General features: G+C 42.5%; 2 protein-coding genes and 1 pseudogene across 5 annotated transcripts; 2 read left to right on the forward strand and 1 right to left on the reverse strand.

Annotated features, from left to right (window-relative positions):
• Positions 1 to 20,408: 20,408 nt before the first annotated feature.
• PTER (phosphotriesterase related) lies at positions 20,409 to 95,828 on the forward strand. Of its 4 annotated transcripts, none has more exons than XM_062210509.1 (5): positions 20,409 to 20,528; positions 62,850 to 63,307; positions 64,609 to 64,874; positions 87,295 to 87,435; positions 93,557 to 95,828. In XM_062210509.1, the coding sequence occupies exons 2-5, from the start codon at positions 62,876 to 62,878 to the stop codon at positions 93,765 to 93,767; spliced, it is 1,050 nt and encodes a 349-aa protein (XP_062066493.1). In that variant the 5' UTR covers positions 20,409 to 20,528; positions 62,850 to 62,875; the 3' UTR covers positions 93,768 to 95,828. The 4 variants fall into 4 exon arrangements, with proteins under 4 accessions (XP_062066493.1, XP_062066495.1, XP_062066494.1 ...); XM_062210511.1 differs by having other exon boundaries at positions 20,409 to 20,519; XM_062210510.1 differs by having other exon boundaries at positions 20,409 to 20,508.
• A 1,117-nt stretch (positions 95,829 to 96,945) lies between these two features.
• Positions 96,946 to 103,267, reverse strand: C1QL3 (complement C1q like 3). Its single transcript, XM_062211355.1, has 2 exons — positions 102,680 to 103,267; positions 96,946 to 97,125 (listed from the first exon to the last, which is right to left on the reverse strand). The coding sequence occupies exons 1-2, from the start codon at positions 103,265 to 103,267 to the stop codon at positions 96,946 to 96,948; spliced, it is 768 nt and encodes a 255-aa protein (XP_062067339.1).
• Positions 103,268 to 106,604: 3,337 nt separating this feature from the next.
• Positions 106,605 to 113,127, forward strand: LOC133773413 (S-phase kinase-associated protein 1-like; annotated as a pseudogene).
• Positions 113,128 to 144,179: the final 31,052 nt, after the last annotated feature.

The raw sequence follows: 144,179 nt of genomic DNA on the forward strand, positions 1-144,179 counted from the left end.
TAGCAGAGAGCTGGATTGGAAGTGGAGCAGCCAGGACTCAGACCAGCACCCACATGGGATGCCTGCACTGCAGGCAGCAGTTTTACCCACTATGCCACAGCACTACCCCCCTCATGGATTTTCTTGCTAATCTCTATGTGTCCTATTTGTAAAAGAACTCCCAATTCCTTTAGGTTAATTTTACCTGCTCCATCTTTCTCTGGTCAATCACTTCAAAATTGAAATATATTATTAATGAAATATGAAATTTCTGTATCATCTAGTTTTGTAATACATGAAAAAGATGCCTGAAAAAAGATTTTTTATTTATTTTTATTTGATAGGTGGTGTTACAGACAGAGAGAGAGACAGAGAGAGGTCTTCCATTCGATGGTTCACACCCCAAATAGCCGCAATTGCCGGAGGTACGCTGATCCAAAGTCAGGAGCCAGGTGCCTCTTCCTGGTCTCCCACATGGGTGCAGGGGCCCAAGCACTTGGGCCATCCTCCACTGCCTTCCCGGGCCACAGCAGAGAGCTGGACTGGAAGAGGAGCAATCGGGACTAGAACCCGGTGCCCATATGGGATGCCGGGGCCATGGGCAGAGGATTAACTTAGTACGCCACAGCGCCAGCCCCCTGAAAATGTCTTTATTTCATAAGTCATTCTAGTTTATATCTTTAAAGGGAAAGTAGGTGTCAAAAGCCCAGCTAGTTTAAAGAATTAGAGTCAAAAAGAAAAGAAAGTACATTGCATCATCTATATATAGAATACATCCCATTATGTCTGGGATAGCACACTAATGATAATTAGGTAAGATCTGATGATAAATGCATTTACAACCCGCCCTTAAATCCAATATTGGGATAAAATTTTATTGTTGCTTAATTAGGGCCTGCAATAATAGGCCAAGATATCCTTTTACCATAACAACAGTCATGAGAAAAATTATTGTACAGCATCAAAATAGTAAAGCAGTAGCCGACAATTGCATTTTCTATTTGATTCATTCCTAATAGCTCCCCCTACAATCACTATTAGCCCAAGTCTCAGTGAGGAGTGTCGGGAAAATTAAAACAGACAGGCATCTCTTTAAGGCACTTGGTACAATTTAGTTTGACTTAATAGGGTCTTTCTCTGGGAGTCTGATTAGAAGTATAAGTAGTTCCACTGAACTGTTCAGATCGTATTTGTGCTACAAGCTGCTTTTGATCTTGTTGATCATGGAGTCTTCTAATTTGCCTCGGACATAAGTCTGGGTTTGTACATGGTATTATTTTGTTTCTCTATGCACTGAACTGTTTATCTGCATTGGTTTCAGTTTAAATAAATGCACATCTGGCAATAACTCATCAAGTGCTTCCCACAGTCAGTATTCCGTACACATCTTTTCAGTTGTTGTGTGTATCTCCCTCCATATGCATTTTCTGTTTTCACATATGTCGTCTCTGTTATATCCTCTTGCATCATTCTATTTTCAAACAAGTACAAAAGAGATCTTGCTCTTATAAAAATTATAAATGGGGACAACTTTTCATCTTAATAGAAGAGAAATCCTATATATTTTATTATCGAATGCTACTTCTGTTTTAAATATTTAGAATGACAGTGGATTTCACTTTTATTGCATTATCTATTCCATTTTTGAAAACAATTTAGGGTGCACGTTCAAACTGTGAAACTTTCCATAGCAACTAGATGTAAGAAAGCACATGGCTTTCTGTTGCATTTTCTAGGCTAAATGTCTGTGAGTTTCTTTGAGTCTTGCTTTTTAAACGCACTACTGTAACATTCCCATTTAGGACAAACCCTAAAAATTCACCATGTGTGCCTCAAACTAATGGAGTAAATTACTACTACTTCCTAAGTATAATTTAAATTATGATTAGCTTTTTTGTAAGAAAGTTAAGAAATGTTTTAAATTCATTTGAAAGGCAGAAAGAGAGAAAGAAAAGCAGAAAAATGTTAATTCACTCCCCCAAATGCCCACAACTGCTGGGCTAGGCCAGGATGAAACTAGGAGCCAAGAACTCAATCCGGGTGTCTCGTTGGGGTTGAGGGCCCCACATACTTGAGCCGTCACCTGCTGTCTCCCCGGTTGTGAGGTAGCAAGAAGCTGGGCTCACAAGCAGAACTGAGACTCAAACTCAAACATTGTTATATGAGATGCAGGCGGTCCAGGAGTGGCCTAACCACTGTGCCTATTACCCACCCCTGTGACTGGTGTTAAGTACTAAGTTTCAGGGAAGTAAGATGATAAGATTATTTTCTTTTTACAATGGGTGTAATCTGGGGGATAACATTAGCAGTATAATTGGGGAACCAGGGTATATAGGACCTCCAGGATCTGAATCATAGCTGGCTGGGATTTGGCAACGAAGGAAGTGAGGTAGTATGTTTATAGGTTGAAGATGCTGTGCTAACGTTGTTGATGGTGAAGTTCTCAGACCTGGCAGGAAGTCTACCTCTTTTTGAAGTCTCAGAGCTCACTGCGGTTTTGTGGTTTTCCTCACCTCACTAGCCATTTTACCTCCTATAAACTGAGAAGCCTGGCCAAGTGCAGTAAGGGAGTCATGATGACTAATTTAACATTTTCCAAACCCTCAAAAGCCACCCATCTAAGGGCAGGAGACTCCTGGGTTCAGCAGTGTGCCCAGGAGATTGAGACTCAACCTGGTGTTCTTTCAGAGAATAGGTGTTGCAAAGCAGTGCCTGGATAGTGGTATCTTAAAATGAATAATTACATTCATGATAGAGGAAACGAGGAATAACAAGAACTAATTTTCGGTATTTGGAAGTAAAAAGGAATTTGTCTTATTCAAATGTAAGGAACTAATAATAGTTCTCAAGGGTGATGCTATGGAAATCTGGCACCAAGTTTCTCTGTTTGCAGAAATACATATCAAACACACTCTCTGTTTGTGCAGTTCTGATTTAGTTTAGAAAAGGTACCTGTTCCATATTTGTTGATGTTCTCTTGCCGTGTGTTGTTGATACTATTTTGTTTTTATATGAAGAACCACCCAAGTAAAGGTTCTGTTTTATGTTTCTCATGAAACTTTATTTAAGCATGGAAATCTGTAAAAAAAAAGAAAAAAAATAGAGAAGAGCATGAAAACACATGTAATAGAGGAGAGAATTTTTTACATATCAAGATAGGCATGTTTTAACTTGGTTTGTTAAAAACTGAATGGATACAAAGCAATAGTGAGATATGATGAACTACAATAAAATTGAAAATCATGGTACTCTCCACCCATGATAGAGTGTTGTGGGGCTTTTGAAGGGAAAACAGGACACCTTTGATACCTATGAAGACACGACACCCTGTGCCGTTCCACAGTGTTGTAGCACTCTGGAGAAAATCGCTGTCTTCAGCTTGGAGTTGTTCTTTACTTTTCCTGGGTGCTTGGTATACATGTTAGCCCCTTCAAATGATGCATAGTTCAGTCCTGAATGTTTTGAGTTGATCCAATTGGAACCACTATCAAATTCTTCTGCAACTTGATTTTTTCACTCAGTGTTATTTCTTGAGATGCATCCAATTTAATGTATGTAGCTGTGTTTCATTTTTATCACTGTTGTAGATTAATGTTGCATATTTTTATAAAAAATAAAAAGGGAGATTTGCTGTGAACCAACATGTATTTGTTGTTTAAGAGAATTCCCATCTTGTTTTCCGTTTTAGCCTTTGAATCAATTTTGTGTTTCTCCTAGACAAAGGGAATGGTATATTGATTATTAGAGGCCAGTGAGACTTCAGAGACAGTTTTGCTCAATTATCTCATCTTATGCACTTGAGGCCCAGGTAGACGAAGGGATTCAGCCAAGGTTACATAACAGAAAGATCTTTGAGCATCTGGTCCTTGCCTACGTTTCATAGTGCCTCAAAAGAAAGAAGGGCTTACTCTCTGTCACTTATAACCTCTCTTTTCTTCAGAAATAATTCATCATGGTACTAAAAGAAGGGCTCTGTCTAGACTCACTGTAAAGTGATGACAGGACATGATTTTTAGAAAATATATGGAAACTTTTTTTGTAAAATGCATATTGATCCTCTTAACTATTTGTTTTCTTCTCTATCAAGTAGGAAATAAACTCTTTGTGGAGTGTAAAGTTTTCTTTTCCTACTTGAACAAAAAGAAATTAGTGACAAATGTAAGTTAAAGAAAAAAAAAAGCTGGTAGCTCTTCAAATCTAAATGTTCGCAAGAATTTCCTGGAAATTCAGAACTGAGGGCCACACCTTCAGAAACACTGATTTAGAAGCAGTATGGAAGAGCCCAGCAATCTGAACTTCTAACAAGCACTCAGTTGGTAGACACTAGTCATTCAGTAACCTTCTTGAGAAAACACTTAAAGAAGCTAAGCTTGAATATTGTGTTGGAAAACTGGTTACCAAGATTGTTCTTGGTATTCAAGAATAAAACTTAAAAAGTATAAAGTGAAGCAAAAATGAAAATGACAGGACCATCTACAAACTTAATTTCAGTACATTACAGGATGTAAAGAATCGCAAGAGCAGGTATTCTGATCAGATTTTTAAAAGCAATGACTCAGAGCAAGCATACACCAGCCACACTTGCCACAGAGTTCTCTTACATAGCACACCCGTGAAGGACAGGTGTAGCAGACTTGTAGAGTTGTTGCGTTTTCATTGTGTTTGGTTTGATGTTGCTAGCTACTCACTATATGGAGCTTTTCATCTGATGTTTCTCATTTTATGAAAGGGTGACCTCCTATTAAACCGATTCATTGTAAGTTGAAAAAAATATTGTTAAATTGGAAATGCATTTAGTATCCTAATGAACCCATTGTAATGTTGAAAAAAACCTAAGGTAAACCATTGTAAGTCAGTGATCATCTGTACCTGGATAATATTTACCATGTGGGAACTGGCAAGAGGAAAAGTCTACTTCTGACAATAGAAACCAAATACCAAATATCCATTGTTATGGACTCCCTTGCAGCTAGGCATTGGTCATACAGGTATTCTTGATCTGACAATATATGAATTCCTTACCACAAATCAGCAGCTAGTGTTTTGAATTCTTTATTGCAATGGCAGCAACATCTAATTTTCAGAGATAATAATGATAGGCTAGACCTACCTAAGTACAAATTTAAGAGCAACATGAATTCACAATGCAAACTTTTTCTGTTACTAACTGCTGCAAATAGTGCATTAATTCATGAGCATCTTCCTGAAGAGAAAGCAGGAAAATAGACGTTCAGTTCTACTAAGCTATGCCATTTCCATGTGTGAGAATTTACTGTATCGATCGTAAATGAGATGACTCTGATAAGGTAATTCTATGTTCCCCTCACCTAAGTTCCTCTGCTGCTGGAATTCTCCCACGCTCTGAAGCAGAGTCCGTCTCCAGTGTTGGCAGGGACTCTACCCACAAGCATTCATAGCGCTGTGTACAGTCACGTTTTGTTTCCAGGACGTAGAGCAGGAGACTTGGAGAGGAGTTCCAGGGAGCTAACAGAGGTTGAGGATCATGAGTCATGCTGCACCAGCAGTGAGGGCCCACATCCCAAATATCAGAGATGTCCGTGTGTGTGTGTGTGTGTGTGTGTGCCTCTGAAGAGCAGCACCCCGGCTGCTCCAGCCTGGTTTGACAGGCTGCATGACCCAGGACAGTGTTGAGAGTATGGCAAGGTGGCATAATGACCTCCTGCCTAAGGGGCAGCTTGGCAACAATACCCTACCCAGACTGGTTTCTTGGTCCTCTTCTGTGTGTTGCTTAGTCTCCTCTTACCCTAGTTTACAGTCCTCTGTCTTCCTGACAGTTCTTGTTATTGGATATTCATTCATCAAAATGAATATTTGGGCCAGCATTGTGGCACTTTGGATTAAGCCATTGCTTGTGATGCTGACATCCAGTATGAGCACTGGTTCAAGGCCTAGCTACTCTGCTTCAGGTCCATTTCCCTGCTAATGCTACTGGGAGGGAAGCGGAAGATGGTCCAAGTACTTGGGCCCCTGCCACCCACATGGGAAACCCAGATACAGTTCCAGGCTCCTGGCCTCAGTGTGAACCAGCCCCAGCCATTATGACCATTTGGGGAATGAACCAACAGATGGAAGTTTCTCTCTCTCTCTCCCTCTCTCTCCATTTGCTTTTGAAAATAAATAATTTTTTTAAAAAGTGAATATTGGATGGCCTAAATTCATCAGATTTTTGCAAAATTCCATCTCCTGACCCAATATACCACATACACTATGGGCATTATTGAATTTGCTAAATCCTAAGCTCCAAGTGAAAGAATTGCTTGTACTTCAGCTTAGATCTGCTAGAAAGTTTCTCTTTCTTTCTCTTCCTGGTAAATAGGTGTGCAGAAAAAAAAATCGCCCCTAGAACTTTTCAGTGTTTCTGTAAAAAGCCCAGCATCTGACGATACTTCAGGTATTAGAAGAATTCCATCTGTAGCCGTTTGCCTGCTTAATTACCGGGATCTGAAAGTTTACTTTTTCTGCCTTCCCCAAGTGGGTCAAATACAACCTTGAGTAGTTAGAGGCCTTGGTAGATCCCTGGGCTAAACCCAAGGTGTCTGGAAGACAATAGCTCTCTCCATAGGTATCTGCATCTCCAAGAGGAGCCGGGCCCAGGAACTTAGAAAGCTCTGAAGATCACAGAAACAGACATTTTCATAAACTAGGAGGGGAGGAGGCACTGCCCCCTTCCTCTTTAAAAATAGAGAAATCCTTGATTATGCCTGTAGGGCAGTTGACCTGGTTGGTTATTTTTTTCTTTTTCTTTTTCTTTTTTTTAAGATTTTATTATTTATTTGAGAGGTAGAGTTACAGAGAGAGGGGGAGACAGAAAGGTCTTCCACCTGCTGGTTCACTCCCCAAATGGCCACAAAGGCTTTTCTTTGTGGCTTTCTTTTTGGATGAGCAGTTAGCAAGTTCTAACGAAGTTTGTGATGGTGTAAAGGATGTGGGAATTGCTCACCTATCAAGCTAGATGAGGAAGCTAACCTCACATAGATGAAACACACTGTGTACATGTGTATTGAAAGGCTCTCTCACTCCAGAACACTTATACCACGGTGTCTGAAATCTATACCATCAACAAATGCATACTTTGAATTAAGGCACCATTTATCTCTCTGCGTATGTTTCCATAAAGTGTTGATAGGTATCACATTAAGAAAACATACACACCATTAATGGTCCTAAATGTGGAGAAACCTCAGATTTAAAGAAACTGTTGTCTTCCTTACCCCTTCTTCGAAAAACTCAGTCTGAATTCCCAATAATTGGGACATAATAGGCAATGTTTTCCAAACTTGATTGGCCATGGGACATGTTAAAAAAAAATCATTATAGTCATCTTCCTGTATGACCACATATACAGTATGTATCTTAGTCCATTGGTTGGGGCTGGTATAACAAAATGCCCTAGACTGGGTGACTTATAAACAAAAAGTCTTGCTCACTCTTCCAGAGGTTAGAAAGCCTGAAACCAAGCAGATTCTGCATCTAGTGAGGACTCACGGTCTGGTTCATAGATTATGTATTTTTGTCATCCATGGGGACTCCATTCTCTCGCGACCTAATCATATCCCAGAGTCTGCTAATACTATCATGTTGGGGATCATTTTCAATGTATGAATTTTGGAGTGATACAAATATTTAGACCATTATAGTATGCAGCTGTCCTAACTAGAAGGACAACTGGTGAATTCATTACCATGCATGAATACATGAGCACAATTTGTTTTCATCAAAATTGCTACATTCAGAGGACAGAAACTTGTAGCAACAAAGGATGTTCATTTTGAGGTGATTGAAAGAGAGCGGGTGTTACCTGGGGTGTGCTGGGCAGGGATGAGGAGGGTTCCTGGGCAAGAGGGCTCAGGTACAGCAGTGCCCAGCAAAAATTACAGGAAATCCTGGAGTGAAGAGAGAGAGCATAATGGGAGTCCAGAGAGCATTGTGAGACTCAAACAAAAAGACAGAAATGGGAGTGAATAGGGAAAAATGGTGGGAGGCACTGAAGGCAATTTTTACTCATGAACAACTTTTGCCTAGGCCTCCTCTTACCAGGGAAGAAAATTCCACTGCTTCTGATGTCCCAAGGCAGCCCTCCCTGCTTCTAAAAAAGTGGCCCAAATGTAATTTTTTCTGCAAATATGAAAATAATTACAGTGTGCAAAATTGTAGCGACCCTTAGGAAGTGTCATAGCCTAATCCTCACTGTCACTCTCCAGTGCTCTGAAGTTTAATGTCAACCACATTTTAGCTCTGCCCATTTCTGTGGAAAATGGATTGATTTTGTGATTTAAATTAGATAAATAGAATAAAGTTTTTAAATTCTGTATTTTCATTTTTTTCTTACAAAGAATGTTTAAGATTTTCTTCCAAGGAAAAGCACTTATGATATGTCTCCCCTGGAATATTAATTTCTTCTGTAAAGTGAAATTTATTTAAGGTCCTAAATGAATATATAAACAACATTCTAATTTAAAAATAAAATTGGTCAATTTTAAGTGATTATAGATTAATTTTATCCTAAAAGAACTGTTCAACAACACCTCTTGCAATAACTGAATATGGTTCGAAAGAAAGTGGCCATGGAGGTTTTATTTTGGAAAATGAACGTATCATGTCAGCACCATAATTCAATGAAGACATGACACACGCAACTGTTACTTTGAACTGCCTCCTGTTGCTACTGAAGGAAAGATGTGTCTAGCTGTACCAGGAGAGTTTTTTTCTTCTTCCCACCTAAAGTCATGTTTTCTACCTTAATACTCACATTAAATAAAATATCTTCATGTGAGGCTTCTACTGCCTGTCAAAAGGTGCAACAGCTTATCAACTGTTAATTAATGTAACAGCCTACAGCTTACTTTTTTTTCCCATTTACTGCAGCCCTGGATGTCTAGGCTTAGGTTAAATCTGCAGGCTGGCATAACTGCTCTCCTTTTACACTTCCTCCATGTTCTCTGGGTGCTGACAGAAATATTTTTTTATGCTGATAAGTCAGGCTGTCCTGTTATCTGAAAGAGGAAAGAAGGCAAGCAAAAAAGTTAGGGAAATAAACATTCCCCTGACTCAACCTTGCCAAAGGAAAGCAATAATCCCATCTCTGAGGGGTCTCAGTGGTAGCTCACTCATACATGGTTCAATTTGTCTGATGTCAAAAAAATTGTTGTCTTTCATTACTATACTATGTTATGTAATAGTAGCGTACCCTGCTAACTAAATTCCTGATTAATCTCAAAACCTGTCTTTTCTACCCTTTTCCCTCTTTACCTTTCTATTTATTCCCCACTGATTGGAAGTGATCTTCCCATAAGGCTGTTTCAGGATCTCAGATCTGAACAGAACCACAGAACTAGGTCAGGGCAGATGTAACTGCAAGGGCAAGCATGAGTGTCAAGAACTACTTTAGTTGCTCATGCAATTCATGGGCAAGAAACAGCTGTCAAGCAAGGTACCGGGACTCGGATTCAGTCTGTTAATCAGGTAGAGGGATCTCATGGCAACGCACTTCATAGCACATGGCCTCTTTGAAACAAAACCCAACATCAACCTCTGTCTTAGAGTAGGCACCTATTAGCCACCAATGTCTCCATTCTGAGAATTGTCACTGTTATTGTTGGAACATCCTTTCCTGAACACACAACCAGAGGCAGAGAGAAATGTGTCAAAATTAGCTGCAAAGTGAAATGGGTCCAACATTTCTTTCCAGACTGCCCCCACTACAAATAATAAACAAGTTATTCAATATCTTTGTCCTTTTTTTTAACTCTTTTTTAAAAGATGTTATTTATTTGAGAGGCGGAATTACAGACAGAGAGAGAGGAAGAGACAGAGACAAAGGTCTTCCATTTACTGGTTCACTCCCCAAATGGCCATACCACCGGAGCTTGGCCAATCTGAAGCCAGGACCCACAAGCTTCTTCCGGGTCCCCCACATGGGTGCAAGGGCCCAAGTGGTTAGGCCATCTTTCACTGCTTTTCAGGCCATAGCAGAGAGCTGGATTGGAAGGAGAGCAGCCAGGACTCGAACCGGTGTCCATATGGGATGCCGGCACCACAGGTAGAAGCTTAGCCTACTATGCCACAGTGCCAGCCCATGTCTTTGTCTTTATTTGTTTGTTTCCTTTTTTTATGATTTATCCACTTGCTTGAAAGGCAGAGTTACAGAGAGGTGGAGGCAGAGGCAAAGAGAGAGGTCTTCCATCCACTGGTTCACTCCCTAGATGGCCACGATGGCCGAACTGCACAAATCTGAAACCAGGAGTCAGGAGCTTCCCCTGGGTCTCCCACACAGGTGCAGGGGCCCAAGGACTTGGGCCATCTTCCACTGCTTTCCCAGGGCATGGCAGAGAGCTGGAATGGAGGTGGAGCAGCTGGGACTCTAACGGGCGCCCACAGGGGATGCTGGCACTGCAGGTGGAGACTTCACCCGCTATGCCCCAGTGCCGGCCCCTGTTTACTTAACTTTATGGAGTAAAAGCTAAAGCAGAATATCCTTGTCCCCTCTTCCCCTCCGCTCCTGGCCCCTCCCTTCCGTTCCCACTGCACTCTGACAAAATCCCCTGCCTTCTTCTCTCAGATCATCCTGGCTCCATCCAGTCTCCAGTTCCCATGTTTCTTTTTGTCTCATGAACTGGGTTAGGATGCTTCACAGGACAGAGCCCAGGCAGAATGAAGATGAGGAATGTACCGAGTGTGGTTTCCTTCTTACCATCTAAATATCAGGTCTAGCGTGACTTATACTTCTGCTTTATCTTCTATGTCTGGGAAAACTATAAACTTTAGCTAATTTTAAGAATGTAAATTTGGGCGAAGTTGTGCTGTCACTTTGAAGCTTGGACTTACAATGCTGATACTCTCCTCCCATGTGCGATCCTTCACGCTGGAGACAGTGGTGGTGGATGTCCCCTGAGGCCAGCAGGAGAATAACTAATGCAACACTCAGGAGAGGGGTGGAAGAGACGGGGCAGAGGCCTGCAAAGGCTGCCAATGTTGTTAGTAATGTCGGTTGGGGTGGGGGCTCCTGGATGTCTATTTGATTACCAGGCTTTATAACTTGCATGTGTTTTCATGTATTAACTTAACAATACTAGATCGTCAAATAAGACTGTCCATTAAAGGTTCCACACATTTATGCCCCTTATACTAAAAGGATAGTCCTTTATGAAGTATACCAAACCATCCTCACATGCTCCTATCATCTAAATATGAGAATAACAGGGGTGGGTGTTGTTAAAATGCCAGTTGAGAAGCCTGGGACAGAGTACTTGGGCTCAAGTCCCCGCTCTGCTTTTGAGTCCAGCCTCCTGCTAATGCACACCCTGGGAGGCAGCAGGTGATGGCCCAAGTGATTGGGTCCCTGCCAACCACGTGAGAAACCTGGATGGAGTTCCTGTTTCCTGACTTCAACCTTGCCTATCCCCAGCCATTGCAAGCATTTGGGAAGCCAAACAGTGGATGGGAACACTCTGTTTTTCTCTGTCTCTCTCCCTCTTTCTCTCTGTCCCTGAAGTAAATATCTTTAAATAAAAAATCAGAATAATGAAATATCTTAGAGTGTTTTAAGAAAGCTTAGGAAAAAGCATGCCAATGCCTAATAGAGACATTTTTCTATCACATCTGTTATTATTAACACACGTTCTGACCTCAGGCTTACACCCGTGTCATGATTATAAAATGCTTTCTGACTCACTCTACTCTGAGGTTCAACCCCCTCTCTGGAACTTCAGGCTCTTTGTGATAAAAGCCCTTTTGAGTTTGCTTATTTCTCAGCAGTTGGTGAGTTTTAAAAATCCCAGGGAATGTTTTTTCCTAGGTCCAAGAGGAAAGAGTTGGAGACTAGATTGTTTTTAAGATCTTCTGGCTCTTGGCCGGCGCCGTGGCTCAACAGGCTAATCCTCCGCCTTGCGGCGCCGGCACACCGGGTTCTAGTCCCGGTCGGGGCACCGATCCTGTCCCGGGTTGCCCCTCTTCCAGGCCAGCTCTCTGCTGTGGCCAGGGAGTGCAGTGGAGGATGGCCCAAGTGTTTGGGCTCTGCACCCCATGGGAGACCAGGATAAGCTCCTGGCTCCTGCCATCGGAACAGCGCGGTGCGCCGGCCGCAGCGCGCTACCGCGGCGGCCATTGGAGGGTGAACCAACGGCAAAGGAAGACCTTTCTCTCTGTCTCTCTCTCACTGTCCACTCTGCCTGTCTAAAATAAAATAAAATAAAATAAAATAAAAAAAAAAAAAGATCTTCTGGCTCTAAAAGTCTCTGATTCTGTGACAATCAAGGGAAGTGTCAGCTGCAGTGCCAGCTTCCCCATTACCTGTGCACCGGCTCCGCCCCCGACACTATCGAGGAGAAAGAAGACTGCTGGGGAATCCTTTTCCTCCCCGGTGCCCCAGTGCTTTACTTTCTGGTGTGAGTCAACTTTGCTCATCAGCAGACCACACCCTATGTTGCCCACCTCTCCCCCATTCATCTCTCTTGTACATGGGCGTGTGCATGTGGACATGTGCAGGTGCACACACACACAGTGTGTGTAAGGGGCCTGGCCTCACAGCAGCCCCCATTAACTGCTATGATCTTGTTTCTGCTGATCTATACCAAATGCTCAATCCCTCGTCTGGAAAATAGCAGCTATAGCAGCGAATATGTATCGATTCCTTCGCTGTGCCTGGTGCTAAACACTTCACTTGGATTAGTGGGCAGTCCTTCCAGGTTGAGTGTCGGAGTTCAGGCTCGTCCTAGATTTGAATTTCAACTTTTCTTAGCGATGAGACTTTGAGCAAAAAGACTGCACATCACCGACCATCTGTAAAATGCGGACTGTTGAGTATAATGTCTTAAAAATATGAACAAAGAGCTGCTAGAATGGAAACTGGCACACAGGCTGTCAGTATACGATAGTTCTTTCTCTATCATTGTTTCATTATCGCCAGCAGCATGACATTATCACACATTGGCCAACATCCCTAAATCCGTGCTCCTTCAGTCTTGGCTGAAAATTATGATACTTCATTTTCCTGCCTGAGTCTGAGTGTTGGGTCCCATTCTCTGACGTTTGGATCCTGGGCTTCTCTCTGTTGTTCTTTGCATGGTGATCCCATAGAGTACCACAACTTGAGGCCTGCTTATCTTTTTGTCTAGAAGCACAGTATTTACACACAATTCTGTTTGCTCTGACTTCTCCCTGTTAAACTCTAATTACCCCCTCTTGTCTAGCTGCCCTTACAGTATCGTTCTGAGGTATACACACAAGACACTTTCATGGAGTCCTAATGTAATCCACACGCCAATCCTCTGGAGGTATAGGGTCTCTACCATCCTCATACAGAAATTCTATCTCTGGTCCCAAGGCAGTTTCTTCCATCTTCATCCTCTCTCAGTGGGATGGGGCACATTTCAAATCTGCCTGGTCACACAGCCATGCCTACTGCTGCAAAAGAGGCTGAGAAATACACTCCTCAGCTGGGTGGCCATGAAACTAAATCAATACTGTGACAGATCTTAAAGACAACCTGGAATCTTCTAGGGGGGTAAGAGTATTTCTATTTTGTATGAGGACACTATAGATCAGGGAAATGAAGGTGTCCTACAATAGGAAAATAGAGGATCAAGGAATTAAAGTTTGGGCTATTCAGCTGCAGAGCTCCTTTGAATGTACGGTTTGGTGTTGCTTCTCTAAGCAATCCTTGCTCAGTAAGCAACACAATTTTGCAAACCATACACCCAGAAAAGTTCCTTAGCAACTAAGTCTGCAAAAACCTGTGTTCCTCACCTTGTATGAGAACTTAAAACTGTAATTCTTATTTTAAAGATGTGTTTATTTATTTGAAAGGCAGAGAGACAGAAAGAAAGAGACTGGAAAGAAAGAAATCTTCCATCTGCTGGAACAAACGCCCAAAACAGCCAGGAGGAGCTGGGGTCTCAGTCTGAGACTCTGACATGGGTGGCAGGAACCCAGCTAGTTAAGCCATCACCTGCTGCCTCCCAGGATGCACGGAACCAAGACGTTGGAATTAGGAAAGGAGCTGTGACTTGAACTCAGGCACCACAGCTCCTGGCTTCGTGTTAGCCCAGTTCTAACTGTTGTGGGCATTTGTGAAGCCGTGAATGGGAGATCTCTGTCTCTCTGTCTTTTCTGCCTCTCCAATAAAATTAAATAAATAAATAAAAACTAATTCCATAGTGAAATTTTTTAACATTTCCTCAAATGAAAACAAATAAATCATTCTTATTACTTAAAGTAGAAGAGTCAAATTATTTGATTTATAAATTGAAGTCATTCTTTCCGGATTTGGCTCAAGTCCATATTGTTTTGTTTTTCCACACTGAGAAAGCCATCACTTAGTATTCTTCACAGACATACACACTTGGACTTACAGCTAATGAATAGCTTCCCTGCTGACTTTTTTGGGTGTAATTCATTCTGTTTAACCTAGATCTCAACACTGCATTTATTAGAGATCAATAATCCCATTATTATGTGCTAATAGGTGCCTTTAATGCTTAAATAATTCTCTCAAGGATTTGGAAGCCATCATGAGAACCATTTGATACTAGTTGTTAATGACTGGCTAAAGGAGAGAGGCCTTTCAATTATATTTGGGTCCATCTACTTCTCTTACCAGGACAAGTACTGTATTAATCTGAGTTGACTACCACACATCTCAAGACGCAACTCAAGACAATATAACTACATTTCCCACTCATTTCTTGGCACTGTTAGCAATGGTAGGAGAGCCTTTGCTCCCCAGTCACTGAGATACAGCCTCCTGCTCTCCTCTTGTTCCACTTCCCAGGTTCTAAGAGTCCTCCCCACCCAGCCTATAGATGGACAATGAGAGGGGGATGGTGGGTGGAGGGGAGTTTCAGTGATGAGCTGGTTCTGGAAAGCACACGTCATGCATGTCACTTCCACCACATTCCATTGGCTGAAACTCATTTCCTTATTTGGAACACAACTAACACCGGGAAGCTGGGAAATGTAGCATAGTCATGTGTCTCGGAAGAGAGTTCAATGGGTCTGGTGAGCACCTAGCAACTGAATACCATTGACTCTCTCTCAGATACAAAAGGATCAGAAGAAAAAAATGCACATAGCTATTCAATTAACAAGTGACATAGTTAAAAATTATGACCTGGTATTTTACACTAAGAAATATTAGAGTGTTAAGTGTTGTAACTCAAGTCAGATTTTTAGAGGTTATCTACAAAAAGCTGTCTAAAGTCAAATATTTTCATTGTGATTAAAATAAACATAAATTTGGGACTGGTGCTGTGGTGCAGTGGGTTAACGCCCTGGCCTGAAGCACCGGCATCCCATATGGGCACTGGTTCGAGTCCCAGCTGTTCCACATTCGATCCACCTCTCTGCGATGGCCTGGCAAAGCAGTAGAAGATGGCCCAAGTGCTTGGGCCCCTGCACCCATGTGGGAGACTGGGAAGAAGCTCCTGGCTCTTGGCTTTGGCACAGCTTCTACCATTGCGGCCAATTGGGGAGTGAACCATTGGATGGAAGACCTCTCTCTCTCTCTCTCTCTCTCTCTCTCCCTCTCCTCTCTGTGTGTAACTCTGACTTGCAATTAAATAAGTCTTTAAAAAAATATATATATAAATTTACCATTTAAGTTTACATTTCAATGGCGTGAATATATTCATATTGTTGTACAACCATCACCACCATTCATCTCCAGAACTTTCTCGTCATCTTCAAGTGAAACTCTGTACACATTAAATAACTCTCCATTTCCCCTTCGCCCCCAGCCCCTAACAACCACCATTTGACTTTCTGTCTCTATGAATTTGATCATTCTAAGAAATTCATATAAGTGAAATAATATTCCTTCCTTTGTGTCTGGCTCGATTCATTTTGCATAATATCTTAAAGGTCCATCCCAGATTAAAGTTAAATAATATTCTGTTGTTTTATTTCTTTTTCAATTTTTAAAATTTATTTAATTGAAAGAGTTACACTGAGCGAGGAGAGGGGGAGAGAGAGAGAGAGAGAGAGAGAGAGAGAGAGAGGTCTTCTCTCCACTGGTTCATTCCCCAGATGGTCGCAAAGACTTGAGCTGTGCGGATCCGAAACCAGGAGCCAGGAGCTTCCTCCGGGTCTCCCACACAGGTGCAGGGGCCCAAAGACTTGGGCCATCTTCCACTGCTTTCCCAGGTTATAGCAGAGAGCTGGATCAGAAGTGGAGCAGCTGGGACTCAAACCGGCGCCCATATGGGATGCCAGCACTGGAGTAGGCAGCTTCACCAGCTATGCCACAGAGCCAGCCCTTGACCACATTCTCTTTATCCACTCATATGTCCAAGTACATTTGGGTTGCTTTCACCTTTTGGCTTTTGTGAATAATGCTGCTGTGAGTGTGGGTGCACAAACATCTGTCTGACTACCTGCTTCCACTTGTTGCGTCCACACCAAGAAGTGGAATTGCTGATCATACGGTGATTCTACATTTAAATGTTTGAGGAAATGTCTTATACTATTCCTCATAGCAGGTATAAAGTCAGAATATTTGTAAATACAAACTTGTAAACAACTTTTCCTAAAAGTTGTGATAGCTTATTAATAAACACGTAGTTCCTAATAAAATTTTCACTCAATTGGGGGATTATGCATTTCCTACATTTATCTGCTTAAGAACTAGAAGAGTTTTAATTTTATTTTTCCTTTGTTTCGAAGTATAGTCAATGGTATTCTGTAGGGGGTATGAAAATTAGGGATTTGATAGAAGAGAATGTGTGTTGAAAGTTCTGTTCTCAGCCTCTTGTGACACTAGTATCTAATAGATTTCCGGAAAGTGAAAGAAATGGCTGATCACACCATGACTAAAATTTAAACAAGAACATCCCTGCAGCACTGTAACTTTTGACTTCCAATTAACAATTAAAACTGACAGCAGCTCCATTAAAAGAATTGGTATCACTGGCTCTGCTTCGTTTGTGCTATTAGTCTGATACATGTCTACATGACTTTATATTTTGTCCTCTCAAGTTGTTCCTATGGACGATTTTTGTGTAAATATTTCACACAACTAATTAGGGTGATGAAAACCTGAGTGCTTTCTAGAAGTTTAACCCAAGCAGCGAGGGGCTTTGGATGTTTGGTTTCAATTTCATCCTTTCTGCCAATGTAGTGTTTCTGAGTATAGGTAACTCAAAATTCAAAGATCCTATGAAAATGAAAAGCAAGTACTGTAGAAATGAGAGTGCATTTGAACTAAACCCTTAACTGAGAGATTGATTTGGAAGCCTTTGGTTCCTTAATAACAGATTCTTAACTTTGCTATTTCATCACAGACACACAACAATGCATTGATATGCTAGGTTTAAAATAATATTTCCAGGTGAAGTTTCTCCAGCAAAAAGACTTAAAAATGAAATTGAGCACAAACTCAGGCCACAGTATCCTGACAGCAGAGCATCAGCAGAGAGCCATTCTACCCATTCTTGTCTGTCTAGATTTTGAGGGCTAGATTTTGAGATTGGTATTGAAGAAAATTTTATTTCTTTTTTATAGTACAATAGCATTTGGTGTGTAGTGAATTTGGCTAAATTGCTTGTGCTGTGAAAGGAGATTCCTGTACACACCTTGATGCTATCTGTGTAAAAGTTTATCCACCCTAGTACACTGGGTTTATACGATCTCTCCTCCCCTTGTTTGAACACACCTATTCACAACAATCTGATAAGTTCCTGAAATAAGTCTCTTGCATATTGATTTTTAGCTTCCTTGTAGCTTCTCTTCTTTCAAAGAGAAATAAAATCTAGACTTGTTTCCCTTTACCGCTAGCTTTTGAAGGAGCAAAGCCATAGAAATAAGAGCCTGCCTGTGAAATTCACCACAAATCTTGCTCAATGGGCTTACTGTGGGCAGTGGAGAATTTAGTAACTTCCATAAAGAAAAACTGAAGTCATTTTTTAACATGAACCTTGTGTATAATTTCACATCTGGCAGCATGGGCTACTAAAATACGTAACATTATAAATAATGGACTTTTAGGCCTTGCCTTAACAACCATTGTCAGGGACTCATTTATATGGCTTCCTGGTTGCAGCACAGGCAATGGAAGTGGTTGCCAGCACTGAAATCACTCTCGAAGCCTCCCTGCATCCATCTATTCATTATACAGTCTCAGTATGAGCCCAGTCATTCCTTGTAATAGTCAACTGTCCCAGTACTCATTCCTCTGCAGTTCTTAACCTCTATGTTTATTCTTGTCTCTCCTTTTCTTAGGTCCTATTTTGATGAACTTCCCCCTTCCAAAAATGTACCCAGCCACTCTCATTATTAACCATTGTCCTACTCAAATACTTTCCCCCTCTACTGTTTAGCAACCAGCCCCTTTCAATAACATCTCATACTTCACCCTCCTTGAAAAATAAAAACAAAATAAACAGAAAACAAATCCTTTTCTCATGTGCTTTTCCCACTTGCATGGACTTATTTCTAGCCTCTTCCTCTCCATGCTCCATTCTTTTATTTATTTCTTTGAAAGGCAGAGCAACAGAGGTTCAGGAAAGATAGAGATCTTCCATCCACTGGTTCACTCCCCAAATGGCTGCAATGGCCAGGGCTGGGCCTGGCCAAAGGCAGGAGCCAGGAACTCCATCCAGGTCTCCCAGATGGGTTCCAGAGACCCAGGTACATGGGCCATCATCTGCTGCTTCCCAAGGTGCATTAGCAGGAAGCAAGATCAGAAGCAGAGTACCAAGGATTTGAACTGTCACTCTGCTTTGGGACACCAGTGTGTCTGTACCACATCACTGCCCTCCCCCCAAGCTCCCCTTTCTTTGTGAGGAGGCCTTGTGTAGTGATCAGTATCAACCAAATTGGGTTCTAGTACTGGCCTTAAACGAGGTGTTATTTCTATGGCTGAGAATTGCAGGGAAATAGCTCCTACCACATGTAGGCTGCTGTAAATATTAAGCAAGATATCAGATACCTAAGGCCAGGGTTGTGGCACAGAAGGTTGAGCTATGGCCTGCAATGCTGGCATCCCATATCAAAGCAATGGTTTGAGTCCTGGCTGCCCTACTTCTGATCTGGTTCCCCGTTAATGTGCCTGGGAAAGCAGTGGAGGATGGCCCAAGTGTTTGGGCCTTTTGTGGGAGACCCAGATGGAGTTCTTGGCTCCAGGCTTCAGCTTGGCCCGGCCCCAGCCATTGCAGCCATTCTGGGAGTGAGGCAGTGGATAGAAGTGTGCTCCCTTTCTCTCTCTTTTTCCCCCTCCCTCTCTCTGACTCTCTATGTAACTGCCTTTTAAAAAACAAATCTTTCTTAAAAAAATAACATAGGGGCCAGCGCTGTGTCGTAGTAGGCTAAGCTTCCTCCTGCGGTGCCAACATCCCATATGGGCATCGGTTTGTGTGCCAGCTGCTCCATTTCCAATCCGGCTCTCTGCTTATGGCCTGGAAAAGCAGAAGATGGCCCAAATCCTTTGGCCCTGCACCTGCATGGGAGACCTGGAAGAAGCTCCTGGCTCCTGGCTTCAGATTGGCCCAGCTACGGCTGCTTGTGACCATTTGGAAAGTGAACCAGCGGATGGAAAACCTTCTTCTCTGTCTCTCCTTCTCTGTGTCTGTAACTCTCCCTCTCTTTAAAAAAAAATAATAATAACAAATACCTGTTACAAAGCCTTGCATGAAAAACATTTATTACTATTATTATTATTATTATTATTAGGTTCTTAACCCTTGTGTACCCGACCTCTTTGTAGGAATTCAGGATTAAACTGAGAACAAGCTAATATTTAAAGGTACTACTTTCTATTGTAGCCAACTGCTTCTGACAACATGTTTGGCAGACACACTGATACATACCTCTTCACTAAGCCTGCTTCAGCCACATACAGTGCCTGGGCCAGTGACGTGATCCAACAGAGCACTGTAAAGACGAGGAAACTCGAGCCCCCAGGCATGACACAAAGAAGAATCGGGAACACAAACCCAAAGTCATGTGTGTTCAGGATGGGGTTCCAGACCATACTGTGACATCCAATGGCCAGAGCACCACCTCTGATTTGTTATCCTTGAAGAAAAGGCTCCATTGTTCCAGACTATTCTCTGGGCAAACGGAATTTTGGGAAAACGCAGATCCTTTCCCCTAATCTAGGCCCTAATTCTTCCGAGTTAGACAAATTAGCGATGAGAGGCCTCTGCTTCCAGGATACTTGGGGTTGTCCACAACAGACCCAGCCTTTGCCGCTAAGCGGATCCTGCAGCTTCAAGCAAGTTGCTTGCTCCGGAACAGGCCCGCCCCTGGCTGGAGCGAGTCCAGACTTGGCCTTGAAAGTGGGCGTGGCGGGGCAGGGGTGGTGGGCGTGACCTAGGACTGAGGTGGAGGCGTGGCTGGCCCCCGCGGGGCGTGGCCGGACCTGGCCTGGCCCCAGGGGCGGGGACATGACCCGAGGGGAGAGTGAAGTGGGAGGAGAGCTGGGAGACGGAAAAGGCCCGGGAGTTTGCCTTGGGAAGTGTCCCAGAGGCGAAGGCGGCGCTCGGCGAGCGGAGGGCAGGCGCCCTGGAGCCTGAGCAGGTGCAGGAGCTGTAGGCCCGGTAGGAAGGGTGGGACTCGACCTCCGGGGGCGCCGGCCGGCGAGCTGTGCGCGCGAAGAGAGCGCCGCGAGGCCTGCGCTGGGCAAGGACGGTGCGGGGCCTGCGCTTGGGCCCTCCTGCCCGCGGAGGCTGCAAAGACGGGTCTCGCCCGAGTCTGAGCTCCCGCCACGCTCGGCTTGGAGGCTGGGGGCCGAGGGCCGGGTTTGAGCGATGTGCGGTGGCTGGGGGCGTCTGTTCCCAGGGCGTCCCCCCACCCCGATGACGCTCGAGACTTCAAGTCTCTAAGCCCGGGGACTCAGCCTTGCGCTTCATGGTCTCTCATAAAGATTTTCCGAACACTTGCCAGCGCTGCGGTGTAGGGTGTGCTTGGTGCAGCGCATACCAGAGAGAGGACACCTGCGGGTGAGAACTTCGGCGGCGTCTGGGAGCACGAGTCCGTTGCTCTTTAAATCGTCTCTGTAGAGGAGAAAACCTACGGGCATTTATTCTTGTCCTGAAGGAGCTTCATTCTCCTTGTCACAGAGAATGAACGTCTCTAAGAAAAGAGACCTAGGGCTCTGCCGTCCTCTGGGCCTGTTAAGTCTTATTTCCCATGGACAGTCGTGATCCTTCAGGCCTGATGCAATTCTAGAAATAACCGACCCCCTCCAAAAGGAAATCTCTGTGCACGCTGCAAAGAAAAAACACCAGACAACTTGCTGTTGGTAGCCAGCAACAACTTAATTTTCATAGAGATCGTTTGAACACCAAATTCACAAAGTGCGACAGGACTTTGAAATTCTATTTTCATTTGGGGGGCTAATGTTGCTTTAGTGTTATAAAACTTACTAAGATAGACGTAATATAGACTCTTGGAGTAAAACAGCAAAACATTTTCTTTTCATTCCTTGATGTCAGAATCATAATAGCGGTATCCAACCCTGTGTTGTTTGTCTGAGCCTTAAGCAGTGTCATCACTTCACACCCCTGAGGGAGTATGCTGCTACAGGTGGGAAGTTAAAGCCTTGAACGGTTAAGCTACACTGCAGGGAAGTTTATGGAAGGGAGGAAGGGGTGTGTGTGTGTGTGTGTGTGTATTCCTGACTCCAAGGCCATGAACTTGCTTCTTGGACCACACCAAACTTAACTACCTGAGAACCTTGCCCCTTCTTCAGTGGGGGAAATTAGAGGGATTGCTGGATTAAAGAACTTTGGACCCGTAATGAATAGAGTCTAATTGTAGTTCTAGTGCCAGCTCTGTGACTTTGTACAAGTTGCTTATCTTTTCTCAGCACATAATTTATCTCTAGGTCTCTACTTGAGCTAATAATTTATGGATTTATAAATTAATTTATAAAATAATTTATGGAATCGTTTTACCAGTTGATATTTTTGGTCAAATTTAGTGTTGAAATGGTCAACTGGCTATGAAGGGGCTGTTTACTCCATCAAAGGAATACATACTTTTTTTTGTTTGTTTGTTTTAAAACATTTGTTTATTTACTTGAAAGTCAGAGTTACACAGAGAGAGAAGGAGAGAAGGAGAGAGAGAGAGAGAGAGAGAGAGAGAGAGAGAGAAGGGTCTTCCATCTGCTGGTTCACTCCCCAGTTGGCCTCAATGGCTGGAGCTGCGCCAATCTGAAGCCAGGAGCCAGAAGCTTTTTCCAGGTCTCCCACATGGGTGCAAGGGCCCAAAGACTTGAGCTGTCTTCTACTGCTTTTGCAGACCATAGCAGAGAGCTGGATCGGGAGTGGAGCAGCCGGGACTCGAACTGGTGCCCATATGGGATGCCAGCACTGCAGGCAGTGACTTTACCCACTACACCACGGCGCCAGCCCCAGGGATACGTATTTTATACCTCATTAGACACTGGGGTTCCAACAGAGGACTGGACAAATGAGGACACCCATCTCTTGGGGTTTTTATGATGTTTGGTAAGTGAAGAAATTAAAGGAAACAAAGAAGGAGTAAACAAATTAACACAGCTGCCTGTTGGGCACAGTGGCTAAGATGTCACTCAGGATGCCCTGTGATGGGTTTGAGCCCTGGGTTCACACCATGGGAGGCAGCAGGGAATGCTTAAGTAGTTGGGTCCCTATCATCTATGTGGGAGACCTCATTGAGTTCCTGGTTCCTTGCTTTTCCAGCTTGGCCCAGCTCCAGGGTTGTGGGCGTTTGGGGAGTGAACTAGTAGATGGAAGATCTCTCTCTTTCTCTTGGCTTATCTGCCTTTCAAGTAAGAAAAAGAAAGCAGCTACAAAAAAAAAAAAAAAGAAAAAGAAAAGAGAAGAAAAAGAAAAACAGCTACAAATTGTAAGTGGAGTTGCAATCAAGGAAGATAGAGTGGGAAGCACTTTGCGTGTAGAGGTGAAGAGGAGGCCTGATCAGTTTAGATGCTGATTTAGAAGGATGAGAAGCACCTAGTGATGTTCATTTCTCTGGGACCTGCAGGGGCGGGACAGGTATGAAAGAACTTGGTGTGTTCTGGAAACTTCTGAAGATCTTTGTGGCTGGAGCTTGGGTGATTGGTTCAGGATGAAGTTGGAAAGCAGAGTTGGAACCAGATCACCAGGGCTGTGTGCAGCCTGGAAAAGACTCTGGATTTTTTTTAACCTAACATCAGTAGGGAGCCACTGAAGGGTTTGAGGAAGTGCAAATGATATAAAGGTGACCTGTTGTGAAGCCCAAACGCAAGATCATGGTGGCATAGACAAGGGTAGTGGCAGTGGAGACAGAGGAAGTGGTTTTCAGATGCCACTTAATCAGTGAGGCCTTCTTAGCCACCTCATTTAAAATAGTGCTCCTTGGGGTGGGCTTGGTGATGCAGTGGGTTGGACCACCACTTGGGATGCCTGAATGCTATATCATAGTGCCTGGGATTGAGTCCTACCTCTACTTCTTTTTTGCTGTTGTTGTTTGTTCTGTTTATGCAAAGTGTCCATTAGAAAGGTTCTTTTTTTTCTTTAAAAAAAAAGAGATGTATTTATTTATTTGAAAGAATTCACAGAGGAGGAGAGACACAGAGGGAAGAAGAGAGGGAGAGAGGGAGAGGGAGAAGGAGAGGGAGAGGGAGAGGGAGAGGGAGAGGGAGAGAGAGAGGGAGAGGGAGAGGGAGAGAGAGAGGGAGAGGGAGAGGGAGAGGGAGGGGGACAGAGGGAGAGGGAGAGAGAAAGAGAGAGACCTTCCATCTGCTGGTTCATTCCCCAAATGGCCACAAAAGCTGGAGCTAGACTAGTTCAAAGTCAGGAGTTTCTTCTGGATCTCCCTCGTAGGTGTAGGGGCCCAAGCACTTGGACCATCTTCCACTGCTCTTCCAGGAGTATTAGCAGGGAGCTGCATTGGAAGTGGAGCAGTTGGGTCTTGAATTGATGCCTGTATAGGATGCTGGCTTCTCAGATGGTCGCTTAACCCGCTGCACCATAACTCTGACTCCTGTTTTTTTAATGTTTTATTATTTGTATTAATATAAAGAAAACAGATTTCAAGTATTTCATAAGTACGGTTTCAAAAGATAACCATACTTCCCTCTCTCCCCCCTCCCAACCCCTTCTTTTCCTCCCTTTTTCTTTTCATTAATTTTTGCAGATAGAATTTTAATATACTCTACTGCCTCCACTTCTGATCCAGCTTCCAGCAAATGAGCCTGGGAGGCAGCAGATGATGCTCAAATTCTTGGGTTCTACCACCCCCATGAAAGACATGGATAACGGTGTGGGCTCCTGGCTTTGGCCTGATCTACTCCTGGATTTTGCAGGCATTTGGGGAGTGAATCAGGAGATAGAAGTTCTCGTGCTCTCTCTCTCTCTGTGTCTCTCTCCTTCTCTGTCACTCTGCCATTCAGTCAGTCAGTCAGTAAATATTAAAACAAATCAGAAAAGAATCTTCCATATGCCATGTACTGTTCAAATTGCCTTACATGCAGTACTTTGTGCTTGATATTCCACCACAAGGTAGATTTTTAATAAACAAACACTGCAGCACCTCTCACACACCAGAGCATTCCCTATCATCCTGCTCACCTTATTTTTCCTGCATATTGCTTATTCCCATATGGTATACTGTACATCTTGTTTGTAAAGTGTATTTGTAAACTCATTTTCCTAAGGACATCAAGTACACGAGGATACAGTTTTTGCCTGCCTTGTTTATGGCTGTTTCTCCAGCAGCTGATGCCATGCCTTATGTGAAGTGGGCTCTTAATACATATTTATTGAATGAATGGTTTTGATAAATATTTTGGATTTTCATTCCATAGTACTCACTGATGAGTTGGAATTGTCAAAAATCAATAAAAAGAGGAAGATTAAGGAGTTACTAAATTGGTAGTTATCATGGGAAAATAGTAATTCTCTTTGGAACATATTAAGTCTATGTTGTGTGGCTTATTAACTGTTGCTATAGCAAAAGATATCCTATTAAAAGAACAAACATTTATTACCTCTCAGTGTCTATGGCTCTAGATTGGTTCTTCAAGGCTTGGCTTGTTGGTTCTGGCCAAGGGTCTCTCATGAAGTCACAGTCTAGCTATTGGCCAGTGCTGCAGTCATCTTAAGTCATCTTAAGGTTGAGGCTGAGAAGTTTGCTTCTAGCTCTTTCATACAGCTGTTGAGAGAATGTAGCTGGCTGTTGGCTATAGACTTCAGGTGCTTATCACATGACCTTCCCTTAGGTTGGCCCATGATGTGTTTGCACTCAAAGTGAATTATCCAAGAGAAGAAGACAACCCAACATGGAAGTAACAGGTTTTTTTTAGGACTGGAGCTTAGAAGTGGCATTCTGTTACTTCTGCTGTATGCTTCTGGTCACACAGACCAACTGTGGTACAGTGTGGGAGGGAAGTATTTAGGATGTGAACGCCAAGAGGGATGAGGTTTTGGGGAGCTGTTGTAGAGGCTGTGACTTGCGTGGTCCAACAGATGTTGCTGTGGTTTGGATTTGGTTTTTTCTCCTAAAGATTCATGTGTTAGAAGCTTGGTCCCCAGTGCGATGGATCCAAGAGGTAGTGTAACCTTTAAGAGGCGGGGTCTAGCTGTACATATTAGATCATGGAGACATCAACTTTGGTAGGGATTAATGTTTGTCTGTCAGGACTGGGTTAGGTCTTACAGGAGTGGGTCAGTTATAAGTGGGTTGTTACAAAACAAGTTACTCCACACAGTCCCTCTCTTCTACATCCACCACTCACCGCTCCTGCATGTACTCCTTCTATATAATAGTATCCACTCTGGTGACATAGGCAGATCACCCTCACCAGAAGCCAATACAGATGTTCAGTCTCCAAAACTATGAATTAATAAACTTAATAAAAAAAAACTACCTGGTCTCAGATATTTTGTTATCTGGGCTACAGAGAATTATTTGAAAGTCATTAGTCATGATATATGTAGCCCCTGGAAATGTCTAAGAAGGTCCAGGGATAGAATAGAGAGAGAGAAGAGGCTCAAGGAGCCCAACATTGAGAGGGTGGAGGGGAGGTTCCAGCAGAGGAAGTAGTCAGTGAGGCAGGAGGAAACTCAGGACAGTGTCTGTTCCAGAGGCGACTTAAAGAGTTTTTATCTGACTGCCATGAAGACCAGAAGATGCCTGGAACCTGGCTGAAGTGAAAAGCATTTCTGGAAAAAATCCAAAGTATCACAATGGGAAGTGTGACTTGTTAAATTTTAAGCCAGAAAGGAGCAGAGAACAGGAGAACACATCTTGTGTAGATAGAACATTTCTAGTCATTACGAGTCTGTCCATGCCTTTGTACTTAGTGCCTTCCTGGTCTGCAGTGTGGCCACAGGATCCCTAGGATTCGGGTTAAGTCAAGAATCCAATTCAAGGGCTTTAGTGACTCCTCTTGTAGTTAAACTTGAAGACACATGATGAACTGTATAGCAGGGGAGGAGCTTGGAAAATGTCCACCCTTGCCTCCATATGCTTTAAAGTGTTACTACGTGAGGAATCTCTCTCTTCAGACATCTGAAATACCTCAGAAAGTCATACAGGAACAGTGCTGAGAATTCTCAATGAAGCTATATCCTGCTCCCTACCCATTGACTGAAATGATTGTGAATTTTTTTTTCATACACCAAATGTAGCCTCATTCTGTTTGCTTTCCCTGCTTTTTCTAGTGTATTTTCAGTGGTCCAGGTTTTTCTCTGAAGATTTCTGTAACAAAAGTCTTCTCATTCATAAACATCCTCCCTCACTTTAAAACAAAAAGGAAGAAAATACCTGGTCCCACCTGGCTACCCGGCATAAACTCGCCCGATGGTTATGAAGGTGTGTTTCTTGCAAGCTACATCCTCCTGAGTACCTCTGCCTGTTCAGTGTAAGAGTCTTGAGGCTTATCTGTGCATCTGTCCCCTTCCCAATAGAAATGGCCATGTGAGTTGTTTGGCCATTGAAATACAAGTGAGGTGATATATGTCACTTTTAGGTGGAAGTTTTAAAAGCCAGTGAAAGCTGTGTCACAACCTCCCTCTGCTAAAGTGGCCACCCAGCTCGTGGGAACCATCATGGAGGGCCATGGAATGAGGACAGTGAGCAGTATCTCCTGCCTCTCACATAGACTTGTCTGATGAGCTAGAGTTTAGACTCAGATTTGGCAATTTGTTACTGCAGCGTAACCTAGCCGAGCCTGCCCAACATGCTCAAGTGAGCTCTGAGGCACTTGTGTCCAAGGATTTCTGCCTCCAGTTTTCCAAACATCTTGAGAGCCTCAGGGGAGGAGGTGCTGCATATGGTTTGTCCTATAGTTAGCCCGCACCGGGGTGCTGTTCACTGCTTGGGATATTGCCCGAATCATCACCTCAAGAGGGAGTAAAGCAGATTCTGGGCAGGTATCTTTCCCTGCAGAAGGGGGGTGTCCAGGATGTAGAAATGGGGAGTGGGGGGGCCCTTCCAGCCCAAGCAACATCTACCTTCCTAGGTTGTAGGTTCAAAACATGTGACTCAGCTAGTGTCTTCAAAACATGTCACTTCATTCTGGCTTGGTCTGGCCCTTTTAGAGGACCATGATGCACCATAAGCCTTCGAGGAATATTGCTGACACACAGACTCTGCTGATTAGACTGTCTGCCTGTGTTCCTGTGCCTTCTCTCTGGCCTAAATCCTGCACTCTGGGTTTCATTATGGCTAAGGCTCCTCTTACAGTTGGAGAGATGACAGGTACCCAGGTTTCAGTACTGCTGTAGTCAGCTTCATGATTTTAATCAAAGGTGGCAAATGTGGCATTTAGATGTTTAATTGCATTCTGTAAGAGCAGCTTACATTAAAGTGTAAAATATAGGCTCAATGCCTGAAAGGCATAGAAATTAAGGCTCACATTTTTATTTTGAAAAAAAAAAAAAACACTGTGTAAATACATATTTAATTTTCAGTAAACTTTCAGTTATTCTAATACATAGGAATGTTCATGGGTGAGGTGTAAAGAGACAGTTTTTCCCCAATATAGTTATCAATGAATGCATTTCAGAAATTATTTTGTCATCAAAGACCATTTGAAATGAATCACCAGTTCTTACCATTGACTAGTTTCTTTATGTATAGCTTCAAACAGTATTTAAATATGATTCCCTGGCTATCTTATTTTGGATGTAAGAGCATCAGACCTAGATTTTGCCCTGAACATCCTGGAGGCAATGTGTTCGCTCTTTCACTCTGACTTAAACAGAAGAGAAGCAAGAAGCATTTTGCTTTGGGCAGAGCCGTGCTGCATTCTTAGAGATGTCGGCTATAAATCCAGTCTCCCCAGAGGTTAGCAATCAAAGTTCTCCCCCTCTCGAACTCATGCGAGTGATATGATGATGATAAATTGCTTGGACATGACTGCCCCAAGCACTCGTGTGATGAATTATGTGGTTCAGGGCATGACCAAAGATTGTGTATTGTCAATCTGCCATACGGAGTATTGGCAATAATCATAAATAGCCTTCTGCCAATTCTGGTTTCTGCTTTGCATATTAAATTAACTGTTTCCATAGGTCATGGTTCTTAATTCGTATTCACCTCTAACTTCCACAGAATTCACTTAGTCAACCTTTTGTATTTTCTGTTCTCTATTCATTAAAAAAGTGTGGGGTATGCTCAGTTATATATACAGTAAACATTGTCTTTTTCAAGAAACTGGTAAAATAGTAATTATTTCACTAAATCCAGAGTAATAATAGCTTATCTTGCAATGCTAAATTGGATAATTATTTGGTGTCTAGAATGCACTTTGAAGAGCATATTGGTAAATAATGCTGTTAATTTAATGCTTTTTGTGTAGTCAAAAAAGCTGTGCAGCCACAAAATCTTCAATATTACTGTGTATCAATATTACTGTGTATCAAGAATAATTCTTGATGTTATTTACCATTTTCAAAATTTTGTGTGTTGATTTTTAAACCAATTTTGATATTTTCATCAACTCGTTATCTCATTCTTAACACCTCCACATTTTTACAAGTCTTGTCCACTGTATTCCTTGCGTATCTGTAAAGTTAAATGTTATCAGTGTTACTTCCTGAAAGTTTAGGGGAGAGGTAAAACCTAAACCCTAGTTCAGGGCTTTTCCCTACCACACAGCTTCTATGTATGTTGTTTGATATTTGCTTAATTTTTCAACAAGTTTTTCTAGTATGCCCTAACAAAAAATTAAAATCATGATTTATTTAGTCTGATTCTATACCCTGAGCTGTCACTTCAATGTCATCAAAATGTATCCTGATTATACAAAGTACAAGAAAAAGGTAATATATTTGAGTCCAATTGACATTTTGAGATTTGTTGTTTATAGCCCTTGTCTGTACTCTTGAGGAACAGTGGTTTTCCTGCTCATGGTATTGAATTCTCTGTTTAGTGGAGGGTCAAGCTTGTGATTATAAAATAAACTGAAAGTGTGTTGTTGTAAAAAGAGAAAAAATGAGAAAGGAAGCAGGAGCATGGGTGGGAAGTATCATTATGCTCTTAAGTCTGTATATATGAAATTTGCTCACGTTATATACATTTTTAATGTAGCAAAAAGGGTTAGGTTGAATTGCACATTTCTGGCCATTCCCCCCCTTTATTTTTAATATTTATTTGAAGGGCTATTAGAGAAAGGGAGATTCAGAGATTTTCCATCTACTGGTTCACCCCCCAAATGGCTAAAAGAGCTAGGGCTGGGCCAGATGGAAGCCAGGAGCCTGGAGCTTCTTCCAGATCTCTTACATGGGTTCAGGGGCCCAAGTATTTGGACCATATTCCACTGCTTTTCCAGGCACATTATCAGGGAGTTGGATCAAAGGGGAGCAGCCCAGACTCACACTGGTGCTCATATGGGATGCCAGCCTTGTAGGCAGCAGCTTAATCCACTGCATCACAATACCAGTCCCACTGGCCAGCCCTCTCAACATATTTTCTGTTTACTCTGTGGTTCTAGAATCCCCATGTTGTTGTTGTTGTTGTTCTTCTTCTTCTTTTTAATTTATTTATTTCAAAGGCAGAATGAGAGAGAGAGAGGGACAGAATCTTCCATCTACTATTTTTCTTCCCAAATGACCACAATGGCCAGGACTAACAAGGGCCCAAGTCAGGAGCCTGGAGCTCTATTGGGGTCTCCCACATAGTGCACAGGGGCCCAAGTACTTGGGGCATCTCCTGTTGCCTTCCCAGGCACATTAGCAGGGAGCTGGTTAGGAAGAAGCCAGGACTCAGCAGGTGCTCTGATATGCAATGGTGGCAGGGCAGGCCTCAGCTTAGTTCAGTGCACCACAGTGCCATCACCTCCCTAGGTGTAATTAAAGCCATTTCTATAGCTTTAATTTCTGAGCTTCTGTAACATTGAATGTACTTCAAAAAGTTCATGGAAAAATGAAATTACAAGATACGCTTTATTTTGGTGTAAAAAAAAATTATTTTAATTCACACATAGTTTTTCCATAATACACATTCTCAATGAACTTTCTGAAGATGTTGCACCAAAATAAACTTAATTTTTAATTCCATTTTCCTGGTGCTGTTTGAAATCTCACGTTCACTTGCTCAGGCTGATAAAACTGCCATGATAAAATACCACAAACTGGGAGGTGTCAACAGCAAAACTGCATTTCCTCCTGGTTCTGGCGACTGGAAGCCTAAGATCTGCAAGCTTGGCTCCTTCCAAGACCTCCCTCCTGGGCCTGTGGGAGCCCCTCTTCTCTCCCTGTATCTTCCCATGGCCTCCCTTCTGGGCCTGCCTGTGTGCCAGTCTCCTCTTCTTGTCAGGACACTAGTCCTGTTGGATTAGGGCTGCCCTTAATGGCTCCGCAAAGCCTCTTTCGCACTGGGAGGTGCTGAGGGTTAGGGCTGCAACACATGAGTTGTCGGGGCCACAATTCTGCCCACAGCACTGACCTGCAGTAGTTATGGGCTCTGAAGCTACCAGTTTGGGGGGAGTTTTTAATTTAATTTTTATTTTGTTTTTGCCTAATTTGAGCCACCAGGTGATGATTGCAGATCTCTGGAGGGTCCACTCTGTTCAGGAGCTTCTCAACATTATTTGGAGGACCATTTTATACTTGTGAATTAAAACATTGGAATGATTAGAAAAAAAAATAAAGCAACATTATTAAATAAGTTGGATAAAGTATATTAAGTAAACAAAGAATGTACAGAATCAAGCTATAATCTTTGCTATAACAACATGCAGAGATTTTCAGCCAGAATTTTCTCTCTGGATTAAAACCTTTGCCATGATTCCTCCGTATGCTTCCACCATCCAAAAGTGCAACACAGAGGCAGACATTGGTGTAGTGAAGACACTGGGATGTGTGCATTCCCCATCAGGTTGCCTGGGTTCGAGTCTTGGCCCCACTCCCAATTCTAGCTTCCTGCTAGTGCTCACCCTGATTGGCAGCAGGTGATGGCTCTAGGACTTGGGTCCCTGCACCCATGTTGGAGTTCCCAATTCCTGGCTTCAGCCTGGCCCAGCCCTGGCTATTGTGGGCATGTGGCAAGTGCACCAGCAGATGGGTCCCCATCCATCCGTGTATCTGTCTGCCTCTCTGCCTTTCAAATTACTTTTGAAAAAGAACAAAATTATTCAGAGTAAGTTGTATTCCTATCTCAGCTCTCCTTCCTTAAGGTGGCACCTGGTGCTCATGTAGCTTTAGTATGCTGTGCATTATTGTCCCCATGTCATCAACTGAAAATGTCTAAGAGTGCGAAAAAGTCTCTTAAGAGAGCTGTGAGCCTAAGAAGCTAGAAAATCTCTGACATTTAAAGAAAAAAAACTGGGAAATGGAAAAGCATGAAAGAGTAGAGTTTGTCCATTATTGGTCCTCGTCTGCCATTCCTACTGTCGAGGATTCTCGAAAGCCTGCCTGAGTTCCTTCAGAGTAGAATAATAGGGTTTTCTAATCCTTAAAAAATCTTTTGTAGTAAATTGATAGGCAGAAATCTTTAGAGGATTGTTATATGGATATGTAAGAGTATGTAAACAATATTTGGGGGTAAATGATTGGCAGTTTTAAATAGGCTATGAAATATTTCTCCCTTTCAAAATTGTTGTAAGTTGGAATTTATTGTGGAAGCCGAGTGAGGGCTATCTGGGGGGGGGGGTCATTATACTATTTTCTCTACTTTTGTGAATTTTTGAATATGTCCCTATTACAAACTTTAAATAAAAGAATATTTGAAAAGAAAGAAGAAATGAAACAGAGTCTCCTGGGATGTAAAAAGGTATACATGTTGGCCAGTGCCGCAACTCACTAGGCTAATCCTCCGCCTGCGGCGCCGGCACACCAGGTTCTAGTCCCAGTCGGGGCGCCAGATTCTGTCCCAGTTGCTCCTCTTCCAGGCCAGCTCTCTGCTGTGGCCCGGGAGTGCAGTGGAGGATGGCCCAGGTGCTTGGGCCCTACACCCGAATGGCAGACCAGGAGAAGCACTGGCTCCTGGCTTCGGATCAGCGTGGTACACCGGCCGTAGTGGCCATTGGGGGGTGAACCAACAGTAAAGGAAGACCTTTCTCTCTGTCTCTCTCTCACTGTCCACTCTGCCTGTCAAAAAAAAAAAAAAAGTATACATACATATGTTAGAATATACACGTTTAGGTAAAATGTGGTTGCTCCATAGGAAACTATTATTAAACCCCGTACTAAGAGTGGCTAGGGGCGTTTTTCCTAGTGTCGGCCTCGCTGGTCTGATACAGATTTTGATCATGGTTTGGCACATGCCCGTCTGTTGTCTCCCTGAGTCAGTGTTTTTCTGCCGGTTGGAGTTTCCCAGGCTCTCAGGTAGCAGCTTCTCTATAATCAGTCTCTGGCTTAACAGACTACACTCACCACTGCGCAAATCCACTGAACACAGGAATGGAAGAAGCCACTTGCCGCCAGTGCACCATGGCTGGCTGGTACCTTCCGATCAATAAAAAAAAAAAAAAAAAAAAAAAGGCTCTGCTATTGCAGGAGGGACCTTAGGGCTTCCGGCTGACAGTAGGCAAGAAAAGCTATCCCCCGAGTTCTTCAGAGGAGTGATGTTCTGAAGCCCTACCTTCCACCCAAGTTCTCCCAGCCTCCACATCCAGGATTGGAAAGATCATGAACCTCATTTGCGAGTCTCGTGTTGCTGTGTGAAGTCTCGGGCTTCACAGATTCCCTTTTGCTTCTGTGCTACTTTGCTTCGAACTTGCTCCATTTTCATTCAGCAAAGTGCATCTTCAAGGGTGTTCCTCTTTTGCCTGTGTAAACTCACTATTTTGCAGCAGCTCAGTGTGTAAGTTGTAAAGGATATAATGTTTCAAGTGCCTACAACACTGAGACTGACTTCTCAGCCATTTTTGATCTGGGGTATGTACAGGGAGGGACAAGCCAAGATAGAGTCATAAAACTGCCTTTTGGCAATTTTCATTCCTCCCAGGCATTCTCTTTTCACTTTTTGTCCATCAGTATATTTGAGCAGAGAGCTCAAAACATTTCAAGCTGGGGGTCTCAAGTGCAAAATGATCACCATGAAAATTCTGTGTTGTTCTATTTGCTTATTTCACTTCATGTAATTGTTAGACTTGTAATATATAAAAGAACTTATGCAGTTTCTTAGCATTTAGCGATACTTCATGAACATTTTCTACTGCTTATTCTTGTTTTGATGAAGTAAAAAAGGTTAATATCTAAATTTCTTTTTTTGGATTGACCAAATCAAGATTGTAAATTATTTTATGTGAAATTTTCATAATGCAGCATGTAGTGATGCTGTAGTTTTTGTGAGCCAATTTCTACTTCTTTATTTTTATTTTTGTGTTAGTAACACTTTGACCAAAATAAGTTTGCATTCATTATATTTTGTATAAAATATAATGTGATCATTTCACAACATTAAGAGTTTCTTACATGTCGTTTCTATACAGAGTGGTATATTAAGTTTTATTCTATAAATATTGGAAAGCTTGTGAAGTAGCTGTGCTATCTCTGACCATAATGCCTTGATCTATATTCTTTATAAGATACATCATACTTAGATTTTTATGCCAACATCGTTTAAAACCATGTCAACAGTTATAGGATTAATAAAAAAGGTCTGAGAGTTGGAATTGGATACTACCCTTCTCTGTCTAATCAGAAATCAAGATTATATTTCTGATGAGTCTGGGAGAATATTACCCCCAGAAAAGGAGTTACTTCTTTAATAGATGAAAGCAAATGAATGTGTTAGAAAACATTGTAGAGCTGTTGAAATGCCCTTTCATTTTCACAAGCTCAGTATAAATTCATCAGTTCTTGTCTAACTTGATTTATTCTCATATCAAGTGTGTTTGCTGTGTCTATGTGCTACCTTTGCCACTAATTACTTAACATTTTTCTTAAACGGAGCCACTCTTTTTATTTTAGCCTCATCCTAAGCAGTAATACTCATGAAATCACAGGCTTGTACCAGTAATACTTCTCTTTCTAAAACGCAGCAAAATAAACAATTATCTGTTGGAAACATTTTAAAATGTGTTTATACCATCTAAAATCAGTTTTAACCAGCAGTGGTCTATAAATCACACTTTTTGGAAACACTGACAAAAGTCAAGCAGATTGTTCACAATTTTTAAAAATTATTTTACCATCCACTACAAAATAAAATAATTCTTGGTTGCTTAAGTTGACAGAATTTTCAGAATTTTTTTTTCAATTGTACTGTGATAAGTAAAAACTTTAAAAACTGTGTATACACCCTGTCTTCGTAGTTGTATATGTATTCACATAAACATATACACAGGTATGTGGACAGATAATGGATCATTTTAGGTGTTACTTGGGAAAGAGCCAACAGTTTTCAGTTGTTCAATCAGTCATGTATTGAAGAGCTAGTAAAACTTCTATTATTTTATACTTGTGCCTCTACTTTCTTCTTATTCACAGCATTAAGGAGACAAGCACTATAAAGAGCGATAATAGGCTGGTGCCGCAGCTCAATAGGTTAATCCTCTGTCTGTGGCGCCGGCACACCGGGTTCTAGTCCCGGTCGGGGCACCGGATTCTGTCCCGGTTACCCCCATCCAGGCCAGTTCTCTGTGGCCCGGGAGTGCAGTGGAGGATGACCCAGGTGCTTGGGCCCTGTACCCGCATGGGAGACAAGGAGAAGCACCTGGCTCCTGGCTTCCGATCAACGCGGTGCACAGGCCGCTGCGGCCATTGGAGGGTGAACCAACAGCAAAGGAAGACCTTTCTCTCTGTCTCTCTCTCTCACTGTCCACTCTGCCTGTCAAAAAAAAAAAAAAAAAAAAAAGAGCGATAATAAGTAATCAGCAATCTGGAACTTCTGGGTTGCGAGGCACTTTTATTTCATTCATCTGTTAGTACTAATCTGTTGTTTATACTAAATACTATAGTGTGGTTTGCCAAAGGGACATCAGACAAAGAATTCTTACAAGGAAAATATCAATAGGTTTCACATTCCTTGTGTAGACATGTTTTACTTTTCTGTAGCATACATCACTATATGTCCATTTCTTTCCTATTTAAACAAATTGAAATGTTGGGAAAGCCACTGCAGAAGCCAGTTAACACCTCTCTACATAGAATCATAGAGTTTATGTATGGGAGTACCTGTATGTATTTCTTTTTATATTCCAAAGTTGATGTTATTTTTATTTCATTCATAAAGAACCGAAGACACCGGAGCCAAAGAATACTCCTCTTTCCCTCTCACATTCATTTACAAGGTGCATTAAGGCAGTGTTTACTTGCAGCATATCCATCCGTGAGCTTCTTCTACACAATGCAAACTCAACCTACATCCATGTGCATCTATGTTGTCGTTAGACAGTGCACATCACCAGTTCCCCTCCCTTGTCTGCAAGGGACATGGAGGTCACCTCCAGGTCTATTCCCCTGGTCATCTTCTATAGTAGTCCTTCCAAAAGTTCTTGGGAAGAGAGAGTAAAATGGAGATGAGTCAGCATAAGGAAGTTCCCACTACGTTAACCCTGTAAGAAAACTGGCTTTCAAATGATTCTAGAAAAAGCCAATCTTTTAACTGTAGAGTTGTTATAATTTTTTAAGATAGGTCTTCCATCTGCTGGTTTACTCCCCAAATATCCCCAACAGCCAGGGCTGGGCCAAGCCGAAGCCAGGAGCCAGAACTCCATCTTGAGCTCCTATGTAGGTGGTAGGGCCCCCAGCACTTATGCTATCTTCCACTTCCTTTCCAGGCACAGCAGTAGGGAGCTGAATCAGAGGAGGTGCAGGCAGGACTGGAGCAGCTGCCTTCATGGGATGCTGGCTTTGCATGCAGCAGCGTAACCCACTCCACCACATTGGTCCATGTTATTTCCTTTTTCGACAGTTTACAAATGACTAGTTCAGATGGAAATGTAGAGGTGATGTCATGGGAAATAGGGCCATTTTATCAAGGCCTCTTTCTGCATGCTCATCTCGGTGTTGGCTGGCTGTCTTCTCTGACGACAGTAGCTCTTTTCCCGCTGGTAGAGGAGGCACCTTCTTCAAGGAAAATCCACACCTTCCTTTTAGTCTGATACAGAACTCATCCTGTATCTGTTCAGTCCAAATTGCTTTTGCTTAAAACAATCTGCAGGCTAACGTGACTGCTTTGGGTGGCATAGTCTGATCTTTCAGAGGGTACTCATATAGAAACAATGAACCCTAAACTAATGGACAGCTGTTTTTACTAACATCATGCAAGTGTGATGGATATTGTAAATACTGGTGGAAGTGGATTGCCAATGTCAGCATTGACTTAATGTTGATTTCCTCAATCAGATGGATGGAACTTTTAGAGATCACTTTGTTCAGTGGCTTTGTTTTATTAATGAGAAAACTGAGGTCTATAATGTAAGTGGTTTTCCAAAGATACGCTTCATAAATCAGCTTTGCTTGTAACATGTATACAGTTGGTAAGGTTCTGACTTGTCTTCTTCTTGGGGAAGTAGTAATATGTTCAGAAGACTGTTATGCTATCCTATCTGTATCCATTCTTCCATTTGACACTGGTTAACAGTTTTTGATGCCACTCAAGATATTTTATAGCTGGTGGCTATTGTATGTAGCAGTAAAAGATTGACCTATTGAATTAGGTAATTAACCTATTGAATCAGGAATTTCTATTGAATGAGAGAAAAAATACCCTAATTTTTGTTTTTCTTTTTTGAAGGTTTTGTTTTTATTTATTTGAGAGGCAGGGTGACAGAGAGGGATAGAGGTTGTCCATCAACTTGTTCACTCCCCGGATTAACACAACATCTAGGGGTGAGCCAAGTCAAAGCCAGGAGACTAGAACTCTATGCATGTCTCCCATATGGGTGGCAGAGTCTCTACTATGGGAACCATTATCTGCTGTGTCCCAGGTGTGTTAGCAGGAAGCTGGATTTGAAGCAGAGGTGGGACTTGATCCCAGGAACTCTGATATGGGATACAAACACCACAAGAGGAAGCTTAACCTGTTGTGCCACAATACCCTCCCTTTACCATTTTTCTAAGCGTCAAAATGTTTTAACCATAATAAGTATAATTTCTGTTCAAATATATGTGGGTTTAGACATTCCAAGTTCTTGATTTTTAATCTATGGTTATACCTAATAATAAAGCAGGTAATAAGAAACCTGATGAACGCAGCAAAAGTATATGTTGATATCAACACATAATAAAAATGCACAAAAGGAGTTATTGTAAAGAATAAGCCAAGAAGTTGAGAGCTGAATTTCATGTGATGCCTCACCAAGAACTAAGAGAAGATTCAGGTAGCAAGTGCAATGAAGACTTTGCCTATGAAGTTAAAAATATCTTCGGAGGGAAGGACAGCTAATTTTGTTTATGTAATAGGTTTATATTGCTCCACAGTTTGTTGATAAAGGTAGCTTTGAGCTTTCAGAAAGCATATCTTCATCCTTTCTGGGTTCCAATTTAGAAAGTGTTATTACTTCTTTTCAGAAACTGAACCACATAGTAGTTCTGAGGTCTCCCAGGCACCCACACTCCAAGAAATAGAAAATTAGTGACCATTATCCCTTCAAAGTGCTGTTATTTGCCATAGCCAAGGAGGCAAGCAATCTTTAATAATACGGGAATTGCCAGCGGTTCACTCTTCTGCTGTTAGGGCTACCAGAGACTGCGTTTCAAATCTGTTCCCTGTGTTTTCAGCCCCACAGCAGCTCTGAAACCTCTGCATTCTTTTCAGTCAAGTTAATTTATTCATCCATCTACAAACGTTTATAGAATGCCTGCTCTGGGCCAGCCATCCTGCTAGACGCTGACTGTGACGTTTGCTCTCACTTCAACACTGAGCAGAGACAATTCCTTAAGAGTTAAGATAATCTATTTGCAATTCTCCTGTGGTCTCCCCAGAGAATGCCAGAGGATTAGAGGCCCCCCAGATGAACACAGCATCCTGCCAGTCTCTGCCCTGTGTACCATTTGTCATTGACACATGATAGTCATTTTACACCACGCTTTCATCTATGGAAACGATGCAAGGAGGCTGTTGGGGGCTGGGCAGTGCTTTTCCAAGCAGGAGTTTCTCTTTCCTGCGCCTTGCTCTGATGTTTCCGGAGAGCAGCTCAGCTCACTCTTCTCTTGCCAGTAAAGGATGGGTGTAGCTTCCACTGTCGCCACTGAAAGCAGTAGATGCACCTGCAGTGAAGACGTGTCCAGCCCCAGAACAAGTTCTTCTTGCTTCCTTTGGGAGCATGGGGTCATGACTGCATCTTTTTTGGCGACCTTTCTGCCTCCAGGGTCAGTGAATACAGAGCTGCCAGCCAAATTCTTACCAACCCTAGTAATGTGCGCTCCACCTCTGCCGCATGGTAGTCTGTACTTTGTTTAACCCTTTAGTTTATTCCTAAACATTTGCTCCTTAGGAAACCTTGCTTGGTTATTCTCAGCACTATGCATCGCCAGTGACTTCAAAGTTCATTATTTCTTATTGAGTTTACCTGTATGCTGTACGTAATTTGCTGTAAACTGATTGAAATGTAAACTCCTTGAGGACAGGGACTACATCTGACCCAGTTTATTAGTGTGCTATGAGTCCTGGGCAAACAAAGAAGAAAAACAAAATTAAAAATATAGTCTTGTGTAAGGACATATATTCAACTAAGGGTTGTAATGTGACCTTATGGCAAAATGCAGTGACCTTTTGAGAAGTGAAATGCCTTGTTGCTGAATACTTCTCTCTCTCTCTCTCTCTCTCTCTCTCTCTCTCTTTTTAAAGTTCTTTATCACAACAATTTGGTTCTATTGCAATTCATCTTTTATGGTAATATAGTGACAATGAGATGATTTCTCTGGGGAATCTATGCTAATACTATTAAAATGCTCTTACAATGTCAAAATGATTGCAGTGGAAGCATGTGGGGACTGCGCTTATGTGATTATGATATTATAGTGATGGGCGATTACCATAGGAAACTACTAATTCAACCCTGCAGGGACTTGCATTATGAAGCCATTATAACATGAGCTTATAATGACACAATAACTTGGATGCACATTCGTAATGTGAAAACTAAAAGCTAATTTGAATGCAAGTAGTATTTCCATTAAATTGTAATTAAACACTGAAAGCAATGCTTGTTTAAATTTGAGATGGAGACATACAATCCTGAAATGAACATTGCGGGTAAAGAATGCATGCCGAGTGTGAGCTTAGAAATGGTTAGACACTGCTCGCGACTCTGCTCTGTAGTGTTTACTAGGTGTGAAAGCCCACGTTGGAGTGGCTTCCCCAGACGCTCCCTCTCTGCCGGCCCTTGAAAGTAACTGAAAACATTATCAGGACACAAAAAGCCTGAATCTATTTGCCATTCCTGTAACAACCACTAACTAATACTTTCAGCCTTCTTGCTTCGTTTTTGAAGTGGGCATAATAGCACTTAGCTCCTTCAATGCAGTATGAAGGCAAATTATTTTTTGCATGAAAAGTAACCTTTTTAAGTATGCCACAGAATTAATCTGTGTTCAAAACTCAGGCAAAACAGATAAGCACCTAGGAGGGAAGGATTTTAAAGACTAAAACAAATATGTATGAGCCTATCTGGGTATTTTCTTTGTACATAGTGTGTACATCTTTTCCATCAAAAACTTCCATGATTGCTTTTAAACCTACTTAGTGATTTTTCCCACCCCTTCCAGTTGCAAGATCTGTTTCTTATCTAAGAGAATCCAGTTGATACGTTTTTGTTTGTTTTTAAAGGTCAACTCAAGCTGGATGATTTTGCATGTCGCCTGGGAAATTGTATTTTACTATTAGGGAATAAAGTTTGGCAAGGTTGATGCTCTGCATATATCAGTTACAGGATGAGTCCACGGTAAATCCTTCAGATTCTGTTTATCATAACACTTTAGGTATTTACCTAACAATTCGCACTGTTTAGAAATCAATGATGCCTTTGAGAAGACATAGAGTTTAATTTGTTCTCAACTGATAAATATTACAAGGCTTAGGTGAAGATTATGATAGATTATGAAAAACTGGGAAAATTTAAGAGCTGCCGAACTTGTGAGCTCTGCCCCTGCGTTAGCTCGTGCAGGTGTTGTAAGGACACGTGGCGACTCATATGGACTCCCTGCTAATTATGACTCAAAGTGCTTATTGCCTCTTGGCTTAACTATAGTTGAGAAGGGTTTTCGTTAAGTATTTGGTTTGCATATAGAGATGCTGTATGCTTTAGAGTTATTTTTATTACCACTTTTTGCAACAACCAAATTAAGTAGGTAAGTCTAAATTACTAGAGTCCTTATGTGTATAATTGGGAAAAGGAAAGAAAGCACAATGCAGTTAGGTGGCTTACTTCAGCCACATGGTCAAGTTAGGATGAGATTTTCTGTTCCTGAATCATTGTAGTCTCTTTCTTTAGGCCAATGAGTAATGTTACTCTCTGAATAGTGTTTCTATATTAATGGAGACAAGAATAACTAATTGTGATGTTCATAGTAAATACCTACGTGGCTTAGTAGAAAGGATATTGGACAGACAAGATGAGCTAATGTAGGCTCTCTGACCTTCAAAAGATCCAGGATTCATGCTTAGCATCAAAACTAAAGTTGTTAGATTAAATCATCTCCAAAGTCCCTTCCTGCTCCCAAACTCTGAGATCAAATAATGTTTCACATTAATTGAAACTTAAATATTCTCATTATAAATGTAATGCATTTTTAATATTTAATAAAATATTTTAACTACTTTAAAAGCATTAATCTAAATTCAAAACCATGTCTTACTTGCATGGTATTTAATAATCTGATTTGTTTTAGCAGTAGATACATAATTTGACTTAAAATGTCTTTATTCTGAAAATCTAAAATCATTAAAGTCATAGACATAAATCTAACTCAAAAGGACATAAAAGTCTTAGTCCTTTGATATATTGGCAGTTTTGTGAAAGTACAGTTAAAACTACAATGAAATGATATTTATGTTTGCATAATAGTTTTCTTAAAATTTTATTTGAAAGGCAGGGAGGAAGAGAGAGAGAAACAAAAAGAGAGAGAGAGAGAAAAGAGGAGGGAAAGATCTTCCATCCATTGCTTCACTCCCCAAATGGCCTCAATGACTGGGGCTAGTCTAGGATGAAGCTAAGAGCCTGGAGCTGCATCCAAGTCTCCCAGGTGGATGGCAGGGCCCAAGCACTCAGGACATCTTCCTCTGCCTTCCCAGGTGCATTAGCAGGGAGCTGAATCCTAAACAGAGCAGCTAGGTCCTGAACAGGTGCTCCAATATGGGACACAGGCATGGCAGGTGTCACCTTACCTCACTGTACCACAATGCTTGCCCCCTGAACAACAAATTAAACATGAGATTTTCTATGAATTCTTGGTAAAGAGGTGATATCAATGATTGATGTACCAAAATTAAAGTATTATACTAGATAAACCTTTCTAAGTGTTTTAATGCACTTTATTTTTACAGGTAAAATAATCAATTAACTTCCCTTTATTTGAAATGCATAAATATATATGCACATATTTAATTCATATATATGTAGACTGAATCCATGTGTATATATGCATGTATGTATATTATATAAATTAATTAGTTTATTTAAACTTTCTTATTTGATAAGAGACACTTTTCCTAATTTTGCAGGGCTTTTTTTTTTGTTTGTTTGTTTAGAGAATTCAGAATTCCTAGAGCATTTTTCCAGTCATCTCAGAGACTGGGAGAGAGGTTGTTGCTCTATGACACGTGTAGCTATTACAGATTTGCCCTGATCCCATTGTAGTAAGTCAGTTTTGGGGAGTAGAAATAAGCTGTTTGTTGCCTTACTTTTCCTATGTCAAATATTAGCCTTTCCCAAAAGGAGATCTCTCTGTCAGGTGCCACAAAATTTTAGGGTTGGACGAAATTTGTTACCCTGACTTCTTTCCCAGGCCTATTAGTAAAACCTCCCCCTAAAGCATGTTTTTCTCAAACTGATGGATCAAAAAATTTTTGGCAAACTTTTTGATTTTGTGTTTATATTTTTATGAGAATCTAAACAACTTTAAGCATATTCTGATTCCCTGTATCCATTTTGCAAACAAATATTGACAAAGATGTCATTATTTGAGTCTTCCTTTCTTTTTAAAAAGATTTTAATGATACTGCATTATTATCTAAAACAACTATATTTTTTATGATTTTTTTCAAACTGTGGTGTTTTCCTGGAAACCATGACTGTATTTCCCTGAACATTAGGAGGTGTTGAGAGAGTGATATCATAAATTGGTTGGAGTGCTTTAATTTCCTACATAAGAAATGGAATTGGTTTATAAACTAAATTATATATGATAGTTGCATGTGGGTTTGGTTTTTACAGTCTAGTCTTAGGATCTATACATTATCAAAAAGGTGGAAGCAAGAGACAGGATTTGTTCCGTTTTCTGGCATGTATTTTATTTGCAGTCTTGGAGGTTCAGGAGGATAGCACTGACATCTGCTCAGCTCTGGTGAGGGCCCCTCGGCTGTGTCACATGGTGGATAGCATCATGGAGCATGTGTGTGAGGGAGAGGCCATGTAGCAAGATGGGGAGCAGAGAGACTGAGACCAGGCCGAACTCGCTCTTTCCTAATAACACTGTTGTGTGAGAACTCACTACAGTCCCACTGGAACCGAGCAGCATCACCAGTGACCCAGTCACTTGCACTGGGCTTGTCCCACCATCTCTCACCTCACCACACTGACAATCAGGCTCCCAACACGTGAACCCTAGGGGGACATGCTCAAAACATGTCCAAATCATAGCCTAGCTTTTTCTAGCCCTACAGTCTGTACTGTGTCTTCAGCTTAATCAATCCTACTCCTCCCTAACATCACCAGTGTGCACTCATTTATTGGAAGCTGAGGGAAACATGACAGTCAAGCTGCTGATAAACCAGTTAATCGAAGCTAAGAGTTTACACATCATGATAAATTGGAATTCTTGTCCTATATTCTCTTATAAGGAAAAAGTGATGTACATTTTCTTTGGCACACATTTTAGGTGCTCAGTAATAAGTGTTGGGCTACTCTCAAAGGAGAAACCTTGGAGGTCATAGTTGTTATACTATTTTTAAAGGTCTCCCAAGGGGAGCATTACAGAGCATTCTACCTTTGGTGAAAATGGAATATAGCTCATCATCTTTGTGATAATGAATAATAACCCCATTTCCTCATTGGTGAAATGGGAACAATAATAATATAAGTGGATTTCATCTCAAAGTACATCCTATAGTCCAGTCTAACACTGTTAGATACTTTTTGATGATTCACCTTCTGTTGATCCCTTGCCTACTTCTCCAGGACATTAGGAGATTTAATTAAAGTGTATATAGTATCTTAAGCTCTTCAGAGAAACACATAGAGTTATATTGTAGAAAACACTTCTGATATGCCATAATCTCTTGAGTATAATGAAACCAACAATGCAGAAAGCTGAAACTTCAATACGGTTACAGTTTTGTTAAGACACATTCATACAATATTATATTAATAGTGGTTGTTATTATAGGTTTGAGAGTTCAAAGTTCAGTTACTGTGAACTTTGTAATTTTTAAAAAATATTTTATTTGTTTATTCGAAAGTCAGAGTTACACAGAGAGAGGGGAGGCAGAGAGAGAGAGAGAGAGAGAGAGAGAGAGGTCTTCCATTCGATGGTTCACTCCCCAACTGGCTGCAATGGCTGGAGCTGCACCGATCTGAAGCCAGGAACCAGGAGCTTCTTCCAGGTCTCCCATGCAGTTGCAGGGACCCAAGGACTATGGGTCATCTTCTGCTTTCCCAGGCCATAGCAGAGAGCTGGATTGAAGAGGAGCATCCGGGTCTCGAACTGGCAGCCATATGGGATGCTGGCGCTTCAGGCCAGGGTGTTAACCCACTGCACCACAGCGCCAGCCCCTGAACTTTGTAATTATTCTAAGCAAAATTTATTTTTTTTCCTGTTGGTAAATAACTCATTTGCAAGGTCAAGTAAGGATTCAAATCATACTATTTTTAGTCAGTATTTCAGGCTTCCCAATTTTGTTTTCCAACTCACTTAGTAAGTCATTACAAAACTTTTGTGAGTTAGAAGAGGAAAAAAGAGAGTGCTTCTTCAGATTTGCATTTCCTCCGAAATGCAGACCTGCTCTTCAGACCCCTGAGAAGCAAGGAAAACTGCTTTAGTTTCCTCACTATCTCCTGGCCTCCAGAGACAGCATTCAACCCATACTCCACACTGCCCTGTTTTTTTGTTTTTTGTTTTTTGTAGCTGTGGTCCAAGCACTTCCGCCATCTCCCGCTTCTTGCTGCTTACTTGCTTGCTTGCTTTTTAAAAAAAAAGATTGATTTATTTGAAAGATAGAGTTACAGAGAGGCAGAGAGAGAAAGGTCTTCCATTGATGGTTCACTCCCCAAATGGCTACAATGGACAGAGCTGGGCCAATCCGAAGCCAAGAGCCAGGAGCCAGGAGCTTCTTCCAGGTCTCCCATATGGGTGTCAGGGTCAAAGCACTTCATCTTATACTGTTTTCCCAGGCCATAGCAGAGAGCTGGATCGGAAGTAGAACAGACAGGACTCAAACTGGTGCCCATATGGGATGCTGGCACTTCAGGCAGTGTCTTTACTGGCTATACCACAGCACTGGCCCGACATTTAATTCTCATCCTAATATAGGTTTCATTCCTGAGCCAAACCCACGTGGTCAGTGTTTTTTACAGTAGATCAGACATTCAACCTGCAAGTGAGCCTCTACAGGCTGCTCACAAATCCTGAAACATGGCCGTTATTGCTTGTGCCATCGGAGTATCTCAATGGCATGCTGTCTGCTCCCGGAAGCCTTCTCACTTGATCCAGAATCAGTGCATGTTGACCAGACCCATCCCGTTCTGCACTCAGCTTTGCATCATAAGTGTTCCATAAATGTATTTTTTTTTTGACAGGCAGAGTGGACAGTGAGAGAGAGAGAGAGAGAGAGAAAGGTCTTCCTTTTGCAGTTGGTTCACCCTCCAATGGCCTCCACGGCCTGCGCACTGTGGCCGGTGGACTGCGCTGATCCAAAGGCAGGAGCCAGGTGCTTCTCCTGGTCTCCCATGGGGTGCAGGGCCCAAGCACTTGGGCCATCCTCCACTGCCTTCCAGGGCCACAGCAGAGAGCTGGCCTGGAAGAGGGGCAACCGGGACAGAATCCGGCGCCCCGACCGGGACTAGAACCCGGTGAGCCGGCACTGCAGGCAGAGGATTAGCCTGTTGAGCCACGGCGCCGGCCCCATAAATGTATTTTTAAAACATCCATCTCTCATTGAATGCTCACCAGGTGCCATGCACTGTGTTAAGGGCTCCCAGTTTCATTCAGGAAAATTATTTCTTTCTCATCTATTACCTTTGATATCCTTCTTTGGACATAGATCTTCAACAAGGATTTGCTACTTGGAATTGAGATGTGTTCAGGTGCAAATCTTGGGTGACTGGGAATCAGGCTTCCTTGTGTTGCCTTCCTAAGCTCGGAGAAGTTGAGGCCTTAGCTGTGCCCTCAGATATGTAATCAAAGCAGCCATTAATATTTCAAGACAAATGGCAATCGCTGGTCACAGGCCTATAAAGAGGACACAATGCTAATGAAAATAGAGTGTGTATGTGGGAATCACATCCCATGAAGGTGGAAATGAAGGGTGCATCAAACAGCACGAAATGCCTGTTTGTTGCTTGAAGGGACACTTATTGAACATCTGCTTCTTGCCAGTGGCTCAGAGTTGGTACATGCTGCTCTATGTGCGGGGATGGAATTAACGTGGGTGACAAAAAGGGAGCCAGTTGCAAGCAGCTCTCCCCTTGTCATCAAGCGAGCTCTAGTGTTTACCGTATGGTTGGCTAGGTAGGCAGCAAACTGTGCTTCAGAAGTCACCAGAAGGGCTGGCACCATGGCTCACTAGGTTAATCCTCCACCTGCGGCGCCAGCATCCCATATGGGTGCCGGTTCTAGTCCCGGTTGCTCCTCTTCCAGTCCAGCTCTCTGCTGTGGCCCAGGAGGGCAGTGGAGGATGGCCCAAGTGTTTGGGCGCCTGCACCCGCGTGGGAGACCAGGAAGAAGCACCTGACTCCTGGCTTCAGATTGGCATAGCTCCAGCCGTAGCGGTCATTTGGGGGTGAACAAATGGAAGGAAGACCTTTCTGTCTCTCTCTCTCACTGTGTAACTCTGTCAAAAAAAAAAAAAAAAAAAAAAAAAAAGTCACCAGAGTGAGAAAACAAGAGCATGAATCTGGCTATTCAAACTGGAAAAGGCTTTAACACACCTTTTCTGCATAGCTATCTTTTTTTTTTTTTTTTAAAGTTACTAATTGGACAGGCAGAGTGACAGAGGAAGAAACCTCTCTTCCTAGGCCGGCGCCGCGGCTCACTAGGCTAATCCTCCACCTTGCGGCGCTGGCACACCGGGTTCTAGTCCCGGTTGGGGCTCCGGATTCTGTCCCGGTTGCCCCTCTTCCAGGCCAGCTCTCTGCTGTGGCCCGGGAGTGCAGTGGAGGATGACCCAAGTGCTTGGGCCCTGCACCCCATGGGAGACCAGGAGAAGCACCTGGCTCCTGCCTTCGGATCAGCACAGTGCACCGGCCGCAGCACGCCGGCTGTGGAGGCCATTGGAGGGTGAACCAACGGCAAAAGGAAGACCTTTCTCTCTCTCTCTCTCTCACTGTCCACTCTGCCTGTCAAAAAAAAAAAAAAAAAAAAAAGAAAGAAAGAAAAAGAGAAAGAAACCTCTCTTCCTAAACCTCACTTCCTACATGGCTGAAACCACCTGGGCTGAGCCATGCTAACGCCAGGAGCTTGGAATGCCATCCAAGTCTCCCAGGAGGACGGCAGGGGCCCAAGTCCTTGGGCACCCTCTGCCGCTTTTTCAGGCGCATTGGCAGGGAGCTGAGTTGGAAGCAGAGCAGCTGGACTCAAGCCTGCACTCTGAAAGGAGATACCAGTGTTGTGAACAATGACTTACCCCAGTGCCTCACAATGCTGGCCCCATGACTACCATTGTTAAAATTTTATTTTATTTTTTGAATCAAACAGGTTACACCTGACTGTCTGAAAACGCATACCAGGCAATAGTTCTTTTTAACTCTAAGTTAGCTAAGTAGGGTAGGGATGATCAAAACTTTTCCAGGAGATTCTACAGCATGGTCTTCAAAATAAAGGATCTGAGAAGATTTGTGGGAAATACCTTCTAGATACTTAGTTACTTGTGCAACTGACTCACAAGGGCTTTCTGTAATTCACAAATGATTATATTAAAATTAAACTGGCTTAAAAAGAAATTAGGTTGGATGGTCTGTGTGTTCAAACCATTAGCCTAAGAGCTATTGTGCAGTTTTACTCCATTTAAAGGCATGGCTTTGGCCAAGAATTGCTTCCACTAAATTTATAAAGTATTTTTAGTTTTCTGATTTATTGTTGACTTTTACCAGTTGAGATAGAAAGTGTCCTGGAAGATGAAATCACTTTTTGTTGAATCTTGCTCTTATTAGGGAAAATTTTGGAAAAGGTATGTGTGTTACTATTTCTTACTGTGTTGAGTATGGAGGAATAAGCCAAAAAGACGTATTTGCTGTCCTCTGAGATCTTGGAGTGTGAAAATATAGGAAAATCAAAAAAGAAACATAGCCTCAAAATCCATGGCCCTTGGAAAAGCATCTTCCATGTTTTGTGGTCATTTTTAGTTGTTCTGATTTAGAGGGATAATGTAATATTCCATAAAAGGGCTGTGCTGAGATCTCAGAATTATCTGTTGTCATAAATGCATTAAATAAGTATTCTAGGGAAATGTTTAATCCTTTTCTGATAACCACTAACTTCTATAGACAACATATTTGTATTTTTATCCTGATCCTAAATTCTAATTCTTTTGATAATTTTCTGCTTTAATATTTGTTTTCATATTTCATCATATGCTTCCTTTGTGCAAGTGACTAGAGAGAATTTGTGGAATAAAGATAGATTAAGACAGCATTTAAATATGAAAATGTACCTGCTACGTGCCAGGTACTCCAGGGAGCTGGGGACTAACCAACAAACAAGACATGGACTTGCCTTCAAGGAGCTCCAAGTCTGATGGAGAAGTGTAAAACATTAGAAATGCATTTTAAGATGAAACTCTGGGTGCTATTAGACTACCTACAATTGGAACATTACCCAGGTGACTTGAGCAATCAAAGGGATATCGAGAAAAGCTCCTACTTAGAAATGATACTCAAGTTCTGTGCTGAAGGTCAGTAGAAATTAGCCAGGATAAAAGAAGAGAGTGGGAAGTGCAGTGGGTGTGGGTTGAGTTAGCGAGCTGAGACTGTAAGTAGACACCCATTCAGTGACCCCAAGACAAGTGAGGACTTGTATTTGGGGAAAGACAGGCAGTTCAGTGTGGCTGGAGCACAGAGTTCAAGGGGTATTACCAGCCTCTCTGTTTAGATTTGTTCCTTAAGGTTAGAAGGAGGACTTGGGGAGAAACAGGTTCATATGTGTTTCAGAAAGTGCCTTGTTCAGGTTTGGCAAGGTACATTAAAAAGGCATGGAGCGGTGCTTAGAAGAATTTAATGATAATCCATTGTGAGGTGATGTTGGTTCCCACTAAGGTAATGACCGTTGGGACAAAGAGAAAAAGACGAATTAAAGAGCTACTAAAGTAGTGGAATCTACAAGATTTAGGAAGGAAATGATTGTGGGTGAGGTAGGAGGCTTGGCTGACAACCAGGGCAGTGGGTAGATGTAATGGCAGAGAGAAGGGAGAGAAGGCAGACATTTAATTCTAAGGACCTAGCACGTGGTGGTTACCCAGTGAGAGAGCTGTTGTCATTATAGCCTAAATTAGCCTGGTTAATCTTTGATTCCTCTAAGAAATGCTACAGCATTCTTTAAGCAAACTTGATTCAAACTGCAACTTTCCAGCCCGGTGGCAATTTTCTTCATTTTCCTTGGTTTCAGTTTCCTCCTGTGATATCAACTGCACAGCATCAATGAGAATTCTAGCTAAGGGATGTGAAGCGCTTTGAGTGTCAGCAGAACGTGTAGTAGGGTCTCAGCAAATGCTAGCTCAGTAAATGAACACACGTCGCCATGGTTGTTTCCTAGCCTCCAAGTGAAGGTGAGAGAGTCGCTCTTACTTATCTTTGTATCTCCCATAGATCATCCAGCCTAGCACAGCATCTTACGCCTCCTAGCTGCTCCATAAATATTTACTAAATCTACGATATCTGTTTTTATTTCATCATCTTGTAAGTTTTCTGCTTATCTGCCAAAGGCTGTTCACCTCCCTTAGAAAAGGTTCCTTTTTAAGATTTTATCCATATATGGTTTATTATAACTTAAAAATGATTTTTCATCATTCCTATTTTTCACTTACCAATGATGAGCCACACTTCACGATTTCTGACACTTTCCTGTAACATGTCTCCTTGGCAACCCTGCCTCTACTCCTAATCCTCCACTAGAGTGTGCTTAAGAGGGTTCTTGGTCCTTGTCTGACTGGACTATGGCAAGGGTTACTCAGGCTGCTGAGCCTGTTCCTGAATTGTCCATGGGCTCCAGGACCTCCACCTGGACACCTGGGTGTCACATCCCTTCAAGTCAGTAGACTAAGGACTCTGGCCAATAGTTTGAATTTAATCCTAGTAAACCATAACCACTGAAGAGGCATGTCATTTTATCTGAAATATTTGCGTGTGAATAATATCACATCTCAGGGCAGCCTGGCAGTTAGCAACTCTGTGATAATAAAGAATTTGAGATACTTCTTGAGTTCATCATCTTTGCCTTCCTGCGTGTTTTACTTGAAGATTTGAAATCTGTTTTCTGTTTTTTCACATGTGACACTAGTATAGGCATCTGATGACTTACACTGATAACGTTGGTCTTTTCCCATTTTACTCCCTTGTACTGATTATAAACAGTGGAAAGACATTTTAAAAGCTGGAAAATACATCAAGTTGTAATAAAAGAAAAAAGTGACTTTTCCTCACTCCCTCTACTACCCAAGATTAACATAACATTTTAATATGTATAGTTTGACATATTTGTAGGTAAATGTAGTCTGTATAAATTATCATACTTAAAATAGTTTTGTATCTTGCTTTTTCAATTGATATAATATGGACATTTTCCTACGCCATCAAATGTTCATTAAAATTTAATTTTAATGGTTATATAATATTCCACCTTATATAAAACATTCTGATATTTTATTTTTGTTGCTCACCATAAAGGGAGTCTTTGTGCATAAGTATTTTTGTGTATATTTCAATATTTCCTTAAAACAGATTCCTAGCAGCAAAGAAACTCGTCTCGAGATTTATATTGCTAAACTTCTTTTCAGAAACATTGGGCAAACTTCAAGTTTTGCTGGCATTGTATGTAGGAGGGCCATTGTATCACCACACTCGCTGTGCTTTTGCTTACTTTTGCAAATAGCCAATGAAGTGTCCAGATCTGTTCTTTCTCCCAAGTGAGGCTTTCTGTTGGATCCCCATGGTATGACTGCTTCCACTGATGTTTAAGAACAGAGTTGTCATTTCAGATGGAAAGCCTTGTTCCTGAAGTGTGAAACTAGATGTCTATTCATGAAATATCCCAAATAGGGGCCGATGTTGTGGCACAGCCAGTTACGATGCCACCTATGATGCTGACGTCTCACATAAGCTCCAGCGGTTGCACTTCTGGTCCAGTTCCCTCCTGGGAAGGCAGCAGAAGATGGCCCAAGTACTTGGGCCCTTGCCTCCCATGTGGGAGACCCAGGTGGAGTTCCAGTCCCCTGACTCTGACCTAGCCCAGCTCCAGCTATTGTGGCCATTTGGGGAGTGAACCAGCAGATGGGAGATCTCTCTCTGTCTCTAACTCCACCTTTCAAATAGACAAAATAAAACTTAAAATAAAAGCAAAAATCTCAAGTAGTTATTTAGTATTTCCTTTGCTAGTGTAAATTAAGTTCCAAAGATGACATGTACATTTTAATGTTTATTGGTTCATTTTTATTTATTTGAAAGATAGTAGGAGATCTTATGCCCACTAGATCATTCCCTAATGCCTACAGCAGCTGAAGCTAGACTAGACTGAAGGCAGGAGCCAGGAACACCATTTGGGTCTCCCATGTGAGTGGTAGGGACTCAAGTATTTGAGCCATCATCTGCTGCCTCCCAGGCTTATTGGAAGGTGGAGGTGTGACTCTGTCCGGGTACTCTGACAGATACACGTGTCCCAAGCAGCAGCTTAGCCTGCTGCACCACAACTCCCAAGTGTTTCTTCATAGTTAGCACTGTTCACATAAAATTGAAATCATACATCCTTCTCCGGCACCATGCTATCAGGCTTATCGGCAGGAGTAATTCCAGGTAAATACTTTAGTGATTTGGTATTTGGTCAGCAATTTGAAATCTGGACAGTTTTCCATTATCCTATGTGCTCCGGAAATTATAAGAAAAAGTGCACCATGCTTCTGGTTTAGTCAGTAGGCTCAAGAATTTTATGCATGTGGTATCTGCTCTCTTCAATTACAGATAACACTAAGAAGGCAAAATTTAACCAGACTTCATGTTTGTATGTAGAAGAAAAAATAATTATTTGCAGAATATTATAATCCAGTGGGATTTGTGATATGGTTATACATATTATGTGCCCAGTGGACTGCAAACTTCAATAGAGAAAAGGTGGAAAGCTTTATTGGAATTTCAGAGTTACAGAAAATTATGCTTTATTAATTTTATGATAATACTTTTGGTTCGGGGGTTGGCATTGTAGCACAATAGTTTAAGCCATCACCTGCAATGCAAGCAAACCCATATAAGCATGGGTTCAAGTCCAGGCTCATCCACTTCTGATACAGCTCCCTGCTAATATGCCTGAGAAAGCAGAGAAGATGGCCCAATTGCCTGGGCTTCTGCCACCTTTGTGGGAGACATGCACAGAGTTCCAGACTTCTGACTTCAACTTGACCCAGTGTAGGCCATTGCAGCCATCCGAGAGAGTGAACCAGCAGGTGGAGATTTCTCTCTCTGCTTTTCTCTCTCTCTAATCCTGACTCTCTGCTTCTCTCTCTCTCCCTCTCTATAATCCTGACATTCAAAATAAATATTTTAAAAATGTCAAGTAAAAGATGTCATATCACATAATTAAGAAAGTCCAACAATTAATTCTTTTGTTCTAAGAATCAGGATGTATTTAGAATTATGACTTATTTTGAAATGTTTTTACTCTTCTAATTTAAAATATTTATCAAGCCCTTTTAAAAATATTGCTCCCTATATATTTTGGTTATCTATGGCTTTTTTTTTTTTTTTTGACAGGCAGAGTTAGACAGTGAGAGAAAGAGAGACAGAGAGAAAGGTCTTCTTTCCATTGGTTCACCCCCCAAATGGCTGCTACGGCCGGCGCGCTGTGCCAATCCGAAGCCAAGAGCCAGGTGCTTCCTCCTGGTCTCCCATGCGAGTGCAGGGCCCAAGCATTTGGGCCACCCTCCACTGCCTTCTCGGGCCACAGCAGAGAGCTGGACTGGAAGAGGAGCAACCGGGACAGAATCCGGCGCCCCAACCGGGACTAGAACCCGGGGTGCTGGCGCCACAGGCAGAGGATTAGCCTAGTGAGCCGCGGCACCGGCCTGGTTATCTATTGCTTTGTAACAGATCACCTGTGTTAGTCTGTGCAGGTTAACACCACAGACTGGGTGACTCAAACAACAGACGTTTCTGTCTTACAGTTTTGAAGCTGTAAGTCCAAGGTCAAGGCCCTGGCAGATTTGATGATTGCTGAGGGCCCACTTCCTGGATGGTACATGGCTGTCTGTATTCTCACTTTGTCTTCTTGTAGTGGAAGGAGCAAGGGAGTTTTCTGGGGTCTCTTTCATGAGGGGACCAATCTCTTGCAATCTTACAGTCACTTCCGGAAGGCCCCACTCCTAATACCATCACGGGGGATTAGGATTTCAATGTATGAATTTGGGAGCAACATAAACATTCAGTCTCCAGTGCCTCCTCTAAACCAGAGAGTTCAAGCAACCAGTATTTAATCCTCTCCTACCGTTCCGTGAGCTAGCCAGTTTCTGCTGGGTTGGCCTTTATCTGGGTCTTTGGGAATATTGGCTGGATTAGAACATCCAAGATGACTCACTCACTTGTCTGGTATCTTCACAGGGACAGATAGAAGGCTGAGCTCTGTGAAGATCTTGGGCTGGCTCTCTCTCTGTCTCTCTCCTTCTCTCTCTCCATTTAGGCTCAAGGTGTGTGTGTGTGTGTGTGTATGTGTGTATGTCTGTGTAATCTTAAATTCTTTCCACCGCAGCTCAGGGTTCCCCAAGTCACAAAAGCAAATGTAGTTATAAAGATTTAGGTTCCAAACTGGTGTTACCTGACTTCTGCCATGTTCTTTGGGTTAAAGTGAGTGACAGGCCACTCTATCAGCAGGAAGGGGGCTACGCAAGCTGTGAATTTGGGAGAGAGTGTTTACTGGGGCCATCCATGGAGACTAACACACTGTATTAAGCACGTTCATTTAAAAAGGCATTTTCAGATCCAGTTATCCATGGATAACGAGGGCCTCCTGCAGATGTAATCACTTTGGTGGGTCATTTCCAAAGCCTAATGAGTTCTGATGTCAATCGCAACAGTCAATCTCCTTCTAACAATCACTTGCCCAAGTGAAGGAACTCATTTATAAGCAAATTAGAGCTTCAGTTTGGTTCACAAACTTCAGACCCCTATTGTTACCTTTTTTTCAAAAAGAGCAGGTTTGGGTTCATTTGCCTTAGGATACTAAGCAAATATTTGGAAAATAATGCAAAGTTTGGTTTACAGTAATTTTGAACATTTGTATGGTCATTTATAATTTAAGAAGAGCTGATAGGTATTGTCTTTCCATTTCAAATCTCCTGCAGTCGTCTGGGCAGGTAATAATACTTCAGTTTTCTGATTAGGGAACTGACTCAATAGATGCTTTAAAATTTTCTGCGATCATACATGTAGGAAGCATGGGAGCCAAAACATCAGATTCCATGTTCTTTCAAACCATCCATCCCTCCTGAGGGCCTCCCTTAAATTTTAAAATAAGGGAAACTAAAATTCACCCTTTCACACATTCATTCATGTATATGTATATGTGTATCTGAACGTGGATATGAAACACATTTTAAACCCTATTTTTAAAGAACAGCCTTCACTGATAGTTGATGATCTATATGAAAGGCCAAAAATACCCGTTTGAAGTTCAAGGATATCATGGAAGCCGGTCTGTCAATGGGGAGGTTATCTGGTCCAAACTCTCCATTTCATAGAGAGAAGAGTCTCAGAGACACAGCTGTTTGTATGGCTTTGGACAACAGGAGCCAAGAACCTTGGACTCAGAATCCAATTGTTCTTTCGTTGCTGTTGTTCTTTGAAGATTTATTCTGTTTATTTGAAAGACAACAGTGACAGAGAGAGAAAGAGATCTTCCATCTACTGGTTTACTCCCCAAATGGTTGCAATGGACAGGGCTGGACCAGACTAAAGCCAGGAGCCTAGAACTCCATCCAGGTCTCCCACATGGGTGGCAGGGACCCAATGACTTAAGCCATCTTCTTCTTCTGCCTTTCCATGCACGTTAGCAGGAAGCTATACCAGCCAGGACTCGAACTGGCACTCTGGTATGAGATGCCAGCATTACAGGCAGCAGCTTAAACCATTGTGCAACGATGCTGGCCCCATGAACTCATTGTTCTTCCAACTAGACCTGGTCACCTCAAGAGCAATCTCCTAAGTGCAGTCATGTGAGAATGATAAATATTTTGCATGCTGAAAACATTAAGTTGTATTGGGCAAAAATTAAAAGTAATACAAATTTTGGGGCCAATGTTGTGGCATAGATGTTATCTTTACAATGTTGCAACGCTGGCACCCCATATGGGTGCCAGTTCATGTCCCAGCTGCTCTGTTTCCAATCCAGCTCCCTGCTAATGGCCTGGAAAAAGCATTGAGGTTGGCTCAGGTGTTTGGGCCCCTACAACCCATGTGGGAGACCTGGATGAAGCTCCTGGCACCTGACTTTGGCTTGGCCCTGCCCTGGCTGTTGTGGCTCTGGGGAGTGAACCAGAAGATGGAAGATATCTCTGTCTCTCCCTCTCTTTCTCTGTAACTCTTTCAAATAAAAACATAAAAATCTTCAAAAAATACTAACACAAATGTTAAGCTCCTTTAAATGATGACAATTTGAAAGGACCAGGTTTACAATTTGCTGAAAATATTACTATCTCTAGGACACAACCTATTGCTAGGAACCCATCTTTTTAAAGGCTGAGAACTAACTTCAATGTGAAGAGTTCTTTGTGAAGAAAAAGAAGTGTTCTATCCAGTTTTACTCTTAGGACTACCTGAGCTATGTTAGAGTGAACTCAAAAGATTTATATCCAACGTTCTCAGTTATTCAGTGTGGAAATTTCTTCTGAGAATGAGGAGGGCTAAGATGAGATCTGTTTTTCCAATTAAGAAAAACATAAAGGTAAATTATTCATACAGTGTTTTGGCAATAATGTTGCGCTTGTCCCAACTCTAGGATATTACTATAAGTAGAGAGTAATGTTGAATTTTTATCTGAGTGGAAATATTATTTTCTTTCCCTCTCTCCACTCCCTTTCCACTACCTCTCTTCCTCCCAGTTATTGTTTTTGTTTTTCTTTTTAAACCAGAATGAGTTTCAGTTACTTGACTAACAAGAAGCCAGGGCTGAACATTAAGCACAGCAGTTAAGATTCTGCCTGGAATGCCCACATCCCATGTTGGAGTGCCTGGGTTTGGGTCCCAGCTCCACTCTCCACTCCAGCGTCCTGATGTACACCTGGGAAGCAGCAGGTGATGGCTCGAGAGATAGCTCAAGTGTTGAGTCCTTCTCAAACACATGGGAGACTCAGACTGAATTCTGCACTCCTGGCTTCCACCTGGCTCAGCCCTGGCTGTTGTGGGCATTTGGGGAGTGAGCCAGTAGATGGAAGACAAATTCATTCATTCTCATTCTCATTTTCTCTCTCTCGCTCTCGCTCTCTCTCTCCCCCCTCCTCTTTCTGTCTATGTCTGTCTGTATCTCTCTCTCTCTCTCTCTCTCTCTCTCTGCCTTTCAAATAAAAATAAATAAATAAACTTTAAAACAAGGGGCCAGCATTGTGGCATAATAGGTTAAGTCACAGCTTGCAGTGCCAGCACCCCATATGGGTTTGAGTCCCAGCTGATCCACTTCCAATCCAGATCCCTGCTAATGTGCCTGGGAAAACAGCTGAAGATGGTCTAAGTGCTTGGGCCCCTGCCACCTATGTGGGAGACCCAGAAGAAGCTCCTGGCTCCTCACTTGAGCCCAGCCCAGCCCTTGCCATTGTACCCATTTGGGGAGTGAACCAAGAAATGGAAGATTCTCTCTCTCTCTGTCTCTGTGCCTCTGCCTCTCTTAACTCTGCCTTTCAAATAAATAAAAGATGTCTTTTTGAAAAAAAAAATATTCAAGAAGCCACTAGCAGTAGTTACCAAGTATGTAAAGTATCTGGCTTGAAGGGTAACTGGATGGCCCATGTTGGACTGAACTGAAGAGTCAGTTATGCCCCTAGCTGGACCCCTTCAGTCACTCAGCCTGATGTGTTTACTGGCTTTGATAGCTGCTTGAATGAATTGACCCATCAGTCAGGAAGAGGTGCTGTTCCCATCAAGGGCTGCAGAACAGGAAGAGCCTGAGCTGACCCAGAGGAAGGATCTCTTCCACGCGGACATTTTTTCCAGATATGTCACTTCTGGTACATTCTGCCAGCCTTCGTACTGGTTGTTTGGAAATGTCCCCAGATGGTCTCTCCTTTTCTTCAACAAATATTGGGGGGAGGGAGGAGTGAAAACCACCATTTTCCTCTGAGTATAAAGTGCAAGCTACTCACTGGTGTCTCAGGGCAGTTTTGTTTTACTTATGTCACCGTTTGAAGAACTTGCTAGGTCCCATTATTGCTCTGTGTCCTGAAGTTGCTAAATTTCTTTATCTTTATTCAGACATGGCTATTGATTTTTTGACAGTGTTTAATGTTAAAAGTTATAAATCAACATGTGGTAGAAATGTGTCTACCATAATTATCTAGGAAAATGGAGAGATGGTGGTTGTGTACCAGGAGGGACTCCCAGTGTCACTGTTGTACGGTGACCAGACCCATGCTATGGGAGAGAGGACAGGCTACACGTCTGAACCTTCATTCACCTGGTGGAAGAATTGAAACAAGCTCTGGGAAATATTATGCCATGTTTAAAAATAGTTTTGTCACAAATCAAATGGCAGATTTACGTGCAGTGTTATATGTTGCACTGTGTGATGTAACACATAAAAAAGTGCTGATATATCTGGGCCGCTTATTTGGAGGCTACTTTTATAGTACGAGCAAGTCAGCAAATCCAGCCAGAAGGTTCCATCTGCTCTACCTCTCACTGCTTCTGCATTCTTGCCGTGTCCGCTGATGTCACCTCAGACCAACCACCGCCTGATTTTGTTCTAGATTGTAGCAAGAGCCGAGCAGTCTCTTTTCGGCTGCACTTGGCCCCTCTGTGGCTGCCAGGCTGTTCAGCTCATATCTTCTCTTGCACAAAACCCTAAAATGCCTTCCCATTTTTTTTTTATCAGTTAGGGTTTGTTGAAGGACACAAAACCACTATGAGTGAAGTGGAATAAGGGCTTTATGATAAGGATTAGACTTTTCACAGCTGTGGGAGAAATTGGGGAAGTGAACTGAAAATCAGTTCACTAAAAGTCAGTTTGCCAATCTGACCATCGCATTCAATGTTGCAAGACATTGCAGGACTAGTAATAACTTTAACTAGATCTGGGGCCAGGTGTGGCAGAGGTAAAGGCAGGGGTCAGGGTTGAAGAAGGGCATTAGTCTATGAAGTAAGGAGGACAGCTCATTGCACTGGTGAGAAACACCACTCATTCATGTGTAAAATGTCTAGGATTCTGCAAGTTCTACCCTTTGAACTGTGAGATGCCTTTGAAAATGATATCCAAATGAAAATTGTCTCCAAACCCTTCTCCTCACAAGATCTTCCATATTTAAACACACTTTCTAGATATTTTTGAAACTTAATTCATTTGTACATTTTAAAAAATAGAGCCGGATTTTAGCGTACTGGTGAAGACACTCGTGTCCCCTATCAGAATATCTGGGTTTGGTTCTCTGTCTTGGCTTCTGATTTCATCTTCCTGCCAGTGCAGCCCCTGGGAGGCAGCAAGTGATGGCTCAAGCAGTTGTGTTCCTAACACCTGCATGGGAAACCTGAATTGAGCTCTTGACTCCCAGCCCAGACCTGGCCATCGTCAGCATCCTGGGGTAGTGAGCCAGCAGGTGGGAACATGCTCTTTCTCTTTCCCTGTGTGTGTGTGTGTGTGTGTGAGCGCCTCTCAAATAAAATTTAAGATAGAAAAATAGACAAATCCTTCTTATTCTATTCCAGCTGTGCCGAGGCACTCTTCTCTGATTTCATGTGTTTGTTTTGCCTTTAAAACCTTGTGGTTCATTTTGTATTCTAGACCCATCGGGATTAGAAGAGGTTTTCCTTTGGCCAGACCGTAGTAGTGATTGCAGGCTCTCCTCTGGCTCTCAGACTGTTTGAATTTCACATTAAAGCAGAGCAGAGGATCCAGCAGGCACATCGGTAGCCCCAGCTGTCCCTTTCCCACTAGCTTCTGTGCAGGTCTGAGCAACGTTGAAGCTTCCAATGGCCGAGGGAAAGCCCTAACGCCTATTTTTTTGTTGGTGGGCACCCCTGTCTGCACAGCTGTGCCCTGCCACTGTCACTGTTCTTTACTTCCTTCCTTGTTCTGTGACCTCTCATTGCTCCAGGGAGAGACTACAAATGGCCCCTGGCCTGTGTGTTGAGAAGAGAGCAGCTTTTATATTCAATGCAGGCCAAAAGGGACTCCCTCGCCGCCCAGGAACCGTGAATGCTAGACACATACTTCACCCCACTCAAAGACATATTCCAGCTTAGAGCAGTGTTGGCTACAGTGTGTTCTCTAATCTTTTCTTATCCTTTGAGTGTGAGTTACATCCTGTGTGATCATAGGAAGCGCTAACCAGCTCGCCTAAGAGCTCTGGAGGGATTTCCCAGAAGGGATGACATTTCTTAAGTGATTTTTCTCTCTTTTTTAACAAAGACTCACAGCTTGTGAGCTCGAAACATACCAACATTGCTCTTTCAAACAGACATCAATTAAATATGCAGTTCAGTACTTTGGTAGTAAAAGTGATAGTGCCTTAGCAGCGCGTCCCTCGTTGTGCCCCTCTGTGACTCTCTGGGGCAAGTCTGTAAGATCATCAGCCGGCAGGAAGAAAGAGCAAACGAACCCATATGGAAGGTTGAATCCATCATGAGTGGTGCGGTGATTTCGGCAACTGAGGCAATAAACTGCTCTCCTGGCTCTCAGTGATGAGGAGTCGGGCACAGAGCAGTGAGGCCCCGGCCACCATCAGTGGTACTCATGGCTCTGGATTGTGCCTGGCAGCAGTGTGTGACGGATCAGGGTCCATCCTCCTTTCTGACGGCCACGCTGGGAGCTGCTTGCCTGGCTGTTGGAAGTTTGGTTGGCGGGAGAGCAGTAGCCAACAAAAGTGAATGGTGCTGTTAGTTGCAAGACCCAAAGTTCTCTGTCGGAAAGTTAAAGCCACCATCTGTGTATCGTGGGCCCATGTAGCCCAAATACCTGCACTCAGGATGGTTACAGAGACTGGACATAAGTCAGCCTGTACCTCTGTAGCCCCTTTCCTCTCACCTCTGACTTTAGTTTCACTCCTCCCTATGCGTGTGCTGTACCCATGGCAAGTTTTCCAATCACTCCCTCAAGGCATTGCCCCTCTAATCAACCACTTCCTCTACAAAAAAAAAAAAAAAAATCAGCCTAGGAAATACATAATAGTTCTCAGAATTCGCATAACAAAGCTACTATTTGCCAACTATCATCCAAACAGGTGCATAGGTATTTTTTTCTCTATAGTATCTCATTTAATTAAATTACTTTTAAAAGATTTATTTATTTGAAAGCTCGAGTTATAGAGAAAGAGGAGAGACAGAGTCAAAGAGATCTTCCATCCGCTGGTTCATTCCACAGAAGAGCCAGGCTGAAGCCAGGAGCCAGGAGCGTCATCCGGATCTCCCAGGTGGGTGGCAAGGGCTCAAGCACTTGGGCCATCCTCTGCTGCTTTCCCAGCCCATTAGCTGGGAGCTGGAATGGGAATGGAGCAGCCGGGACTCAAAACGGCACCCATGTGAGATGCTGACATCACACACAGTGGTTTTACCCGCTACACCACAATGCCAGCCTCTTTAAATTCTTAGGACAGCCTAGGAAACATGCATGGTTATTCTACTATATATATAGATGAGAAAGCTGGTGCTCGATGGTTGGGGAAGGCCTTCCAAGGAAGTGGAGAGAAACAATGATCTCACAATGTCTTGTGCAGCGGCGATTTGCGGGTGCTGGAGGACAGTGTCCTGTGCTGAACCCCACTCTGAAATGGTCTGCTCTCTGCTGCGTGTGGCACTCTCCTCCTGACTGTGGTTTTCCTGTAGGTAGCCGTCTTCACCACTCGCAGCAGTGCCTTTTTCTCTACAAGCCACATCCCTTCATTGAGGAAATGTGCTTTTAAATGAAATCCCTGGAACTGGGGTTCTTGCTGTCACGGTTAGAAACAGTGAATACTTGATTTGTGTTACAGATGAAGGTATACAGAGGATAAAGATGGCTTTGCTCTTTTTAGAGACAGCAGATTTCAAGTTCAATAAATCATTGTCACTTTCATTATTCCTAAGAATTTTTGCTTTTAAGCACTTTTGACTCTGTGCCCTAGACAACAAAATACATCTAGAGTGGAAAGGGTAGGTTTTTTTGTTTGTTTTCGCATTATTGCTCCCCCTGGGCTTTTTTTTTTCTTCTTTGAAACCAAGGTATACCACCCAAGGTGCTTTTTGGGGCATAACGTGTATAATCAAATCAAATATATCAGAGAGGGCCAGGGCTGTGGTGTAGTAGGTTAAGTCTCTGCCTGAGGTACCAGCATTCAATACGCTCAAGTTCCAGTCCGGGCTGCTCCACTTCTGTTCCAGCTCTCTGCTATAGCCTAGGAAAGCAATGGAAGATGGCCCAAGTGCTTGAGCTACTCCATCTGCTTGGGAAACCAGGAAGAAGCTCCTGGCTCCTGGCTTCGGATCAGCCCAACTCCAGCTGTTGTGGCCATTTGGGGAGTGAATCAGTGGAAGGAAGACCTTTTTCTCTGTCTCTGTCTCTCTGTCTCTCTCTCTGCCTGTACCTCTACCTTTCAAATAAGTAAACAAAATCTTAAAAAAAAATACTTCAGAGATTTACTTCACTTTCTTTAGAGCTCCAGTGTCTGGCATTTGGTGGACTTTAAACAGAAGTTGCTCACTTAGTGCATGAATAGTGAAATAATCAGTAGTCTTAGTGTATTTAATTTAGCGGAAAATGACAAATGAAACCGTATTGGTATATGGCTAGTTTATTTTAGGTCAGCTTATTTATTGATCAATATAGTAGTATGCATAAAAATGCCTTTAAGCTGAAAAGTAAATTGTAGTTGATATAGTAGTGAAGAGCGTGGATCATGCAGCCATGTTGCTGGGTGTCCAAATCCTAGTGCCACTGCTCACTGTGTGACTTCAGCAAGTTACTTAACCTCTCTGAGTTTGTTTCCTCATTCTTTGTAATCCTGTGAGCTTGCCAAACACATATGTTTATTATTATTCTTTTTTTTTTTTAACCTAGAAACCTTTTATTTCAGGTATTCAAATGTAGGAACATTGTGATTCTCCCCCCCCCCCCAATATGGCTAGTTTTGATGTAAGTTATTGACTATGAAACTTTGTTTAAAGAGAAAATTATTGTTGAATTATCCAAGAAAGCATAGCTGTAACCGGAAGGGGCGGGGAACATTTACCACCAGGCATGTCACTTGGAGCTGTGGTGAGGGGAGGCTGCCTCGGGCAGGATGGTGAGCGAGGTCGTGTCTCCACCTTCACCGAGCTGCTTTCTCACACAGGGATACGTCCACAGCCTCCCTCCTCCCGAGTGTAGACAGAATTTATGTGTGTGCTGAATCTTCGGATTATAGAAGCGGGAGTTTCACCTGGCAGCAAAGATGGCCCGTCCCACTGTGGAATGCCTGAGTTTGAAGCCCAGCTCTGGCTCTGGCCTCCAGCTTCCTGCTAAGGGAGACCCTGGGAGACAATGATTCAGTTCCTGCCACCCTGGTGGGAGATCTGGATTAAGTTCTCACTCCCAGCGTTGGCCCAGCCGACTTGGCCAGTGTAGGCATTTGGGGAGTGAGGCAGCACATCGGAGTCTCTCTTTCTCTCTTTGTTTCTCTTGCTCTCACATAAATGAACAGAATTAAAGTGTTTTTTTGTTTTTTTTTCTGGTTATAGTTTTCTTTTTCCCAGGAAGCTCTCTTTTTCTTTTTAGAGTATCTCCTGGTGGTACTCTCAGGAATGTCTTCCTTAAGTGGGAAAGCCCAAACAGTCCTGGGCCTTGTTGAGCCGAGCCAGCTGGGCCGCACCCTGACCCATGAACATCTGACCATGACCTTTGACTGCGCTTACTACCCACCTCCGACATGCCATGAGGCTACTTCTAAGGAACCCATCATGATGAAAAACCTGTTCTGGATTCAGAAAAACCCTTATTCTCATAAGGAGAACCTGCAGTTGAAGGAGGAGACAGCGGCTGTAAGGGAAGAGCTGCTGCATTTTAAAGCCCAGGGTGGAGGGGCCGTGGTGGAGAATACAACCTGTGGCATCGGCCGGGACATGCGGACACTCCAGCAGCTTGCGGCGGAAACTGGCGTCCACATCATCGCTGGAGCCGGGTTTTACATAGACGCCACTCACTCCCCAGAGACCAGAGCCATGTCGGTGGAGCAGGTAAAAAGCCCTGCTACACTCTTACAGTGCCTGTGGATAATTGCAGCAACCAGAAATTCAGTTATGCCATTGACTCCCAGGTAGCTGGACTGCTACAGGAATTTGTTCAGAAATTTACTAGCCAAGATATCTGCCAATTGGGACCCAAATTAGCAACATTTCAGTTCATCAAGAAAGGAGTGTTGAGGAAGAGGATCTTAAGGCCCTGGCCATAGAAAAGCCCAGCGTGTTCATACCTAGATTGGCATATAGGGATCAGGGCTCAGCAGTGGTGCCACGGTCTATTTTCCAGTATAAACTGTGGTCATACAACCTCAATTTCCTATTCCCTCCCCCTGGATTTTATAATAACCAGCAATAAAAATTCACTGTAGGGTGAAACTTGGCAGGCAGAGGCTTGGCACATTTGCAAATCTGTTTTCTTTTTGCAAAACAAGAGAGATGGAAGAAAATCCATTCCCTGGTTTTTTGTCAAAATGTGATCTTCAGCAGGAATGGGCAGAACTAAGTAAATCTTGCAGGGACACAAAGAAAGAATAAGAGGCAAAGCTTTTTTACACAGGCAAGATCTGTCTTTCTAAACACATACGCATATGTCTACACCTGTTTACTGAGACTTGTGGATATTCATACCTGTCTTCCGTTGCCTGTCTGATAGACTTAAAATGTCACCCACAGTCTTTGCAAAGGATCAGTTAATCCTTAAAATACTTTGTATTTCCAAAACTTATCTACATTATTTTCTAAGCAAGGCTTTATTTTTAAAATATATTTATACTATTTGAAGACTAACACTGAAAACTGGGATTATACATTCGCCCAACTACTTTAGGCAGTAAATATACATGTGAACCCAAATGTGTAATTTTAGTATTATGTGCTGTGAAATTTCTATGTTGTACAGGATAGAGGACTGAATAAATAAGAGACGTGAAGAATTACTTGATTCAGTGGCACCACTGTCTGTATTTTAGATGCTGCTCCTCAGGTTAAATCATAGGTCTTTTTATTTTCTCCTCAATCTGAATGCATTCTCATTAAATCACCCTACAGCTTCCTAAAGTGTGAATTTCTTGTTAATAACCACAGCAAGGTATTGTAGAATCTTAGATTTATAATGCCTTCTTAAATTGGCAATTTGGCCAACAAAATGCCTTTGTCGTTGGCCATTGAACAGTGAATGAATGTTGACTACATTTTTTAAAAGTGTGTGACTAAATAACTTCATTCATACAGTGTGGTGAATCTATTTTGATAAATTTCACAATCCAAAAACTATGTTCACTCTTATGCTTCCTTAGCTTACTGATGTCCTTATTAATGAAATTCTCCATGGAGCTGATGGAACCGATATCAAGTGTGGTGTCATTGGAGAGATTGGTTGCTCCTGGCCTTTGACTGAGAGTGAGAAAAAGGTCCTTCAGGCAACAGCTCATGCCCAGTCTCAGCTTGGCTGTCCTGTTATTGTCCATCCTGGGCGGAATCCGCGTGCACCATTTCAGATTATTCGAGTCTTGCAAGAAGCAGGTGCAGACATCTCCAAATCAGTTATGTCACACCTGGATAGGTAAGCAAGCTACCATGTCATTAATGCATGCACTAAATTCAAATATCATCATTGATCAGATCAGTGAAATACAAATCATGTAGAGAAAACCACTAAAGACAGTACTCATACATGTTTACCATGAACATTAATAAAAGCCATTTTTGTGTCCCGACTGTGTCAGATATTGCATAACTCATTTCCTATAATTTACTTAGTCCTCTGTAACTACTTATAGTAGAGGTCACTGTCTACTCCACTTCCATGTGTCATGGTCTGGCTATCCCAGTAGCTGCCAATTCCACTTACTCAGCGCTTGCCAGTGGTTGGAGTGATAAATTTATCTACAAATGTAAACTCAAAGGTGTCTTCTTGAGGAGAAAACCACAAATACAAGTGTTCACATTTGTGTTACCTTATGTGGTTAGAATAATCTGAATATGGGGAAATACAATTATAAAAAATAATAATAATCAGTATAGCATTTGTTTGGTGGTATGATCTATTGGTTTCCTATGGATGCTAGAACAAACTGGGTGCCCTAAAATCAGAAAATGTTTTCTCACAGTTCTAGAGACTGGAATCAAGGTGTTGGTGGAATCCTTCCTCCTCCGAAGGCAGTAGGGGAGAATCTTTGTCTCTTCCATTTTCTGGTAGCTCCAGGCATTCCTTAGCTTGTGGCTGCATAACTACAGTTCACACACCTGCCTCCTGTCTGTCTCTGTACTCTCTTCTGTTTCTTATAAGGACATTTGTTGTTGGATATAGGACCTACCCAAAAATCCATAATGGTCTCATCTCAAGATCTTTAAATTAATTAAATATTCAAAAACTCCTTTCCCAAATAATGTCATTCCAGAGATTTCAAGCACCAGAACACAGACATATTTTTGGTATCTACCATTCAAACCCTTCTGTACTATATTAGATACATACTGGCCAGCAAAACAAATGACTATATGCATAGATATTAACTGCTGTTAATGCTATGAACAAGCCTAACCATGTTGCTAAAGCTAGCCACAATAAGCCTTTAGACTGAATTTATTAGATGATTAATACCATATCAGTGAGACTAGCAACATATTACTTCTCTTTTTAAAAATATTTGTTTATGTATTTATTTGAAAGGCATAGTAACAGAAAGAGGGGGAGAGAAAGAGATCGTCCATCTGCTGATTTTACTCCCCAGGTGGCCATGTTAAGCTGGGGACTGGGCCAAACTGGAGCCAGAAACTCCATGTAAGTTTCCCATGTGGAATGCAGGGGCCCAAGTACTTGGGTCATCTGCTGCTGCTTTCCCAGGTGCATTAACAGGAAGCTGGATCAGAAATTGACCAGCTAGGACTTGAGCCCTGCTCTAATATGGGCTAACAGCAGGGCAAGCAATGGCTTAGCCTGCTGTGCCACAATGCCAGCCCCTATGATTGCTTCAATCTTGCACTTTTTGGAAATAAAAGCTATATTAACAGCTTGATAAATCCTGATCATCATTTTTCTAGTTAATAAACTAATAATCCTACAAAATGTATTGACAAAATGTATCTACTTAGTTAATTTATTTATCTTTCTAAAGCTTTTATTTAATGAATGCAAATTTCATAGGTACAACTTTAGGAATATAGTGATTCTCCCCCCCCATACCCACCCTCCTATCACACCTCCTACTCCTTCTCCCATCCTATTCTTCATTAAGATTCGTTTTTAATTAACTTTCTATACAGAAGACCAACTCTATACTAAGTAAAGATTTCAACAGTTTGTACCCACACAGACACACACAAACATAGAAAGTACTGTTTGAGGCTGGCACCACGGCTCACTTGGCTAATCCTCCACCTGCGGTGCCGGCACCCCAGGTTCTAGTCCCAGTTGGGGAGCTGGATTCTGTCCCTGTTGCTCCTCTTCCAGTCCAGCTCTCTGCTGTGGCCCAAGAAGGCAGTGGAGGATGGCCCAAGTCCTTGGGCCCTGCACCCGCATGGGAGACCAGGAGGAAGCACCTGGCTCCTGGGTTTGGATCAGTGCAGCACACTGGCTGTGGCGGCCATTTGGGGGTGAACCAATGGAAGGAAGACCTTTCGCTCTGTTTCTCTCTCTCTCACTGTCTAACTCTGCCTGTCAAAAAAAAAATTGTCCTTCTTTGTCTCTTTTAATAGTTTTTGTGTTAAAGTCTATTTTGTCTGATATTAGGATGGCCACATCAGCTATTTTTTGATTTCTGTTAGTATAGATTAAACTGAGGAATATCAAGGTAAAGGAAATTATCCTGGCAACTGAGTTGGTATTAAGACAAATTTGACTATCTTTAGGAATTTTCTGATTGTCTTGATAAAATACAGGGGTGCTTCTAGATTCTGGTCAAAGAGGTAGTGCATCTTATTGTGAACACTGGAATCTTTGAACCTAGGGAGACCATTAAATCCTGACACCAACATTTCCTGTGAGATCTTAGGTGGCTTTATTTGAATTTAAAGCAATGTATTTTAAATGTTAGCTTGTATGATATAGGTTATTTGTAATATATTTACAATAAGTGTGATTATTTTAAACATGGTTTAATCATGTAAGTCACGCCTACAAAAGGGTATAATACTCATGTATCTTTAAGTTTTATAAATGTTTCTCAGATTTTTAAAAACATTGTATTGTGAATTATTATATAAGTTGTTCCATTAGACTACAATTGTTACTATGTTGACCAATATTCTAGTCTTTCTGATTGTTTGACTTCTTGATTTATAAGTTAGAGATATATGTTAAAATCCATCATGGTAGATTTTCAATTTCTTCTGGTGCATATTTCAACTTTTGCTTTATGTATTTTGAAGCTATATTAATGCATGCATATAAATTGTTGTTTTCTTGAATCTTAGATCAACATATATGGAGTTGCTTTATGTCTAGTAATGTAACCAACAATTTTTGTCTTAAACACTGTTTTATTTGATATTCCCAAATATTTTTTTGTGTTAGAATTGTACTTACAGTTTTCCTCATATACTTTCTACCTTTCAGAATCTAGATATCATATTTAAAGATCATGTGTCTGGTTTTAGGTATTACTGAATCAGACAGTTCTTTGCCTTTGAAATGGAATGCACAGTTTATTTACATTGGTTTAATTTACCAATATACTTGTTGTACTTTTCGTCATAAATATTGGTATCCCTTTGTGATTTTTTTATTATCATTTTCCATCGTTCTCTTTTCCCCTTTATTACTTGGATACTTCCTCTATCTTCTGAGCAGATAGATAAATATATAGATATGATTTCTATAATTTTGATGTTTATAAAAAATTAATATACAGTTTATCAAAATGTAACTCTAGTATTTTTGCCATTCTTCATAGTAACACAAGGATCTTAGAATTCTTCAACTTCAGCCGGCACCGTGGCTCACTAGGCTAATCCTCCGCCTGCTGCGCCGGCACACCGGGTTCTGGTCCTGGTTGGAGCGCCGGATTCTGTCCCGGTTGCCCCTCTTCCAGGCCAGCCCTCTGCTATGGCCCAGGAGTACAGTGGAGGATGGCCCAAGTGCTTGGGCCCTGCACCCCATAGGAGACCAGGATAAGTACCTGGCTCCTGGCTTCGGATCAGCGCGGTATGCTGGCCGCAGCGACCGTTGGAGGGTGAACCAACGGCAAAGGGAAGACCTTTCTCTCTGTCTCTCTCTCTCACTGTCTACTCTGCCTGTCAAAAAAAAAAAAAAAATTCTTCAACTTGAATTACTCATTGTTTAAGTTACATACTATTTTCTCAAAGCCAAGCCAAAGCCGGGAGCCAGGAGCTTCCTCTAGATCTCCAACATAGGTACAGGGGCCCAAGCACTTGGGCCATCTTCTGCTGCTTTCCCAGGCCATTAGCAGGGAGCTGGATTGGAAGTGGAGTATCCAGGATTTGAACCAGCACTGCAGGTGACAGCTAATCTGTTTTTATCACAATGCCACCCCAAGGGGTTGGGCTTTTAATACTGTTTTTCTTAATACTATTTAGTTTGTTTCTGATAGGCAGGTGGTAGAGGACTACTGACCTACATTTGAAAACCTTTAAAGACAGTCTTTAATTGTGGGAAAATGTATGTGTTTATAATGTAGAGTTACTATCTTAAACCTTTTGAAGTGTGCAGTTCAGTAGTATTGAGTATATTCACTGCCTGTGGCTTATGCCATCCTCCCTCCCACTTTCTTTCTCGTGAATTGAACTACATTAGGTGCCTCGTATAAGTGGAATTACGCTCAACTTTTAGTAGCTATTTAAGCTGAATTTTGACTTGAGGGGCTTAGACTCACAGAGATGCTATGAATTCTGGCCCCTAAACTCAGTGAGTATAAACTTGTGGCTGTGGATTCTCAAAGGAGACATTTTTTTCTCACCCTGCCTCCCTTTGATCAGTAGATCAAACTGAGAGAAACAGTCTGCAAAGGCTGTTTCTGTGGGCCACACATTTACCTGATTCTCCCACAGAGGTGTTGTTTTGGGTGAGTGGGCAGCCCTCTCTGCGTGTCGCCAGGTGGAGCGCTCACCCTGTCCAGCCTCCAACCCATCTCACTTGCCCAATTTCAGCTCTGGGTCTCCCTGGGTTCCTCATTTCTCTCTGCTTTCTTATTGTTTCCATCTCTTGAGCAAGTCTTACTTTTCCACCAACTCAACCAAGCATTTAAAAATGCAATGTTTTTCTCTTTGATTTCATGCACTATTTTACATGTGCTCTACTGGAAAGGCTCTCCGTGAACGTTTCGTCTGCCACACTGCTCGAAACTGGCTCAAGATGATTCTGAAACAGGAACCTTTCCATTCCTCTCTGTTTACACTCAGACATGTATGTAAGTTAGAAAATTATGCTTGGCATAAATAGAAAATAAGCTTTCATTGTAAATTGTGAAGTAAGCCTTAACTCCTACCACAGTAGTAATTCCTTGCTCCTAAAACCAAGCAATATAAATCAGAAATTTTGGTTTTCTAGTGATAGACATCTGTGTCTATACTATAGCTATATTTACATAGGTACACACACATATTTTCTCTTTGAAACAATAAAGATACATTGTCTGATAGCCATTGGCTGCAGTTTCAGTGCATCCCTCTTGAATGGCACAGGATTGAATGGGAAGGTTGACTTGATGTCACATAAAGTAAGGGCATCCTAGAAAACCCTGAGGGTATTGCAAGAGCAACCACACATTCTGCATCTACACCAGTGGTACTTCAAGAAGGTCATGGAAAAGTGGAATTAAAATATAAGTGTAAGGGGTAGGTGTTGAGTATACTAGTTCAGACACCACTTGGGATGCCCACAGCAGAGTGCCTGTGTTTGAGTCCCAGTTTGGCTCACAATTATAGCTTCCTGCTGATGTGTACCCTGGGAAGCAGCAGGTGATGACCCAAGTACTGGACCCCTGCCATCCATGTGAGGGATCCCAGACTGAGTTTTAGTCTCCTGACTTTGGCCTGGCCCAACTGTAGCTGTTGGAGCATTGAAAGAGTGAATCAGCAGATGAGAGATACCTCTCTCTCTGTTCTCTCTGTTTTTCTCTCTCTCTCACTGCCTTTCAAATAAATGTTTTTGCATATTTTATGTATTAATATATAAAGAAGAGATTTCATGAGTTTCATAGACATGATTCCAAGAATACAATCTGTCTCCCTCCTCCTTTATTTCCCTTTAATTTTTGTGTGATGGCATACTTTCAATTTACTTTATATTCACAGGCTCAATGCTCCTCTAAACAAAGAGCAGTATAAGTAAAATGTAGATAGACCACTGTTCCTCAGAGGTATAGATTAGCTACAACCAATTGGAGAAAACATGATATTTGTCTTTTCAGATTCGGCTTATTTAGCTAAGCATAATGGTCTCCAGTTGCATCCATTTGTTGCAAAAGACAGGATTTCATTTTTTATGTAGTAATATTCTATCATATATATGTACCACATTTTCTTTACCCAGTCATCAGTTGATGGACATCTGGGTTGGTTCCATATCTTAAAAAAAAAAAAGATTTACTTATTTATTTGAAAGGTAGAATTACAGAGTGGCACAGGTAGGGAGAGAGAGATCTTCCATCCACTGGTTCACTCCCCAGATGGCCACAATGGCCAGAGCTGCGCTGATACAAAGCCAGGAGCTTATTCTGGGTTTCCCATGCGGGTGGGGGGGCCCAAGGACTTGGGTCATCTTCTACTGCTTTCCCACACCATAGCAGAGAGCTGGATTGGAAGTGGAGCAGCCAGGGACTCAAACTGGTGCCCATATGGAATGCCAGCACTGCAGGTGGTGGTTTTCCTGCTACACCACAGTAATGGCCCCTGATTCCATGTCTTAGCTAATGTGAGTTGAGCTGCTATGAACAAGGGGTCTATGAACAGGTAACTTTCATATAATGATTTTATTTCCTTTGGATATATTACCAGGAGTAGGATAGCTGTATAACACGGTAGATCTATTTTCAGATTTCTGAGGAATCCCCAGGCTGTCTTCCACAATGGTTATACTAGTTTACATTCCCACCAATAGTGCATTATGGTATTTTTCCCCCACACCTTTGCTAGCAATGTTTTTTTCTTATTATTGGGGGTGGTGTGAAACTTAATTGTGATTTTTATTTGTATTTTCCTGATGGCTAGTGATCCTGAGAATTTTTTCATGTGTCTATTGGCCATTTGTATTTTATCCTTTGAAAAATGCCTGTTCATGACCTTTGCCCACTGCTTAATTGGGTTGCTTTTTTTGTTCTTGAGTTTCTTGAGCTCCTTATATATCCTGGATATCAATCCTTTATCAGATGCATAGTTTGCAAATATTTTCTCCCATTCTGTCAGTTGCCTCTTCACTTTGCTGATTGTTTCCTTTGCTGTGCACTATCTTCTTAGCTTGATGTAATCCCATTTGTCTATTTTTGCTTTAATTGCCTGTGCTTCTGGGGTCTTATAAAAGATGTTTGTTGTAGTGCAAAATTTTTTTAACCCATGCATTGTTTTTCATATTACAGATCCCCATAAACTCTTTGAAAATTCATCATATGCAGAGATTCACAGTGGGTTTTTGCACTAAAATAAATTTATGTTTTAGTTCTATTTTCCACAAATTTTTTGAAGCACCCTCACGTTATGGATTATTCAGGTGTCCAGTTACTGGAAAAAAATATATGGAAGCACGATCATTTCAGTGGGGAGGCCACTAGGGAAATTGGCTTTGGAAAAAAAATGGTGCATTTGGAAAAACACACTGAATAAAGTAACAGAACATAATAATCACAGAGGCAGACGCAGACAGCGTCAGCTCTGGGAAGTGACTGTTCACAGCAAGACAGTGGCCAGGCTGAAGTTGGACTGGGTCAGCCTTTCACAGACTCTCTGAGGTCTGCTGGGCGGTGCGCACAGTCTCATCTGTGCTGAAAGGGCAAGGACTTCAGCTTTGTAAAATGGGGACAAATCACAAAAGGGCATGTGTTTCATGCAGCAAAATGCACAGAGGACACATAAAAGGAAGAGCATCCCCAAAACATGGCCTCAAAAAGAAAAAAAAGACAAAACAAAATCATTTCTTTCCTCCCACCATGCCTTTTTGGACAAAAGGAGAAGGTTCTGGAGCCACAGACCGTTGTGGTTGTGAGGTAATAAAGTGGCAGTGGCTGTGTCCGATGGCCCTTTATAACACACTGAGCTTCTCTAACAAGACTGACCATTAACCTTCACTTTCCATGGAATTGGTTTATTTATCCTCTCCAAAGTCATATTGCCATCATTTGAGAATTAACAGAGATAAAATTTTTCATTGCGCCCGCAGTCATGAGATAGTTAAATGTTTTTGCAGGTATGTAAAGTATTTATTGTGGTTCATGCAATTGCGTGCACCAGTCACTACATGGCTACCCAAAATGGAAAGCTGGCACCCAGAGAGGGGAGAGTTAATGAATGCCCATCACCTTAGGAGACCTCTGAACCACATTATTGCCATGTGACCACTTGTGACCTGCTTAAGGTCATTTACCAGCTTGACAAGATAAATCTGCTTCTGTGTTTAGGCCCTCCCCTAACCATCTGTTCCCGTTAAGTGTCCTGCGCCTGTGGAAGAGCCGGTTGGCTGCTGAGAATTTAACCCTAGGGAGCAGTGTAGGGGGTTGCCCTTGACAGTTATAGCCACCCAAAATCAACAGTTATTGAAGAATAGCACTGACACTATATATTCCTTGTTTGGGCTTTTAATCCACAAAGGCTTTGCACCATTTAATCTTTTTTTTTTTTTTTTTACCATTTTATTACCTGTTAAAATTCTATACATATCCCAGCACTGCCTCAGTGCCTGGTCTGATGCAGGTTATATGTGACTGAAGAAAACATCCCACAGATATAGTCTGTATGCCATTCATCTTCGAGGAGTTTCTACTTCAATGCACACTATTGGGTTTCTGTAGGTATTTTTATAGCAATAGAATTCTTTCATTACCAGTAAGTGTGGGGTAAAACAACATGGCTGACAGGTCTTTGGTTCCCATTTACAGATTAAATGTGTGAATCCCAGGGAAGGCAACAGACAGGTGCTATGCCTAAATCCTTTATTTTACTTGGTACTCTATTTCACAAGCCAAAAAGGCTTTGATGGAAATCCAAGGCCTAGGGTTTGATTAGAGACACAATAATAATTCAGGGTAGGAAAACAGTACACCCCTCTCTTTGAAAATCACTCTCAGTGGAAGATGGAGGAATTTGACCCAAGGGTTCCTGAGAATAGGGAGGGAAAGCTCAGGGAATAGGCCAACAACACATTTTATTCTCTTTGCCTCTGATCATCCATGCCAAATTGGCCCAATTCTTGGAATTTTGATACATTTTGTTCATGCTCCTAATTAGATGAAGTAAGAGAGTAGGATATCACTTTATTCATTCATTAAACAAATATTTGAGTGCCTCATATACCAGGTCCTGGGCTGTAGCTGAGGCAACAACCCATTCTCTGCCTTCCGAATGATTATTTAATAATTATGATGACTTTTAACCTTCAGGTTTTTTTCAGAAATGCTACAAAAATAATTATGCGGTATCTTGGAGCTTTTCACTTTTAATTTGTATGAATATTAGTGAATTTTTGTGAACTCACTCCAAAACAATTCTGAGCAAATATTTGGCAAATGGAAATTCAGCAAAATGTCTTTATATAGTGAAATAATATGGTGGGATAAAAAAAACAATTGGAATGTTGTGCACATGAAATGGAATGGAGCATTTAGAATCATGTGGATAGGGTGCTATATATTTCCTAACAGTTTACTCTTAGGATTATGGATGTGCATACATCATGTATATATGTATGGAATGCATTTAGAAGAATGTGTTTTGTGCAGTATGTATGACATGCACATAATATATTGTAAAGACAACTTATTTCAGTCATTTAGGCTCTGATCCAAACAGAGAGAAATTAGTTTAAGGCAACAAAGGAGAGGCCTGATAAGCAAGTGAGAGTTTGTAATGGAAAATATCAATAACACTTCCCTTTTTCCAATTACTAATGTCTATTGACATTTTCTCTGTTTTTACAATGACAGAAAATAGAAAAAAAAGATTGAACATATTCTTAAACATGTCATGGCATTTTGTGTGTGTATGTACATTTCTGTGTATACAGGCAGGGGTATGAGTTTTGCTTAAAACATATTGTTTTCTAAAGAGTACTGACATAGAAACACAAACCTTGAATATATTTTAGCTTGAAATTGCGTGATGACACTGACACCAGCTATTCTTTCATTAATGCAACACAGATTTTCCTATCAATGGGGAATGAGGAGCAATGGAGTTGGGTCGCCTGCTTTCAAGTTCTGACACCAGTATCTTACCTGCTGTGCGACCTGCAGCAGGTCACTTAAGCCCCCAAAGCTGTTGCTCATATGGCAATAGGAATTCAGAAAAATTATTTTTAACCATGTTTTTACCATACTGTGCAAATACCCCCATTACCACTTACTACAGATTTCCTCTCCATGTGCAACCTATTTTTTGAAAAAGGGAGGAAGGGAAGAAAGGAAGGAAAGAAGGGAGGGAGGGAGGAAGAGGGGAAGGAAAGGAAAAGAAAAGAATTCAGGCAAATATTTGACAAACTGAAATGCAACACACTTATTTCTTTATATATGTAAAGAGGGCCTAATTCAATACAATTACTGTATGGTATTTATCGGTGTCACAATTTGTAATCGTTAACAACCATTTGGGCAGACCTGTCCAATGTCAGGGCGAAAGAAGGCATCAGTCAGGTATTCTACTCAGAACATGCTACCCACCGAAACCTTCCACTAGTAATTTTTTTTCTAAAGCAATTTTTCATGAATCTGACACCATTCCCGTGAAATGTGACATTTTAACAAATAGGATTGCCGTGTCTATGAGATTTATCTTCACTCTTCTCAATACCGTCATTCCTTGAACTGTGTATTGCCTTACATGAAAAACGCAACCTCTTTTGTGCTGTGTGGCAGCTGGAAAGTTCATATGGTAAAAAGCTCTTCCTAGGATGTATAAACTGTGAAATGTATTTTAAAATAAAGTTTTAATTACACTTTGCAATTCAGAGCCAACTTCTGATTTTATTCTAATTTAAGCAAGGGTTTTCTCTCTTGGAGCCATCTGTTCCTTTTACTTAAGCCTACACTTAAGTCATAATATTGAAAGTGTGACATCATTCCTTTCTATGATGTCATTAAACATCTCTGGAGGGACTCAGGCCGTCAGAGCGCTCAACAGCAGAGAATGACAATACTTGCTAACATAGAGATGATGGCAGTCTGAATTATTTTTCTATTGTTATCCATTCTGGTATTCTCTACTATGAAAATACTGTTCCACAAGAGTAATGCTGTAATGTAAAAAGAATCCTATAAAAAAGATAAATGAAAGTTTGAAATACATATATATAACATACATATATATACATAAACCAGTATATTAATGCATCTGTACCATTCTCTTTTTTAAAAGTTTTATTTATTTATTTGAGAGGTAGAATTACAGACAGTGAGAGGGAGAGACAGAGAAAAAGGTCTTCCATCCACTGGTTCACTCCCTAAATGGTCGCAACAGCTTGAACCAGGTCAATCCGAAGCTGAGAGCTAGGAGCTTCTTCCAGGTCTCCCACATGGGCACAGGGGCCCAAGTGCTTGCGCCATCTTCCACTGCTTTCCCAGTCCATAGAAGACTAGAGCTGGATTGGAAGAGAAGCAGTTGGGACTCGAACCAGCACCCATATGGGATGCCGGCATCACAGCACCAGGCCCCATCTCTACCATTCTAATTGATGGCTTGAGTTGGGATGAAACCAAAATTTTCTAGGTAAATATTTAATTGAAGTAGAAAATTGTATATATTTTAATCTTTGGCAATGGTTAAGCCACACATTAAAAACTTACATCATCCATATTTAGTTTCTCTTTTGATATTTAAATTTATTTTTCATGAATTAAAATGCATCAATTAAGAATTTTTCAGATTTTATATTTGAAGTGGAGTTGCCAGTAGCAGTAGGAATATATATGAATAGTATTTTAAGCTTATGTTAATATTGAATTTATTAGATAATAGTAAATTAGATTATAACAGATTATAGTGATTTTATTCATTTCCTTAAAATTTTGCATCGTAAGTATTTTTAAATTCATTTAAGTTATTAGGTGAATAGTTCTCATTGGGTTTAGTAATTATTTTAAGTAGGTACTGAAAACTGTTTTGTAAAATAAAAAAGATTCCCACATAATTCTATCAGTAGAAATATGCTTTTTTTTAAAAAAAAAGATTTATTTATTTGAAAGGCAGAGTTACAGAGAGACAGAGGCAAAGAGAGAGAGTTAAGTCTTCTGTCCACTGATTCACTCCCCAAATGGCTGCAACAGATGGAGCTGGGCCGATCCAGTACCTTCTTCCAGGTCTCCCCTGTGGGTGCAGAGACCCAAGCACTTGGGTCATCTTCTACTGATTTCCCATGCCATAGCAGAGAGCTGGATCAGAAGAGGAACAGCCAGGACTCAAACTGGCACTCGTGTGGGATGCTGACACTACAAGCTTTACCACAGGGCTGGCTCCATGTTTTTGTTTTAAATTGAGAAATTTAGGGAGGAGGGAAGCAAAGAGTGTTTTTAGATGGACTAGCACGTGGCATAATGGGTAAAGCCGCCACCTGCAGTGCGGAAATCCCGTATGGGCACCAGTTCGAGACCCAGCTGCTCCACTTCTGATCCAGCTCTCTGCTATGGCCTGGGAAAGTAGTAGAAGATGGTCCCAATCCTTGGGCCCCTGCACCAGCGTGGGAGACCCAGAAGAAGCTCCTGGCTCCTGGCCGTTGTGGCCATCTGGGGCATGAACCAGCTGATGGAAGACTCTCTCTCTCTCTCTCTCTCTCTCTCTCTCTCTCTGTAACTCTACCTCTCAAGTAAGTAAATAAATCTTTTTTAAAAAAAGTGTTTTTAGAATTACTTTTTTGGGTTAAAATTTTTATAAATATCAGTCTTTGAAATTCAGCTTTTTAATAAATCAGTTGTGTATATAAGCAGCTCTCCTTGTATTCATGTGCCAATTTTTAAAAACTACTTGATGAAGTCTGAACTTTTAGCAGAAAGCATATTCCATGCTTCTCCAGGTCTCAGGCCCTGAACAAACAGAGCTGGCCTCATGAAACCCATTCTGTAGGCCCAGAAATTCAGAGACTGGAATGCCTGGTGCATTCCAATTAAGTCACAGCAGGGCAAAATGAAGAGAGCATTTAAGCAAGGCTTCTTTTTTTTTTTTTTTTTTTTTTTTTTGACAGGCAGAGTTAGACAGTGAGAGAGAGAGAGAGAAAGGGAGAAAGGTCTTCCTTTTTCCGTTGGTTCACTCCCCAAGTGCCAAGTGGCTGCTATGGCCGGCGTGTTGCAGCCTGTGCACTGTGCTGATCCGAAGCCAGGAGCCAGGTGCTTCTCCTGGTCTCCCACGCAGGTGCAGGGCCCAAGGACTTGGGCCATCCTCCACTGCCTTCCCGGGCCACAGCAGAGAGCTGGACTGGAAGAAGAGCAACCGGGACAGAATCCGGTGCCCCGACCAGGACTAGAACCCGGTGTGCCGGCGCCGCAGGTGGAGGATTAGCCTAGTGAGCTGTGATGCCAGCCAAGCAAGGCTTCTAATACCTCAGTTTGTTGTATTAAAAGATGTATGCTTTCGTTGCTTTACTTTGAAGTGACATTAATACGTGCTGTAATTATTCCACCGGTTTATTGTGTGTTTCAGAACCTATTCCCTCCTTGCTCTTGGCATCATTACATGGCACCAGCACCTAACCCATTGCCCAAGACAGACCCTGAGTCTCTTCCTCCATCCCTGTCCCTGCAGTGACAGAACCCCATTTGTTTCTCTTCCCATTGCTTATCCTACTCTGGTCAGTGATAGTACTGTTCATCCAGATGATAGCCCAATTCCTCTCTCCCTTGCAACATGGAAAGAGCTGTCTACCTCCCTAACATCTCTGAACACAACCCCTCTGATCCAATCCTTTCGTTACCTGAGTTCAGGCCCTCATTTGTCACCTGAACTCTTGTGAATCTCCCTTGATCTTGTTCCTGATTCAGGATTGATCTCTCAGTGTGCAAATTGGATTGCATCCCTGCCTCTGATTTAATCCCTTCAATGGGTCTCCTTTGCCTTAAGCACTGAATTCAAACATCTTGGTCTTCTGGTCCCCACTCCTCCCTCCAGTTCCTGCACAGAGCCTGGGCTAGAGCCACACTGACCATGTCTTCGAGAGCCCTGTGCTGATTATCTTTATGTGCTTTGCAGACACAGTGGTCCCAATGCTGTGATTGTCCTGTTCTCCGTCATCCATTTCACAGGGTCTTTCTTCGATATGTAACTCACCAGAGGTTTTCTTCTCTAGGAAGCTTTTCTTGAGCCAGCCTAGCAGTGTTCCCTGTCTCCTTGTCCTTGCCAACCTAGTTCTTGGTAGTGCTCTTATTATTACACTTGGTAAATTCTGTGCAGCAATTATTTGTTTCCGTGTTATTTTTCTTTGTTTTCCCAGCTCATGCTTTACTGTAGGTAGGTTATCAATAACTTCTTATTAAATGAACAGATGAGTGAGTAGATGGATGGATGGAGGGTGGATGAATACTTCTCTTTTCATGCCCTTTACCTCTGATACAGCCTCAGGTACAGCCAGCTCCACTTTCTTTTTTTTTTTTTTTTTCTTTTTTTTTTTTTTTAAGATCTATTTATTTGAAAGTCAGAGTTACACACAGAGAGAGAGAGAGAGAGGTCTTCCATCCGCTGGTTCACTTCCCAGTTGGCTGCTATGGCCAAAGCTGCAATGAACTGAAGCCAGGAGCCAGGAGCTTCCTCCAGATTTCCCACACAGGCCATCTTCTACTGCTTTCCCAGGCTGTAGCAGACAGCTGGATGGGAAGTGGAGCAGCTGGGACTCGAACTGGCACCCATATGGGATACCGGCACTACAGGTGTCGGCTTTAGGCACTATACCACAGCACCAGCCCCAACACGTTTTTGCTTTGTTTGACTCTGGAGAGATATCCCTCTGGATTGTCCACCCCTCATGCAATACCTGAACTCCCCAACCTTTATGTGAATAATATACTTTGAAATTCAACTCATATGAAATGCTTCATCATTATTCTTTCACAATACCTTGTATTTATGTGGACTATAAAAGCTTTGAACACATTTTTAATGTAGTTATTAATCTAAATATGTATCATCTTCTGCAGACTTTAATTCCTTGAGATGGCAGCTTAAATTTTTATCCATGGGGTTGGCCCTGTGACATAATGTGTAAAGCCGCCGCCTGCAGTGCTGGCATCCCATATGGGCACCAGTTCAAGCTCCATTTCCAATCCAGCTCTCTGCTATGGCATGAGAAAGCAGTGGAAGATGGCCTGAGTCCTTGGGCTCCTGCACTGCGTGGGAGACCTGGAAGAAGCTCCTGGCTCCTGGCTTCAGATCGGTGCAACTCCAGCGGTTGCAGCCATCTGGGGAGTGAACCAGTGGATGGAAGAATGAACTCTCTCTCTCTCTCTCTCTCTCTCTCTCTCTCTCTCTCTCCCTCAGTCTCAGTCTCTCTGTAACTCTGCCTTTCAAGCAAATAAATAAATCTTTTTTAAAAAAATGCTGTATCCATGTCTGTATTTCCAACACACAGGCTAGGACAAGGTTGGTGCTGGCAGATGTTTGCTGAATCAGTTTATGAAGGTGTGCATGGATGTATGACAGGGAAGAATGTATTTGAGGGATCTCTGATATTATAAAGCCCATGACAAGTGGTAGATGGTGTTATCATTTTGATCCAAGTCATATCCTTTCACTGGCTCCCTCTTTCTTTCTATGAAGAAAGCCACAGCCCCTTGTCTAAATTATCACTTCACACAGACTTCCTTCCTCCCACTCAGAGTGTGTTCTGACATTAAACTGAACCCCTCAACACATGGATAAGATCTAGCATGTAAAGAGGGTTGAAAAAAAGAATCAACTGTCTTGCATTTTAGTATGCGCCTTAAAAAATGATAAGTGTATTCTGAAAATAAAGATAGCCAGGCCATTTCATATACCATGCTCCTCCATGATGGCAGTGTTCTTCTTAAATGTATGCTTGTTCCTTATATAAAGAGGATTTATTTATTGCTTGAGGAACGAAAGTGTAAGCTATGTAGCAGAAGGAATGATATTATAGAAATAATAAGAACAAATGCCTTATACAAAAATCTCATCCTCCTCTTAGGATACCTCAGGGTGTTTCATAAATGACATAGCAATCACTTCATCTACCTTGAAGAAGAGACTTTCTGTAGTGTGAAATGCATGTCACAATAACCTCTCTGACTGGGGTAAAATGTGAAAACTACCTACCTTAAAACCTGGAATGGGGCTGGCGGTGTGACACAGTGGGTTGAGCCTGCAGCGTTGGCACCCCTATCAGAGCACCAGTTCCAGTTCCAGCTGCTCGGCTTCCCATCCAGCACCTCACTAATGTGCCCAGGAAACCAGCGGAAAATGGCCCAAGCACGTCAGCCCCTGCCACCCATTTGGGAGCCTCAGTTGGAGTTCCAGGCTCCTGACTTCAGCCTGGCCCAGCCCTGACCATTGGAGCCATTTGGGGAGTGAACTAGCAGATGGAAGATATATCTCTCTATCTCTGTCTCTGTCTCTGTGTGTGTGTATGTGTGTCTTTCAAATAAATAAGAAAAAAGCTTTTTTGAAGGCTTGGAGAAAATTGGAATAAGACAAGAATTATTCATGGCTGTGGAATATGGAATGCAGGAACTGCACTGAGGTGAACGGCGCACTCGGGCAGCACTGGTGTGAGGTCAGCAGCGCCTGGGAAGGGCAGGACCTCTGTTGAGTCTTCAGCTGAAGGTCGCCTGCCAAGTCCACTTGCCCTGGTGCCGTGCTGACACTCAGGGTTGATCTTTTCTTCAAGTGAAAAAGAAAATCACTTGCATAAATGCAACTGCGGCCGCACTTTGGCAGTCCCTGGAAGCCACCCAGCTCAGTGTCAGCTTCCTGTGAGTGAGTCACCTTGTTAGGTGTGCACGGCACAGAGTGCTCCTGGATGCCTTTGTGGTGGTGTGGATTTCTCAGGGGAGTGAGAGCCAGTGAGGAGGGATGGAGCCGCTGTGGTGGGTGGATGCCCTCATCCCAGAAGGGGCAATCTGGTCTGACTTCTGAACCCAAAGGTAGTCTGGTTTCTCCACAACCGCTCAGTTTGGAAGCTGAGTCACTAACCTTTTTTGAGATTTCATGTTCTCATCTGTAAAATGGGGATGTTCATCCTTCCTCATGTACCTTTTGTAGAGATTTAAAGAACTAGCACTGTATTATATACCTGACAGTTGTTAGGTGTTTCTTTTCTTGGGCCACCTACCTCTCCCATTCTGCCTCTCATTGACATCTAATAGAGTGTTCTATTTTTTGTTTCAGGACTCTGTTTTTAAAAATATCTATGATCAGACACTATTTCCTCTCCATGGATTTTATACTGCCCCTCCTCCAGTAAAGAGAACTAAAGTGAATTCATTTCTGGATTGCCTTCACATTAATGCTTAGTTATCCAGAGGGGGGTCATATTGCTATGTACTAGTAAAAATAATAATTACAGAGGTGTGTGTTTAGCCTTGCAGTTGACACCCACGTCCCAAATCAGAGCGTCTGAGTTTGATGCCCGGTTCCAGCTCCTGACTCCAGTTTTCTGCTACAGCAGACCCTGCGAGGCAGTGGTGATGGCTCAAGGAATTAGGTTCTTGTCACCTATGGCAGAGACCTAGATTGAGTTCCTGGTCTCTGGCTCTGTCTTCTACCTGGCCCACACCTAACCAACTGTGTGGACCACCCCTGTGGGCATTTGTGAAGTGAAACAGTGGATGAGATGTATCTCTCTCTCTCTCTCTCTCTCTCTTCTTTCTAAGTCTCAAATAAATAAACTAAAAAAAAATTAATGACAATAACTTTTACTTTTATTTTTTTTTTGACAGGCAGAGTGGACAGTGAGAGAGAGAGAGAGAAAGGTCTTCCTTTGCCGTTGGTTCACCCTCCACTGGCCGCTGCGGCCGGTGCGCTGCGGCCAGCGCACCGCGCTGATCCGCAGGCAGGAGCCAGGTGCTTCTCCTGGTCTCCCATGGGGTGCAGGGCCCAAGCACTTGGGCCATCCTCCACTGCACTCCCGGGCCATAACAGAGAGCTGGCCTGGAAGAGGGGCAACCAGGACTAGAACCGGGTGTGCCGGCGCCGCAGGTGGAGGATTAGCCTAGTGAGCCGCGGCGCAGGCAATAACTTTTACTTATACAAAGGTTCTTCAAAAAATTCATAGAGGTGCTGGCATTTTGGCATACCAGGTTAAGCTGCTGCCTGCAATGCCAGTATCCCATATGAGCACCAGTTCAAATCCCAGTTCCACTTCTGATCCATCCAGCTCTGTGCTAATACATCTGGGAAAGCAGAAAGCAGTGGATGATGGCCCAAGTGCTTGGGCTCCTGCACCCATGTGGGGACCCGAATGAAGTTCCTGGCTCCTGGCTTTTGCACTGCCCAGCCTTGGCCGTTACAGCTGTTTGGGAAGTGAATCAGTGGATGAAAGATCTCTCTCTCTCTCTCTCTCTCTCTCTCCTCCTCTTCCCCCTCCCTCTCTTTTTCTCTCCCTCCATCTCCTTCTCCCTCTCTCTGTAACTCTGCCTTTCAAATAAATAAATAAATCTTTTTTTTAATTACAGAAAATGGAATTAAAACATGTTTATTTCTATGCAAAAATTTTTGAAAACCATTTGTTTGAAGGCTCTTTGAAAGGTTCATGGAAATGTGTATTATACCAAAAAAAAGTAGTCATGGATTTCAAAATCTTTCTAATTTCTAGATGAGACTATAATATCCTGGACTTTAAACTTCTTAAATCTGCTGTCTTCTTTATTTGAGATGCAGAGAAAGAGAAACAGATATCTTCCAGTGACTAGGGCACTCCCCCAAATGACTGCAATGGCCAGGGCTGGGCCAGGCTGAAGCTGAGAGCCAGAAATTTAATCTCAGTCTCTACATGGGTGGCAGGGACCCAGCTAATTGAGCCATCACCTGCTGCCTCCCAGGATGTCATTTGTAGGGAGCTGGTATTGGGAATGGAGCTGGGACGCAGACCCAGGTGCTCAGATACAGAACACAGTTGTACCAAGGGGTGGCCTAACTGCTGCGCCCCTTGCCTGTCCCATCCTGAGTCTCAGGGACAGCACATTTGTCTATCCTCCAGCTGCATGTTTCTGATGGCCAAACTATTAGCTTCATTACTTTTCTTCCAAATAAATCTTTTCCCCTACATGTGACTGGAGGTTTTAAGAGTGTTTTTCAGAGGGATCATTTCCCTTGGAGTCACACCCCTTTTATGTATATTGTTCTACAGGATGAGAAATTCCAGGGTTACTTTTGAAACTTACATGTGTAGATGAATCTCACTGAACAGTATTACTGTTCCTCTGGAAAGGAATCTGCCTATGGTGACATTTTCAGATAACATTTACAATATAGGTAACATGCATATGTCACTGACATCTAGAAAATTGAGTTCCTACAGTCTCCATTCCTCTTGTAGATGAGCCTTGTATAAGACTCTGTGGTTACCAGACGGCCTTGGTTCTTACTTGAGGCTGGAGTGGGGGTGGACGGTGGAATCAGAAGTCATTGGTAGATTTTGAGCAGAGGAGAGACCTGGTGTGACTTAGGCACGGAGGTAGCACTTTGCTGCATTTAGAGTACAGTGTAAGAGAGCAAAACTAGAAGCTGGGAGAGCGGTTGGGAATTTATTGCAGTGATCTTATATGAGATTGTAGTGATTTGGATCAGGAAAGTACCACAGGACTTAATGCCTTAGCTGAATTCTGGTTGCATTTTGAAGAGTGAGCCAGAAGACTATCCTGAGGGATCAAATTTAGAGTATAAGAGGATGAAAGTGTTCAACGGTGACTACAGATATTTGGCCTGAGCTTCTAGAATGGAGCTGACATCAGTTGAGATAGGGAAGGGTTTTTGGAACAGCCAACTTGGATAGTAGATGAGGGGCTCACTTTGGGACATGTTGAGTTGGAATTGTCCATTAGACATCCAAGTAGGTAACCAGACATGCAAGGAGAGATGACTGATTTGCTGGATGTTGCCTCTGTACCCATTGATATTTGCAAGAGGCTTAGAGCAATAGAAAGCTCATGGGAAAATAGTAAGCAGTGGTCGTGATTGGCAGAATTCCTTCTCCTCCTTTGGCCAGGCCATTCAAATTGTTCAGAATGTCCCTGAAGGTCTGATCCTGTTTATTGTGTGTAGTGACACTCTAGTCTACCATTAAACATCCTCACAAGCTAATCCTGTCTCATCTTCCTGGACTTTTCACTTCTCCACCCCTGGACTACCCTTGATGGTAGTAATTCTCCATTTTTTAAGTGTGGTTTGAAAGTACTGTTGGTGGGAATGTAATCACATTCCAAAATTAAAGTTAACTATGTGCACAGTCAATGTAGTTCTAGAAAATATCATTTGAGTAAAAAAAAATATTTAGCAATAAGAGAATTCATACAGTATATGATGGTTAAGAGAGTTGGTTCAAGCATTGAAATGAATTTAAATTGTGTATCACCTTGGATGTTTAATTTCTTGAGTCACAGTTTCTTCATCTGTAAAACTGAGACCAGATGGGAATTACAGAGAGTATCAAACGAAATAATGAATGCAAAGCACTTAGTGTAATGCCAGACACGTAATAAGTTCTTACAGTTGTCAGATTAGCAACATGGCTTTTCATTTCCTATGGACTTTTCATAAAGTGTATACCTCTCTATATCACTTCAAATTTAGAAAGCATCATCTCAATGCATTAGACCACAAGCAGGAAAAAGACACTAGGAGAAGAGTCTGATCCAGCCTGTTGCTGCTGCTCCCTCCCTTTCCTGACCTCCCCCATCTAGTACCTTGCCCATATGAGGTAATTAACATTGACTTACCTCAATTGGTCATAAAAGGAAAAAAAAAAAACTAGCCTTTTCTCCCTTAGGTTAATTGTTGTATATTTTGTTTTTAAGTATAATTCTTTGAGGGCAAATAGAATGTGTTTACTATAGAAAAGCACATATTCTTTAACCTAATAATTTTGGAAGTCTCCATGGTAAGAAGATGGAAAAGAAATAGTATTACTAGATTATAGCACAGAACTAATGCACATTTTATAGTATAAAGGAAAGATTTTTTAGCCTCCTTGTCTAAAAACAACATTGTGAACTATAAGTTATGCCAAACTGGTGAATAGAATAAAAAAAGAGCTCCAGTATAACAGCTCAGAGTGAAAGTCGACAGTCAGCTCCCTGGAAGCATCCCAGGGAAGCAGAAATTTCTGGAACCTGTGACATGCAGAAGCTTAATTGATCCTCCTATGAGTTGGAGGGAAGTCTTTGAAAATAACTATTTGAAAATAACTATATGACCTCTTAGAAGCAGATTTATACACATGTAACGTTGCTTTAATCCTTGCATCCTGGCATTGCCAAAGTAATGGTATATCAGCATGGATAAAAAGCCTAATGGGACAGCCAGTGTGTGGCATCCCCAGCTCTTCTCCAGGCCAGTTCTGCTTCCCAAACATTCACCTCTCTTCTCTAGGTCTTTAATTCTCTTTGCTCGGTGTCTAATTTGGGGAGTATATTTTTCCTGACATTTTTTTTTCCATATTCTAGTAGGATGTTTTTATTCTGTCTTATTTTTCTATGTGATTAAATCTCTATAGTAAAGTGTTTGGGGATTACATTACTGTCTCCCTTTTATTTGTTACTACCTAAATTTCCTGGGATAATCTATAGTTGCTGCATTATCCACTTCCCCATCTGTGGCCTGTACTTATCTTACAGTCCTCTCCTTTGCCATTCATTTACATCATCGTCAACCCTAAAATAGAGATACTCTTTATGCAACAGCTAACACAGGACATTTAGGACATTAGCCATTTAGTACATGCATAAAGTTTATTATAAGATAATAAATTTTATTTAAAAAGCTAAACACACCCAAACTTCAATATCTGTGTGAGTACGGTCACTTTTTTAAAAAGTTGGAATGATATTCACATAAGCTTTGGAATTTATTTTAGAATCACTTCACAGTCTTCGCCAGAAAATCGCTGCCTTTACAGTGAATCCTCCCATTTTCCCCAGATCAGTGTTACTCACCTAATTCACCAGACCTGATGGCACATTTCTTGTGATAGTTTCCAGAGTTCACAGCAGTCCTTAGAGGATGAAAATTTACCCCAGTAAGGATTTTCAATAGATATGGGACAGTCCTGCAAGTGATTCTGAAGGAGAATTACAAAACTGCTTCTTAGGGGTAGCAGCATAATTAAAATTAAGTCTAATTCCCAAGTACATAAGAAAGGAAAACTCCCTTCTGAATGGATAAATTCTCTTATTTTCTGATAACAGGTTTAACTTAGTATTTTTTTAAAGATTTTATTTATTTATTTATTTGAGAGGTAGGGTCACAGACAGTGAAAGGGAGAGACAGAGAGAAAGGTCTTCCATCTGCTGGTTCACCCCTGAGATGGCCACAACGGCCGGAGCCAGGAGCCAGGTGCCTCCTCCAGGTCTCCCATGTGGGTGCAGGGGCCCAAGCACTCAGGCCATCTTCTACTGCTATCCCAGGCCACAGCAGAGAGCTGGATCGGAAGAAGGGAACCAGGACTAGAACCAGTGCTCATATGGGATGCCAACACCTCAGGCAGAGGATTAACCTACTGTGCCACAGAGCCGGCCCCCGAACTTAGTATTTTAAAGTCACTTCCAAGAGCCAACTCAAAAGTTCTGTTACTTTAACTATATTCTAGTACATAGTGTGCATAAAACTTCTAATCCATGTGTGTGGAAAATATGCTCTTAATAATAATAATATGTCTGTCTTATTGTCTCTAGGACTATACTTGATAAGAAGGAGTTATTGGAGTTTGCTCAGCTTGGCTGTTACTTGGAATATGATCTCTTTGGTACTGAACTCCTTAATTACCAATTCAACCCGGATATTGACATGCCTGATGATAACAAAAGAATTAGAAGGTAAATACGATGAAATCTCTCATGGACTTTCCTTTTGCCAGCCCTTTTTGATTGCCAGATCTGGGTGAGTATTAGCAAAGATTCAGAAAACAGTAAGCAGGCTGAACCACAGACTTACAGAGGAAAATATATCTATGCTGTTTCAGAGAGAAAAAGCTCTATATATTATTTCAAGGAGAAAATGAGTCATCCTAAGTAGGCTAAAGCCTAGCAGAGCCTTAGAAGTTCAGTGCAGATGGGCAGCTGACAAGAAACATATATACTACTCAGCCTCTGCCTTGACAATGAGAGCAAAAGACATTTTCTTCCTTTACCCCCAATAAAATCAGCTGTGATTTTCCCATGTTGACCACATGGAAGTCGTAACTTCCTACAATTAATATGTGAAATTCTTTTGTAAAAATAATCATTGGCAGGTGATTGCAATTTAAGTGCTAGATAATCTCCCAAGACCACACAACATACAGAATGCAACCTCCCAAAATTGTAAATTGTGATGGGAGTAAACAATTGTAGGAGTCATTCATTGCAATCAAGTGGATAGTTTCAGGAGTCAAGGATGGCTACCTGGTTTGGTGTAGGTCATGCTGTGATATGAAGATTTAATGAATCAGGTTAAAGAACCCCAGAAAGTAAATGTGTTTGGGATTGACAAGAAAGTTCAGAAGTATCTAGGAGTTGCTAACCAGTGGAACCCCAAGATAAGAGTATGAAGCTCAGGGCTGAGATTTGGTCTGAGACGTGAATCTAGACACCATTGATTTGTATGTGATCCTGTGAATCACGGGAATGAAAGAGATCACTCAGAGAAGAGGATGAGGACAGAGACCTGCGGACAGACACTTACGAGAAGGAGTCAGGATTAATTACTCAAGGATAGGTCAAGAAGTTTTCCAGTTGATAATATCAGAGGGACATGTTTTCATGGAAGTCAGTGAAAGGAGTGTATAAGGCAGAAGGACTTGAAATGTCTATTATACAGCAAAAAACCCAGCAACATAGACTGAAAAGAATCCATTGGTTTCTACAATTAGGAGGCTCTCATTTCACAATCAGTAGAAAAGACTTGAGGAATGAGAGGTGAGGAAGAAGACAGAATGTGGAGATTACTCTTTCAAGATGTGCGACAGTAGATGGAAACAGGGAGGCAGAACTGGAGCCAGAGGACAACACAGGAACAAAGGAAGCTGTCATTAAGAATTGAGTAGATTAGTGGGCTGGCACTATGGTGTAGTCGGCTAAGCCAGCATCCCATACGTGTGGCATTTTGAGTCCCAACAGCTCCACTTCTGATCCAGCTCCCTGCTAATGCCCTGGAAAAGCAGCTGATGATGGTCCAAGTGCTTGGGCTCCTGTACCCACATGGGAGACCTGAAGAAGCTTCTGGCTCCTGGCTTTGAATCAGACAGCTCAGGCCATTGCGGCCATTTGAGGAGTGAATCAATGAATGGAAGGTTGCTCTCTCTCCCTCTCTCCTCTTTCTGTATTTCTGCCTTTCTAATAAGTCTTTTTTAAAAAAATATTTTATTTATTTGAGAGGTAGAATTACAGACAGTGAGAGGGAGAGATGGAGAGAAAGGTCTTCCATTCACTGGTTCACTCCCCAAATGACTGAAATGGCTGGAGCTGAGCCGATCCAAAGCCAGGAGCCAGGAGCCTCCTCCAGGTCTCCCACACAGGTACAGGGGCCCAAGCACTTGGGCCATCATCCACTACTTTCACAGGCCACAGCAGAGAGCTGGTTTGGAAGAAGAGCATCTAGGACTAGAACCAGCAACCATATGGGATGCCAGTGCCACAGGCAGAGGATTAACGTACTGTGTCACAGTGTCAGCCCCAGTAAATCTTTTAAAAAAAATTTTTTTTAAAAAACAGTTGAGTAGATTTTCTGGCTAAGAGCCAAAGTGGAGAAGGACAGAGAGAACACATTCAGGGAAGCACTGTCATTCCACCTGGTTTCTAGAGAATTTATATGAGATCAAGTATGCAAAGTTTTATCCTAGTGTCTGGTGCAGAATACACAAGTTTTCAATAGAAGTTGACTTTACAGAATCTGGGGAGATAAGAAATATAAAGCAAGGCTCCTGAGAGGACACTTGTAGATGGAATCTGGGGAGCAAATACAAAGTTGGTTTGAAAGGATGCTTTCTCCATTGAAATGAGAGCACACAAAGCAAGCAGTGGTGTGAATGCAGATCAATGCCTTAGAGGCACTGGAAACTGAATATATACATAGCCATGTGTTCTCTGGGGTCCATCAGGCAAGGGCTTTGTGGAGGAGGAGGAAGGCTAGGGCTCACTGTGAAGTCCATGAGAGAGGTACTGACGTGTCATGTGTGTGAGTCCTAGCACAGGCTGGGAATCATGATTGCCTGACACTGTGTTGGCACCAACCCACACAATTGGGTGATTGTTTTACCCAATAATGTTTGAGTTTTGGTAGGAGGACCATAGAAGCTTGGTGGATAGAAGCAGAAACTGCATGCAGTTAGAAAGATCTAGGGTTGGGATTTTATCTGAAAGATATGGTTGATAGCCAGGGGAGCTGAAGAAAGGGTTAAGATGAGGAGAGAAGCTGGAGAGAAGGAAGTGTAGAGAGGATTGGGCAGATATGTGGGGGTAACATACAGGGGAAATAACTGGATGATTTAATGAAGGGGGTGAATAGTTAGGGTAGAAGAGGTTGAGTGGGAAAAGTAGAAAGAAGTGACGTGATAAGGGTAGGAAACTGAAGATTCTGATTCCAGAGGGGGAATCCAGTTCTCCGTGATGACAAGGACTGGAATTTGGTCAGGGACTCGATGAGACCGAAGCTGAGAAGTGATGTTCAGTCCATGAGGTTCAAGCATTGATAACTGAACATATGCACACGGCTGTGAAGGGAAGTCATTGAACCAGTGTCACTGAGGGAACATCTTGAGGACAGACCTTTCCCCTGAGTGTTGACTTCTGTGTTTTTATGCTGCTCCTGTGAATTGGCGTTCCCCCAATGCCCTCCTTAACAGTAAAATATCATTAGAGAGAGCTACTAGATCCATGCTCCACTCGTTATGTTAAAGAGGGGCATTCAACTGTACCTGTGCAAACTGCTTCAACTGACTTGACCAATGAAGCTGGCTCTTATTTTTCTTTGAAAAACAGACTTATTGTTTTCTTCTTGTTGTCTCTTTTGTTTTATTATTTTAATTGACTTGCTCAGTAACACCATTCAGTGCAGGCAAACAGGTTTCCCCAGAGTCCTACTAGTTTGCACCATACTCAGAGGCAACTACCCTTTGCCGAAAGGCATCTGGAATTTGAAATGGGATGGTATTGGATGGTCTTCCTCATCTCTTATGATCTCAAAAACATGACTTACTGATGCATGCCCACAGCACATGTCTTACAATTCATTCTAGAAATAGGAAGTGTACACACAGGATCTTCTTCCTTTTCCTAAGCCTCTCTATGACCATGAGGTATATATTTTGTACCCCTGTGCCTTCCATGAGGCTCCCAGACCTTCTGGAACAAGAGAAAGGGAATCTCTGAAGGGGGCATCTACAAAGGAGGCATGAGGTGAGTGTGACCAGTGGCTCCCACAGCACATTTTAGTGCTGTCTGGATATTAGTTCAAGTACAAGAGCTTCATTTTAGTTATATTTTATTGTGCAAAATGTAAATATTATGGATGTATGAAAATATACCAGAAATTCTACCCAATACATATATGCATGTGTGTATGATGTGTGCTATTATATGTTTGTGTATATGTGTGTGCTTAATCCTCCTTAAATCGAAACCATACCTTAGGTCACTTTACCCAAGTACAGCTCCTATCAGTTACTGAATGACCCATTGGGTTGTGTGTGCTCCAGCACTCCATTGCCCCCCATGTCTCATGAACTGGCTTTTGTCATTCATCCACCATCCTTTTCTGAGCCATAGAAGTCTTGGAGCGCTAGAGCACAAGAACACAGAAGCACGCTTCTGCCTACCTCTGGCTTTCAGCACCAGAAATTGTGCGTCTAACACCTGTTTTCAATCTTATGCTCCATTTCTCAAATCTTATTATATCTCTGCCTTTTCACACTTTGTAGTCTCTCTCTAATATTTGTTTGCAAAACACTAACTCATTTGTGTTGCTATAATTACCACGGCTTTTTGTCTTTTCATCTGTAGCGGTTCCTCCCTTCTGGCAGCATCTCTGTAACTCCTGTTCTTCCAAATCGTGGCACAATGTGAGAGATGGTCTCTTAGTGTAGGCATGATCAAGCAGGGTTCTTTGATAGTCAAGATGGAATTGTTTTCCTGAAGCCATAATATTATCCTTCTCATACAATAACTAGCTTCCAGATCCTTGACTTAACGAGTTCTAAGTATTCTCATTCTTCAGTAAGGGCATTTTATCTACTATATTCTTCCCTTATGACTGCAGAATTTGATAACTGTTGTTTCAAGGTGTGCCAAAGATATCTTATAGAAATATACATATATGCCTTTGTAGGAATGAAATGCCATAATTCTCAGGTTAAAAAAAAAAGAGATTTAAAACTTCGGATATGCTCAGAAATGATCAGAAAGACAGTGTATCCCCAAACCCTGCAGCCTTTGATGCTCTCGTGCAATTGTGGATCAATGTTTGTCACACTATGTTTCAGCATGGTGCATGCACTTAGTCAAATCTCTTTTTCAAAAATGATCATCTACCTCTCAGATAATTCCCTTAAATAGAATTTGTTCCAAAAGGAGCTGCAGATCAGAAGTTTAGGTCGTTATACAAATTCCAGTGACACAGTTTACCTTGGTGGCACTGATGGCATTGTCTACACCCATGGAACAGACATGGGTACATGTAGCATGGATGCTGACTCCAAGACAAAGCATCCACTTTGGCTCTTCTACTCTGGCACTGCATTTCTTTGACCTGCCAGTGTCAGGTCTAATCTTCAGTTATAATTTAACTTAAATTATATGTTCTTAGAGACAAGAGCTTTGTGCTTGAGTGATTTTGTGCATCGTGTCCCACATTTTGCTAACCATGGTAGCTAGTAAATATGACTCATACACTAGATCGCCAAGAAATGCTATTGAAACAAAAAATGATACCTTTCAAATAATTAGCCCCTGGAGGAAGGTGCTGTCCTTCCATCTAGTTCTACTTGGAATTTAGATACTAACAAGCATATACGGAGAATATCAGAGAAGATCCATTGTCGCAAGTTGCATCTTTGCCATCAGAGGCCTGTGGGAGTCAGAACAGACACTGCCCAGGGTCCAGACACTAAAGGATGGTGGCTGTCAGGGGCTGACTCACAGAAAAGATTACAGCATTTAACCAAGCACAGAGGACTGTACTTTAGACAGTAGTCAAGGAGCTGTTCTTTAGAGACTATAGACCATGAATTTAAAGAAGCAGCTGATTATTTCAACAATCTTGTTGACATGGAAGTGAGAGTAAATTTTTATTGGCCAATTTAATCCCATGCTCAGAGACTACACTACTAAGTTAAAATTGCAATAGATTTCAAAAGGAAGAATATTCAAACGACACAGTCATCTTTGCCAACCTTTCTCAAAGACCATGACTTACCATATGACTTCACTTTGCAAACCAACTGGGTTTTGTATTTATTTTTTTTTAACCCTCAGAGTATTTGACTTGTAGGAAGATTCCTTTTATTTTGTTATTTTAATCACAAATAGCCACTGATTTTATTCACTAGATAAAAGGAGAGATTGAGAATAAGATCTGAAAAATGGGCCCACCAAGAGAGGCATTTTAAAGAGGAGAGCTTAATATATATCCAGTACAAAGTTATTTAGCGAAATGCTAAAGTGGTCATTCATTTGAACTGGCACATCCTATTAGAAGCTATCTTTAATGCAGTATTGCCAGGCATTGTCATAAATATCACAGGTTAGAAATTTCTGTGTGCACAGAATAATGATCATGTTCCTACTAGGATGCAGCAATATCTTTATCATCACCACACAATGTTTATTAAGGGTCTCCCAGTACACATGCCACAGTGGAAGGCAGTATCTTCATGACAAAGCGCAATAGGTTTATGAGTGAAAAGCACCCTGAAAATCTGAAATGTGAGATGAATGCCATATAATGAGTTCACATTTTTCACAGGGTGCGTCTCCTGGTGGAAGAGGGCTATGAAGATCGAATTCTGGTGGCACACGACATACACACAAAGCACCGGCTGATGAAATACGGAGGTCATGGCTATTCTCATATACTCACCAACATTGTCCCTAAAATGTTACTGAGAGGTATCTCTGAAAATGCTCTTCATAAGATACTCATAGAGAATCCTAAGCGATGGCTAACTTTCAAATAGGATGGTTGCTGTTGAATTCAAGCTGTGAGTATAAAACTTGTGGAAAACACTCAGTGACTGCAAATCCACTGTGAGATATTAATCAGAGCTATCCAGGACTAAGAACTGATTACTTCCTTCTTATGGGAAGAGTTTGCCTTCTCTGAAACTGGCTAACAAGTATACCTGCTCCTCTGGGAAGTTACTGAGGGTCATTGTGCCCTATTGTTCTACCTTAGCAAAATAAATCAAAAGGAACCCATTTCTAAAGGATGATTTAAAGTCTACATCCCCTAAATGGAGTTCTTGTTTCTGGATCCCCCCCCCAATCTATCAGCTGTACTACTTGAGAAAATGTTAAATGTTTCTAGTTAAATTACCCCCTTCTGGAGCAACCTAATGTTTGTCGTAATATTGATGATCCTACTAATTATCCTGCTGTTCTTTAATTAATGCTTAATGAATAATATGGCACTTTAAAATAGCTTCAGCAACAAGAGAAGTTAAATCTTGAGATTTTCTTTCCCCCAAAGGATACAGTAATATAATTACAAGTTCACAATGATAAAAATATTTTGGAAGATAAATTAGATGCTATCCAACTATCTGCATCTACTAAATCAGTTTTGATGCCTTTGGCTTTCTGGTATCCATTTTTTGCCGTAAATTGTGTTGTGTTTTACAAAGTCTGGATAAGAACACAGTATAACAGTATTGAATCACAGACATTCAATCATAAAAATCAATATATTACATAAGATAGTTTAATGAATCATTACATTTATAACAAAGGCCACAATTTAATTAATCCATAAGATAAAATGCAAAAAGATAAATGGTTGCCTTATATATATTCCCTTTATTTCCTTCACCTTTTGTGTTTTCTTTGGGCCTAAACATAGAAAATAATGCCGATCTATGTGAAGAAAAGGTCGGATCTATTGGAAATGACAGTCCAAATCTAGAGCCTACTCTTTAAATGGTACCAGGCCCTGATATTTTGTGTAAATAAAGCTTTTTAAAAAAAAAAATATTCAAAACTCAGTTGATATGCACTGCTGTTCATAAGGTAATCTTTTGAGTGAATGCCCACTGTGCTGATAAGTACTTACTCAAAACCTTTGCTGCCAGTTCTTCTTTGAAAAATATATACTGTTAAATAGAATTAAAATCCATTGCAATTCATGTGTGAGTTATCTTACATATCAGAAAGGCCAAATAGAATTAGTCATTATTCTTGATGAATGGGGTGTTTCTAATCACATCAGTCACGACAGTTACTCAGACCAAGGCATTTCAACAGCAGCACTTTCCGATGGGAACACCATGCAGAACTCCGAGAAAGTTGGAGTTTGCTAAATGAGAGATATGTCAGCTGATCAAGGATGATAAGCTTGCTGTGTATTAGAACACAAAGTACCAAAGAGGAATGAGCCTGGAGAACAAACCAGTTCCTTTAAATGAAAAAATGCAAATGTCCTTCACCAGTAAAACAAGCAGATTTTTAAATCTCTGTTTTTGAAATCTGCTTGTCAAAGAGTCTTCAAAAGCAGCTGAAAAGAGAACAGATTTTTCACTGTAATCGTGGAAGTTGTGAGATAGGATATATCAACATGCATTTTTAATCTTTTCCTTAGATTAAAAAGATGGCTTTTGGCAGTGTATTTTAACTAGAGAGAAAGGATTTTCACTACTCTCAAAATCTACTTTACTGTCAGCTTCAATCCACCTGAGAAAAAAGAAAAAATTAATAACTGAAATGCATATAATTCATAGATGTTACGAAGGGGAGCCTCTTTGTTTCTGCAGTCCTGACATTCAGGCTGCCACGAATGCAGTTACAGTATTGATTGGCATATGTTAATAAAGCAGCTATCGCCTTAACTTTCATACATGTGATGTGGAGGGCATTTTAACCTAAGAAGATGTGATTTTCTGGATAGCTTAAAGAGAAATCATTTACGTTATTTTGCTACTCCATATATTTTCATCATCCAAAATACACTTCAATCCAAAATAAATCAAATGATATATGCATGTGTGTGTGTGTGTGTGTGGACATAGATCTTTTTAAATTTTTGAGGGTATATAGCCATTCTCTTTTTCACTAAAGCTATATATATATACATACATATATATATATATATTTATGTATCTAAATGTGTTTTGGGAGAAGGTATTTGTGTAAAATATATACTCTGTTGTCATATTGGTTATATGTGAAATTGTGATAATTTTGAAATAACTGCAGGCCACAGACTTGGAGTAACTCTTTGAAGGCCTTACGTAGTGTCCCCTTGGTAATGCATGCAGTAGCTCAAATTAAACCTTTGTGCATTGGGTTATGAATAATCTTTTGTTCCAAAGAAGGCAAAAGCCTCACTCTGATTTAATACCAAAGAATAAATTTTTCTGACTTTGCAAGTAAATCTAAATGTATTCTATGGACAAAATGGACACAAAGGGAATTTTCTAAATACCAGACATAATTACACATTTTTCACATTTAGAGGGTAATCCTATGATACAATTTCCATGTCTGTTTTTAAAGACTATCACCAGAGAAGAAAATTCATAAGAGAAAGAAAATGTGAAAATGATCATAGGCTTGGGGATTTTCCCATATCCAGAAAATTCCAGGTTAAGGCTTGAAGTTGAATCATTCCCAGGTCTAGGTCTAAAGTTTACAAGAGTACAAGGCAAACAATTTCTTTGGGGACAAGCAGCATTATTTCAATTAGACCTTCTGTAGGGTGAAATCATTCTTCCCCACACTATGAATGGACTCCAAGTATCATAATAAGCAAGTAAACTCACAAGAACCAAAGCTGACATATGGATAAAAGCAGCAAGATCACAGTACACCAAAGTATCATATATATTGAAGAAATAATTCAATGTCTTAGATTTCTCTATAAAAATTTGTGATCTATATAGGACTTCATTCACATGGACACTAACAATAAGGAGTATTTGCTTTGGCGGTAGTGGATCACACATCTGCTTATCTTGCTTTAAATATATTTTTACATAATGTTTCTGAGCGATACAGATGTGAGTCAGGTAGCATTTGATTCCCCCACATATACACCACTGAGGTGCCCTTGCCATCGGCATCCCCTGGGATCCTTGATTCACTGACGTTAGCCATACGAATCCAGTGTTCAAACTCAGAATAATAAACTTAGTTTCTGCATTATCAGTCAGCATAAATAATAAATCCAGAAAACGTGCTGTATTTGTTGTTGTTTCCTCCGTGGGCTTTCCCACCATCTAATTTGATATAGACTTCATCTCCTGGCTCCAGGTGAAGAACCACACTGTTACTGGCATAGTCGTAATTTTGATCAGCATCTTGGGCAATTGCACTAGCACGGACCTATGTGAAACAGACAAGAATTAGAGTTTGTGAAAGAATCCGCACGCTTTTCTGTTCTGTCGTTGTTTTTGTTTTGCCATTCACACAGCATCCACAGCAGACTTGCTGCCATAGCACAGATTTTAGCATGGGAAGGTCCATCTTGCCTCAGAAATGTAGGAGGAAAATCCCTGTAATACTTTGAATGATATTATTGGAAAGGAGAAGAGTGGGAGCCATTAGTGCTTTAGTTAGGGGCCTTATAGCAGTTTTATTAACTAGACATCGTAAACAATGCATATCAATCTATACTCTTCCTAGCTTACTTTTCTAATTCCTTGAATCCCTATGCCCAATCACTTTTGGAAATGGAAATAATCGCATTATTTTGCATTTTAACTGAAGCCACATAAGAATATTCTAACTGGCTGTGAGTACGGAAGTTAGTCATCACAATTATTAGAAAACTGAGATCTACAGTAAGTACAGATGAGGGAAACACCACTCCTCTGTAGGAAGAAAAAAGGAAGAAAGTCCCCTGATTTCTGGCTTTGGAAATCTAACTCCAATAAAGCCCCGTCAGCAGGCTCCTTCAGAAGCTTAACTCATGTAAACATCTTTGGTAATCACCAGTTTGTCAGGGTTCTTCTTTCTATTTGTGCCTTTTCATCACCAAATGACTATATGTGCACTGGACAATCATAAAGTTCAGTATATCTAAAAGTTAGGGAAGGCACTAAATCCATGATATGAGGTCTCTGAAATTTCTGAAATTTTTGAATGACTTTCTTCAACAGCCTTTCATATTTAGAAGATTCTAAATGTGTGGTTTGCTTTGAGGATGGAAGTTGTTTATAATCTACTCCTGTTAAGCCTATGGTCTCATTAGTGAGTTGATAGACATTTGCAAACAGTCAAATTGCCTATCATATCCTTGTGATACGGACATTCTGTCACATTCTCCACTCAAATTAGGCTTCATATCCATTTAGATATATTTGGATTCTGGCTTGGAAAATCTTTCAATAGGCAGACTTGCATTTGATTTATTTCAGTAACACATCTTCTACTTTGTGGCTTGTTTCTATTCCACGATAATGATATTTCCCCCGAATAACACAGCAAGTGATTTAGTGGTTTTGTAAATCTGCACTATGTAATAATGCATGACTTGGGGTACAATATGCTGGGTTTTATCACTTGGCAAAATGAAGGAAATGAGACATAAGTCAAGAATTGCCATGCATTTCTTTCAAAATTTAAATGATAGGTTTTCAAATTAAATTTTCATGTGATACGTTCTCACATTACTGCTGAAATGTTAAAAAAGGAGAAGGCTCCTTGACACTGCTGAACTTGTAAAGGAATTTGAGTAGTGCTTTAAAAATTTCTTTTGGGCATCATATAGCAAAGGGAGAAAAGGGCTTACAGCATTTGGAATTGCTTAACACTGCGCTAACTGGCACTAATAGAAGGAAAGCAAGATACCATGTAATTATGCTCAGAAGCATTGACTCAAATGTGTACACCACGAGTGAGGTGATCTGTTGTGACCATTAAGTAAAAACACAACAGAACTCCACCCTATTTCCCACGAATTCATCATCAGTCAGTAAGAGCTGAATGCTTGGATTTCATCTAAGTCATTAATTCCTAGGGAAAACAGTCTACCCAAGGAGGAGACTGCTATTATGACCTGAAGTGTTTTGAACATGGATTTTTAACGGATGAGAAAAATCAAAATACAAAAAAGAAAGTTTCTAATTATCTGTATTATTAACATTTTAACTAATTTTCAATCCATAACCTACGTCTCAGCTTTTACTGATCACCAGACACTCATTTTATTCAGTGCTTGGGGTATTTAGTGTGTGTTCTGTGGGGATGGTGCTCGAACCTTGTTTTTTCATGAAGGAATTTGGAAATCAGGACACATTAAAATCTCTTGATTTAAAGAAAATGATCTTAAAAATGTGTAATGCAGTTTTTATTCTATAAGGTACAATCACGAAACCAAATCAACATTAGCGTGTGTACTGAGGAGGTATAACCACAGAACCCTGCAGATGCATTGCAGGGACACCACGGCTGGAAGGGTGATTCATTTTTAATGGAAGTAACTGCCCAAGATTTTAGCCTGTACTGTGCCATAACACCTTCCCAATTAACTAACTGCCACACTCTGTGTACTTTACATGATTTGAGTTTGCCTGCTCACTGATCACACCCTAAAGGTATAATGGGATCTGAAATGTCAAGCTCTAGTGTCCAGCTCAGTGACTTCAACAGATCTTCCTTTAAGCCATCACACTACTGAGGAAGGTAATGGGTTCACCCTGGTGGCTATTTTCAGCTTCCTAAATGTACACTGATTTCAGCATTTTGTCAGAGAATATGAGGCATCCTTTTCTCAGCCTACTATACTCCTTTCTACCTCTAAATTGGCTCCAGTGTCTTTTCTTATTCTGTTAACTATTTAGATTCTGCTTTGTCTTCAGTTCATCTTTCCCTGCCCCTACAAAAATAGACATATTATTAATTTCTCAAATAGATGACTGTCAATCCACAAACTATTCATTCTTTCCAATATATCTTATGTTGACTGGTGCCCTAAGTAATACATTCTTAAAAGAAAAAGCAGTGGCCTTTAATTACTTTATAGTCCTAACCTTAAGCCAGCTTTAGTTTTATAATATATATAATATTATAATGGTATTATCGTGGTTGTATTCAAATACAATTTTTCCTGATTTTCTACTAAAAGTGCACAAATATTAAAAGTATTTCCTTTATCTATATAAAGCTATTTGAGTCCAACTTTTTCCTTTAATATGCACTGTCATGAGCTCTCAACAAATACTAGGATTAAATTCATGTTGATGGTTTCATGGGGAATTTGAGAACTGTGGTCCTTTTAGCGGTATGCTTGCGAGAATGGAATAGGTTGTGTAGTTTTAGTATTATCTTATTATTGAGGATTTACCATTAGAGACAGTATTTATGGTAACATTTGCTAATTTAATTAATTGGTACTGATGTTCTCATGATTTCATTTTCATTGTACTTTTGTGGAATCATAAACAAAAGGTTAAGTGGCACATCAGGTTAATTTACTGGCCTTTGATGTTTCCATCTGTGATCCTGCGTTCAACACAAAGCATAAATAAAATGGCTCTCACATGGTTACGGTCCAGAAACACTGCTGTCTCCTACAGTCACCTGCATGTTTAGTTTAATTTTTGTGCTTCTCAAAACCCACTTAATCCACAGAACACTACACTGACATGGATCTCTGAGTTTCTGTTTTATGAAAACAAATCAGGTCAGCTCAAGAAGAAACTGCCATCCTAAGAAGTGATCAGACAAGAGTATAACTGAAAATCAAGGATAGAGTATTTATATAAATTAATAAAAAAGAGATTTTATAAGCTTTCTCATTCATAACTGTCTGCAGACCAGACTTTAGACAATGGTTCTATTCTAGAGATAAAATTCCTTAACAGTAATATTGTAACAACCACTTTGTAAAATAGTCCATATGGAGTTCAAAAATATATTGTTTGCCACTATACATTTATTTTTTATGAATTAACCTGTTGCACACCTTTCGCAGGAGTAGCAGTTTAAGATTGCTAGTGGAAAACCTTACACATTATAAGGGAAGCTGTTTTCCTTTATTTTTTGTCCTGAACCTCATAGAACATATACGCTACAGTGATACAAAGGAACATTTTACACTGTAAACAATGGAATCAGTTTAAAAACAAAATGCACGCAGTACACCTAGTAGAGGATTTTTCTTGGGATCAGTGAAATAAATATACATGGACTCAGCGATGTAGACATGAACATTTAAACTTACTTAAATGTGTTACTCCCCAGTGTTTCATGCAATTGCAATTTCAGATATTTTTAAACATGGCCATTTTAAATACATTTGCTAATAAAACTGGGAGTGTTTTCCATTTTTAATTGCTACCTCTGCAAACAAGCTCTTCAGCCTGATAGTGTTCCTCAACCCTAGCCTCTGAGTCAGAAGAAAACCCATTTGCAAATTAAAGGGTGCCTAGAAGCAGCCCTCTGGAGGGGCAGGTAGAAACCATTTTGTTAGGGTGACAAGGTGGCTCTAGTTTGGAACAGAGAAATGCCCTTTTGCGCATTGACCTATCACTATCCCGCTGCTCTGTAAATAATTGTCATTTATCTGAATATTATTTTTGTGCATAATAACTCTAATAAACAACCCTGTCAGTGCCTCCTGGTGGCCATTTTTTCTTTTTGTTCTATGTGTCCTAGAGTGGGGGTGGGGAGTTGGGGGTCTCTTCATCTATTTGCAGGAAAGGGTAGGCCAGACTTTTGTTCTGTTTGTCTCCTGCACGTTTAGGACACATGTCTCTGACTTTTAAAAGACTTCTGGCATTGAATAAGGTCTTTCTTTGGGAAGAAACCCTGCCTTGATGATGCTTAACAGAAATTCGGGTTATATCTAAGAAGGCCTGAATTTGCAAGGGGCCAGGGCCCCCCGGAAGCCCAGTAGCCCTTGTGTGAAGTCAAAGTTGCTGCCTGCAGCGAGGCCTCGCGATGGCGGGGTCGTGGGCCGGTTTCTTTGCCACTCAGCAGGTAGAGGAGCTCCCTGTACCCGAGGCCAGACCTCAGGCTGCAGGGCCTCACCCCACTGGCTGCCAATTTAGGGTGGCGAGAAGATCCGATTACACTTTAAGTAATTATAAATAGTATTTTTCTCCTTTAAAAAAAATCAGGCATGCTGGCATGTTGTGAATTCCTCCCACAAACAGTAAAGTGGCCCTAGGGGAACGCTGCGGACTCGCGAGGAGGTGGCGGGAGGGGGTGTAACCTACAGCCATTGCACAGGCAAGGCCGAGGTCCAGACTCGCACAGGTGCCCCGGGGCTCGCTCTCCGAGAGGCGCGCAGACCCCTGGGCCCCTGTCTGCCGCCCGTGCGTCCCTGCCACTCCAGCCGTCGGAGTTGGAGCTCAGTCTCAACTTTTCCTTTCGTTAGGAGCAGCCCTCACCTCTCTCCTCCGCCGCCTGCTGCTGCCTCTGCAAACTAAACGGGAGTTGGAGTTGGGAAACAGACTTTACGTGCGACTCGGGGCCTGGGACGCCAAGGGCCGCGAGACGGCCGCCCCATCCTGCCTCCGCCCGGGATGCGCCCCGCCAGGACGCACTCCTTCGGGTCCCTTTCTCGGCCCGCGTCCGTCTCGAGTTCCTCACCCTGGCACGCCCATTCCAGACTCCCAACTCCTCCTCTTACCCCAGCTCTTCCCATTCCCGGGAAAAGTCTGCAAGCGACCCTGCAGGGCCCTGGAGCCCAGGGCTGGGGGGCTCGCTTTCTGCTCCAGGACTGCCCACCCCCCGAGCACTGGCCGCAGGGGCGCTCACAGGCGCGCGCACCGAGTGAGGGTCCCAGACTCTGGAAACGCCCTCTCCAGGCTGCGGGGCGCCCTCCTCTGCGTACGACCCCCGCCTCTCCCGGGTGCGCCGGCGGAGCCCTTCCATTTCCGGGGTCTCCTCCCTCTCGCCTGCACCCTCCCCGCCGCCCACCTGCACTCACCTGGTTGTTTTTGCAGAGATCAGCCCACATGCTGGTGCCGTCCCCTCCGCGCATCAGGACGTGGTAGGTGAAGAAGTAGATGCCCGGAATGGAGCAGGTGAACTTGCCCGTTGTGGGATCGTAGTGGTTCCCCAGGTTGGTGACCACGTCGTCGAACTTAAGCACCTCGTAGCCTTCGTGCTGCCTCTTGAGGCCGGCGTAGAAGGCGATCTTGGGCACCGTGCTGTAGGTGGCAGCGCTGATGGCCCCGGCCGCGTTCAGGCCGGGTGCCCCGGGCGGCCCCGGCAGGCCTTGACGCCCCGGCTCTCCCTTCTCGCCCGGGGGCCCCACGGGGCCCGGCGGCCCCGGCTCGCCAGGGGGCCCACGCGGGCCCGCCTTCCCGGGCCTGCCGGCTTCGCCTTTGGGGCCCTGGATGAAGGTGGGCAGGGACTGCATGAGGCCGCGGTCGGGCGTGGCGGCCGTGCTGGGCGCCTTGGTGCCCCCGTAGGGGTCGCAGACCATGCGGCAGGTGCCCAGCATCTCGTAGTGCGCCGACGTGCCGGCCGAGCTCACCAGCACCGGGATGAGGATGACCAACAGCAGCACCATCACCACCCCCAGCGCCCCGGCGGCGATCAGGCGCCTCCTGCTGCCCACCAGCCGGCTCAGCGCGGGGCGATCCTCTTGTCTGCTTTTGGACAAAATTTTGAAGGTTGGGCGGGGACCTCCTCAGAGCCGAAAACAACCCCCTGCGAACCCCAACTCCCCTGGGCGGGCGCGCACCGCCGGCCCCACTCCCGGCCGGCTCCTGCTCCCCCCCCTCGCTGAGGCGGCTACTGGGGAGGGCGCTGGGCGCCCCGGCGACTTGAGCCCAAGTCCCGAGCTGGGGGGCGGGGTGGGGGGAGGGGTGCCTAGGGCGCCCTCTCGCCTCCCGCGAGCCCCTTCGCACCTGTGGCTCCGCGGGCGCCGGCGCGGCCACCCGGAGGGCAGAGCCAGCCGCCGCCTCTCCGCGCTCGTCCGGGCCCGCTCGCACTTTTATGCCGCTGCTGCCTGCGATCGACTTTCCCGATTTTTGCAGACTGCGCCAGTTCGCACCAACTTTCCGTCTGAAGTTGCCTTTTTCTGCCGCCTCCTTCTCTTCTTTCGCTCTCTCTATTCGCCCATCCCCTGCCTTGTTTGTTTGTTCTTTTTTTTTTTTTTTTCCTTTTCTTCTTCTGCTTTCTCTGCAGCCAGCACACAACTCTTAATCGATGCGCACCTCCCAAGTCGCGCGAGCTCGGCCCCGCGCCTCCCCGGTGCCGGGAGCGGCGGCGGGCAAGGTGGGCTCGGTGAGGCCACGGGCTGGAGCGGCGGAGCGAGCGAGCGAGCAAGCGATCGAGCAGCGGCGAGCGCCTCACGGCCGGGAGCGGAGCGGCAGAGAGACTGAACGCAGAATTCTGCCTGGGTACCACCTGCCAGGAGAAGAGGAGGCTGACAAACGCGCGCCGGAGCAATTTATAGGCACCCAAGGCACAGAGGAAGGGGAGCCGCTTTGGCATCTCATTGCAGCATCTGCTCAGCTCATCCCACTCAGAGAGAGTTTGGCATTACTCTGACAATGTGGGATTTTTTTTTTTTTCGGCCTCTCTTTTTTTCCCCTTCTGCACATGGATGAACAGTGGGATTCTGAATACTCCCTTGCTGAACCCAGGCGATGGCCGCGTTCTCACTGGACATACGGGGCGGGGGAAGGTAGACAGCTTGGGGGCTCAAGGTCACACCTAAGCCCCCAGTCTCCCCACGGCCAGCAGCCCCAGCTGGAGGGTGGAGGTGGAGGTTGAAAGGAGGGTGGAGGGGTTGGCAATGTTTTTCTCCTGGCTCACCTTGGGTGCTTCAGGTGCTTTTTGTTTGTTTTCAAAATGCCACTTTTAACACAAGGAGGGCCCTGTAGAATTTTCCAGATGGTAGATGTCATTTTGTTTAACCTTACGGTTCCCCACCACCATCAGCACCAACCTTCTAACTGACATCAGAGAACAGAGAGGTGTGTTGGAAAGCCGGAGGACATTTCTCCATGGTTTTAAATGACTCTAAATGGACATGAAGTCTCATGCAGGGCCAGGCTTGGCTCTTTGTACAAACGCCGCACAGCGGAGCAGGTAAACATATAGACTCTGTTTACAGGCTTACAATTCCGGCAGCCTTTCAGAACATACTGTTGTTGCACCTGAGGTTGCATTTACTTCAAGATGCTACATGCATGAGGAATCATCACTTGTCACCAGGCCTTCAAAAGTCTAAAGATAAAGCAGGCAGCCTTTACGCAAGTGCTGGGCAAGGTCTTTTCCTAAGATGTGGGCAGAGTCCTATAAGCTCCGAAGCAGCTCCGAAGCCCAAATCTACCTGGGAGGGGGGAGAGGGTGAAATGGGAAAAATAGGACAAAGAAGAGACTCCATTGGCAGCAGGAGAGGGAGAGAAGGAACTGCCTGGATTTGTTATATTAACGGAAGGCCCTTAGAGAAGCTATTCGATAAGTTATCCCACAAACACATACAAAGACCACAGAACTGCTTTAAGTAAAGAAGTAAATGATACTTCTGCATTCAGGAGCAATGGATGTCAATCAAACATGGGTGACATTTACTTGTCAATACTGGGATGATGGCTAGGAAGACAGTGACTTATTGCATCATGGTGAGAATTTGAAATTAGAAGCAGAAACAACTAAGACCACAGCAAGCAAGCAGTAACACCCCAGATGCCGGGCAGGAGCCTGTGATGTTGTCTCTGGCCGCCACAGCACAGACATCTCCTTCCCCGCTTCTCCCCACTCTGCCCACGCCTCTCGACCCCACCAGTTTCCTTCTTCTCTGTTTCAAAATAAAATAAGGTCAAGTGGGCTGATAGGAAGACACAAAGATTCATTGATTCCTTTAAGAGAAATGTCAGCAGCTCCTTCAGTTCTTTGCCGGGAGTCAAGGGTGAGGAACTGGGCTCGTGGGTAGCATGGCCCAGGCCTATGTATTATCTATCCATCTGCCTGCTCCTGGTACTGGAACCTAGCCCTTCCCACTTCTCAAACCTTTAACCTTTATTTTAGGGCAGTGCTTTTGTAAATGTGAATCCATATCTCAGGCATAATTATATATATACTCATATTTGTTCACACAAGCTACCTTATTTTATATTTTTAAGCCACAAACACATAGTAAGTTCTCTGCTGGCCATATGCCTACCTTCCTACGATACTTTCTCAGCTGCTTCTAAAAAGTGACCTTTCTTTTGGAAAATCATGCAAAGGTGTGTAGTGGCAGTAATGAAGGTCATTTATTAAAGAAATGAACTCTGATACACCAATTTCATAAGGCCTCTTTGTTGGTAAAGGAGTTATTAGGGGGAAAAAAGAAAGCTTTTAAAGGGTAGCAATGTATAACATTGCTCAAGAAACACAGAGTTTTCCAACAGAAGAATGCTCATCCTATGAAGGAACTCACCCAGGACAACATGAGGTAGGAGAGGTGGCCCCTAGAAAGCTGTCTCCATACTGTTCATGCAGCTGAAGAGGCTGGGAGAGCGCTCAGAGGGGAGCCAGGGCCATTCAAGACCTGGCTGGCACACTCTGCTCCATGCATTATTCACACATCCAGTCCCAGCTGACCACAGGTGGTGGCAACCCTAGTAACTGAAGCTTTCCTCCTTCGACTTTGCTGCCAGAGCACCCAGCTTGATTTTACAAGCAGGAGCCCTCACATCTTCAAGCTTTGCTGCCGAGCTGTAGGGAGGCACTCCATAGTCATCTTTCACAGTGGCTGACCCTGGGCTGTCAAGTGCAAACCCTAGGTAAGCACACATGGACATTTGGATTTTTGGTGAAGTCAGTTTAAAGCACCGCACTCCCCCTCCTCTAGAAGTGCCCCACCCTGCACTCTGGGGGAAACTTTTTCTTGTTCCCCCCAGCTTTTCAGGATGACTTGGTGGTGGACGAACGGATGGCTGATGACTGCCCCTCTCCCCTGCTCGGATTTCGCAGAAGGTTCTCAGGAAAGTTACTCACACTTCAGCTCGTGTTCTGACAGTTTGAATAAACCATCTGATCTGGCATATTACTCATCCTCTTTATATGTATATAATAATAGAAAATGTGTCAATTAAAAAAAAATATTTGATTTCCTTCAGTCCTCATCAGAGAACCAAGTTCTCTCATATTAATCCTGCAAGTAGCCCTGGAATCTAATTTTCACAGCAAAACCCAAGGAAACACTGGGCTCCACATTTCCATCCCTTTTGCATCTAGGCCTGGGGGCCTTTCTGATCAAAGCCGATCCAGAAACCCAAGGTAGGGGTTGGGTGGCCATCCTGGGCTTTTCTTCTCCTCCTCACTTCTGTCTCTTTCAGTTGAGCAGATCCTAACCAAGCACACGACTCCTACACAGACGTGCTGGGCTGTCCATTAATCTTTGTTGAGCACCTACTGGCAGCATAGCCCTTCCCCGGGCTCTTAACAGGCAAACAAATATTTAGTCATGAGAATGATTTCCAAATGCAACAGCACTCACACAGAAATAGCATTTCTTATAATAAGGGAAAACAATGAGCTAACAAATCCAAGGGCTATCTAGAGAAGCAGACATTAAAGATATTAAAAATTGGCACTAGATCAGTTGTTCGCCTTTAGTTTCTGGGTCACTAAACTGTATTACAGAATATGCAAGGGGTCTTCATAAAGTTCATGGAAATGCATATTATGAAAATACTATGCATGCATTTCAAAAAATTTTTGCCTTCCAATAAATTTATTTTAAAATTTTGTTTATTTTCATTTATGTGGAAGGCAAAGATAAAGAGACAGAGATGTTCTATTCCTTATTTCACTCCCCGAATGTTCACAAAAGCCAGGTCTAGGACAGGCCAAACCTAAGGGTGGCAGAACTTAATCTGGGTCTCACGTGTGGGTGGCAAGGACCTAAATTCTCAAGCCACCATTACCTGCTGCCTCCCACGGTGTGCATCATCAGGAAGAGGGATCAGAAATGGAGGCAGGACAGGGACTCCAGAACTCCTGATACAGGATGCAGGCATGTTAGACATTTCAACAAACACCTGACCCAAACCTATTTTTAAATTCTATTTTATCATGAAATGTTTAACATACCCTCATATATACTCTTTTAACTGAAGAATTCTAGATTTCCAGCCAGAAAGGTTCCTTTTGGAGTTGAGTAGGGAAGCAGTATACACTAATGGCTTTGGAATCACAGGGGTCTTAATTTGAATCCTAGCTTCCTCATTTAGCGGCTAAATTCCTTAATCTCTTTGAGACTCAATTATCTCTTCTGTAAAATAGCAGTAATACTAATATATAAATCATAGGGCTGCAGTAGAGATTAAATGAGTTCACACATGTAGTTACAAAGGTACCCAACTCATAAGAACCCCCAAAATGGTAGCTTTCATCTTCATATATGTAGGATTATTGAGTAGTTTTTATGTCTATAAATTGGATGGTAGAACACAAGGCTTAGTGAAGGAAGTTAAAGCTAAATTGTTAGACTTAAGAAAAACGGTGGCTGGCGCTGTGGCTCAATAGGCTAATCCTCCGCCTGTGGCGCCGGCACACCGGGTTCTAGTCCCGGTTGGGGCACCAATCCTGTCCCTGTTGCCCCTCTTCCAAGCCAGCTCTCTGCTGTGGCGTGGGAAGGCAGTGGAGGATGGCCCAAGTCCTTGGGCCCTATACCCCATAAGAGACCAGGAGAAGCACCTGGCTCCTGCCTTCGCATCAGCACGTTGCGCCGGCTGCGGCGGCCATTGGAGGGTGAACCAACGGCAAGTGGAAGACCTTTCTCTCTGTCTCTCTCTCTCACTGTCCACTCTGCCTGTCCAAAAAAAAAAAAAAAAAAAGAAAAAGAAAAAAAGGCATAAAATGGATGATAACTGTTATAGATTGAGACTAATTGAACAAGAATCTAAGATAGTTCCCTATGTGTACAGTTCTATAATATAAAGCAAAGAAAGATACAACTCCAAACAAGGATCACTTTGTGCTCCTATAAAGAAAACAAAGTTTTGGGGGCCGGCACCATGGCTCAGTGGGTTAATGCCCTGGCCTAAAGTGCTAGCATCCCATAAGGGCACTGGTTCAAGACCTGGCTGCTTCACTTCCTATCCAGCTCTCTGCCATGGCCTGAGAAAGCAGTAGAAGATGGCCCAAGTCCTTGGGCCCCTGCACCCATGTGGGAGACCCGGAAGAAGCTCCTGGCTCCTGGCTTCGGATCAGCATAGCTCCAGCTGTTGCGGCCAATTCGGGAATGAATCATTGGATGGAGGAGCTCTCTCTCTCTCTGCCTCTCCTTTCTCTGTGTAACTCTGACTTTCAAATAATAAATAAAATAAACCTTAAAAAAAAAGAAAACAAAGTTTCATATAAAGTTCACTTCAATACATTACCAATGGACAGACTGTTTTCAGATTTCAAGCCCAGTAGAATTTTTTTTTCTAATATATATATATTTCACAGAAAGCTAATGGTGCCTTTTAAAATTTTATTTATTTATTATTTTTAAGATTTATTTATTTAAAAGGCAGAGTTATAGAGAAATAGAGGGAAAGAGAGAGAGAGAGAGAGGGAGAGAGAGATCTTCCATCTGCTGGTTCACTCCCCAGATGGCCACAATGGCAAGAGCTGCACTAATCTGAAGCCAGGAGCTTCTTTCAGGTCTCCCATGTGGGTGCAGGGGCCCAAGGACTCAGGCCACCTTCTACTGCTTTCCCAGGCCATAGCAGAGAGCTGGATGGGAAGTGGAGCAGCTGGGACTCGAATTGGTGCCCACATGGGATGCCGGCACTGCAGGGGACGGCTTTACATGCTATGCCACAGCGCCACCCCTAAGCCCAGCAGAATGTTATGATGTGCTTGTTGTCCTGTGGGAAGTTCCCAAGCCCACAAGCTGCAAGCAGTTTTAAAATTACTGAAGAAGTTATTCAGGAATGGTTCTGTGGATGATGATTCTCAAAGAAAAAAACATAGCCAAGCAGGCTGCTTTGTACATTAGCCAGAAGAGGAATCACTTTGAAGGATGCCTAAGTCATCGCCACATTCAATAGGGAGTTTTTAACACAAAGCTCTCCATAGAATACAGTGAACTAGAAAGCTGGCATAGTAGACCTATTCAGAAAATTATCCAATAGCCAAATGGAGATGGGAACTAGCATGTCACAGAAGACTCAGTTACAATGTGTAGCTTCAGGTTGGTCTCAAATTCTAGCTATATCCATCGACAGAAAGACAAAATCTACAGTGTGGATATGCTATCTTACACTTTCTGTGTGTACAATGCTTGATTCCCATGGCCCTACTGGATGTAGAATTGAAAGGAAAGTTACCAAAAAAGGAGATGTGAGAGGTCCCTAAGTCTCAGCTACAGCCATGAGAACACAGTAACACACGGAAGATGGGTGAATTCAATAAACTGAAAGTAGGGATTGGCACGGCATACAGTGGTGAGGTGGCCATTTGGGAAGGCTGCATTCCATATCCAGAGTATATGGTTCCAGTCCCAGCTACCTCACTTCCCAATCAGCTTCCTGTTAATGCACACACTGGAAGGCAACAGATGATGGCTCAAATATTTGGGTTCCTACTACCCACATGGGAGACCCAGACTCAGTTCTGGTATCCTGGCTTCAGCGTAGCCCAAATTGGTTGTCGTGGGCATTTGGGAAGAAACCAGTGGATGCAAGATTTCTATTTCTGTCTCTCTGCCTTCAAATAAACTGAAGACAAAAGAAACTGAGAGTAGCTGTTGTTAGACTCCAGGGGACTTTCAAGCAGAAGCTGTATCAGAGGACACAAGGAGAAACGGTACAGCAGCAGACCGGCCAACTGGGCAGGCAGTGATCAGAACTGTGGTAGTCCTATGGGACTGTTTTGTTTAAAAAAGCTTAAAGCATTATGCATTTTGAGAGGAAAGGTTATAGAAAGCTCTAAGAGCCAGATACTGTCAAGAGCAGCTGATACGCTGGAATCTGGATTTGAGAGAAACAAGGCTAAAGGAAGTGTGACCACCAGATAAAGGTGAAATCAGCCCCCACTCCTTCCTCTCTGAATTACACCCTACAGCAACTCATCTTCAAATATAAACAGCACATTCAGTATAGTCCTGGAAGTTTTAGCCAGAGCCATTAAGCAAGAAAAAGAAATCAAAGGGATACAAATTGGGAAGGAAGAAGTCAAATTATCCCTATTTGCAGATGACATGATTCTTTATTTAGAATCAAAGAACTCCACTAAGAGACTATTGGAACTCATAGAAGAGTTTGGTAAAGTAGCAGGACATAAAATCAATAGACAAAAATCAACAGCTTTTGTATACACAGACAATGCCAAGGCTAATAAAGCACTTAGAAGAACAATCTGACTCACAATAGCTACAAAAAAAAATCTTGGAATAAACTTAACCAAGGATGTCAAAGATCTCTATAATGAGAAGTAAAAAATAGTAAAGAAAGAAAGAGAAGATACAAAAAAAAAAAAAAAAAAGGAAAAATCTTCCATGTTCATGGATTGGGAGAATTAATATCATCAAAATGTCCATTCTTCCAAAAGCAATTTACAGATTCAATGTGATACCAATCAAAATACCAAAGACATTCTTCTCAGATCTGGAAAAAATTATGCTGAAATTCATACGGAGGCACAGAAGACCTCACATAGCTAAAGCAATCTTGTGCAACGAAAACCAAGCAGAGGAATCACAATACCAGATTTTAAGACATGCTACAGGGCAGTTATAATCAAAACAGCATGGTGCTGGTACAAATATAGATGTATAGACCAATAGAACACAAAAGAAACACCAAATATCAATCCAAACATCTACAACCAATTTATATTTGACCAAGGAGTTAAAACCAATCCCTGGTGCTGGAAAAACTGGATTTCCACATGCAGAAGTATGAAGCAAGACCCCTACCTTACACCTTACACAAAAATCCACTCAACATGGATGAAAGATCTAAATCTAAGAATCGACACCATCAAATTATTAGAGAACATCGGAGAAACCCTGCAAGACATTGGCACAGGCAAAGACTTCTTGGAGAAGACCCCAGAGGCACAGGCAGCCAAAGCCAACATTAACAAAGGGATTACATCAAATTGAGAAGTTTCTATACAGCAAAAGAAACAGGAAAGTGAAGAGGCAACCGACAGAATGGGAGAAATTATTTGCAAACTATGCAACTGATAAAGGATTAATAACCAGAATCTACACAGAGATTAAGAAACTCCACAACAACAAAACCAACAACCCAGTTAAAAAATGGACCAAGGACTTAAATAGACATTTTTCAAAAGAGGAAATCCAAATGGCCAACAGACACATGGAAAAATGTTCAGGATCACTATCTTTCAGGGGATGCAAATTAAAACCACAGTGAGGTTTCACTTCATACAGAAATCAACTAACAACAACACTGGCGAGAATGTGGGAAAAAGGTACCCTAATCCACTGGTGGTAGGAATGCAAACTGGTAAAGCCACTATGGAAGACAGTTTAGAGATACCTCAGAAATCTGAATATAGTCCTACCATATGACCCAGCCATCCCACTCCTTCGAATTTACACAAGGAAAATTAAATCAGCAAATAAAAGAGCTATCTGCACCTCCATGTTTATTGCAGCTCATGTTTATTGCAGCTCAATTCACAATAGCTAAGAGATGCAATTGAAGTTGATGTAGAAATTGCCAAATAGTCTGTGACTATCAAAACCATGTTGGAAGATTTGAGGATGGATGATGAAGGAGATGATGACCTGGTTCCTCTATCAAATGTTAATGCAGCAATATTAAAAAAGTCATTCAGTGGTGCACCCACCACAAGGATGACCCTCCTCCTCCTGAAGACGATGAGAACAAAGAAAAGCGAACAGATGATGTCCCTGTTTGGGACCAGGAATTCCTGAAAGTTGACCAAGGAACACTTTTTGAGCTTATTCTGGCTGCAAACTACTTAGACATCAGAGGTTTGCTGGACGTTACATGCAGGACTGTTGCCAATATGATCAAGGGGAAGACTCCGGAGGAGATTCGCAAGACCTTCAACATTAAGAATGACTTTACTGAAGAAGCAGCAGCCCAGGTACGCAAAGAGAACCAGTGGTGTGAAGAGAAGTGAAACGTTGTGCCTGACACTGTAACACTGTAAGGATTGTTCCAAATACTAGTTGCACTGCTCTGTTTATAATTGTTAATATTAGGCAAACGTAGACAAATGCAGCAGCAAATCATTTGTTTTAGCAGAATATTGTCCTCACTGCATGTGTAGCTTGAGTACAGATTCCAAACCCGGGTTTCTTCTAGTATGATTGAAAGTTCCTGTTTACTTTGCTCTGAATAAAACTGAACTGTGGGTTCTCGATAGAAAGTGGCATTTGGGGCTTCCTCTCTTCTTGCAGAGTGATTGCTGCCTGGTTTATTGTCCAGTTCAACTGAGTGATCTTTTAAAAGTTGGCATTGTAAATAAAACAACTTCCAAAAAGTTTTCTGAAATAGAATTAAAAAAAATATTATCTTTATTCATGAGTTGGAAACTGGAAAGAGGCTACTTGAAACAAACGTTCTGAGTGGGCCCATAGGATGTCTTTCAGCTGCACGATCAGTCAGTACCACTGGCATTGATCAGCTTGTGTGTAGCAGGGCTCCCTTAATTGGATCTGAGGACTTGTTCTTATTTTTAATCCTCTCAGCTTTGAGTAGATTGCCTAGAAGACTCAGTTACTACCTGGTTTGTGGTTTTGGGGGTGGGGAGAAATGTAACTAGACAGTTTGTTAGCTTTTCAATTAAAAAAGACACTTAATTCATGTGTTATGTCATCTTTTTATAATCATTGTCCCCATATGGGGGACACTGTTGATTCTACTTGCATGTCAAAAATAACCTTTAATATTAAAATATGTGGCAAAATCCAGAAGACGTCCATTATGAATGTGAGATACTTTCAATAAAAGTAAGTTATAATTTAAAAAAATAGTTAAATCAATAACATGAGTCATTGTGCACTTGCTCCCTATATAGGACCGCTGTCCTTAATTAGCTGTACTTTGAGAATTAATGGTAAAACTTTTCTTCAAACAGTACTTTATACTTTGTGTGTCTGTGTGGGTGCAAACTGTTGAAATCTTTACTTAGTATAAAGTTGATCTTCTGTTTATAAAGATAATTAAAAATGAATCTTAATGAAGAATGGGATGGGAGAGGTAGTAGGAGTGGGACAGGAGTGGGGGTGGGAGGGAGGGTATGAGGGAAAGAACTGCTATATTCCAAATGCTGTATCTATAAAATTTACATTTATTAAATAAAAGCTTTCTAAAAAATATAAGCAGTGTATATGGGGAACAAGTACTGTGCTATCGGGCCTGTATCTACAAATACTCATAGATATATCAGGATTTTCCTAATGTAAGCAATCTCTTAGGAATTGTTTTCAACTGTGTAAAAAAATATAATTCCAAATCTTAATCCTAAAAAGTGGAGTTATTTTAGACTTGTAGCAAGCTGTAGGAGACAGGGGGCACAAAAGTAACCTATAATACATCATGATGTTTTTAACGTAAGTAGTTGTCACCTGTACTTCAATGTTACTCATTGAAAGTAATTGTGGGGCCAGCGCTGTGGTATAGCAGGTAAAGCTGCCCCTGCATTGCCAGCATCCCACATGGGCACCAGTTTGAGTCCCAGATGGTCCATTTCCAATCTAGCTCTCTGCTATGGCCTAGGAAGCAGTGGAAGATGGCCCAAGACCAGAAGAAGCTCCTGGCTCCTGCCTTCAGATTGGCACAGCTCTGGCTGTTGTGGCCATCTAGATAGTGAGCCAGCAGATGGAAGACCTCTCCCTCCCTCTCTCAATCTCTCTCTGCCTTTGCCTTTCAAATAAATAAATAAATCTTTAAAAAAATTTTTTTTTAAAAAGAAAGTAATTGTAACAACCTGTGACTTAATTGGTTAATTACGTAGCAAGTTCATCTTTGGCTCCAGAAGGTGAAAGCAGTCAGTAAAAGGTGGTTCTACTTAAATGAAGTTTTGTGTTTTCCTTTGTACCCATATAGCTCAAGCTACATGGGACATTCTTACACTTGTCCGTATCCACAGAGCGTTCTACAATGGCACTTGAGAAAGTCTGTGGAAAAACCATAGTATAGAAAAACTGCATGGATTTCAAAAATCTTTTGTACCAAAATAAACTCGCAAGTCTACTTTTCCATGAATTTTTTGAAGTAGCTTTACATGTTTTCATTCAGCCCCTGTGATGTCACATCAACAGATAAGTGGCTTTTCAATTATCCTAGATATTTTTACCTATTATTGCTTGCTGCTCTTGTGTTTGGAAAATTCTGGCAGATCAACAACCTCACAGGAGCAAGAGCAGAGGCAAAATTGTCTTATTGATGAATGCTTTTCTGAATGAAAATTAGGGGATTACTTGAACATGTCTATGATCTGATAGCTGCTATCATGAATTTATTTGCATTGTATATGCAACATTAAGGGGGATAGACACACACATAATATATACATTTATATATCACATATCTTTATATAGGTATAAATAGTATATATGACTTAATAAATACACATAAATTATATATATATTTTTATATGTACAAATATAATACACAAGTATGTACTAATGTAGCATATGTTAATTTATAGGCATGATTTCTTTCACATTTACTCATAAATGTTTAGCTTTGTGATTAGGAACGAAGTCTCAATGGCCAGATCATCACAGCCAGAAACTGACTGCCCATAATGGTGTCTCTTTGGGGGAAGTCCCAGAACCTGATTTCAGAACCACAGTACACATGAGCATTTGCTACGCCATGACCACAGACCACGGACTGGCTCTCTGTCCATTTCCCCAGGGCTGAGGGTGGTTATCTACACAGTTCTTGATTTAAGTCTTGGGATAGAAAAGAGAAAAGAAAATAGGAGCTAATTCAAAAGGAATTCTAGGGGAAGTGTGTTTCTCAGTGGAAATTCTGTATTAGGTATAAAGCAATCATCTCCATTTCCCTTAGAAAGTCCAGGCACATCTGCAGGCCACCGTCTAATGCTTTCTCTCATGTTTGTGCTGGTTACGATGATTCTCTTGATAAATTGGTGCTATTATCTTCTCATTAATGTGCTCGATTTAATTTGATTTAAAACAAGCAAGAAAAGTGGACTTTGCTGTTTGTTCTCCCTTCCTCCCATCTTTCCCATCTCCTTCAACAAGTGCTCTCTGCCCACTTGGTTCACTAGCAGTGACCTCTTCCTGGTCCTCACTGGCAGAGAGCCTAGCTCCTGAAGCCCACATGCCAAGCTCCTCATGGCTGACTCATAGCCACTGTGAATCCCCAGCCTTCCACACCCAGCCCTTACTTCTACTCCATTCTGCAGTTGTCTGTTGAACTTGGTTTTTCCATTTTCCCCTGCCTACCTCTCTACTCCTTCAGCCTCCTTCCTCTCCTCTTGATACCTCTCTCTCTCTTTCAAGGCCAGGCTCCACAGCCACCTCCCTCCTCTCTGCTCCCAATCCCTCCCTACCACCCCGATCCTCTCCCTCCCCACTTGATCCATCTCTTATCAGTGCTTCCCAAGCATGTTGTGTTTTCCTCTGAGGGTACTCTCCTCACACTGCTTGGTGATGGCTCCTGTTCTTACTCTTGTTACCCAGAGAAGAATCAGGTGTTTCATCTCTGGCCTCCCACCCTAAGTCTTTTTGTGTTGCTATAACAGAATGTCCCCAGACTGGGTAACTTGATGAGAAAATAAGTTTATTTGGCTCACGGTTCTGGAGGGCATGATGCTGGCATCCACTCGGCTCCTGCGGAGGGCCATCTTACTGAGTCAATCCACGATGGAATCAGAAGGCAGAAGAACACACCTGAGAGGAAAGAGAAGGACTCTGATCCCCAAAATTAATCCAATCCCCAGATGATAGCATTAATGCATTTATAAGGGCAGAACCCTCATGACCTAAGCACCTCCTAAAAGGCCCAGCTCTCCACACTGTTGCTTTGGGAACTAAGTTTCCAACCACCACCTTTGGTGACACACTCCATTCCCACCCTCACACACAGGCACTGCTGATGTGTTTACTAGGGACGAAATATATGTTTGTGGGTTTAAATGGCTGAATTGAGAATAAACAGCATAGCTTTCAGAAGATTTAAGAAATTTGGGTGGGGACCAGATGGAGTTCCTGGCTCTTGGCTTTGGCCTGGCCCATCCCTGGCAGTTGTGGGCATTTGGGAATGAACCAGCAGAAGGAAAATGTGTGTATGTGTGTGTGTGTCCCACTCCTTGGAATTTACACAAGGAAAATTAAATCAGCAAATAAAAGAGCTATCTGCACCTCCATGGTTATTGCAACTCAATTCACAATAGCTAAGACATGGAATCAACCTAAATGCCCATCAACAGAAGACTGGACAAAGAAATTGTGGGAAATACACTCTATGAAATATTACACAGTGGTAAAAAAAAAAAAAAGGAAATCTGTCATTTGCAAAAAATGGAGGAATCTGGAAAACATCATACTGAGTGAAATAAGCCAGTTCCAATGGGACAAATATCATATGTTCTCCCTCATCTGTGACAACTGAGCACCTAAAAGGAAACCTGTAGAAGTGAAACTGACACTATGAGAAGCAATGACTTCCTCAGTCCTTGTCCTGACTGTTGAGGAACAGCTTACTATTTTATTCTTTTTAGTATTTTCTTTTTCTACTTAATGCCATTGGTTGAACTCTTTACTTAACATAAATTATTCATAGCTGTTTAAATCCAATTGAAAATAGATCCCAGTAAAAAAGAATAGTGGGACTAAGAGAAGGAGGAGATGCATAATTCAACACGCATTCCCACGGACTTACAACTAAGGGTAAAGCTAAAAATTTGCCATGGGACTCCAAATTCCGTTAAGTTGGCAGGTACTAATGACATCTTACATGTTAAAGTGGTCATATTAAGTGTGTAATTGATCACATAGATAGGATTAAGTGTCAAAGGGATCACATAAATAAGACCAAGTGTCTGCTAATAACAATAGATAGAATTAAAAAGGAGAGCATATTCCAACATGGGAAGCAGGCCACACAGCAGACTCATAGAATGACAAATGCCCTAAATAGCACTCTAACCTCAGAATCAGCCCTTAAGGCATTCAGTTCTGCCTGAAAAGCCCCTGAGAGCATTTTAGGCATGGAAAGCCAAGACATTGTGGCAAAAAAATGATCTACACGAAGAATCTCTGTGAGTGAGATCCCAGTGGAAAGAAGGGGCCATCAAAGATGCACTTTTCTCTGAAAGGAGAAGAAAACTTCCACTTTGCTTATGGCCTGGAATAATACTGACAGAGTTTGTGGACTCAAAAGGCTTCCACAGCCTTGGCAGCTCATTACAAAAGCCTCGGGTGATCACTGACATCATAAATAAGAGTGTTAATCGTTGGCCAGCGTCATGGTTCACTAGGCTAATCCTCCGCCTGTGATGCCGGCATCCCATATGGGCGCCAGTTCTAGTCGAGGTTGCTCCTCTTCCAGTCAAGCTCTCTGCTGTGGCCTGGGAAAGCAGTGGAGGATGGCCCAGGTGCTTGGGCCCCTGCACCCGCACGGGAGACCAGGAAGAAGCACCTGACTCCTGGCTTCGGATCAATGCAGCTCCGTCTGTTGTGGCCATTTGGGGAGTGAACCAACGGAAGGAAGACCTTTCTCTCTGTCTCTCTCTCACTGTCTGTAATTCTACCTGACAAATAAATAAATAAAAATCTAAAAAAAAGGAAAGTTAATTGTTAAATGAACAACAGAAGTTACTGTGTACTTACTCCCCATGTAGGACCTCTGTCCTTAATGAGTTATATTATGAGAATTAACTGCAAAACTTGTTCTCAAACAGTATTTTTTATATTGTGTGTGGATTGGTGCAAACTGTTGAAATCTTTACTGTGTAGAGTTGGTCTTCTGTATATAAAGTTAATTAAAAACAAATCTTACTGAAGAATGGGATGGGAGAGGGAGTAGGAGGTGAGACGGAAGTAGGGGATAAGATGGTGGATGGGGGGGGGGGGGAGAACCGCTATATTCCTAAAGTTGTACCTATGAAATTTGTATTAATTAAATAAAAGCTTTCTAAAAAATTTTTTTAAAGTACCGGATTGCTATCAATTCTTTATAAGATAAGTAAAGATAAAAACCAAGAGATAACCTGTACAAGAGTTAGAGTTGGAAACATATTAGGGTGCTTGACGTCAGGCATATCATGTGTTTTACTACACAGGAGAGGATGCTGGTGGAACTGTTGACACTTAGAAACAGCCCAGGATACTTGAAAACACAATTGTTTATTTAGCCATTGAATAGGGCCTTCACAATTTCTTGGAAAAATTATTAAAAGATAAGTTTATTTTGGTGCAAAAAAAATGAAATTCTTTTCATGTTAAGGGTCTTCAACAAGTTTATGGAAATGTCTATTATGAAAAAAAAACTACACAGAGATTTCAAAAGTGTTTGCATGTTCATATCATTCCATTTTCTCACCAACTCTTTGAAGCAGCCTCATATTTTCAGTATGCCTTACCCCATGTGGGGAGCAGGAGGCCCACTGTGGTCCCAAGGCGGAAGGTGCTTTCCTCAGGGCTTTCTGATTGAGAAGGCGGCCACATGAAGCACCTGCACTGTGTGCCCTGCTCAATGCCTACAGGGCTTTCCCCCTCATTTCTTTAATGTTTGTGGAAAAGTATTCTGCCTACCTCCTATTTGCTTAAAACAATATTATGGAGGCAATATAGTATTTCTTCTAATATATGGGATGATCATATTAATTCTCTCTATTTCATCTACTTCCAAAGAAGTGATTGAAGTTTCTGATAAGAAGAAAAGATGACATATAAAATAATTTTTTTAAAATAAAAATGAAGGCTGGTGCTATGGCATAATGGGGTAAACCACCACCTGTAGCCCTGGAATCCCATGTGGACACCTGTTCAATTCCCAGTTGCTCCTCTTCACATCCTGCTCCTTGCTAATGTCCTAGGAAGGCAGCGAAAGATGGCCCAGGTGCTTGGTGCCCATGAGGGAAACCAGGAAGCAGCTCCTGGCACCGGATCTGCCCAGCCTTGGCCAATACAGCCATTTGGGGAATGAACCAGAGGTTGGAATCTCTTCCCCTCACCCCTGACTCTCACTCTTACTCTCACTTGATAACTCTGCCTTTCAAATACAATTTTTAAAAAATATTCTTTAAAAAATGAAAAAAACTGTATCAATGTGATTGAGAGGAGGCCAGGGAGAAAAGGCCGTACCACAAGCACTGTGGTGAGGATGGTGGTTGCCACACAAAAATGAACTACTTCCTGTGCTCCCCAAGAGCCAAGGTAAAAAGGAAAACACCACATGATAATTTTTTTTACTTTTTTTTTTTTTAATTTTTGACAGGCAGAGTGGACAGTGAGAGAGAGACAGAGAGAAAGGTCTTCCTTTTTGCCGTTGGTTCACCCTCCAATGGCCACCGCGGTAGGCACGCTGCAGCCGGCGCACCGCACTGATCCGATGGCAGGAGCCAGGTGCTTATCCTGGTCTCCCATGCAGGTGCAGGGCCCAAGTACCTGGGTCATCCTCCACTGCACTCCCTGGCCACAGCAGAGAGCTGGCCTGGAAGAGGGGCAACCGGGACAGGATCGGTGCCCCGACCGGGACTAGAACCCGGTGTGCCGGTGCCGCAAGGCGGAGGATTAGCCTAGTGAGCTGCGGCGCCGGCTTACCACATGATAATTTTATCTGATCTATGAAGAGCAGTATTTCAGTCTTTAATGAGAATGAGAGTTTTTCCTATCACAGAATTCTAAGAAAAATTTGTCACAAAAGGAATATGAAAACAATATCGTGGGCAACAGTCAAAGACAGCTTTACAGCAAACGAAATATTTCCCAAAGAGGAACTAAAGCAGCCCAGGTCGTACTCAGCTCAGCGTTTCCTAGCACATCTTGAAATTCATTCACAGAAAGCCGACAGGCTGAACAACAGGCACCAACTACCCCAGGAAACACTCAACACAAACAGAATGGCTGGGGTACAGGAAGAGTGATAGCCCACTCTCCAATGAAAAGCAGAGGTGCAGCACATGCTAACACTGAGTTGAAGAGAATCATTAGAAGAAATGCAAATACATTCCACATTTCTGTTTCTTTTTAGTATATAATTTGAAAAGGATTAGTCAAATCTGACTAGCTACACACACACACGCACACACACACAAAACAGTTGGTGGATTAGTTAGTAAGTCACACCTATGATGCTTTGACCTGTGAGATACTACGGATATGCAGGCATTTCTACTTGTGTTATTAAAAATCACAACTGGAGTGAGTCTTTGGTGTAGCACTTAAGCCTCTGGTTGGAAGACCTACAACCCATATTGGAGTCCCTAGGCGCACATCCTGATTCTGTTCCCAAGACCAGCTTCTTGCTAATGTACACCTTAGAAGACAGCAGATAATAGCTTAAGTACTTGCTTCCCCCATGTGGGAGACCAAGATAGAGTTCCTGGCTCCTGGCTTCAGCCTGGCACAGGCCCAGCTATTGTGGACATTTGAGGCATGAGCCAGCAGATGAGATTCTGTCTCCCTCTCTCCTTTTTAAATAAATACATTTTAAGTCACTCTTCTCCCTTCATATTTAATTTATTACTTATAATTAAAGTATTTAGTTCAACCTTTTTCACTCCTTAATTCACCCTATGATAGTCATTGCATAATTACTCACTATCTACAAATATAAACAAGTTTGTGCAAGGTAAAGGCACCACAGTACTCATGAGACAGCTAATGAATTTTCTGAAGATTTTTGAGAATGCACTATAGTAAGAATTTTAATGAATTTCCAGCTCCTCTTAGATCCAGCCACAAATATAGAAATATGTATTGTGCAATGCAAATGAACTTGAAACGGGTTCAGCGGATGATAATGCCATTCCTGTGATGGCTGCATTAATGCCCAGGACCAGAAACCACTCCGAAAGTAACACACTTCCTTCAGTAAAAGATAACAGGCAAGCTGCTCTCACAAAGCAATAAACAGTACATAATACAGAGTGGGGAGTGAATACTCACACAACACAAAAGAGAACGGAGCTGGGGAGATCAAAATGCAGGAATGAATATGGCTAGTTTACTCTAGTAAAGGGGAATCTGAATGAGAGAGAAAAATGATTTGCTGGTGTCCTCGCTTTAGTGTTTTGCATGCCAGTTTTCTGAGAATAAAGTTTCAAATATGGCAGCACCATTGTTTCAACCTCATGGTGGTCCCAGAAAGGTTTTGAAGCACTGTGAGCCTATCTCAAAAATTGGAATCCGTGTGAAATGACGGTTACACTCTTCGTCAGAGCCATTAGAAAGAACCAGCAGGGAGGAATGAAACAGTGAGGCTGCACCATGTTTGTGGCTGCTATTTCCTCTGAGCTACCCAGAACCGACTGCGATCCTTCCCCCCCACTACGGCGGCGTGATAAACCACGGTCCTTCATATCCCTCAGCGACTGATGGATGTCTGCTCTGCGTGGAGGGCGAGGAGTGGGACTGCTCCAAATTAAAACCTTCACTGTTGTGTTGGCCTGGAGATTCATTTTTGCTGTCATCCTCTCCATACACTCCCCCCTTTGTTTTCTGATTATTAATTTGGAATCATTAGTGATTTAATGCACAAATGCACAAATGCAATCATTTTAATTATTCATTTGAGTAGCATTTTAATTTAATGTAGGGGAACGTTTAATCTGAAGTGAGATCTCTGAAATGAAGCGGCTTCTTTATGGTAGACAGCACACTTTAAAGGGATTTGAAGATTTGAAGTCTTCGTGTGGCATTTAGCTGCAGTCATAGAGCTCCGTGTTAGGGGATGATTGAGATACTTGTGTCCGGCACCTTGGCTCAACAGGCTAATCCTCCGCCTTGCGGCGCCGGCACCTCGGGTTCTAGTCCCAGTCGGGGTGCCGGATTCTGTCTCGGTTGCCCCTCTTATAGGCCAGCTCTCTGCTATGGCCCGGGAGTGCAGTAGAGGATGGCCCAAGTCCTTGGGCCCTGCACCTGCATGGGAGACCAGGAGAAGCACCTGGCTCCTGCCTTCGGATCAGTGTGGTGCGCCAGCCACGGCAGCCATTGGAGGGTGAACCAACGGCAAGTGGAAGACCTTTCTCTCTGTCTCTCTCTCTCACTGTCCACTCTGCCTGTCAAAAATTTAAAAAAATAAAAAAAAAGAGAGATACTTGTGTGCTGACTTACATAAAACATACAAGACTGAAGCTCAAGAACTTCTTGTGGATGGACTGCTCATGAAAGTAGAAAATTACAGGATTTTTCTCAGTGACACAAAATGTAGGGCTATGGCAAAAATAGCATCGTAGCTGATCCTGGCAATGAGATCTCATAAAAGTATATGAGGGGCCGGCACTGTGGCATAGCAAGTAAAGCCACTGCCTGCAGTGCTGGCATCCCATACAGGCATTGGTTCTAGTCCTGGCTGCTCCACTTCCAATCCAACTCTCTGCTGTGGCCTGGGAAAGCAGTAGAATATGGCCCAAGTTCTTGGGCCCCTGCACCCTGTGGGAGACCCAGCGGAAGCTCCTGGCTCCTGGCTTTGGATCAGCTCAGCCCTGACCGTTGCAGCCAACTGGGGAGTGAGCCAGCAGATGGAAGACCTTTCTCTCTAATTCTGACTTTCAAATAAATAAATAAATAAATGTTTAAAAAAAAAAAAAAAACAGTAACTGAGATGGTTACTTCAAAGGGAGGATCACAAATTGTTCATTTTGTTTAGGTTTTCCTAATGATAAAATAGCAAAATGATTAAAAAAAATTAAGATGGTTAAAGAAGCAAAGAATCCAGTGAAGTCAATGTGCTTTAAGTCCTCAGATTGTTCTTTTTGTATAGAACAATTTTATAGCAAGGGGTTAGATATATTTCTAACACATCTTATTCCCTCTTACATTTCCCATGGCATCTATATAACCACCTGGGTACCAAGAAAGTGTTCACTAATTGTTTTCTCAAAATGAATACAAAGAAACGTATTTCTTCTTTTTTTTCAAGATTTTTTAATTTACTAATTTGAGAGGTAGAGTTACAGAGAGAGAGGGGAAGAGACAGAGGGAAAGATCTTCCATCCTCTGGTTCACTCCCCAAATGGCTGCAATGGCTGGAGCTGGGCTGATCCAAAGCCAGGAGTTAGGAGCTTCTTATGTCTCCTATGCAGGTGCAGGGGCCCAAGCACTTGGGTCATTCTCCATCACCTTCAAAGGCCATAGCAGAGAGCTGGATCAGAAGAGGAGCAGCTGGAAACCAAACTGGCTCCCATGTGGGATGCTGGTGCTGTAGGCGGAAGTTTAGCCCACCACGCCATAGTGCCGCCCTAGAAACATCATACTTATTGCTTGTGAGTAAAGATAAAGAACAGCCACTAAAGAGATGCCTTCATTGAGACAGTGGGCCCTCACTGAGGTGACTCCTCACTCACTAAGGTCATCAGGAAGACACTGGGACCGCCACCCTGTGGCTGTTTTGTTCTCAAGGATCCAGCTGCTCCCTCCTCACCAGCCACGTTTAGCCGAGTTGACCTTTTTCTCAGTATAGACTGATGAGACAATTTCCTGATTTCCAAGAAGTGGAACAAAATAACACACAAAAATTGAAGGCCCTGGGCAGCTCCACAGAAGAAGGGCCTTCTGCTGAAGTCCCAGGAGCTGCCCTGGGTTCTTTCAACTGTCATTGGATCCTATGGGATATTTTACATCTCCAATTAGGGCCCACCACAATGGGAAGAACCTTAACAGAGACAACCAGGTCAGGGTTTTTAGGGAGGGCTTAGGCTTTCTGCAATACTAGCACTGTCCAGTAGAACTTTGTGTGATGATGGTGAGGTTCTACCTCTGTGCTATCCAGTAAGGGAGCCCCTGATCACTTGAGGCTATTGAGTACTTAAAATGGGGCTAGTACAGGGGCCAGTGCTATTGCAAAGGCATCCCATATGCATGCCAGTTCCAGTCCCAGCTGCTCCACTTCAGCTCCAGCTCTCTACTATGGCCTGGGAAAGCAGTGGGAGATGACCCAAGTCTTGGGCCCCACAGGTGACCCAGAGGAAACTTCTGGCTCTTGGCTTTGGATCAGCCCAGCTCCGGCCGTTGTGGCCATCTGGGGAGTGAACAAGCAGGTGGAAGACCTGTGTGTGTGTGCACGCGCGCCTCTGCCTCTCTGTAACTCTGCCTTTCAAATAAAACAAAATTTTAAAAATAGGTCTATTACAACAAAGAAACTGAATTTTAAATTTCATTTTAATTAACTAACCAGAAGCGCCTAGCAACTATTTGATAAACATGATAAAATGATGGGAAGTCTCTTTCTCTGCTGAAGGCCAGCAAAAGAGAAAATGAACCGAAGTGAAGCACTGAGGCTACAGAGAATCTCAGCGAGAGCAGACGGAGCACAGCTCTTGGAAAGCCCCGGCCTTCTCCGGGGAAGCCATGGAGGGCGCTGGTGTCTCGGCTTGCTCAGGCTGCCACAGCACAGCGTCACAGACTAGGGGGCTTCACAACACAAACTCATTGCCTCACAGCTCCGGTGGCCACACATCTGAGACCAAGGTGCTGTCAGGCGGCTTCTTCCTGAGGCTCCTCGCCTTGGCTTGCGGATGGACATGGTCTCCCCGGTGACTTCATATGAATTTCTCTCTGTGCACCGTCCCTGTCCACATCTCTTCTTATTCGAACATCAGTGCTATTAGAGCCCACACATATCACTTTGCTGTGCCTTAGCTGCCTCTGAAAAGATCCTATCTCCAAATACCTCACATTGAACAGTGTTGGGGTTAGGGCTTCACCAAATGAATTTTGGAGGGACATAATTCAGCCTACATCAAGTGAGTAGGTGTGGATACTCCTGAGAGGCAAAAGAGTGATGAAAATTCCAATCACTAGCATGGCCAGGAACTTGCCATTCCCCTGGGAGCTGAAACCTGCTCAGCATTTCCCATCCAGGTTTGGCTGCACCTCATGCATTTTAATAGCAGCATCAGATGAACTGCAGATGTGGGCATAGCTGTACTGTAGGTTCCCATTGCCAGGGAGCTTAATGAGTGTGACTTATTTCATGTAGTCAAGAGGTTACAACGCCTGTTTCGACTCAGTCAATGCTTCCTTTGGAGTTATCTCTGGTTTTGTGTTTTCCTTCCTCTGACTCCTTTCTAAATCAGGTCTTCATGACAACATGGGGGACCTTCTAATGGCTTCCTGCATGGTCTCCTGGCCTCCAGTTTATCCCATATTGCCTTTATTCGACATATCTGGTTTAGATTCTACTTCCCAAGAGACCATGTCCATTGTGTTCTCCCTTTTCCAGAAAAAAGCTAAGGACCCTCAGCCCGGTCGTGTCTGGATAAATCCCAAATTCCTAACTCATACTTAGTGTACTTGACTCCTGCAAGTGACTTTAACTTTTATTCCTACTGAAGAAAATCTCTGCGTCCCCCACATCGATGTCACCACCTCCCATGGACTTATCTCATGTATGTTTTCAGCCCAAGTCCTTGCTCATGTTACCCACCGGGATGCCCTCAAGACTCCAAACTCTCAAGAAACTTACTCCCCATCAAAAGCAAACTTTTATTCAAACATGACTTCCTCAGAAATGTCTCCCCTGACCTTTCTGTCTAAAACAGGCTCATCAAAAGCAGTGTTGCTATGGGCTGAATTGTGTACTCCCCCAAATCCGTGTGCTGAAGTCTTAATCCCCCGCACCCAAGAGTATTGCCTTATTTGGACACAGGATCCTAAAAGAGGTGATCAAGTTAAAATGATTTCAGTGGAGTAGAACCTAAACCACAATATCTGGTGCCCTTATGAGATGAGATGACCAGGACACAGACACAGGCTCCTGTGAGGTTAGTACACCACGAAGATGTTGCCGGTTTCCTTGGGTCCTTCTCTCACACACAGAGGCTGATTTCTAACTTCCTACCTAGCAAAGACACAGGGAGAAGATGGCCATCCATAAGGCAAAGGGAGAGGCTGCAACAGCTCCTTCCCTCCAGCTCTCAGGAGAACCCACCTGGCACCTGGATCTCAGACTGCCAGCCTCTAGAATCCTGAGGAAAGCAGTATTTGTTGTGTAAATCACTCGCTCCTTGGTACTCTGTTACAACAACCTGAACAAACTGCTGCAGGTGTAGGTGTCACAACTTCACTTTGTCTGTGTCCATTTCTCCCCACTAAAAAGCAACATTCCTAAGGGCAGGAATGTAATTTGGCTGATTGCCATACCTCCAAGTATGTAGTACTGTTTGGCACATAGTAGGTGTTCAAGAAATGGAGTTTGATGTTTCATTCTCTATTCCTAGCTCCATCAGGCTCTCCTGAATTCTGCAGCTGAGTCAAGGAGCCCATTTGCCTGCAGAGAGAAATTACAACCACTAACCTACTTTGTTGGTAATTGAGGTAGTACTTTGGCCTCTGGTGGCTTTGTCTTATTTCTCAATGGGTTTAGAACTTGTACAAGGAGGAGGGGTGCTGGTTATTAGAACTCTTGCTCCCTTACACAGTATTGCAGTGTCTTGCAAGTGCAAATATGGTCAATGACCATTTTACTAAATTGGGTCCTATTTCAGTGTCTCCTGATTTCACGCATACATATTTCGATTGCCAGCCGGATGCTCAGCTTCTAAAGGGCAGGGATTGTTCTCAACGCTGGCAATCCTGCCCTCCTGTAGCGATGGTTCAATAGACCGTGAATGACTGAATGACCAAGATAGCCGTTCTGTGGACCCTCAGGGACTCTCAGTGCCCAGTTTCACTTCTCTGAGGATCTTCTTACTTCCCAGCCTCTCCTCCTCTCTTCCACAGCGTACAGAGCACACTGGTGGGATTCAGAAGTGTGTGCGGCCATACGCTAGGCCAGAGAACTCCGAAGCACAGGTGGACACTGAACCACGCAGACTGCTTCTCCCTGGAACCTGGATTGAGACACACGGACTCCTGACAGTTCCTTCCTAGTGCAAGGCTTACTTCGATGGAAGGGTGGCAATAGAAGCCCACTTTGTGGAAAAGAGGAAGAAAAAGAATTCACAGAGGAATCGGGTTAGGATCTCAGGAAAGAAGAGCAGTGAGCACTTGGCCAGGGGCCTTCTGGAGCCCTTTCTGCCCTTCCTCTCCACGAGATTCCTCTGTCCCAGGCACCACTTTGTCCTTCTTTGCTTTGGTTTCTGTTGTTTGCAAACAAACCAACCCACATAAACAATACAAACATCAAACAAAACCCAAAACAAAACCATTATCTCACTCAGCCCTGTGCTGTTTCTTGAGAAACAAGGATGATTTTCTTAAAAAAAGGAGGCATAAAAACCCTACCCTTTCTCCTCTGTCTCTCAAATCAGCTATTAAAACCCATTTACTTAGAGATAATTTAGAAGCCATTTCCATGTATCAGCTAATGTACATAGTTGGGCAGCACTTCCATGCAATTCTTTCCAAATAGAAGATAGTACACCTGTGCTCCAAAATCTACCAGGAACACTCAATGTTTTTAAATCTCTCTTTCTAAATTGCCTCATAAATTCTCGCTCTTCTCAGGATCACCTTTCTCAGGATACCAGCTGAGATAAACTCAGGGAGTTACCCTAACAATTCCAAGATGTTACACCTGAGATGCTAAACGAAGCTCTTTATGGGAAGAGGGGCATTCAGATTTTGTTTTTCTTTGTGTTTACAGCAACACTGTTCAAGAAGGAAAAGTAGAGAAAGGAAAATAATCCCTGCATATGAAATTACATGCAAATCACATTGGAAGGACAGAATTTGGGGACAAACCTTCAAGGACTTCACCCGTCTTCAGGATGGATCAGAGAAGAGATGCATTCAGACACAACGTCCCAGTAGAGCTGATGATTTTCGGTCACTGAGGACTCAGGAGGGACCAGCACTGGGCTCCAGGAGAGAAAGTAGAAAAGAGATGTGAAAAACAATTCTAGCAATGAGAAATTCCATACACTAGCCCCACTGTCTCAGAATGTGATCTTATTGGGAAATGTCATTGCAGATGAAATTAGTTAGGGTGATGTCAAGCTGGGGCAGAGTGGGCCCCAAATCTGATGGACTGGTAATCCTATAAAAAGGTCAAATTTGGACACAAGCAGGTATTTACAGGGAGAATGACAGGTAAATCTGAAGATGGTTGTCTACAAGCCAACGACCAAGTGCTGGCGCAAACTGTTCCCTCACAGCCCTCAGAGGAAACTGACCCGGCCAACACCTTGATCTTGGATGTTCAGTCTCCAGAGCTCTGGGCTAGGTGTCGGTGGGAACTGTTACAGCAAGCTTTGCACAGGGACAAGCTCTGAAGACCTGCTGTGAGACCTTCATCCTACCAAGCATTTTCCCACATTTAACACCCGAAGGTCGGAAGGGGACGTTTAGTCTAGTAGTTAAGATGCCTGTTTCCTACATCAGAGCACTTGAGCTCAATTCCTGGCTCTGGTTCCTGATTCCAGCTTCCTAACAATGTGTGCCTTGGGAAGCAACACCGATGGCTTGAGTAGTTGGATCCCTGCCACCTGCGCAGGAGACCTGGATTGACTTCCCAGCTCCTGGCTCCATTCTCAGCCCAACCTTGACCACTGCAGGCATTTGGAGCGTGAACCACAAATAGGAGCTCTCTCTGACTTGTCTCTCTCCTCTCAAATAAATAAATTAACATTTTAAAACCTAATAAAACAGGAAGGAATACTTATAAACAATAAATAATATATCATATAATAACAAAATAAGAAATCGTCAAACCATACCGGAAGGCCTCCTTTTCCTATTGACTCTCTACAGACTAACGTTTTGTAGGTTACAGTTCTGGACCCTCTGAACTAGAATGTAAGTTCCTTGAGGGGAGGGCTCTTGCTTTTGTCACCTAGAATCGTGTCGGGCATTCACCCACTGTTGGTTGAGTATGCGAACAAAGCCTTTGCCTTGACGCTGTTCTCTACGCACCTGTCTCCTATCCGTTTCTGCTCCAGGATCCCTTTACAAATCTTTGTATCTGTGTTCTTTGGGATACAAGTGAGAATTACCTCCTGGTTTTCCTTTATTTTCCATGAAAAAAAAAAAATCACGAAGAATTGGAGACAACATCATGCAAAACTGGTCCTATGTGGATGCCTGTCTCTTCTACAGGACTGAAGAATGCCACACACTCTGGCATTTTGTTTTTATCTAAACTTACAGTTTAGATAAAACTCTCTACTTACAGTGTTTCCAAAATTATGAAAACAATGCACCTAAATAGAAGGAGCAACTGCAAGCAAACAAGACCAGTCCTTCCTCGCCCTCCTCACGGTGACATCGCCTGGGGACCCCGTTCTCCAGGTGGGAATGTCCCAGGTGACTGTTCTCCAGGGAACGGTTCAGTCGCTGCAGACAGCTGCTGTGGCAGAAATGCCCGAATCCTGGAAATTAAGTGAATCCTGGAAAGTAATGGAAAGTGGCCCTCATTGTTCCGTACAGGTTTAAAAGTGCATTTACAAGATATTTAAGGATAACAATAGCTATTCCAGGGATTAAGTTAGGCTACTTATAGTCATTTTCATCCACAGTACTAGGCTTCTTTTCACAGAAGGAAGTCTCCTGTCAGCAGCTTCAGCAGAAGGGTATATATAACAGACCTGTGCAAAACCATTAGGAAGCAAGGTGTCTTCCAAGGCTGACTTTCTACTGGACTTGTGGTTTAGACTACTCCCTCTCTCTTACATGTTGTTTCTTCTATGCATAGGCCCCTCCCTCCAGGTCATAAATGACCATGACTTTATGTAGTCTCAGGTTTTGGAGAGAACTAGTCTTCTTGGCTTAGTTCATTGCTATGGTGACTTTGGTAGACTGCTTTGGATGCAGTGATCTCAAGGTCACTGGGGGACAGACCTTTGGCCAGGGATGCCCCGGGCTACTTGTGATACTTCATGTTCATGGGCTGTATGCACTGCCCACCGCTGGTCAGTCAGAGGCCACACTTGGAGAAGGAATAAATGAAGTGTCTGTGCCCATGATAGACACATCTGGGTTGCCTTGCTTGTGCATTCTGTTCACTTGCATCTGGCTTACCACTGAAGTTCTATTCTAAGCCTTCTTCAGTCTGCCTTGGCATGAGTTGGAACAAGCTTAAGACAACAGTGATGATCTTTGTATTAGTGATTTTCACATCTACTCACTTTATTTAGCCTATTTTGCAAAGGATTTGCCATTTGCACATAAGATTGGAGATGCAAAACTGCATCCTGTTTGAAAGATTCAAATACCCAAACAAATTGAATGTAGTATCTCGATGGCAATTTTTAAATATATATGTTAACTTGCAAACAGAAACCTGATAGCAGATATAAAATGCATCAGTGAACACATGGTTAAACATTGTGAGCAAAACCATCTTTTAAGAAACTGGCAATGAAAACTGACGGCTCTATTCCCCTTGCCACATAAGTGAAAACACTACGTTGGCTCACATGATTGGAGGAAAATGGAACGTTTCCAGGAACAATGAGTATGAGTCTCAGCCCTTCATCCGCCCTTCCCGGTGAGGAAGGACACTGTCATTACACCCCAGACAAATGCCCTCCTCCCAGTCCCTTAGCTCCACCTGAAGGTAGGCGAGGAGGGAACAGTCTGTCTCCTGATGAACAAACACCGAGGGTTCCAAAGGTCATCTCCAGGAGCCTAATTTATTTTCCAGCAACTTCTCCTAAACTCAAGAGCTATATAAATCACAGTTAAAAAAAAAAAAAAAAGAAGAAGAAGAAGAAGACATTGCCCAAACCAAAGCATGAGGATTAAAAAAAAAATTATGAAAACATGTAGTCATTTAAAAAAACATGTAGATAGTACTTTATAGACATACAAATATGTTACATAAAAGCTTTTTGATTATTGGAAAGAAAAGAGGTGCCAAACTCAGAAAACGGCAGCTTCCACCAAAGCTGTGAGTGAGGGGAAAAGCTGGTTGGCTTCTCGCTGCTGTTGGGAATCCTGGCTTCGGCAGTATGAGGCTGCCCTGTTTCTCCTGTCACTATTCACTTAGCAGCTCCACAACAAGGCTTCTTCCAGGGGAATGAGGGAGATGGGTAAGAAGCAAAGCAAGAGTTTTCCAGCTATTTGGTTGGCACTGTGGTTGTTAAAATGGATCCTACCACGTTCTATTTTCAAAGAACTCCAAATCATCTATTTTTTTAAAAAAAAGGAAGACAAAGACAGAAATCAAAATATAACAACCACAAGTAGATTTCAACTTGATCTTGGACTTGGATCTTGTGTCCATTTTTTATTTGAAAAATCGCCTGATAAAGTAGGAATTGTGAGTTTTGCCTCTTTTCTTTCCTGTTCAGCCTGGATTCCTTTGGCAAAGCATGCTTCTGTTTCCCCTAGCTCATGGGACAACATATGCCAATTGTGGCATTTCCTCTATATTTCCTGGTTGTCAAAAGGGATGTTGGTAGGCTGCATCTCCCAGCACCAGTGTTGTGTTAAGGAAAAGGGTTGTTGATGGCAAAAAGGAAGCTCCCTCTGCCGGCTGTGGGCTCCCTCTGCAGGAACCAGCGCCTGACTATCCACTCAGCGGCTGGTTGCTTCCTTCTGCCCAGCCAGGAAAGACTTTCACAATGGAAGTGAAGGTGCTCTACGAACCCAAGACCTCAGAGAGCCCAACAGACAAGTGCTAGAGTGGATCCCTCTGAGGATGCTCCTTGAGGGTTTGTATGCAAAAACCTGTGATTCTGGGCAGAGTTAAATTATAAGTTTTATCACTCTGAAAGGGACAGATGGCAGACCTACCCTAAAATAGATTTTCTGGAAGAGTAACACATGGTAAATTGCATTAATTGTAATAATTGCTTTTTATGCCTTGATAAAAACTGGCAAAGACCTTCAAAGATCTTCTAATCATGGCAAATTAGCACAGCTCCCCTTAGCAGTGACAGAGCTACAGAGCCATGGTTTGGCTTCTGCTGAGAGACGCTGCAGGATCAAATAGAGCACAGGAACCACTGGCTAAGGAAAAAGATAGGCAGGTGATACCTTGGATGTAGCACAAGCTGGAGAAATACCTAGTCCCCTAGGGGCCAGGTTGTGGGTATTACTTGTGGGCGTGTCCTTGGTTGGTTCAATAGCCATGATTCAGAAAGACTTATGGAGGCATCCTGCCTAGCATTGACTGCAAGTGAGGATTTGTTGGTGTCATATTGCCTTGTTTTCAAGCTCAAAGGAAAAACAGAGGGTGGTGGAGAGCAAGCTCTCCCCCAACATTTCTAGAATTTTCTTCTGTTATCTAACTAACCATGAAACTCAGAGACATTCCATTATTTGATAGAGCTTTCCAGATTTTCCTTTTCTCCTGTGAAGATTTTTACATCTTTGCTTTATTGTGCCTCCTTTTAGTATATACGTGGAGTTAAACTTCTCCCTTGTGCACGGAATCAGTCTATGACTTCGGATATTTTCTGTTATTTTAATCTTCCAGGAATATTTATGTCTTTTTCTCTTCATTCACTCTGCCAACAAATGCAAGAAACCTTTATGGAGAATGCTCTAGATTTCAGGCACACTAATAGCTAACATTTTTGTTATTGTTGTTCCAGACACTATTTAAAAGCACTTTTGCAGTATCTCCCTTAAGCAACTTTACAAGATTGTCATTAGTCCTGCTTTGCACATGGAAAACCTGTGACCCAGACAGATCAAATAATCCTCCCAAAGTCACAGAGCTCATAAATGACAGAGCTAAAACTTGAAACCAGGGGGTCCACCTCCAGAGGCCTTGTTCTTCATGATTTGGATCTTGAAGGAGTAAGGCTATGACTATGTGGGTGGGCAAACTGGCAAGTTAACAAGTACTTTCCACCCAAGATGTCAAGGGCCCAATTACACATGCACAACCCTTAAGGGCAGAGGTCAACAAAGCTTTTCTGTCAACTGCTGGACACTTAATACTCAGGCTTTGTGGGCCAAACAAAGCAAGTGTTGCAACACTCACATACAGTAGCAGGAAAGCAGACATAGATGATAGGTAAATAACTGTGTTGTGTTCCAATAAAACTCTATACAAACAGGTGACATCGGGCTGACATTGAGCCAGAGGATTAGAATTCTGTATTAGAGGATTACAATGAAAAGGGCGTTGATTCTACCTAAAGATGAGAGACATTTAAGTTAAACCTTACATATAGGACAACATAGGAGGAAGGCATTCAGGCAGTCAGAAGCATGTTTGGGAAAGATGTTAAATTGTGAGTGACAATAGATGCATAAAACAATGGTGGAATACAAGCTTGAAAAGCAAGATGTGCTAACAATCAGTGTACAGTAAAAAACTGCTTTGTAAGTGTATTTCATTTATTTATTTAGAATATTTGTTTCCTCCTGTGAAAAATTTGTTTCTCTTTCCCTGATACAACTGATATTTTCCTCTTAATTTGCAGCATGGAAAATGTCTTCAGAAGCAATTTTATCAGCTGAACAGGAAGAAGAGAAACCAGAGAGGGTTTACCATCACCTGCAGATAAATATGGTCAACAAGATATGATATTTCAGAGACAACGGGCTGAAACATTCTAATGACACTCGGATAAAAGATGAGGACAAATTTTTGTCTTTTGTGAAACCCTGTGGGTTTAATTTTGCCATTAGCCAAGATACATGTTTCAGTGTGGAGACACAAGGAAGTCTCTCGGACACACCAGCATCACAACAATGCTGCAGGGAAATGAAGTTGATTCTATCTTTTCCTTGGGCTGTAAGTCAACTAAAGGAGCTTATGACAGCCTGCTGGTGGAACTGGATTTATAATGTTCACAGACACCTGTCCAGGTTATTAAGTTTATTAGAATTACTGCATGGGTGTAACAGCTGTTGAGTATAGTGTTGGATTCCAGTCTCCAAAATCAAGCGGTATTCCCAAGAGGAAATCGGAGACAACTTCTCTATGAGAGAAAAGAGTGGGGGCTGGAAGATCTATCAGTTTCCTTTAGAACGTGGGTATGTCCTGCCTCTGCAGTCATGAGACTCCTTAATTTTAATATTTGCTATCTAGAAAAAAAATTAAGAATTGAAACTGAAGCTTTGAGATAAAATGGATGATAATCCTTATCACATACCAGATCAAGATGCAATATTTCAAAAGATAAAACCAAAAAAGCATTACAGGGTTCTTAATCTCCCAGCCACAGCTAAGGAATAAAGGAGAGTTATTGCGGTGCTTGGAAACACTCTTGTCCACAGCCACCCAAGGAATGGGAAGGAGAGGTCTGCACTGCACCCCAGTGCAGTGGGGGCTGCTCGGGAAGCCTGCAGCTGGGATGGCGACTGCAGTGTCACTCTTTTTTTTTTTTTTTTTTTTGACAGGCAGAGTGGACAGTGAGAGAGAGACAAGAGAGAAAGGTCTTCCTTTTGCCGTTGGTTCACCCTCCAATGGCCACTGCGGCCGGCGCACCGCGCTGATCCAAAGCCAGGAGCCAGGTGCTTAACCTGGTCTCCCATGGGGTGCAGGGCCCAAGGACTTGGGCCATCCTCCACTGCGCTCCCTGGCCACAGCAGAGAGCTGGCCTGGAAGAGGGGCAACCGGGACAGGATCGGTGCCCCGACCGGGACTAGAACCCGGTGTGCCGGCGCCTCAAAGCGGAGGATAAGCCTAGTGAGCCGCGGCACAGGCCTGCAGTGTCACTCTTACTCCTCAAGGTGATCTAAGTAAGGGGGTAGCTAGCAAGGAGCTGAGGTCGCATCCTGCAGCCCTACCTGCACGGCCCAACCCCCGCCCACCAACTTTACAAGCATCAGAAGACTGAAGCTTCCCTGAAACTGCTACATGAAGCTGGCACTGGCCAAAAATAAGCAACAGGGCTGCCAGCTGCATCCCTGCCATGGCCTTTGCTACCTGTGGTCATTACAGTAAAATTCCCATGACTGACACTTCTACTCCCGTCATATACCTGACTCTATGACACTTTTGAGATTTCCCAAAAAAAAAAAAAAAAAAAAAAAAGGGCAAGCCCCACCCTAAATGCCACCCCTATGAATATTCAATTAAACTATGCCCTAGACACCATCACCTATGCCTCCAGATCATATAAAGGGATGGACTTGAATCTCATTGAGTGCAACTCTCTCGTGAGTATGGCCACATTCCTTCTTGAGTGTGTACTTTGGCTTTACATGCAATTAAATCTTGTTCCTCTGCTGACCTTTATCAATGTCTCATCCTTGAATTCTTTCTAGCATCAGAGAAAAGAACCCAGACCCAGCTACCCTTCAATGAATGGCAGCAAGCAGGCTGGAAGGATCAAACCCTCTGAGAGTTTGGCAGAGCAAAGCATGACAGATCCCTTCTGAACTGGTAATCAGTCATGTGGGAGGGCACTGACATCAGGTCTTTTTTTTTAAGATTTATTTTATTTATTTGGAAGGCAGAGTGATAGTGAGAGAGGAAGAGATGGAAAGAGAAAGAGATCTTCCATACGTTGGGGCTGGGCCAGGCCAAAGGTAGGATCCTGGAACTCCCTTTTGGTCTCCCATGTTGGTGGCAGAAACCAACCAAGTACTTGGGCCACTACATGCTGCTTTCTCAGGTACATTAGCAGGGAGCTGGACGGGAAGCAGATCAGCTGGGGCTCCAAGTTATGCTCCAATATGGGGCTGTGCATACAGCAGCCTAACCTACAGTGCCACAACAGCAGCCCCAGGGGATGGTTTTAATCCAGCCTAAGACATCAGCATAGACAGTTAAGGAACTGCCATGGGAAGAGGCTGGGTAGGAGCAGAAGTAGAAGCAGCAGCCATTACAGACCAGCAGGAAGAAAAATCCATCCTCCGTCATTAAGAGAATTCTAGGTGGGAGAGCCCCAGCCCTGATGACATCCAAAAGAACCCACAGAAGTGTCCACAAGAAAGAGAAAGCATTAAACATCTGCCAGGCCAGGAAATATGAAGCCAATCGTTGATAGCACCAGTAAATTAGAACTCCCTGCTCCTCTCTCTACTCCCTCTTTGTGGCTCATCCCTTGCCTTTGTTCCAAGGGTGGAGGTGTCAGAACCTACACTTAGCAACAAGGGGGAGGAGGAGATGAGCAAAGGAGGAAAAGAGCAGAAACCAATCACACCACCTTCCCTGGAGGCAGCTTCCTAACTCCACTGGGCCTGAGCAACTACAAGGAGGCAAAATGTCCATTTGGATCAACTTTAAGATACATATTGACTGACATGCAAGTGGATGTTCTATTTGTTAAGTTTACCAGGGTGTGGTGACTTACATGTGTCCAGAGAAGGCACAGGCTTGCCAACACTGTCATCCAAAGTATGGAATTCAGTTGCAACAATAAGTAAATTTAAGTGGAAGAATAATTTTTACAATTTATTTTCATTTTATTTCAAAGGCAGAGAGACAGACAGACACACAGATATTCCATCCACTGATTCATTCCCAAAGTGTCTGCAATAGCTAGGACTAGAGAAGGCTAAAGCCAAGAGTCTGGAACTCAGCTCAGGTCTCTCAAGTACTTGAGCCATCATTCAGCGCCTCCCAGGATGCACATTAGTAGGAAGCTGGGACTGGAAGCAGAGCTAGGACTCAAACCCAGGCCTTCTGAGATGGGATGTGGGCTTCACAAGTGGCATCTTAGCCATTGCACCAAGTGCTCTCCCCTCAGTGTGTCCTCTTGATACCAACACAAGATATATGAAGCTGCTGGCAGCACAACATGGCACGCTTTTTTACAGCAATTGTTTTTAAATAGAAGTACACTCTAAAATAATGATAAAAATATAATAAACACATAAGTCAGTGACATAGGCATTACCAAGTATTCTGTACTATACATGATGATATACTTTTATATGACTGGCAGTGCAGGTCTGTGTACACCAAAATCACTACCAACACATGAGTAATGCATGAGATACGGCATGATGCTATGACAAATGAAACATCACTAGAGGACAGAAGTTTTTCAGCTCCATCTAGGTGACAACCATCATACATGCAGTTGGTCACTGACTGAGATGCTATGTGATACAGGACAGAATATGTACATACTTCTGTAGAAGTATGACTCAAAGCAGATACAATGCACTACCATGACTTCCACCATGCATTTAGGTTCATAATGAACTACTAAAATAAGACACACTTGCTTGCACTTAGCAAAATAATATGCTGAAGGCTTTACTAGGTCTTTGATGAAACTGAGACTCCAAATTCCATCTTTGCTGTCTAATCTGTGACACCACAGCTCTTTAGGTGTCCCTAGTCCTCTGCACTGGAAGCTGAGCCAGTCCTAGAGACTTTGAGGAAGAATTTTCTTCCTTGTATTGCCCCACCATCCTCTCTCACCCTTCAGGAGAACTTGCATGGTGGGTCTAAATCCACGAATCTCAGGATAAGCAAGCACTGATAACCAGTTCCGCTGAGTATCCTGGCCATCCAACAGCATATTGCATCCATAGTTGAAGCAGGCATTTCAGCAGCTCTCTCATTTGGTCCTGCTGGCATGGAAAGACACTGTCAAAGGGGTGGATTCCTAGGTTGTTAACACAAGTTCAACTTTCTAGCTCCTTTTATGGCATGCTATTTATGGCTTAAACTTATTTTTTAAATGTTTGGAAGGAGATGATGCTCAGACACAAAGGCTCAATCACCCAAACAGACTTTATCGCTGGATCTATGTTGCTCCACCCATAAGTAGTCCAAAGGTAGCTGTAGGCAGAGAAAATTCAGTGAGACACTAACTCATCATCAGAAGCCAGGAAGGAAACCTTGAAGGAGGATCAGTGGAGACTCCTCCTCCAAACGCAAGTCTTAGCTTAGACTGCCTGGCTGATCCCCTGTTGTTAGGGAGAGTCATTAACAACACCAAGTCAGTCCCTGGTGCTCTTCACCTTGAGCTATGACCAACTTGGCCAGATGAAAAGAGGTTTGGCGCCAAATCAACAGGCAACACAGAGCATGTACTTTTCTGACCTTTGCTTTTGAGTTCACAACGATGCAGTAGGCAGAAAAGCAAGAATGGATCCACATGTGGGCCACCTGATTCTGCAGACTGTTGACTTTTGATGAATTCCTGTACCTGTAGCCAAGCTAAGACTGTGGATGATGAATGAGCATACATAGTTCTAACACGAATTTGCTTGATACTTTCATTCTCTCTCATGAGTAAAAGGAAAGTGAAACAATAACAAAAAAGTATTCTGGAATTTCACTCATTTGTCAGTGACATGAGTGACTTCTTTGCTGAATCAGGTCATAATTTTTAAATAGTAGAATACTGTCTCAATGTTTTCCTCTGTCCCCAAGTGGTAGCTACACATACGGCGCATTTTAAAATTTAATCTCATGATTAGCATTTTCTCCATCAGTTTCTGAAATGTAAAATCAACAATCAATAAAGCTGTGATTTAAGGTGTTTTGTCCATTTCTATAAATTTTGATATGTAACTTTCAAGAGTTATTCACTAAGTCAGAAGCTTGATGTGGGAGCACAGACCCCTAACTGCATCCCAGGACAAGGCACGGTTCATGGGAGATGGTCAATAGGTATTTACTGAACGAGGAAGTCCTCTGTATCTGCCCAATTCTGAAATAAGGGAAAACAGGCCAGCGCCATGGCTCACTAGGCTAATCCTCCGCCTGTGGTGCCGGCACACCGGGTTCTATTCCTGGTCGGGGCACCAGATTCTGTCCCGGTTGCCCCTCTTCCAGGCCAGCTCTCTGCTATGGCCTGGGAGTGCAGTGGAGGATGGCCCAAGTGCTTGGGCCCTGCACCCCCTGGGAGACCAGGAGAAGCACCTGGCTCCTGCCTTCAGATCAGCGCGCTGCGCTGGTCGCAGCGAGCCAGCCTCTGCTGCTATTGGAGGGTGAACCAACGGCAAAGGAAGACCTTTTTCTTTCTTTCTTTTTTTTTTTTTTTTTTTTTTTTTGACAGGCAGAGTGGACAGCAGAGAGCTGGCCTGGAAGAGGGGCAACCGGGACAGGATCGGGGCCCCGACCAGGACTAGAACCCGGTGTGCCGGCGCCGCAAAGCGGAGGATTAGCCTAGTGAGCCACGGCACCGGCTAAGAAGACCTTTTTCTCTGTCTCTCACTTTCTCACTGTCCACTCTGCCTGTTAAAAAAAAAAAAAAAGAGAGAGAGAGCTAGAGAAAACAGAAGCCCCTTCCTTTTGGGATTTATTTTATGAAATTCCTTGGTTTGCACAGTGAAAAATTATTGTCCTAACTTGTGACAGTAATCTAGCACTCTAACGGGCACCTTTCAACATTTTTTCCTTGCCCTAGTCAATAACAGGAATGATTGAGGGAAAGAAGTAAATCAGGAAATACAAATTATATTTTTGCTGCTTAGCTGGGTATAAATTCCTGGTGGAATATGAATTGTCGTACTCAGGAGAAGATTATAATCCATCCTAAACTTGACTTCCTCCTCCTACAAGGAGGAGGAGCTGTTCCACACCCCTTACCATGTGCACTCCGGTCCCAAGTGAACCACACCTTCTTTTGGCCTCCCCCCCACCCACATTTTTTAAAATTAATCCTACTATAGGCCGGCGCAGTGGCTTAACAGGCTAATCCTCCGCCTTGCAGCGCCGGCACACCAGGTTCTAGTCCCGGTCGGGGCGCCGGATTCTATCCTGGTTGCCCCTCTTCCAAGGCCAGCTCTCTGCTATGGCCTGGGAGTGCAGTGGAGGATGGCCCAAGTGCTTGGGCCCTGCACCCGCATGGGAGACCAGGAGAAGCACCTGGCTCCTGGCTTCGGATCAGCGAGATGCGCCGGCCGCAGCGGCCATTGGAGGGTGAACCAGCGGCAAAAAGGAAGACCTTTCTCTCTGTCGCTCTCTCTCACTATCCACTCTGCCTGTCCAAAAAAAAAAAAAAATTAATCCTACTATAAAGTGTTCTGCCTCAAATGATTTTTTAGACTTATTTGAAAGACAGAGATTTAGAGAGAGAGAGAGAGAGAGAGAGAGAGAGATCTTCCATCCCAAATGACTGCAATGGCCAGAGCTGGGCCAGGCCAAAGCCAGGAGCCAGGAGTTTCTTTCAGGTCTCCTATGTGGTGCAGGGGACCAATTACTTGAGCCATCTTCCATTGCTTTCCTAGACACATTAGTTGGGAAATGTATCAGAAGTGGAGCAGCCAGAACTTGAACCATCACCCATATGGAATGCCAGAGTTGCAGGTGGTGGCTTTACCCATTACCCACGACAGCCCCTGTAGACCTTTTCTTAAATGCTGCTTTCCTAGTGAGGAATTCCTGTCATTTATTTTTTTACTTATTTATTTCAAGGAGGAAGTGAGGGAGAGGGGAGAAGAACTCCCAATTCCTTGTCTACTCCCCAAATGCTCAAAACAGTCTTACGCTGAGTGTCAAACAGGGATGGCAGAGATCAAACTAGGGAGACCCAGCTAACTTGAATCATCGCCCGCTGCTTCCAAGGTGCACACTAGGAAGCTGGAATTGGGAGTGGAGCCAGGCATTCAGATATGGAATCTGAGCATCTCAGGCAGTGGCTTGACCACTCAGCCGAATGCCTGCCCCAGCTGCCATTATATTTAAGCAGTCCGTATCTCACACTCACACCACCATAATCCATACCCCTTTATTTTTCTCTAAAATATTCTACATTTTACATTTTCTTCTATATGTATAAAATTATAAAATCTTATATTTTTATTAAACATCCTACATATTTTCTGAGACATACTACTTATATATATGTAAATGTCTAAAATACACAAAATGTACTTTTATCTAAGATATCTTGCATATGACTATTTGACACAATTATGTATTTATACATAGAAATAGATTGAAAATATAAAACTTTGTAGCTTTTTTGTTTCCTTTTTTAAAGATTTATTTACTTACTTGAGAGGCAGAGTTACACACAGAGAGATGGAGCGAAAGGTCTTCCACCTGCTGGTTCACTTCCCAAGTGGCTGCAATGGCCTGAGCTGGGCTGATCCAAAACCAGGAGCCAGGAGTTTCTTACGGATCTCAGGGGCCCAGGCACTTGGGCCATCCTCAACAGCTTTCCCAGGCCATAGCAGAGAGCTGGATCGGAAGAAGAGCAGCTGGGATACGAACCGGCATCCAAATGGGATGCCGGCGTCGCAGGCGGAGGCTTAGTGCACTACAACACAGCGCTGGTCCCTGTAGCTGTTTTTCTTAAAACAGCCTACACACTACAAATGTTTACTGCTCATTTTCTGCCTATCCCCACAAGAATGGAAGCTCCATGTGGGCCTTAATTTTTTTTGAGTAGTGTCTATTTATTTACATCTCTAGGTCCTCACTCTAGTAGGTGTTTGTTAAATGAGCAGATGTATTGAGCACCTATTCTGAGCTATGAACTGTACTGGGAGACTGCGATGAACAAGACAAACATGTTTTTGGCCCTTAAAATTTACATTCTCTAAAAAAGCCATTAAATGCAAATCCCACAAATCGTTAATGAGTTACAGTTGTATGTAACTTGAAGGAAAAGTAAACTATGGAAGGGCTCACCTAAAAACTCTCCTGCTCAGGCTGAGGCTAGGGGAAGGCAGCAAATGCACTCCATTAACAGCACAAAGCAGCTGTGCTTGGGCCTGCAAGAACCCAGGGAGCACAGCGCCCCCAACCGTTCTTCAACAAAGTTGCTTGCTGACAAAACCTAGGAATTAAGAAGACAGGGTGGGAGAAGGAGCCCTGGGCATCAACTCTATTTAGGTAACTGAGAATACAAACAATGAGAATTATGGCTGTAGACGTGATGAAGATATGATCAATGTTGATACCCTAAAATACTAATGTAACCACCAAAATGGAAAGAAGGAGAAATTGTAGGAGGAAGCATAAATGCTGATTTCTTCATCTTTTCTAGCAAGGAGTTAATAAAATCTGTTAAAATCAAAATATGTAGTTCAAAAGATTATAATGGATTGTTTATTTTCTCATTATTGTGTTTTGAGAGATCTTCACACTCATATATCCTGGATAAACTCCTTTGTCAGCAATGTACTTGATTTTCTCCTAGTCTGAGACTTGACTTTTCATTTTCCTAACAATGTCTTTTGAAGACCAGGTGCTTTAAATTTGCGATGAGTCCAATGTCTCATAGTAATAGCTCCAAGTTGGAAACAACCCAAGTACCCATTAACTGATACTGATAAACAATTTGAGGTACATAACATAACATACAATGGAATACAACTTGGCAATAAAAAAAAACTATTGATGTATGCAGCAGCACAGATGAATCTCAAAATAATTTATGCTAAGTGAAATAAGCCAGACAAAATAGTACATAGTGTTATGGTTCCACTTATATAAAACTCTAGAAAATTCAAAGTAATTGTAGTTATAGGAAGCATCTGTGTTTGAGTGGGGAAGGCGGGCAGGCAGTGCGACGGGAAGCGATTTGCAAAGGTGCACAAGGAGTGAAGGGGTTTTCCACTCTCCTGCAGGCAGTGATGGTGTTACAACACTGTCCCAGTGCAACACTTATCCAGCTGTACATCTGGAGAATGTGCAGTGGACATCCCATAAAGCTGCTATAAAACAGAAGGAGTCCATTACTGTTCGGTATTTTTTTACTAACTTCAGCGTTTTCTAGGAATTGATATTGCTTACAGTGAAGCAACATCTGAAGTTTAGACCTTTCTGTTTCTTCTTATTTTTATGAATTAAAATAAATTTACAATATTTAATGAAAAATTTTCTCTCTGCACCTCTCAAATAATTTTTTAAAGAGATTGATATCAAAGGACAGGCATCTAGCCTGGTAGTTACAACACCTGTATTCCACATTGAAGTATTTGCATTCAACCAACCCCCAATTTTGACTTCCAACTCCAGCTTCCTGCTAGTGTAGACACTGGGATGCGGCAGTGATGTGATAGCTCAAGTAGTTGGGTTCCTGCCACCCACATGAAATACCTGAGCTGAGTTCCCAGCTCTTGGATTTGGCCTGGAATCTAGTTTTGGGTGTTGCTGGTATTTGAGATGTGAACCAGTGAATGAGACCTTTATGTCTCTTTCTCCCTGTTTCAAAATAAATCAATTTATTGATTAAAATAAAAGTTTTAAGAAGTTATCTTATTGATCACTCAGTAAAACTATAAATTAAGTATTTTTTAATGATTTATTTATTTAATTGAAAGTCAGAGTTCCACAAAGAGAGAAGGAGGGGCAGAGAGAGAGAGAGAGGTCTTCCATCCGCTGGTTCACTCCCCAATTGGATGCAATGGCCAGAGCTGCGCCAATCCGAAGCCAGGAGCCAGGAGCTTCCTCTGGGTCTCCCTCGTGGATGCAGGGGCCCAAGGACTTGGGCCATCTTCTACTGCTTTCCCAGGCCATAGCAGAGAGCTGGATCAGAAGTGGAGCAGCTGAGACTTGAACCGGCGCCCACATGGGATGCTGGCACCACAGGTGGCAGCTTTACCTGCTATGCCACAGTGCCAGCCCCATAAA

Source organism: Lepus europaeus, chromosome 14 (assembly GCF_033115175.1).
Source record: "Lepus europaeus isolate LE1 chromosome 14, mLepTim1.pri, whole genome shotgun sequence".
NCBI classification, from domain to species: Eukaryota; Metazoa; Chordata; class Mammalia; order Lagomorpha; family Leporidae; genus Lepus; species Lepus europaeus.

What these genes read in the sequence shown, in the direction of transcription:
- PTER (XM_062210508.1), top strand. An exon ending in GTTATGTCACACCTGGATAG is followed by an intron (nt 64,875 to 87,294) that starts GTAAGCAAGCTA and finishes TATTGTCTCTAG; the next exon opens with GACTATACTTGATAAGAAGG. An exon ending in GATAACAAAAGAATTAGAAG is followed by an intron (nt 87,436 to 93,556) that starts GTAAATACGATG and finishes CATTTTTCACAG; the next exon opens with GGTGCGTCTCCTGGTGGAAG.
- C1QL3 (XM_062211355.1), bottom strand. Translation starts at nt 103,267, where the DNA reads ATGGTGCTGCTGTTGGTCATCCTCATCCCGGTGCTGGTGAGCTCGGCC. An exon ending in ATCTCTGCAAAAACAACCAG is followed by an intron (nt 97,126 to 102,679) that starts GTGAGTGCAGGT and finishes TGTTTCACATAG; the next exon opens with GTCCGTGCTAGTGCAATTGC.